This window comes from Panthera uncia (assembly GCF_023721935.1).
Source record: "Panthera uncia isolate 11264 chromosome C1 unlocalized genomic scaffold, Puncia_PCG_1.0 HiC_scaffold_4, whole genome shotgun sequence".
In the NCBI taxonomy this organism is placed as follows: Eukaryota; Metazoa; Chordata; class Mammalia; order Carnivora; family Felidae; genus Panthera; species Panthera uncia.
The window spans coordinates 20,670,120-20,788,960 of NW_026057585.1; the positions used below are offsets into that span (position 1 = coordinate 20,670,120).

Below are 118,841 nucleotides of genomic sequence, written 5' to 3' on the forward strand. Positions count from 1 at the left end.
CAAACACACCATCATTATTCATAGGTGATATGACTACCTACATGGAAAACCTCCAAGAATCTTTAGATACAGTATTGAAAATACAGGGTTGTTTTTTTTTTTTTTAGTTTATTTATTTATTTATTTATTTTGAGAGAGACAGAGACAATGTGAGCAGGGGAAAAGCAGAGAAAGAGGGAGAGAGAGAGAATCCCAAGCAGGCTCCGAGCTGCCAGCACAGAGACAGATGCGGGGTTCGAACTGACAAAACTGTGAGATCATGACCTGAGCCACCCAGGCGCCCTGAAAATATAGTTTCAATGCAATTTCAACCAAATGCCCACAGGACTTTTTTTTTTTTTTTTTTTTTAACGTTTATTTATTTTTGAGACAGAGAGAGACAGAGCATGAACGGGGGAGGGTCAGAGAGAGGGAGACACAGAATCTGAAACAGGCTCCAGGCTCTGAGCTGTCAGCACAGAGCCCGACGCAGGGCTCGAACTCACGGACCACGAGATCATGACCTGAGCTGAAGTCGGCCGCTTAAGCAACTGAGCCACCCAGGCGCCCCCCACAGGACTTTTTTAAGGAGATTGAATTGCAGATTCTCAAATTTATATGAAAGAACAAAAGGGCAAGAACAAAAAGAATGAGGTTGAAGACACTTGTCCTCTCAAAATCCAGAATTCCTATAAAGTAATTAAGATAATGTGAGATTAGCGCAGTGACAGACAAATAGACTATCTGGCACTATTTAGTGCCCAGAACTAGATTTCTAAACAGATGAGATGGCAGACCTGTGGAAAAGGAGGAATTCTGCAGTTTATGGTGCTGGAACAATGGATTAACCATAAGCAAAAAATGAAATTGGATTTCTATCTCACACCATACACGAAAACTATTTCAAGCTGGTTTAAAGACTATCTCACACCATATATGAAAATTAACTTAAAATGGATCAAAGGCTTAACTGTAAGAACTAAAAGTATAAAACTCTTTTTTTTTTTAAGTTTCATTCCCCTCACCCCATTTCTCATCATCACTTTATTTCTCTTCTGCTGTTCCAGGCTCTGAGAACATCAGGCATAGTGCTGAATTGGGATGGCATACGAAAGCATCAGTTTCACCTCCCAACTCTGTTAATTGTTCCAATAAAGACACACAAGGATAATGGTCTTTTAACATATCTGGCAATTTAGAAGTCTTCTCTTGAATACGACAAGAACGTCTCACCGGTGTTAGAAACTTTAGCTCTTTAAATGTAGAATCTGTATTGTCAAACTGTATCTTCTTTTTTACACTTTGTAGGTATGGTGTAGTAGACACATTATATTTAATTAAGCAACTCCCCCTGGTTTCTGTACTGGGGGTTTTAACATCATTGGTTGAATCTTTTGTTTTGTCATCTTGCTTTTTTTCATCATCTTGAAATACCACATTTCTAGTTTTCTTTTCCATTTCTGGTTTTCCTGACTCTAGATTAACCCCTCTATCTTCAGTGCTGACTTCATGGATGTATTCCTTGGTTGCACAAGCCTCCTTAATATTTTCTTCGTATTTAACTTTTTCTTGACTCCTCATTGTCAGAATATCTGCAATGGTATGTCGCATCTCTTCAATAGGCTGAGCGCCTGCCAGAATGGCTTTCTCATAGATTGTGATAATGTTTTCAATAGGACTTGTGAGTGGTTCACAAGTCAAATATATGCAAGGCATATCCAATATTTAACAAGCTTTTTGGCATCTGGAATATTTTTAATCAGGTCATTCAGTATGACCAATATTTCTTCTTTTGGGCATCCCTCACTAATCAGGTTTAGGCATTCAGAAAATGTCTTGTTCACTTTTTCGGTAAATAATCTTTGTTCATCTTCTTCTACCATGGTAGTCCAAAAGGACCCAACTGGGTTTTCATGTTGCCCTTCAGGCTCAGGCTGGGTAACTCCTGAGCTAGGAGGCCTTTTCAGGACTTTCCTTTTGCCAGCTTTCCACTTACTCAGACGAGCTGTTCTCTCTTCTGCTGTTTCTTTGGGCTGAGCTGCTCTAACAATAGTTGTTTTTGCTATTGTATGCCTGCGAGGGTCAACGTTTTTCGACTTTTCTATCAGTTTGGTGTTAGGAATTGAAACAGGCCTGGCTACGATTTCAGACTTCACACTTCTTGTGAGTGTCTTCTTTCTTTCTATATCCTGAGAACCGGTTTTGGCACTAGATGAAACTGTGTTTAATTGTACTAACTCTTTCTCGAGAGGCCCTTTCTGAATCGTAACGTTGGCCGAGCTTCTACTGATGCCTGGTCTCACAGCGTCCTGAGCATTGTCGCGGTGACTTCTAATAGGAGGTCGCAGAAGCTGTCTGTTCTGAATTGTAGTGCTCACAAGTTTAGTGGTAGTCGTCACTTTAGAGGCTCTATCGTTTTTCACTGTCACACTGCTGCTGTTTGTGCGCAGAGGCTCTGTAGCTTTAGGGACTGTAGTCGAAAGTTTCTTTATTGCTGCAGAACTCTCATCTCTGACTTGTAGAGTCTTTCTAAATGAATTAATCTTAGACTGAACAATTTGGCCACTGTAAGATCCAAGCACAAGCTTCTTGGACATGTTAGCATCTTGCTTTGGTTTTTCTGTCATTATTTGTTTCTTTTTATTGTTGTTTTTAAGATGAAACACTTGGCTTAATGTCATGTGTTGACCTGGAGGGTCATCTTTAATTGGTACCAACTGCCCAGTTTGATTATTATCCCCAGAATTAGGTGTATCAATTGCTATAGTTGAATTGGTTAGTTCATTAGAAGGCCTTAAAGGAATACAGTTTTTTTCCATTGTTATATTATTTTTGTTCCTGGGAGGTCCACTGACATTTTCTTTACCAGCCATTTTTGTTTTAAATTTCAGAACTTTTGTCTCTTCATGGACCTGGCCCTCAGAGGTCATCACTTTCTGGTCTCTACTGGATATGTGATTTTCCTCCTTGTATGCAAAAAACGTTTTTCTTTTTAACATATGTTCCTTGAGTTTCTGTCTTCTTTGTTCTCTGAACTCGGGCTGGGCCCTCTGGCTCGGGGGCAGTTGTAGCTCCCGGGGCACTGCTGGGGTGCTCACGGCTGCTGCGGGTGGAGGACAAGTGTCGGCCCTGACAGTCCTGCACTCAAGTTTCATTTTTATTTAAATAATCTCTACACCCAACATGGGGCTCAAACTCATCACCCCAGATCAAAAGTCACATGCTCTTCTGACTGAGCCAATCAAGTGTCCCTAAAACTATAAAACTCTTAAAAGAAAACATAGATGTAAATCTTCATTGACTTTGGATTAAAGGTTTCCAAGATATGACACCAAAAATACCAACAGTTAAAGAAAAAAATAGATAAATTGGACTTCAATTTAATTAAAATTAAAAACTTTTGTGCTTCAAAGGATACCATCAAGAAAGTAAAAAGACAGAGGGCCGCCTGGGTGGCTCAGTCGGGTTAAGTGTCTGACTCCGCTCAGGTCATGATTTCACAGATCATGGGTTTGTACCCTCATTGGGCTCTGTGCTGACATCTCAGAACCTGGAGCCTGCCTTGGATTCTGTCGCCTTCTCTCTCTGCCCCTTCTCCGCTCCCACTTTGTGTGTGTGTGTGTGTGTGTGTCTCAAAAATAAACATTAAAAAAAAAAGAAAGTGAAAAGACAAACTGCAGAATGGGAGAATATATTTATAAATCATATATCTGATAAAAGTCTAGTATCTAGAATTTATAAAGAACCCTTACAACTCAAAAATAAAAAGACAATCAATTTAAAATGGACAAAGAATTTGAATAGACATTCCTCCAAAGAAGATATACAAATGGCCAATAAGTGCATGAAAAGATGCTTAACATCATTTTTCATTGGGAAATGCAAATCAAAACCAAAATGAAGTATAAGTTCACACCCACTAGTATGGCTATAACAAAAAAGACCAATAATAATAAGTGTCGGTGAGGGCATGAAAACAGAACCTTCATACACTGCTAGTGGGTATATGAAATGGTGCAACCATTTTGGAAAACAGTCTGGCATTTCCTCATCAAGTTAAACATAGGGTTATCATGCTACCTAGCAATTCCACTCTTAGGTGGAATTTGAAATAAAATAAAATGATAAGTGAAAGAAAATGAAAACATGTCCATGCAAAAACTTGTACAAGAAGAAAAAGAAATTTGTACAAGAATGTTCATTATGATTATTATGAATAATAATGAATCTTAATGAATAATAGCTCTAAAATGGAAACCACCCAAATGTCTATCAACTGATGAGTGGATAAACAAAAATGTGTTATATCCATACAATGAAATGTCATTGAGCCATTAGAAGGAATAATAGATGAACCTTGAGAACTTTATGCTAAGTGAAAGAATCCAGTCACAAAATAATACATATTGTATGATTCCATTTATATGAAATGAAATGTCAGAATAGGCAAATTTATGGACCTGTTATTAGTTGTCAGGGGTTTAGAGGGGGTGGAGGGATGGGATTTCCAGAATGGAAAGATATTATTAATTCTTTTGGTGGTGGTGAAAATGTTCTGGAATTAGATACTGGTAATGGTTGCACAGCTTTGTGAATATACTAAAAATCACTTAAAAGAGGTGAATTTCATGGTATGTGAATAACATTTCAATTTTAAAATTACAAAACAAAACAAAAGATTTAAATGTGAAGGAAATAGAGCAGACTACCTTAGGACGTTTGGATTGAGAAGTATTTCTTAAGACAGAAAAAGCACTAACCATGCAGAAAAAGACTAATGTAATCAATGATGAAAAGGAAGAACTCCAGAGGTGCCTGGGTGACTCAGTTGGTTAAGTGTCCAACTCTTGGCTTTGGCTCTGGTCATGATTTCACAGTTTGTGGGTTCGAGCCCCACATTAGTGTGACAGCACAGAGCCTGCTTGGGATTCTCTCTCTCTCTCTCTCTCTCTCATTCTCTCTCTCTCTCTCTCTCTCTCTCTCTCTCTCTCCCTTCCCCACTCGTGTGTGTGTGCATGTGCCTGCCTGCGTGCACATTCTCTCTGTCTCTCAAAATAAATAAATAAACTTAAGAAAAAAAAAAGGGAAACACTCTGTACACCAAACACACTTTCAAAAGAGCAAAGACAAAGAAGAAGACACCAAAAACACATATAAATGAAAGAGCATTACAATTTAAAATATATAAATAAATCCTACACAAATCAATAAGAAAAATATATGTACACAATAGTGAAAAAATAAGCTAAAAACATGAGCAGGCACTTCAAGGATGATTGATAAACATATGAAAATGTGTCCAACCTTATTAACAATTAGGGAATTTCAAACTAAGACCATGATACCTGTTTACAACTACTAAGTTGGGAAAAATATTGATTCTGTTTAAGTGTGACAATATCAAATCAGAAATTATGGGTATTCCCTGAAACAGCTACTGTGTATTTTGCACCATCATTTTGGAAAACAATATTTCATTATCTTGAGTAAGTGTAATCAAAGATAAGTGTAATCAAAGTCTCCACAATTCTATTTTTTTATGTTTATTTTTTGAGAGAGAGAGAGAGAGAGAGAGAAGTGAGCGTGAGTGGGGGAGGGGCAGAGAGAGAGGGAGACACAGAATCTGAAGCAAGCTCTAGGCTCTGAGCTGTCAGCACAGAGCCCAATGCAGGGCTCCAACCCACGAAATGTGAGATCATGACCTGAGCTGAAATCAGATGATTAACCCACTGAGCCACCTAGGCGCCCCACACAATTCTATGTTTAAGTATATATCTTTGTCTTACTAATCAAAGTGTAGTTGGCTAACCAGTAGCAATTGTACCATCTAGAGCTTGCTAGAAATGCAGAATTTCAGGCCCCATCCAGATTTATTGAATTGGAATTTGCATTTTAACAAGATTCCCAGTTGATATGAATGTTAATTACAATCTGAGAAACACTGCCCTAAAAAAACTCTTGCACGTGTCCAAGAGAAAAGAATTCACGTAGCAGCACTGGTGGTAATAGCAGTGGCAAAGAACTAGAAACAGCACAAATGTTCATCATATAGAGAATGGATAAATATGGTCATAAAAAGCTGGTTGCAGAAGGATACAATTTGATATCATTTCTATAAGACTCAAGAATAGGCAGAGGTGAACAAGATATTGTTAGAGATCTGTATAAAACATATGGAAACAAAGGAATGCTGAACACATAATGCAGGATGATGTTTACCTTGGGTGAAAGAAGGGTTTAGAGGAGGAGCAGACAGTGTGACCTTCACCAGCATAGGAAATGTTCTATTTCTTAAATTGTATAATGGGTCCAATGTTTTTGTTATTATGTATGACTTATCTATATGTTACATTATTCTTTTATAAGTATACAATAGGACACAAAATTTAACAGCTTCATTGAAGTATACCATAAAATTCACTTGTTTTAACTATACAATTCAGTGATTTTCAGTACACTTTACAGTTATGTGACCATCGCCACAGTCTGATAATAGGAAATTTCTATCACTACAAAAATTTTTTCTTGCTCCTGTGCAGTCATTTCCCATTCCCATTCCTAGCCCCAGGCAACCACTAATTTGCTATCTCTGTAGATTGGGGTGGTTTTTTTTGGGGGGGGGACATTTCATACAAACAGAATCATGCAATATATGAACTTTTGGGTTTTGCTTTTTTTTTACTTCCCATAGTATTTTTGAGGTCCATCTATGTTATAGCATGTACCAGTGTTTCAGTAATTTTTAAGGATAAATAATATTTTATGAGGTGGATATACCACGTTTTGTTAATCTATTCCCTTGTTGAAAGATATTTAGGCTGTTTCTAGTTTTTGGCTATTAAAAAGAATGCTATTTCCATTATTCTTATACTAGTCTTTGTGTGGATATGTTTTCATTTCTCTTGGGTAGATAACTAGCAATGGAATTAATGGGTCATAATCAGTCATTTTATTTATTTACAAAACAAAGGGAAAATGGTTCTTTGGTTCTTTTGAGATCAAGTGAAAGGATTAACTAGTGAGTAGGTGGCATAACTGTTAATGCTAAAAGATAAGGACACACACAATTACTGAATGTGGAAATAGTAATCCACTGAGGGAAAAAGAGGGTAAAAGAAAAGAATAACCAAATATTTTCTTAGGAGAAGCAGAATTCAAGGGAAAATTTAGACGAAGAAGGTAGTATAGGGGCTCTGGGAAGAAAAATAATTCACTTCAAAGGCACAGCTACTTCATCTTTATAAAATGCACACGCATGTGTGGGGTGCCTGGGTGGCTCAATTGGTTGAGCATCTGACTACTTGGGCTCAGGACAGGATCCCAGGGTCATGGGGTCAAGGCCCACGTGGGGTTCAGCACTGAGTATGGCCTGCTTGAGATTCTCTGCCCCCCTTTCCCTCTCTCCCTCAGCCCCACTCCCCCTCTTCCACTCACATGTGCTCTGTCTAAAATAAAAAAGTTAAAAAACACACATGCATGTGGGATTATCAAATATATTAATAATACTTATAAAATGTTTTGTTGATAGGGCAGTTAAAAAATTGAATTTTTTTTAACCATCCCAGATTTGTTATAAAAGTAATGATTTGGATTATTGCTTGCAATAGTGTGTATGTGAAATATACTGAAAAGCAAATAAAGCAAAAAAAAAAAAAGTGTGAGTTTGGGTAATATTAGACAGTAAATTTGTGAAATAACTGTGAACTAACCTTCAATGTTGAGGACTTACAATGTTGTCTTTGTTCCCATTTTTTTCTCTTTAGTTCTTTAGACATCTGTACAGATTTTAATTCCCATGTAAAAAACAAGAACCAGACAAATGTCATCCTGAACATTTCTAGAAATTGGAGTCTTAATTGCTCTGAGAAAGATTGACTGTCAATAATACTCTGATCTACCCCCTATCAACTTGACCTCAACTTAACATTTCTCCAAGAGGCAAGTAGATAAAGGTTGTAGGTCTGTGATATATTGCGTACGCCGGGCAGCTGCATCTGACAACATTCTCTAAGAAGAAAAGATAGTGTTGGTATCTTTATTTTAGACAGTAGGGTAAACTTTATCTTCGGGGGGGGGGGGAACATTGAAAAAGCAATTTCATTAATCAAGAACACTCAGTGGGAGTAAGATGTATCAATCACTAGATAGTATTCCAGCATAGATTTGTGACTCAATTAGTGGCACAGAGCCTTGCCACCGAGTATAGAAATGTCCCATTTTCTGTAATCAAGGCGGTTATAATACAAGCTGAAAGCAGATATTTTCTAATTCATCCCTCCACCATAACTCTCTCCAACAAGTGCCCTTCCTTTGTGTTCCCTTAACATTCTATTTCCACTTTATGGACTCAAAAGATGATCGTTGGTAAGCACAGCAATGCCTTGCCCAACTTTGTCCCTGAAATTAACTTTGAGTTGACTCCTCCCCACTTCTTTCCCCTCCAGCATGCTCTTTTACCTCCACGCGGGACTCTCCATCCCCTAGTGTTTATCTCAGGCCCCGCCCCGCCCCCTGGTTGGCTGTCCGGTGGGAGGCTCGTTCCTTCCCTCGCCATTGGCTGCTCAGGGGGAGGTGCGTTTCCCGGCTCCGGATAGGTCGACATGTCTAACAACCTCCGAGACAAGTCTAACAACCGCGGTGCACTTGTCATTTCCGGGTAAGATGGCCGCAGTGCGAGTGCTGGGAACCTGGAGCCGGAATGCTGGGCGGCTGGTAAGCGGTTTGGTTTGAGTTGAGTTCAGGAAGGGATAATGTGTCGGGAGTATTCCCGGGGAGGTGTGTCACTTTGTCCTCCGAGTGCCACGCGGAAAGGGCACGCGTGACGGAGAGGTAAAAGGATGTATGCTAAATGAAGGGCAGAGAAGGTGGTGAGCAGACCGGTCTGGAGACCCACTCCCAGCCTTACCTGGCCATGCTTCTTTCGCCACTCGGTCGCGTTCCAGCTTTGTCTACACCCAGGCTCATCTAGCCTTTCGCCCGTTAGCCTTTTATTGAGCACTGTTTAGGTGCTGGGCATTGTGATAGGCGCTGGGGATATGCAGATATATGTCATTAAGCATTTATTGGACACCCACTCTGCCAAACACTGACAATACGACCCCTGCCTCAGAGAATTTATAGTTTAGAGGAAGAGACCCATGAAGCAAAGCATAACACCATGGGCCCTTGCCTCCGAGGAGCAGAGGCTTAAGCTTTATTTTGTGGACCTGTATTTCTCTGTTGTGTCTGCGCCACGTATCTTTCCAACCTTTTTATCACCAGAGCTACGACCCACCACCATCTTCCCTGAAGTTCCTCCCTTTCAACAACCCTTTAGCACCAAACACCTAACATCCTAGTAATCATAGTGTTTTATCCTATCTGCGTAGGGTTTTTCTTTCTGGGACTCCTCTTCCCTAAGATCTTACAGTGATCAAACCCCGATTTTACAAAATTTGTCAAGAGCCTGCTCTGTACCAGGTACTGTGCAGCGACTAGGGATGCAAATATGAATAGGACCCCTGTGGTCCCAGATTAATTACAGCCTTGTAGTGGAAGACAGAGGAAAGAGAGAGAGACACACAAACAAGCAATTATAACAGCTTGAGAAGTGCTATGATGGGACATTATAGAGTTACAGGAACACATAGGAGGGGGGATGGGGGTCTGAAAGGAGTTCTCAGAGGATACCGTGTAACTTGAAATTTGTACCTTGCTAGGTATTGGCCTCTCTTTTGAGAGTTCTCCTTGTTTGGCTTCTGTAACACCAGCTTCCCAATATTTTTCTTCTATATGTTTTCCACTTCATCCCAATCTCCTGTTTTCCTGCCCAACTTTTTTTTGTTTTAATTTTTTTTTTTCAACGTTTATTTATTTTTGAGACAGAGAGAGACAGAGCATGAACGGGGGAGGGGCAGAGAGAGAGGGAGACACAGAATCTGAAGCAGGCTCCAGGCTCCGAGCCGTCAGCCCAGAGCCCGACGCGGGGCTCGAACCCACAGACCGCGAGATCGTGACCTGAGCTGAAGTCGGACGCTTAACCGACTGCGCCACCCAGGCGCCCCTCCTGCCCAACTTTTAAATATGTATTGGTGTTTCTAAAGGCTCTGACTTTGGCCCTCAGCACTTTTGGCACTTCCTGGACTATTTCAGCCACTTATTTGAATTTAGTTGCCATGTATGTGCTGATGATTCCTAAAGTTACCCAGTCTTCAAGCCAGCTCTACTCCAGACCCATATATATTCTACTGTCCTGGAAATCTCCAATTGCCTACATATTAAGTATTTTTCAGCTGCAAGTAATAAAAACCCAGCCAATCAGTGGGAAATTAAGTATCTATGCATCCCGAAGTTAGATGGAAGCTGGTATTGGTTAAGTGGCTCATATTTATCAAGGTTGTCATTTCAGCAAGTTTGCCCTTTTTCATGGTTACAAGAGAGCTTCTACAACTTCGTACTCAGGGCAGGAAGGAGGAAGGGGTGGTACCATTCAGACTCATTGATCAGGACTATGTTACATGGCCACTGCTAACACCCGGAGTCTTGAAGGAGCTAGCATTTAGCCGCATCATAGTTCTGCCGTAATGCCTCAGTGGCACATCGGATTCTAGGTTCCAGAACTAAACTCTCAGACCTGTTTCTCTTTTGATTCTAGCCTGTAAATCTCCCAAATTTAGTTGTAATTCTCCGCCTTGCCCCCAACTGCTGCTATCCTGGTCCGTCCAGGATAAGGACTAATTGGACTTTCTGCTTCCAATCTGGTGGCTCTCCAACCCATTCTCCATAGTGTAGCCAGGATGATCTTAAAAAGTAAGACACAAATTTGAGAATGTCATTTCCTCATTTAAAACTGCCCTAAGCAAAATGTCCAAAATTTAAAAGACTGTGAGGCAATTTATGATCTGGACCTTTCCAAATCTCTCTGGCTTCATTTTTGCTGAAACTTACCCATCCCAACCCCCACTCTGACACTTCCCTCACCCTTACCCCATACTAAACTACACTGGAACTATATTGAACTTAAGTTAATTGAGCACACTGCTCTCTCTTGACTCCAGACTCCAGATCTTTGCATGTGTATTTCCTCTGCTTTAAAGACTCTTGCCTTCCTTCCCTATGGCCTCATCTGCTAACACACCTCATCACCTGGATTACTCCTACTCATCCCTTAGATCTTTACTTTCTCCCTCCTTTGTGTTCCTTTAATACTCTATTTTTCCTATTATAACACTATGTCATAATCACCTATGTCCTTGTCTTTATCTTTGAAGGTGTGGACTGTACTTTCCATAAGAGAAGGAATTAACATCTATTTTGTTCTCTAATCTACCTTTGCATCATGCATTTGACTCTTGATTAACCTATACTGAATTAACCCTGAATTTTTCTATTTTATCTGTCTTCCTGTAATGAAGCAACTTGAATTCAGGGACTATATTCTGTAGCCTACTTAGCTTTGAATTCCCAAGCCCAGCACAATCCCTGTTTTTGGCAGTGCTCAACAACTGCTCAATAAACAACTATTATTTATTTCCTTACTTGAATCTGCTAAACCTTTGTTTCATCTCCTATTTTTTTTTTATATTTTGTTTCCAGGAAAAATGTCTTTTTCAGCTTGAAAAACTATTTTTTCTCTTTCTCCCTCCTATTGCTTTTTTATCTTTCCATTCAGCAGCTTCACTAATGTTTTTTAGCCTTCTCTTAATCCATTTAGTTGCTACTTATCGCATAATGCCTGTTGCACTTACGTTGCTTTCTCTTTTTCCACTGTAAATCACTTCAGGAGCCTGTTCTTTCATGCCTCAAATACTGTTCTACTTTCTTTTTCCTCTCTTACTTGGCTTTACCTGTTATAATCTAATCAATAAGCTGCAACTAGATTAATTTCTTAGTTCTTTTTCTTCAATAACCTATAGTGTATGAGTTCAAACTCCTTATCCTGACATTTACAGTCATCAGTAATTTGGTCCTTGAGCCACTTACGCTGCTCCCTTTTATAAATTTGGTCAAGCCACTCTGCCCCGGGAGACAAGTTCCTGCGGCAGTTCCTTTCTTTATGCTGTTTCCTCTGCCTTAAAGTGCATTTCTGCTCTTTATTTATTAATACTTATGATGCAAGGTCCACTTCAACTCTTCCTCCAAGAAGCCTTCCTAGGTCAAACCAACTTGAAAAATCAAAACAAAACACAAAAGACTCTATTCTTAAACTCTTCTAACACCTGCTGCCAATACTTACTACAAAAAACAAGAGCATACATGCCCATGCAAGTGTGTGTGTGTGTGTGTGTGTGTGTGTGTGTGTGTGTGTGTTGTTTCAGCTAAGTTATAAGTTCAAAGCAGAGATTATTTCTCCTACGTATAACAGTGTGTTACAGTGTGTGATAGAAAGAGCCTCAGCTTTGGAGTCAAATTTACTTGGTTTCAGAGCTGAATTTTGCCATTTGTTTGCTATAGGACCTTGGACAAATCACTTTACCTCTCTGATCATTCGTTTCTCCTGTGTTAAAGAGGGCTAATGTGCCTATTACAGAAGATAACTATGAGATAAAAGGAAGGTGATGCATTTAAAGACCTGTAAAGTACCCAGCACATAGTAGGCATTCAGTAAACATTTGGTAGTTTGTCCCTCCTTTGCCTGATTAGTAGTTCTTCAATAAAACTTGTGTTGTTGAAGGTAGGACCTTCTAATAGTCTAATTTTCTTTCAAAGGTTATTTTTAAAAGAACTATTTTTTTAAAATCAAGGCGAACCTGTATAATTCAAAACATCCATTTACTCGCCCAAAATTAAATTTATTTAATTTTGATTTTGTTGTTGACCAAGAGCCACGGTTATGGGAGTTGAAGTAGAAAGTATGGACATAGAAAATGGGGGTTTGGAAAAGAGCATTCTTCCACTATCTGCTATGTTTTAAGCTATCAATTTCAGTTAGGTTTGAATGTTAATTCAATGTTAATTTTAATAAGAATAAAATATAGATATTATAAAGATTAGTTGCTTTTGGATTAGCTCTTAAAGTAAAACTAAGATGCATGATTTAAGATTGTGTTTTAGGAAGGGGATCTTTAGTTTTTCTTTGCCTTCAGAAATGAGTAACATCTTGGAAATTAAGGTGAAATATCACATAATAATTTAAATATATTATTCCTATTAGTAAACCAAATATTTGTTTTTATATTATTTGCTGTCAGAAAAAGAACAAAATTCTTATTTATAAATACATATTATAATATGGCTACAATACATAAAGTATATGTATTACAAATTTAAAAATTTTAAGGGCTAATCACTAAAATATAAAGTACATGATAATAAAGTAATTTTTTTAAGTAAAAGTAACTCTCTCCTACATTAATAAAAAAATTTAAAATACATGACAATATTCTCAAATACATTAAGGAGGTTAAAAATTTCTATACATTACATTTAAAAGTGTGATATAGTTAACCAGGTATTAATAACATTGAAATATTAACTTTCAAAATAAAATAGTCTACATTTCAAACACCTAGGTTTTAAGATATCAAGTCAAATAGATTCAGGCACACTTATTTCTATTATATATTGTTATGCATTATTCTAGGATATTCTATAAAATAGTTGCATCTAAAGAGTCATCCATAAATTCCAGTAAGAAAACCTTTCCATACAGCACTACATATGTTTTTCAGTGTCTTTAGATACTAAAAGTCAGTTTTGAATTCTTTAAGTTTTATTTTAGGAAGTCTTTACTGACTCAACTGTACTTACAATGTGTTTGTACAGAATATGTTAAAATTTCTTTACTTTTATAAGAAATTTTAGGCAAGGATCATAAGCACATAAATAAATCTGACTCCAGGGATATAATTTTACTAAATAAAAGAACAACAAAATGTTCTTTGGGTTCTGGGGTTTAAATTCCTTTGATTTCTCAAACAGACATACAGTACTTAAAAAATAACCTATCTTAATAAACTTGACTGTCCCTGACACCAGGTTTTGGCCAGTTCAGATTTTGGCCTAGATACTTTCATATTGTTTGTATTTTGATAATGACTGTTCTACCTTTAGAATAAACTTGAAACTGAATATATACTTACAGAGAAAAGCCGTCGAGAACATTCATAAAAGCTTTTACTTTTTTGTTTTCTCATCTTTAGATTTGTGTTCGCTACTTTCAAACCTGTAGTAATGTTCATGTTTTGAAGCCAAAATATGTGTGTTTCTTTGGTTATCCTTCATTCAAGTATAGTCATCCACATCAGTTGCTGAAAACAACTGCTGGTAAGTATGATCTCAAAATAGCCCATATGAAATAAGGTTTTGTATCTTACCCAGAACTTTTTAAAAAGTAATTGAAGACTTATCAAAGTAAAAAAAAAGTTAACCTTTTCTGTCTAGCCTGAGCCTCCTTGCTCTCCCTGAATCTGTCCTTTTCTTCTTTTCTTTTTTTTTTTTTTTTTTTTGTGCCCCCTCACCCCTTTCACATCTTTCCCTTAATGCTTGTGTCTTCAAATGTGGGGAATGGATTGTCTTGGGCCACCTGTTCTTTGTCATCTGACTCAGCTAAGTGCAATAGCCAGGTAAATTGTTGACTTAACAGATTGTATCCTTGTATTGTCACTATATTGTTGGTTGGATGGAACACTTACCTCAGTCTGTTGTGTTAAGATTGTGTGATAAAACCAGCCCAAGGTGCTTCTGAGTAGAAAGATCCCTGACTTTTACCATTTAATTACCTTTGTCCTGTTTTTCTACCCTCTGTAAAGAATTTGAGGCTTTAGGTATTAGATTTGGGAAGCACATTAAAACTTTTTTTTCCTGATATTCTGTTTAGAACTTTGATAACCCTAGACTTTTGTTATATCGTTAAGCTTTTGACAGATACTTGGTGCCTTAGTCTGTGCTAGCAATGAAAACTCGGGAAATTCCAGGCAGATCCAGCCCTTGAGATCAGTCAGTCTTTCCATGCCTTTTACAGGTCATCTTTCACAACATCCAAAGATATATAAACCCTATCTTCACCGCTTTTTAAAAATATTTATTTATTTATTTATTTTATTTTTATTTTTATTATTTTGAGAGAGAGAGCATGTGCATGCACACACATGTGTGTGGGAGAGGCATAGGCAGGGGGGAGGGGGAGAGAGAGAGAGAGAAAGAGAGAGAGACAGAGACAGAGAGAGAATCTTAAGCAGGCTTCACACCCAGTATGGAGCCCAACAAGGGGCTTGATCTCACAACCCTGAGGTCATGACCTAAGCCGAAATCAAGAGTCAGACGCCCAACCAACTGAGCCATCCAGGCTCAGATTTTTATTTTAAAAGTTGATCTTTTGTCTTCTCACAGAAGATAGAAGCCATTCAAGTGGAAACTCCTACTAGCTGTGTAACTTTAAGCAAGTTACTTAATTTCTTTCTATTTCATCATTTGTAATATGGGATTAATCATAGTATCTAAGTCATTGTAGTGAGAATAAATCCATTTAACACAGATATTTATTGATCACCTACTATCTGCCAAGGCACTGTTTTGATGCTCTGGATATATATTCTTTTCCTATATCCCCTCACTAAATGGATATTCAAGCTAGAAACCTGAAGTCTTCCTGATTCCTGTTTCATATCAAATTGGTTACCTAAATCTATTAATTTTACATCTTACATGATTTTTAAATTTGTCTTCTCTTTTTTAGACAGCTTTGAAAATATATAAATATATTAAGTTCCATACTTCAGTTTCTTACCTGTAGTAGCCTCCTAACTGCTTTGTCTGTCACTCCTTCCCCAACCCCATCCACCACATTCCTGCCAGAGACATTTGTTTCCAAAATTACAGATCTCAGGTTACAGATCTGAAATTGCAGATGGTATGCCCTGTTGATTTATTATGCCTGAATAATAACCCTGTCTACAACTTCATGGCTTAAAGCAACAATGAGTTATTATTTCTCAGTATTCTCAGGGTTACCTGGGTGCTTCCTCTGCTGGTTTCACTGAACTCATAATATGGCTGTCTTCAGCTGGAGGATCATCTGGGCTGGAAGGTCTAAGATGGTCTCACATACATGTCTGACAGTGGTGCTGGTTTTCAGGTGGGGCCTGTCATTTCTTCTCCATATAGCCTTTCATCCTCCAGTAGACTTCCTTACTCAGGGATCTCAAGGCAGTATTCCAAGAGGGAGAAGGTAGAAGATGCTGCGAGGTCCTTTGAGGTCTAGGCTCCAGAATTTGTACAACTTCATTTCTGCTATATTCTATTGTCCAAGCAAGTGACAGGCCAGCATAGATTTAAGTTGTGGTGAATCAGACTCTATGTCTTATGGGAGCAGCTGCAAAAAATTTATGACCATATTTTACTTACAACTGGCTCCTGATTACCTTTAGGATAAATTCCAGACACCTCACCTTGGCATGGCAAAGAAAGTCTTTTTTTTTTTTTTTTAAGTTTATTTATTTATTTTGAGAGAGACAGTGCATGTGTGAGCAGGGGAGGGGCAAAGGAGAAAGAGAGATTTCACAAACCGTGAGATCATGACCTGAGCTGAAATAACGAGTCAGATGCTTAACTAAATGAGCCATCCAGGCACCACGAAGAAAGTCTTTTTAAATCTGGACTGACTTCTTGCCACATATATTATCTTCAGCCATATGGAGCTGTGTGTTGTTCCCTAACCATACTGTGCACTATATTTCCATGTTCTTCTTGCACATGTTGTTCCTTGCATAATATTGTTTTGTATAGAAGTACCGTAGTATATTTACTTGTCATTTTTTGGTGACTTAGATTGATATTCCAAGTCTTCATTTTAACTCTATGAAAGCTATTATTGAGCATAAATCTTTTTGTACCTATCTTAATTGTTTCCTCATGGGGGAAAAAGTCTTAAAAGCAGAATTGCTTATTGAGTCAAAGAGAAGGACTTTCCTTTTTTTGATGTTTATTTATTTTTGAGAGATGGGGGGTGGGTGGGGGAGGAGGGGCAGAGAGGGAGGGAGACACAGAATCTGAAGCAGGCTCCAAGCTCTGAGCTGTCAGCACAGAGACCAATGCAGGGCTTGAACTTGTGAACCGTGAGATCATGACCTGAGCCCAAGTTGGACACTTAACCAACTGAGCCATCCAGGCGCCCTCTTTTTTTTTTTTTTCTTTAAGCTTTTGATACTTAACACCAAACTATTTTTTCAGAGAGGTTCCAGTTTATACTACGAGCAACAGGCTGTGAGAGGACCCAACTTACTAGATAGAGAGGAAACAAGAGGTACCTAATACCTCTATATCAGAAATGTATTTGTATTTCTTAACCATTAACTGACTCCTCATATTTATTGAAGAAAGTTTTACTACCTTAATCAGCTTGTTGTGTGTTTTATAAGCAATTTTAATTAACAGCAGTCTGAAGATAGAGGAGCACTTTTTAAAAAAGATTTTTTAATGCTTACTTATATTTGAGAGAGAGAGAGACAGAGTGCGAGTGGGGAGGGGCAAAGAGCGACAGAGACAGAATCTGAAGCAGGCTCCAGGCTCTGAGCTGTCAGCACAGAGCTTGACACAGGGCTCCAACTCATGACCTATGAGATCATGACCTGAGCCAGAGCCAGAGGCTTAACTGACTGAGCCCCCCAGGTGTCCCCTAGAGGAGCACTCTGGAATCCATTCAGAGTCACATGTTACCGTGGAAAAGTGAGAGGAACATAGGTTGTTGACCAGAAATACTTTCTCTTGAGAATAATTACCATAAAGTATCATTTGTATCTAATTGTTACACAAGTGGGGGGTAGAAATTCAAAAAGGGGTGAAAAATGGAAAGAGGACTGAAATTTAATGATAAGTTGGCAGAACATGGTGGACAGAGAAATTTTTCATCAGGTTTTCTAGATGTGTACGCCTGATCGTTAGCCACTAAAAATGAGAATAGTTATATGAAGTCAGAAGAGATCTAAGAGTGGGACACTAGTGATCATTACAGTTTAATAACAGAAAACAAGGCTATCCAGCTAGTTGGGCCTTCTATACCCTTGTAAAGGAACATTATTTTGGAAGTTGGAAAATGTAAGTGCTGTGACAATATCAGTAGGTCTGTGATACTGAATAATTTATTTAAATCTTTGATGGTTATGAATGACAATTATGCTTTTAAAAATTATGAAACACTTTTTTATCTGTGAAATGCAATGGTTTCTGCTTCTGCTTGAGAATATTTTCTAATTTTAGCTATAAAAGCATCTATTAGAAGTATATTACATATTTAATGAGATCATTTTTCATTTTTCTTTGAAGCTCTGCAGGGACAAGTTGTTCAATTCAAACTCTCAGACATTGGAGAAGGGATTAGAGAAGTAACTATTAAAGAATGGTAAGTTATTCTGAAAAAAATTTTCAGTCAATGTAAAAATAATGTGTGCCAAAATAAGTGGGAGTTGTTTAAGTTGAGAAACTTCTTTCTTAATGATTTTTTTTTCTTTTTTAAAGCAGTAAGGTAGTTTGTATTGCTAATATGTTGTTAACACAATTCATCATACATCAGGATATTTTATTTGATGTAATTTATTAAGAATTATTTTTTCTTTTTTTTCTTTATTTTTTCTTTCTTTTTTTTTTTTTTTTTAAGTTTTTTTTTTTTTTACAGAGACAGAGTGCAAGCATGAGCTGAGGAGGGGCAGAGAGAGAGGGAGACACAGAATCCGAAGCAGGCTCCAGGCTCCAAGCTGTCAGCACAGAGCCTGATGTGGGGCTCGAACTCACGAACTGTGAGATCATGACCTGGGCCAAAGTTGGACGCTTAACTGACTGAGCCACCCAGATGCCCCCATTTTTTCCTCTTTTAAAAAGCTTTTTCACTGCCCACTCATCACTTCAGCTAAAAAAGAGAATTAAAAAAAAAAAATTTTTTTTTAATGTTTATTTATTTTGAGAGAGAGACAGAGTGTGAGCAGGGGAGGGACAGAGAGAGAGGGAGACACAGAATCCAGAGCAAGCTCCAGGCTCTGAGATGTCATCACAGAGCCTGATGCGGGGCTTGAACCCAGGGACAGTGAGATCATAACCTGAGCCAAAGTCAGACGCTTAACTGAGCAACCCAGGTGCCCCATCAGCTAAAAAAGAGAAAGTAACCTATAACAGATGTTAACTTGATATGACCAGGTGTTTTGAATGGCGTTTGTGTATGAACTTATTATTAATTTGCAGACTATTTTAAAATCATAATATAAGCTAAGCTCTCCTTACTGTACTGGAAATGACCTCAGTAAGAATGCAAGTACATTTGACTCACCATTCTCTGACAGTTTGCCTATATTTTTAGAATAGGTTCAAATTTAATACCAAAAAGTATTAATCAAAAAGTAGTTTTGGGGGGCACCTGGGTGGCTTAATCCGTTAAGCATTCACCTTCAGATCAGGTCATGATCTCGCGGTTTGTGAGTTCAAGCCCCACATTGGGCTCTGTGCTGACAGCTTGGAGCCTGCTTTAGATACTATGTCTCCCTCTCTTTCTGCCCCTCTGCACTCTCACTCTTTCTCAAAAAATAAACATTAAAAAAATTTTTTTTTAAATAATTTTTGAAAAGGCTAAAGATTTTTCAGAAAAAGGCTTGAAACAGAAGTAAAAATCCTCTACTGCCTTAGTCCTCCTTCTACCTCTTTACCTTCTTTCACTTTTTAGAAAAAAAGAAACACTTCTTGGTAGGGAACGGATTTTTAAAGGTATCTAGAAGTAGCAGTTAAGATGAATAGATAGTCTCTCACCATAGTCTTATACTATTGAAGATCCCTTTAAGAATCTGATTCAGCCACCTGAACATTCTTTCTCTGTAGCTCTCCCTATTATTGCTTTGTAAATTACAAAAGGAGAAGAGCATAATTGTGCCTTACAGTTATGTCTCTAGTGGCACTGTGAGATTTAGGAAATGCCAATGGACCTCGAATCAGAAGAGCCCAACTCTGAAACTTATTAGTCATCTTGCCTGGGGACTCACTTTGTCTTTGATGAGCCATTGATTCTTAATGTGTAAAATGGGAGTAACGGTACTTACTCTGCCATCTGGCAAGGGTTCTTGAAAGAATCAAGTAATGCAATGTATAGAAAATGCCTTTAAAATCTGAGAAGTGTTATGTACATTTAAGTTACTGATATGTTCTAAGACCAAGACTAGTCTTTGTAGATTGTAGATATTTTTTCATATTTCTTAATTTCTACCTCTTATTAAATCTCTAGAGTTATTTACTTGAAATAAGGTTTTAGGGTTTTGGAAACGGAGATAATTTCACTCCTAATGAAAATTAATAGTTCATTAAATTAAAAACACATATTTGACTAAAGTTTTTCAGACTATTCCTTTTTTTTTTTTTAAGTTTATTCCTTTATTTTGAGAGAGAGAGAGAGAGAGCACGTGCACAAGTGGGGAAGGGGCAGAGAGAGAGATGGGGAGAGAGAGAATCCTAGGCTGGCTTTGCACTGTGAGCTCAGAGCCCAATGTAGGGCTCTAACTCCTGAACCGTGAGATCATGACCTGAGCCGAAGTTGGATGCTTAACCAACTGAGCCACCCAGGCACCTCTACAAGTTCTTTAAGAAATATTAACAGCTGTCTTGAATTCTGTGTGTTTTTTCTCTAGCTTAATATCTATATACCTCGGGGCACCTGGGTGGCTCAGTCAGTTAAGCATCCAACTTCGGCTCAGGTCATGATCTCATGGTTCATGGCTCTATGCCCCGTGTCAGGCTCTATGCTGACACCTCAGAGCCTGGAGCCTGCTCCGGATTCTGTGTCTCCCTCTCTCTCTGCTGCTTCCCTGCTTGCACTCTGTCTCTCTCTTCCTCAAAATAAACATTAAAAAAAATTTTTTTTTAAATCTATAAATCTCAACTCAAGGGAAAAAATCTATATTTTAATGCAGTTTGTAAAATGCTAAAAAGCAGAATTCTGTGCCACACACAGAGAATAGAAATTTGAATATATAGGAAGCATGATTTAATAGAAGGATGTGTTTATATAAGTGGCACTAAAACCTTATGTTTTCTTAGAACTTGTAGGAGCAAATATATGGATAAAGAAGAAAAAACACTTCAATTTCAAAAAGCTTTTGACAAACTTCCACAACAAAAGTTTGGATTATATATGTGCTATCATGCTAAAGTCAATTTAGTCTGATATTAATACAACTAATTTAGTCTGATATTAATACAGCCATTCCCAGCTCTCTTTTGGTTAATGTTTCCATGATTTTTTTTTAGCGTGTGTGTTTGTGTGGTATGTGTGTTTTGTGTATGTTGTGAATGTGTGGTGTTATTGTGTGATGTGTGTGTGTTAAATGTGTGATCTTTATGTGACAATAATGTGGTATATGTCTTGAGTTGGTATGTGGTTTATGCATTTTGTGAGTGTTGTGTGTGTGGAGTGTGTTAGTATGTATAATGTGTATGGTGTGTGTGTTGGGTATGTATGAAGTGTTTTTTTGTATGTGGTGGTGTATGCAGGGTGTGAGTGTTGTATGTGCAGTATTTGTGTTTGTGTCTACTCTATGTGTGGTATATGTGTGGTGTGTGTGTTGGGTATGTTTTATGTGTGACTGTGTGGTGTGTATGCCTGGTGTGTAGGTAATATATTTATGTGTGAAATGTGTGTCTGTGGTATTACATGTGTGGTGTGTGTGTTGTATGAGTGTTGTGTGTTTCTTGTGTCTTGGTTATATGTATGGTGTACGTTAGTGAGATACATGTGTTTGTGTCTTTTGTGTGTGTTGTGTGGTTGTTTGTGTAGTATGAGTGGTATATGGGTAGGGCATGTGTAATGTGAGTTTGGTGTCTGGTGGTGTGTGTGTAATATATGTGTGGTAAGTGTATATGGTGTAAGTATGGTGATATGTGTTGGGTATATGCTGTGTCTTTTTTCTTTTTTTTTTAATTTTTATTCTAATTCCAGTTAACATGCAGTGTCATGTTAGTTTTAGTTTCAGGTGTGCAAAATAGTGATTCAAAATTACATCTCTCACCTGGTGCTCATCAGGACAAATGCACTCCTTAATCCCTGTCACCTGTTTAACTGATCCCTCCACCCACCCCGCCTCTGGTAACTATCGTATTGTTCTCTGTAATTAAGCGTCTCTTGGCTTGTGCCTCTGTCTTTTTCCCCCCCCCCCTTTGCTTATTTGTTTTGTTTCTTAAATTCCACATATGGGTGAAATCATATGGAATTTGTCTTTCTCTGACTGAGTTATTTCACTTAGCATTATACTTTCTAGCTACATCCATGTAGTTGTAAAAGGCAAGATTTCATTCTTTTTTATGGCTGAATAATATTCCATTATATGTATATACCACAGCATCTTTATTCAATAATCGATGGACACTTGGGCTGCTTCCATATCTTGACTGTTATAAATAGTGCTGCTATAAACATAGGGGTGTATGTATCCCTTTGAATTAGTGTTTTTGTATCCTTTGGGTACATACCCAGTAGTGTGATTGCTGGATAGTAGGGATTCCTATTTTTAACTTTTTGAGGAGACTCCATACTGTTTTCCACATTGGCTGCACCAGTTTGCATTCCCACCAACAGTGCACAAAGGTTCTTTTTTCTCCAATCCTCACCAGCACCTGTTTTTTCTTGTGTTGTTGATTTTAACCATCCTGATAGGTGTGAGGTGATATTGCATTGTAGTTTTGATTTGCGTATCCCTGATGGTAGGTGTTGACGAGCATCTTATCATGTGTCTGTTGGCCATCTGGATGTCTTTGAGAAATGTCTGTTCATGTCTTCTGCCCATTTTTTAATTGAATTATTTGTTTTTTAGGTTTTGAGTTTTATAAGTTCTTTATACATTTTGGATACTAACCCTTTATTGCATATGTCATTTACAAATATCCTCTCCCACTCAGTATGTTGTCTTTTAGTTTTGTTGGTTTTTTCCTTCACTATGCAGAAAGCTTTTTACTGGGATGTAGTACCGATAGTTTACTTTTGTTTCCCTTGCCTCAGGAGACATATCTAGAAAGAAGTTGCTATGGCCTATGTTAAAGAAATAACTGCCTGTGTTCTCTTCTAGGATTTTTATGGTTTCAGGCCTCACATTTTGGTCTTTAATCCATTTTGAGTTTGTTTTTCTGTATAGTGTAAGAAAGTGGTCCAGTTTCCTTCTTTTGCATATACCTGTCCAGTGTTCCTAATACCATTTGTTGAAGCAACTGTCTTTTTCCCATTGGATATTCTTTCCTGCTTTGTGAAAGATTAATTGACCACATAATTGTGAATTACTTTCTGGATTATCTGATCTGTTCTATTGATCTATGTGTCTATTTTTGTGCCAGTTGCCATATTGTTTTGGTTACTGCAGCTTTGTAATATAACTTGAAGTCTGGAATTTTGATCCCTACAGCTTTGCTTTTCTTTTTCAAGATTGTTTTGGCTATTCAGGGTCTTTTGTCGTTCCGTACAAATTTTAGGATTATTTGTTCTACTCCTGTGAAAAATGATGTTGGTATTTTGATAGGGATTGCATTAAATATATAGATTGCTTTGAGTTGTGTAGACATTTTAATAATATTCTTCTAATCCATGAGCATGGAATGTCTTCCCATTTCTTTGTACCATCTTCAGTTTCTTTCATCAGTGTTTTATAGTTTTCAGAGTACAGGTCTTTCACCTCTTTGGTTAGGTTTATTCCTAAATACCTTATTATTTTTGGTGCAATTATAAATGAGATTGTTTTCCTAATTTCTCTTTTTGCTGCTTCATTAGTGATGTATAGCAATGGAACAGATTTCTGTACATTGATTCTGTATCCTGTAACTTTACTTAATTCATTCTTTAATTCTGGCAGTTTTTTGGTAGAGTCTTGGATTTTCTATATATACTATCATGTCATCTGCAAATAGTGTAAGGTTTACTTCTTCCTTACCAACTGGGAGACCCTTTATTTCTCTCTCTCTCTCTCTCTTTTTTTTTTTTTTTTTGTCTGATTGCTCTGGCTAGGACTTCCAGTACTATGTTAAATAAAAGTGGTGAGAGTGAACATCCTTATCTTATTCCTGTCCTTAGGGAAAAGCTCTCAGTGTTTCCTCATTAAGGATTATGTTAGCTGTGGGTTTTTCCATATATGGCTTTTATTATATTGAGGTATGTTCCCTCTAGATCTGCTTTGTTGAGGATTTTTATCATGAATGGATATTGTACTTTGTCAGATGCTTTTTCTATGTCTATTGAGATGATCATATGGTTCTTATCTTTTCTCTTATTGATGTGATGTATCATGTTGATTGATTTGTAAATATTGAACCACGCTGGCAACCCAAGAATAAATCCCTCTTGATTGTGTGAGTGATTTTTTAAAAAAAGTATTGTTAGATTTGGTTTGCTAGTATTTTGTTGAGCATTTTTGCATATATGTTCATCTGGGATATTGGCCTGTACTTCTCTTTTTTAGTGGAGTCTTTATCTGGTTTTGGTATCAGGGTAATGCTGGCCTCATAGAAGGAGTTTAGAAGTTTTCCTTCCTTTTCTATTTTTTGGAATAGTTTGAGAAGAATAGGTATTGACTCTTCTTTAAGTGTTTGGCAGAATTTGCCTGTGAAGCCATGTGGTCCTGGACTTTTGTTTTTTCACTACTGATCCAATTTCTTTGCTGGTTGTCCAAGTTTTCTATTTCTTCCTATTTCAGTTTTGGTAGTTTATATGTTTCTAGGAATTTATCCATTTCTTCCAGGTTGCCTCAATTTGTTGGCAGATGTTTTTTTTATAATGTTCTCTTATAATTGTTTGTATTTTTGTGGTGTTGGTTGTTATCTCTCCTCTCTCATTTATTTGAGTCCTTTCTCTTTTTTTTTCTTGAAAAGTCTGACTGGAGGTTTATCAATTTTATTGGTTTTTCTAAAGAATCAGGTCCTGGTTTCATTGATCTGTTCTAGTGGATTTTTTTTTTTTTTTTAGTTTCTATACCATTTTTTTTTCTCTAATATATATCATTTCCTTCCCTCTGCTGGTTTTAGGTTTTGTTTGTTGTTCTTTTTCTAGCTCCTATCAGTCTAAGATTAGATCATTTATTTGAGATTTTTCTTGCTTCTTGATGTAGCTCTATATTGCTATAAACTTCCCTCTTGGAACTGCTTTTGCTGCATCCCAAAGGCTTGGACCTTGTGTTTTCCTTTTCATTTATTTCCATGTACTTTGTAAATTTCTTCCTTTATTTCCTGTTTGACCCATTCATGCTATTTAATCTCCATGTATTTGTGGTCATTCCATACTTTTTCTTGTGGTTGACTTCTAGTTTCATAGCATTGTGATCAGAAATGATGCATGGTATGACTTCAGTCTTGAATTTGTCAAGGCTTGTTTTGTGGACTAATATGTTATCTATTCTGGAGAATGTTCTCTGTGCACTTGAAAAGAATGTGTATTCTGCTGTTTTAGGATGGAATGTTCTGAATATATCTGTTAAATACAGCAGTCCAAAGTGTCAATGAAAGCCATTGTTTCCCTGTTGATTTTCTGTATAGATGATCTGTCCATTGATATAAGCGGGATGTTAAAGTCCCCTACTATTATTTTATTATTATTGATTAGTTTATGTTTGTTATTAACTGTTTTATGTATTTGGGTGCTTTAATGTTGGGTGCATAAATATTTACAGTTGTTCTATCTTCTTGTTAAATTGTTCCCTTTCTTATTATGTGATTTCCTTCTTTGTCTCTTGTTACAGCCTTTGTTTTAAAGTCTATTTTGTCTGATATAAGTATTGCTACTCCAGCCTTCTCTTGACATGCATTTGCATGATAGATGTTTCCACCATCCCCACTTTCAACCTGCAGGTGTCTTTAGGTCTAAAATAAATCTCTTGTAGGCAGGATATAGATGAGTCTTGTTTTTTTATCCATTCTTTCACCCTGTGTCTTTTGATTAGCATATTTAGCCCACTTAACATTCAAAGTAATTATTGATAGATACGTGTTTTTCATCATTTTGTTATGTTTTGTGGTTGTTTCTGAAAATTTTCCCTGAAACTTTCTTGTCTTTCTTTCATTGTTTGCTGGTTTTCTTTAGTGATATATTTGGATTTCTTTCTCTTTATCATTTGCATATTTATTAGTGGTTTTTGATTTGTTATTACCGTTAGATTTGTATATAACATTTTCTGTGTATAGCAGTCTATATTAAATTAATGGTCATTTGAGCACATCCTTCTCTCCTCTGCATGTTTTAAATATATGACATCATATTTTACAGCCTTTTATTTTGTGAATTCCTTGACTGATTTTTTTTATAGAAATATTCATTTTTACTGCTTTTGTGTTTCCTGCCTTTATACTGTCACTCTCAGTCTCTCCTTTCCATTCAAAGAGACCTTTAATTTTTCTTGCAGGGCTGCTTTAGTGGTCATGAACTTGTTTAGTTTTTTGTTTGTTTGAAAAACTCCTTATCTCTCCTTGTATTCTGAATGATAGGCTTGTTGGATAGAGTTTTCTTGGCTGCAGATTTTTCCCATTCTGTACTTTGAATATACCATGCCACTCTCTTCTGGCTTGGAACTTTCTGCTGGAAAATCCCTTAATAGCCTTATGTATTTTCCCTTATATGTTACTATCTTTTGTCTTGCTTCTTTTAAATTTTCTTTATCACTATATTGTTGCCAGTTTGATTACAATATGTCTTGGTATGGATCTGCTTTCGTCTATTTTGATGGGGGTTTTCTGTGCCTTCTGGATCTGGATATCTGTTTCCATCCCCAGATTAGAGAATTTTTCAGGTATTATTTCTCCAAATAAATTTTTTGCCCCCTTTTCTCTCTTCTTCTGGCACTCCTATAATATGAATGTTATTATGTTTGATGGAGTCACTGATTTCCCTAAGTCTGTTGTCATTTTGTATAATTCTTTTTTCACTCTTTGTTCAGCTTGATTACTTTCCATTACTGTGTCTTCTAGATCATTAATTCATTTTTCTGCTTCTTCCAGCCTGCTCTACATTGCACTAAATGTATATCTAATCTTGCTCTTTATCTCTGACTGGTTCTTTTTATTTCTTTTCTCAAATCCAATGAATATTTTTATGATTATTGCTTGAAACACTCCATCAGGCATGTTAACTTGTATCTCTTTTGCTTAGATCTCCAGCCATGGCTTTTTTCCGGCTCTTTCCTTTGGGTCAGATTTCTCTGTCTTCACATGTTGTTTAAGTCTCTGTGCCTGTTTCTTTGTGTTAGGAAAGTCAGCTACATCTCCTGTTCTTGAGGGTAATGGCCTTATGAAGAAGAGGTCCTGTAGTGACCTGCCATGTAGTGTCCCCTATTCCACAGGGCCTAGTGCTTCTGGGGTTTATTCAATGTGTATGGAATGTTCTCTGCTGTTCTTTTCTGGCCACTTTATCCTTCAGGCTAATTGTCTGCCGAGACTCTGTTTGACTGTTGTGGGCAGACTTTGGTCCCTGGCCTGACTGTGGTATGTTTTAATTAGGTGTGCTCTGGTCTGCTTGTGAAATGACACCTGTTGCCACCACTGCTGGAACTGAGGCTTTGCAAAACTCCCAAATTGGGACACACAGTGGTGGTAGGGGTTTGGGCCAGTTTTCTGGGGGATGGGTCCCACTGTGCTAGGACTGAGGCAAGCATGACAAAGAAGGGTGGTTCCATTGGAGCGTGGAGTAGGAGATGTGGGACTTGCTGTAAGTAAGCTATGAGTGTCAGCACTGGTCTGCCTCCTGCAGGTGGTCTTGTGCTTTTGCTGGGTGGAGGTGGGGATGGCACCGTCAATTCCTTTGTTTCTGGAGGGTTCTATATGTGAATGCTGCCTCTCTGGGATATACTCTGAGATGACCAAATAACCTCCCCACCTTGTGACCCAGGTGCTCTTGAGATCACTGTTTGCATGCTGTATTTCTGCAGGCTGCTTGCCCTGCCTTCTCTCTAACAGCAGCCCCAATGCCTTCAGACTCTATCTGAGCCAAGCCTGCTGACCTTTAAAGCTCTAGGCTTTACGCCCCTCTGGTTGCAGGAACTACCAAAATTCAGCCCATCTCGCTTTCCAAACCAATTGCTGTGGGAATCAGTTTTATCCATGCACTCCCCTGTGTGCTAATCTGTCTCTCACCCTTCTCTGCCACTGTGGCTCCCTCCTTCCTGCAATGGCTGATCTATTTCTCTCCCAACCCATGACTCTACACATCCTACCTTCATCGATGTGGCCTCTTCTCTACCTGTAAGTTATGGAGTTTGTTCTGTCAGTCTTCAGATTGATTTCTGGGGTATTTAGGATGATTTAATAGTTAACTAATTGTATTTGTGGGACAAGGTGAGCCTAGGGTGTTCCTGCTTCACCACCATCTTCCCCTCCTGCATGATATTTTTTTTGTGTGTCCTTTTACTTTCAACCTATTTGTGTCTCTTGTAGATGGCACATGGTGAAATCATCTTTTGAAATCCATTTTTCCAATTTATGCCTTTTATTGGCATGTTTAAGCCACTTACACATAATGTAATTATGGATAAGGTAAGATTCACATCTGCCATTTGCTGTTTGCTTTCTATATGTTTTATGTGCTTTTTCTTTATGTATTTCTCCATTACTGCCTTCATTTGTGATAAATCGATATTTCTACTGTACCATTTTAATTTCCTTGTTTCTTTTACTATATATAATTTTTAGTTACTTTCCTAGTGGTTGCCCTGTGGCTTAATAAAAAACAATGTAGGGGTGCCTGGGTGGTGCAGTTGGTTAAGTGTCTGACTTCGGCTCAGGTCATGATCTTACCATTTATGGGTTCGAGTCCCGTGTCGGGCTCTGTGCTGACAGCTCAGAGCCTGGAGCCTGCTTCAGATTCTGTGTCTTCCTCTCTCTCTGCTCCTCTTCTGTCTCTGTCTCTCAAAATTGAATAAACATTAAAAAAAATTTTTAAACAATGTAATTTGGGTTAATACCAACTTAGTTTAAATAGTGCATTAAAAACATTGCTCCAATATAGATTTTTCCTTCTCCCCTCCCTTTTGCTATTATTGTCATATGTATTATGTATTTAAACATTATAAGCCCATCAATAATTTTTTTAATTTATATTTTAGTTAACATACAGTGCAATATTGATTTCAGGAGTAGAATTCAGTGATTCATCACTTATATACAACACCCAGTGCTCATTACAAGTGCCCTTCTTGGTACACATCACCCATCTAGCACATCTCCCACCCACCTCCCTCCATCAACCCTTAGTTTGTTCTCTATCAGTAAGAGTCTCCCTTTCTTTTCTCCCTCCACCCCCTGCCTTCCCAAATGTTCTTCTGTTCTGTTTCTTAAATTACAAGTATGAGTGAAATCATAGGATATTTGTCTTTCTCTGATTGACTTATTTCTCTTAGCATAATACATTCTAGCTCCATCCATGACATTGCAAATGGCAAGATTTCACTTTTTTGATGACTAATCAGTTGTATATATTTGGGCTCTCTCCATAGTTTGGCTATTGCTGATAATGCTACTATAAATATTAGGGTGCATGTACCCCTTCAAATCTGTATCTTTGTATCCTTTGGGTAAATACCTAATAGTGCAATTGCTGGATCATAGGATAGGTCTATTTTTAGTTTCTTGAGGAATATCCATAGTGTTCTCCAGAGTGGCGGCACCAGTTTGCATTCCCACTAACAGTGCAAGAGGCTTCCCCTTTCTCTGCATCTTCAACACCTGTTGTATCTTGTATTGTTAATTTTAGCCATCTGACAGATGTGAGGTGGTATCTTATCGTGGTTTTGATTTCTATTTCCCTAATGATGAGTGATGTTGAAAATCTTTTCATGTGTCTGTTAGCCCTCTGGATGTCTTCTTTGGAAAAGTGTCTATTCATGTATTCTGCTGGTTTCTTAACTGGTTTGTTTGTTTTTTGCGTGTTGAGTTTGATAAATCCTTTATAGATTTTAGTTACTAACCCTTTATCAAATATGTCATTTCCAATATCTTCCCCATTGTGTAGGCTGCCTTTTAGTTTTGTTGTTTGTTTCTTTCACTGTGCAACTTTTTATCTTGATGAAGTCCCAGTAGTTCACGTTTGCTTTTGTTTCTCTGGCCTTTGGTGACATGTCTAGTAAGAACATGGAACAGCCGAGCTCAAAGAGGTTGCTATCTGTGTTCTCCTCTAGGAGTTTGATGGTTTTTTGTTTCATATTTAGGTCTTTCATCCATTTTGAATTTATTTTTATGTATGGTGTAAGAAAGTGGTCCAGTTTCATTCTTCTGCATGTTGCTGTCCAGTTTTCCCAATACCATTTGTTGAAGAGATTGTCTCTTTTCCATTGGATATTCTTTCCTGCTTTGTCGAAGATGAGTTGACCATATAGTTGTAGGTCCATTTTTGGGTTTTCTGTTCTGTTCCATTGATCTATGTGTCTGTTTTTTGTGCCAGTACCATTCTGTCTTAATGACTACAGCTTTGTAATATAGCTTGAAATCTGGAATCGTGATGCCTCCAAGTTTTGTTTTTCTTTTTCAGGGTTGCTTTGGCTATCTGGGATCTTTTGTGGTTCTCTACACATTTTAGGATTGTTTGATCTAGCTCTGCAAAGAGTATGGTGGTATTTTGATAAGAATTAAATGTGTAGATTGCTTTGGGTAGTATAGACATGTTAACAGTGTTCTTCCAATCCATGAGCGTGGAATGCTTTTCCATTTCTTTGTGTCCTCTTCAGTATCTTTTATAAATCTTATATAGTTTTCAGAGTATAGATCTTTTACCTCTTTAGTTAGGTTTATTTCTAGGTATCTTAATATTTTTGACGCAATTATAAATGGGATTGATTCCTTGATTTCTTTTCCTGTTGCTTTATTATTGGTGTATAGAAATGCAACAGATTTCTACACATTGATTTTATATCCTGCAACTTTGCTGAATTCATGTATTAGTTCTAGCAATTTTTTTGATTGACTCTTTGGGGTTTTCTACATAGAACACCAATAGTTTGTGGGTTTTTTTTTTTTTTTTTAAGTTTTAAAACTTTAATAAGTTTAATGTTGGAACTGTATGTTTCCATACCAATTGGCACAATTTACATCAAATTCATTCATTCATTTTTGTACTTATTCATTTACACTTATTCATTTTTGCAAAGACATCATATACACAAAGATACATATTCAGTAACTGGGAAGTCATAAAACTTCTAATCTAGACTTTCAGGTTTGTCCGATCATGATACTTCTGATAAGGATCGTCAGCATACCAGTTTCGCCTCTTCCAAAAAGATGTTGTCATTTTATCTAAGAGCTTACTCTGGGTTTTATTGCAGAACACGAATTCCCTCAAGCACCTTTTTCTTGCAGTTGTCTTTTTCCATAATTTTTTCTTATAACCAGCCTTCCTCCTTAGCCACAGGCCAGAATGAAGTCGAAGAAACCTGTAGATGACAGCTTTCACAGTCTTTCTCTTCCCTTTCCGTGAACTGAAGTATGTTACGGTTCTGACTGGTAGCTTCAGGACATTTGGAAGCAAGGGGGCCGCTCTATTGAGGATTGCTGCAGTATGTCCACATGTCAGGTTTCTGACAGACGTGGCAAGTCTGGGAGCAGAGGAAACAACTGGTGCCTGCAGAGAACTAAAATGCCGGGTGGACAGTGCAGAACTAAGACAGGCATTCTTGACACCGTTTTGACAGGCTGAAGACACCAAAATATTCAGGGGCCGTAAGACTCCTGCTGCAGCTCTGAGGGCACGGGCAAAGGCAGAGGCCGCCATCTTGCCATCCCCGGACACCTTTAAAGTATTGCTTTATGCACTTGTCTTGTAAATCAGATAGAATAAAAACGGGGCACAAACAAAATATCACAGCTTGCATATTTACCTATGTAATTACCTTTGTTTATATTCTTTATTTCTTTATGTGAATTTGAGTTGCTATTGTCCTTTTATTTCAGCCTGAAGGACTGCTTTTAGCATTTCTTGTAGGGCAAGTGTACTAGGAACAAATTTTGTTTTCATTTATTTGGGAGTGTATTCATTTCTCCTTCATTTTTGAAAGATAGTTTCGTAGATATAAGATGCTTGACTGTCTTTTTTTTCTTTTAGCACATTGAATGTATCATTCAACTACCTTTTGGTCTCCATGGTTCTGACTAGAAGCCATCTGTTAATCTTATAAGGGTTCCTGTACTTGATGAATGTGGTTTTCTCTTGCTGATTTTAAGATTCTCTCTTTGTCTTTCAGCAGTTTGATTATGATGTGTCTAGGTGTGGCTCTTTTAAATTTGTCCTGTTTGGAGTTTGTTGAGATTCTTGCATGTGTACGTTAGTGTTTTCATCAAGTTTAGGAAGTTTTTAGTCATTATATCTTCAAAGATTCTATCTCTTTATTGATATTCTTTATTTGGTGAGAGACACCATTTTCTCCTGTGTCCTTCTAATTGTTTAGATATGGTTTCCTTTAGTTCTTTGAATATTTAATTGTCGATTTAATTTAACTTTTATTAAAGTTAATTAGTAACATTGTTATTATTTTTTAAAGTTTATCTATTTTGAGAGAGAGGGGGAGGGAGAGAATGTGCATGAATGGGGGAGGCTCCATGCTGTCAGTGCACAGCCCTGTGCGGGGCTTGATCCTACAAACTGTGAGATCATGACCTGAGCCAAAATCAAGAGTTGGACAGTTAACTGATTGAACCACCCAGGTGCCCCATAATATTAATTATCGTTAATTAACATCTTGGCATCTTCAGGGATGGTTTCTGTTGACCACTTTTTCCCTCCTGTGCACGTGCCATACTTTTCCATTCCTTTACATGTCTTGTAATTTTATGTTGAAAACTGGATATTTTACATAAAATAATGTGGCAAATCTGTGGTAAGATGTATGGACATCTCATTACCCAGATCTTCCTTTTAGAACCTCTTGTTTGCCTCAACTTTTTCACTGCCTCAGCCAGTCAAGATTTTAAACAATTGCTGTGGACCGTTTCTCAGCAAACACCCTGAGAAAGCTGAGTCAGATCAAACAAGAACAAGCTCTGTGAGTGGCATTTTTTCAGAAAGCTGCCCAATGAGTCAAATAGTAAGTGTTCTCTGGGAGTATCGCTTTTTGTGGAACTCCAGACTTGGGTCTGCCCTTGCTATGGCTGTAAGACTGCTGATTTTTTTTTCTTTTTTTTAATGTTTATTTATTTTTTAGAGAGAGCATGAGAAGGCAAGGGGCAGAGAGAGAGGGAGACACAGAATCTGAGGCAGCTCCAGGCTCTGAGCTGTCAGCACAGATCCTGTCGTGGGGCTCAAACTCACAAACCGCGAGATCATGACCTAAGCCGAAGTCAGATGCTCAACCAACTGAGCCACCCAGGCATCCCTGGCTGTAAGGCTGTTGATTTTCACAACTAATGCTGAGCTGGGGAAAGGAGAATGAGAATAGAACAAGTTAAAATAATAAAACTAGTTGTTTTTAATGAGGTTCAGCCAGTTTTCCTGAATAAGTCTTTCTTGGTTGTCACAGGCCTTATTGTAATTTCTAGAATTCTGAAAAAGTCAATTTTTAACAACTTCTCCAAGTATACTTGTTGCATTTATAGAATGGCAGAATCCTGGAGGTCCTTAGCCCACCATTCTAGAAGTGTAAGTTTTCTATATGTGCTTTTAAACCTAGTTTCTATGTCAAGGGTGATGTTTTATTATGGACTAAGAACTGGTTAAGACAGGAAGACAAGGAATTAGAATGACTGAGCAATTATCTTAATGAAGAATTGATGGTACTGAGTCAGAAATGTGCTAGACACATCAAGAATGGTATTAGAATCAAAGTTATATGTTGAATTTCAGATTTGGTGCCATTCCTCCTATTCTGTTTGCTGAATAAGAATATCTAGAAGAGCCTTATAAAGCATACCTAAGATGATTGAGGAGGAAGAGACTCATATACAAGGACATATTAAAATAATTGTAGAAACAAAGATTGAGAGAACTCAATCCAAAATTCATGAAATTACAAAGAATATGCATTAGGGATATCAATTTTTGGACTTAATTATAGAAATAATAGGCACCTCTTAAAGTTTGGTAAAGGCTAATATAAAATAATGAAAGGAAATAACATTTTTAAAACATTTTTAGAACTGCTTCCAAGAATTGGGTGAGGCATAACCCCTGAAAAGTAATTAAATTTTTGGATTGTAGATCTATAGACGGTTTTTAAAGTTTTAGTATTTCTTGAGGATACATTAAAGAGACTCTGGAAGCCTTTATAGTCTTTTCTGAAACATTCTTTGGTGCACATCTGGGACTAATTGCTGTGCTAGATGGATACCAATCTAATTCAGTGTAGCATGTAACATTGTTAGGATGATTAGTATTATATACTTACAATTGGTCATGTAAAAGTGTTTTGTGTCTTTTTCTTTTAGGTATGTAAAAGAAGGAGATACAGTGTCTCAGTTTGATAGCATCTGTGAAGTTCAAAGTGATAAAGCTTCTGTTACTATCACTAGTCGTTATGATGGAGTCATTAAAAAACTGTATTATAATCTAGACGATATTGCCTATGTGGGAAAGCCATTAGTAGACATAGAAACGGAAGCTTTAAAAGGTATTGTAAATGTGTTCATCTGTTTTGCCAAATTGATTACTGTTGTCCTTTTGTCATTGGTACCAATTAAAAGAGATGTTTACTTTTAATAACTTACAGGGTTTAATTTGGTGGTTTGAAGCTGTAATCAGGAAGATAGAAAAGATCTTCTGTGATGAATGATTATCTTTTGACAAGTTACCATGTTAGAAATGTACACATTAACACTGAATTTATCTGGGGGCCTGCCTTCTGGAAACCTTAGTATTCAAAGAACTGATGGGCTTTCTCAGGAATTAAAGATTCAGGCCCTGAACACTAGTCACTAATAACAAAAACTGGAGTATGCAAAAGATTAAATCTAACACAATAGGATTGTTGTATTTTCCACTGATTCAAAAACAAAAACACTTTCTTGGGGCACCTGGCTGGCTCTGTCAATGGAGCATGCAACTCTTGATCTTGGGGTTGTGAGTTCGAGCCCCTCTTTGGGGATAGAGATTACTCAAAACAAAACAAAACAAAAAAGAAATATTAAAAAAAAATACTTTCATTAGTAATGGTTATGAAGGCCAAACTTCTGGAAGGGAAGTGGAAGAGAAAGGAAGGAAAATCATAATGAAAAGTGAAGAAACTAGCATTTAGAAGAAGCAACAACCATGGAACTTACAAGCAGTAGATGTCCTGACAAAAGCGAACTCCTTGTGAAAATATTGCAGAGGAAAGCTAAAACAGTGGGTTCTCCTGGTATTGGCAGACAGCTAGATGGCTGTCTACCTCGGAAGTTCCTTATGGCATTGTTGTGATACGTTAAAGTTATGTCATCTAGGAAACAGCTCTGCTATGGGGGATGCGGGGATGGGGCTGGAGGTGGCTTAAGTTTTGTGATGTAGTCCTAAGCCAGCAATCTGTCTGAGAAGTGCTGAAATAGAATAGAATACTAATAGAATTTTAGTAGTATCATTCGAAAGCCCAGAAGAATTCTGAATTACAGTGGCTGGTTGACTTGTAGTTCTGCAGACTATATAGTTAATACTAACAGTAACAACAATCACTAATTCCACAGTCATACTTGACAGTTTATGAAAAGTTTCCCTGTTATTTTATTTATCCTTACTTGTGAAGTATTCCAGTTTAATGGGTGAAGAAACTAAACACAACCTGTAGAGGTTCGGCAATTTGCCCAATGGCCAGTGACTGAGCCAAATTTTGAACTCCATGACCTGTCTTTGTCCAGATTATTTTCCACTATGACATGTTGCCTCCAGAAGGTGGAAGATGACTTATTGAAGTCTTCCTATTATTTATTTAATTTCTACTATAAAAGGATATATGTGCATGTAGCAAGCTATAAAGTGCAGAAAATCGAAAATAAGAAAATAAAAACATATTCCTGCTACTCAGAAATCATCACCCTTAACACATGAATGTATATCACTCCAGACATTTTTCTAAGCTCACACATACGCACTGAAGTCATTTTTTACCAGAGTAATATGTTGTGTTGCTGTATTTGAATCTGTTTGCTTAATTACGTATGTGTTTTCATGACAATGATTTCATTTTATCTGATGATCAGACTGTATTTAAATCTCCCCAGTCGCCCCAGAATGTCCTGGAAATTTCAGTTGGTTTGTTCAAAGTAGGGTCCAATATGGGACTCTACATTGCCCACGGTCTCTCTTCACATGACTTACACTGTCCCACATTTTGCTTCACGACACTGACTCGTGGAAGGGACTGTGCCATTTGTTTTGCAGAATGTCACACTTTGTGTCTTGTTGCTTTTCCATGATGGTGTTTGACTTGTTCTTACCATGGTAAGTTCCTGTAAACTGAAAGCAAGTTTCAAAGGCTAGGTTCAAGTTAAATATTTGGCTAGAATATATCATGGGTGATATTGTGTACTTCACATTGCTTCACATCAGGGCACCATAACATCTAGATGACCTGCCGTAGTGGCGCTCAGTGTAAACAGTGAATTGGGATAATGAGTCCCTTGCCCCATCATTGTACAGTTACGTTTTATCCTTTGCAGCCTGAAAGTTACCCAGGTGGTGTCACTTTGGCACTATCATCATTTGAGAATCCTGGCCTAAATCAACAACTGCTTTAGTGGTTGTGGAATGATGATTTTTTTTTTATTCTGTCAGTATCTTTACATTATTAGCTGGCATTATTCTGTAAAGAGGCACTTCACCCTCATCAGCTGGGCCTATTAGTTACCCTGAAATACAGTTCCTGCTGGAAAAACAGAATAAATGGTTCATCCTTTTCCCTTGCCAAGGAGTTGCTTTGATAGCCCCTTCAAATAGTGATATTAAATTTCCAACTTTCTCTTTGTGTCTATTCAGTTGATTTGCTGTGTTTAATCTATTATAATCATTCTTTTTAATGCTCAAGTTGTTAGTAGGAGTGACCCTTGCAAGGTCGCTCCTGGGTGTTCTTTTAACATGACCCCATTAATTTTCAAAAGCTTCCTTGTTTTTGACACAGAAAGATGATCTGAAAGTCACTTTGTACATTCCCTGCCCCAGATCTGGAATTAATCTATTTCTTCGGGGCTCTTGTTCCTTTTAATGTGGCATGGACAAGAGACCATAAAGTAGGTAGTAGGGGTGTTTCCTTTTATCTTGATTGCTAAACTTCTATTGAAAGGCATGATTTAAGAATATTAAAACCAAAAAAGAATTCACCTTTTAAAATTACCTGAAACACAAAATTATTATGGTGGATCAATGACTTTTTTTTTTTTTTTTTTTTTTTTTAATTTAGTTAGGACCTAGAAAGGAAAGAGGCACAAACTGAGAGCACTGAATCCTAACCACTAGACCACTAGGGAGCAGCAGTCTTGGCACAAACTGAGGCAAGCAAAATGCTCAACACTATTATGGATGTCATTAAATTAGAACACCCTGACAGGCGCTTTAAACCAGATTTAGACACCAATCTAGACCATCCAAAAAAAAAAAGAATTATTTATATGAACAAGTAAACAATTGAGATTTGTGGATTTTTTAAATTAAAAAAAAATTTTTTTTTTAATTTTTAGAGTGAGTGCACACATGAGCTGGGGAGAGGGGCAGAGGGAAAGAGAGAGAGAATCTTAAGCAGGATCCACACTGAGCACAGAGCCTGACACGAGGCTCAATCCCACGAGCACGACCTGAGCCGAAATCAAGAGTCACACACTCAACTGACTGAACCATGTCAGCACCCTGAGATTTATGGGTTTTTTTATTGTTCGGTTTTATTTTTAGAGTTTATTTTGGCGTTTCAAATGACATTCAACTTAATAAATCTTGATATATAGCAAATTACAAAATTATAGAACTTTTTCAGAATACGGGTATTTTTTTCTAGAGAATTGTTTCACAAAAATTAATCTGTACAGCATGAATGATTCTCAAAGAAATTATGCTGAGCAAAAGAAGCCAAACCAAAAAGAAAACATGCTGTATGATCTATGTGCGTAAAATTTTAGAAAATGCAAACTAATCTACAATGACAGAAAACTGATTAGTGTTTTCCTTGGTATAAGGAATCTTTTGGAGCTGGTGGACATGTTCCTTATCTTGATTGTGGTGATGGCTTATGTGTATATACATGCTTCACAGTTTATCAAATTTTATATTTTATGTTTGTGCAGTTTATTGTATGTCTGTAAAAAAATGAGACTGTGTTGGTTATGTTCAGAGTGAAAAGTGTCTGATAGTATTTCTCATAGAGAACTGATCATTTGCTAGCTATTCTGTTTTGTTTGCCAGAGTGTATTCTGAACAGTTATCTCGCACTGTAGTTTCATTTTGCTTTTACATTTATGTTTTATTGAATTTTTTTACTATAAGAAACTGTAAAGCATAACCTATATATAAGCAAACCTATGGAACAGTAGATTCAATTTATGAAACATTTATATATCCCTCTCTTTAATTTTAGAAATGGGACAGTTTCTAAATATTCTGTGAACATTTTCTTAAGAATTTGTAATAATATTGAATTTATATTGTTTTTTTGTTTTAGTGCTAGTAAAACCAATTATACTATAAATAGAAAATTATCAAACAAAAAGTCTTTTAGAAGTATAAAATGTATTATTTCCATTTTACAGGTGGAAAATAATTATAGCATAGAACCATTAAGAGTATATGATCAAAACTAGACATCTTTTTTTAAAATTTTTTTTAATGTTTATTTTTGAGAGAAAGAGACAGAGCATGATCAGGGGAGGGGCAGAGAGAGAGGGAGACACAGAATCCGAAGCAGGCTCCAGGCTCTGAGCTGTCAGCACAGAGCCCAATGCGGGGCTCGAACTCAGGAATGGCGAGATCATGACCTAGACCGAAGTCAACGTTTAACCAACTGAGCCACCCAGGCGCCCCAAAACTAGACATCTTAATAGTAGTATTGGAGATTAATCCTGTCTTCTAATGCTTGTTTAAATAATATTCTCTGGCACCACCTTTTGTAACATGGTGGTGTTGTCTCCTTTCCAAGGCTGGAGCATCAAGGTAATTTTGATGAGGGAAACTCTACTTGTGATGTCCAAGTCCCATCTATGAGTGCTTTGACCGTAGACAGACCTCTACTTGAAAAGAGCTTACTGGGGGCGCCTGGGTGTCTCAGTCCTTTAAGCATCCCACTTCAGCTGAGGTCATGATCTCGCAGTTCGTGGGTTCAAGCTATGCGTTGGGCTGTCTGCTGTCAGCATGGAGCCCACCACGTGGCTCAGTCTCACAAACCGTGAGATCATGACCCTGAGCTGAAATCAAGAGTCAGGTGGTGGGGCACATGGGTGGCTCAGTGGGTTAAGCATCCGACTTTGGCTCAGGTCATGATCTCGCAGCTTGTGAGTTCGAGCCCTGCGTCAGACTCTGTGCTGACAGCTTGGAGCCTGCTTCTGATTCTGTCTCCCTGTCTCTCTGCTCCTCTCCTATTCATGCTCTGTCTCTCTCTCTCTCTATCTCAAAAATAAATAAACATTAAAAAACAATTTTAAAAAGAGGTGCTTAACTGACTGAGCTACCCAGGCACTCTGATTTTCTTTTAAACTTTATATATTTGACTCCTTCTTAAAGTGAGGGTATTGAGTATAGCCTAAAATCTTTTTTCATTATGCAAAAACATGTTAATGAACATTTATTATTCTGGAAACAACATAATTCTGCTTCTGGTTTTTTATTTTTCAACCTACTTCTTAGCATTATCATTGTGCCAGGCCAACACTCTCCTTCCTAAATTTCCAGGAACAAGGATAACTAAGTTTGTTAAGAAGTGTTTACTACGAAGAGAAAGTAGGATCTGGTTGAGAGTCTAAATTCCTATTTTCTGGGGCAAGGGCATGGTTTTAATGCTGAGGCCACATGGCAGCTGTTTTAGGTATTCTGATCCTGAAGCTATGTGTAGGATTAAATTGCCAGAATGTTTGACCACCAGATAACTGAGAGGTCACTATACCTAAGTAATCCTAATTGTGGAGTCTTGCCACCATGGGGAAATATTAAGGAAAGAGAGGAAGGAACATAAACTGTAGCAGAATTCTTTATAAAACTAATATTATTCTTGATTATATTGCATTTATCCTTTAACATCACCACCTATCATTGATTGAATGCTTTCTCTTTGCTAATGCTATATACACATTATTTCATATAATCATATAGATTAATTATGTAGATTTTTATCTGCATTTGACATGTGCAACACTGAGACCCACAGAGATTTAATATCTTGCCTCTGGTGACATAGCCAGTAACTGATAGAACTACAATTTGACCCCAGCTTTGTTTAATTCTAAAGCCCATGTTGCTAACCACTTTGTTCCACTGAAAATTCTATTCAGAGCCTCTGGGTATCAGCTCCATTCTGCATCTCGAACATTGGGAATGAATTCCTAACACTGTTGATACTCATGTTTGTGAAGTTCTGCTATAACAATATCAGTTAAGGTGTCCCACAGAGTTTATAATATTAAAATGTTTGCCAGGATTAATACAATGTTCTCAGTTAAAGATGTCATTTAATTAAATTACATGTCATTTAATTAAATTACACCCAGTGGCATAAGTTGCATGGTATAATGCCCGAGCATAGTAAGTGCACAACGAATGGTAGGTAGGACTTAGTTTTATTCAGCCAGTTATAGACGGAGTTGATTGTATTAGCTATTTCAGTAATTTGAAGTGAGAAAGAAAATGCAGTGAGATCTCATTGATTGGAGTGTCATCAATTCTCAATTCATGATGATTTATATAGGAACTAAACTAAAGTTGACAGTTGTTCTACAAAAAAAGGTCTTCCTAAGCAGTTTTGCAGAGACCAAAGCTTAAAACATTTTACGAAAACACATTGTTTCAAACACCCTGAGTGCCCAAGTGCTTCAAAACGTTTTCTCCAGAAAAATTTCCCCAATTATGTGAATTAATTGACTCCTTACTGTCATTTTTAGAAATATTTCTTAAAATACCTAAGAATGTGGCAATTTCAGTTTTAATATTTTCTTAAATTAAAAAAAATGTTTATTTATTTTTGAGAGCGAGAGCATGAGTGGGAGACGGGCAGAGAGAGAGGGAGACACAGAATCCGAAGCAGGCTCCAGGCTCTGAGCTGTCAGCACAGAACCTGATGCGGGGCTCGAACTCACAATCGTGAGATCATGACTTGAGCCAAAGTTAGACACTTAACCAACTGAGCCACCCAGGCACCCTTCAGTTTTAATATTTTTACTAATTCAAATGTTTTATTTAGTTAATCTGAAATAATAGTTCTATTATAAATTTGCTTCACATGAGGAATATCAGCAACACTAAATTGACAGTTTTCATGACAAAAAGTGCTTATTTACCAGAGTTCTTTTGTTGCTCTTTAAAAAATTTAATGAAGTCTTTTAAAACTCTGTATTCCTAAATCCACTACTAAAAGAATAAAATCCCACATATCAGAGTATAGTGTTAGAACCATGAAAATCACATCCCTTGAGGAGAGTTATGACATTTTAGATTAGCCTTAACTCCATCCTCCTTAGAATCTGTTTGTACATTGATAAAAGTAAGAAATCTGCCCTGCATTCCTGTAACAGTGTTGTGATCATCACAGGAGAAAATGTTTGTATACACACTTAGAAAATGATCTAAAGTACTACATAGGTGGTAATTTAGTGCTGAAGAGAGCTTTCTTCCAACAATTATATGACTGCTTCAAATAATATATAATATGAATGACTTCTCACCAATGTTTTATTACTCATATTTGTACTCAAATTATTCTAAAAGGCAGTCCTACTTTGTCATATATCAGAATGTTTTCCAGAAAGGTGAGTGGCAATAAATTCAGTGATCTTTTGGAAACCTGTAACTTTTGTATATATTTGGGCTTTTATATATTTCTCATATTTTCAGCAAAAATACACATTAAATCAGGTTAGATTTGGAATTCCTACATTTGAATTCCCTTGGTTTCCCTTTGCACCTTAGTTCCTAATGCTCCTTCTTTCTTACTAGTTTCTCCAGTAACTTTAACAGATGTGGACAATACTACAGGTTTCTCAAATTACAACAAAATTATGCCTTGAACAATAGGAGTTGTATTCTAGCTTCTTTGACTACAAAGAAAATTCACTAGTGCCATGAACTAATGGAAACAGCACAGGGTGAGTCAACCCTAGGAATGAATCCCAGCTCTTCACAGTTTTATTAGCTGTGTGAACTTGGGCCAATCCTTCATCTTTGAAGTATCAACTTTTTAAAATCTATAAAATGGGATACTAACACCTATCTTATACAGTTGGAGTAAAGATTAAGTTATGATATTGTATATGTAGTGCAGTATTTTACCTATAATAGGTGCTTGTGGGAGAGGAAAAATAATTCACCCACTAACCTTCTGAGTTCTTAGCTGAGACTCTTGTAATGAAAGACAGATTAACAAGAGAGAAAGAGAAGTTTATTAACATGTGTACATACTCATCTATTCATGGGAGACACCCAGGGAAAAGTGAGTAACTCAAAGAGGTAGCTTTAGAGTTCAGGCTTAAATAGCATTTCTATAGGGAAAGGGGAAATGGGAAAAGTCCTCTTAGGGGAGAGTAAGTAGTTTTCATGGAAGTTGAATGGGTCCTTAGAGAATACATGGGAGGTATGACAGTTTGGGACAAAGTTTGCTGACTTCTACTCTCCTCTTTTATAAGAATCAATCTTTCCTGGTGGATGAAACTCCTAGGGAGGGGATTTATGACAGTGGAGTTGCTTCTGGAAGATCCATCTTTAGGTGTATGAGAGTTCAGAGAATGTCTCTGCCTGCATTTCCTGTTTTTCAAGTGCTTGCAGCTCAAAATAATCACTATACCAAAGTGGCATATTTGGGATGGCATATTCTGCTACCCTTCATGCGCAACACAAGTTGTTTTGTTTTGTTTTCCCTTTGTCTCCTTCTGGGGAAATGTGAGAGCTCCACTGGGCCAATTCATAGACCAGTGAGGAAGAATGGAGAGACTGTTTCCATAGGTGGAGCAGTGGAGAATTGTTACTGGCTTTGAATCGAATGTCAAAGCAAATTCAGTTGCCTGCTTTCAGAGGCTTAGTCTCTAATGCACTCCTTCCCACAGAGACTTCTGCTATGCAGCATTGATTTCCAAGCATCAGACTCTGACAATGAAATGCTCTCAAACACTTTTTTATTTTGGGTTGCAAAAATACATGCTAATAGCCTGGAAAATACATGCTAATAGTCTGGGGTACTTTTTCTTCTGTAGATATTCTAGATTTAGAGAATGGTCCAACCAAATTAGCATTAGCCATGAAAATAAAATCTTCCACAGCATTCCTTAAGCTGTATTCAAAGCAGAGAAAAATTATAAATACTTTATTATTTGGGGAAAGCATTTTAAGATTGTCACAGATTTTACATGATTCTTTCATGTAATTTGTCTTACATTTGACTCTTATTTTATGCTATTTGTAAATATGAGAAATTTATTAGAAAAGTGTTTAAAATACAAAATGTTTAAAACTTATTGAAGAAGCTTTCATTTTTTAACTTGTAGCTGCTGCATGATTTTTACAGAAATGAAGTAAACACCAGGTAATAATCATTAAACTACCAGGTGCCAGTATGCCCCTCTGCTCTCCCCCAATTGTTTCCCAATATGTAGTTGTGTTTTCCCATTTTGAAGTAGCCTGACTAGTATGCTTCTGACTATAAATTTTAAGTTGAATTTATTTGTGTATTATAAGCCACTAAGCTTATTTTTATTTTTTTAACATTTTCAACTAAAGAGTACCATTTTACCTCGTTACCAGATTCAGAAGAAGATGTTGTTGAAACTCCTGCTGTGTCCCATGATGAACACACACACCAAGAGATAAAGGGCCAGAAAACACTGGCCACCCCTGCAGTTCGCCGCCTAGCAATGGAAAACAATGTAAGTGTCCTTCGTATTTAAGTGCGAGATTACACAGAAAATACACATTTGTGTCTATGAAAAAGTAGCCAGCTCTCCCATGAGGAGATGACTCAAGTTGAGATTAAAGGAAAATGAAAATGTGTGTTACTGAGAAGTGATTGTTGCATAAAAGCACCAATAAGAAATGAGAAGAAATTGCAAACTTCTTACTTATATTAATTGGGCAATGGGATTTTATTATTCTTCCTTAGAGCCTAATAGTCAGGGCTACCATTTTTTGAACACTTATAAATACTAGCGTTTTAGATCAGGCACCCTAGAAGCCAGCTTGAGACAGGGGTTTGGGTGCATGTAATGGAGTGACTGAGGGAGAGAATACCTTTTCTGGGAATGAGGGAAGCAAGATAGAGAAGGGAAGAAAAGGGAAACGGGCCAGGCAACGATGTGGTCTCAAGGATCTGATTTAAAGGAGTTGGAGAACACCAAAGAATTGTACTGAGTTGAGGCTAGCAGACCAGCCTTTTGTATTCCTTCTTATCATCCAGTCATTGGTGCTTTCCCTTTAGGGCTAGGTGGCCCCCAGGTACTGCAATAAGTGTGTACGTGTTATCTCATTGATCTTTACAACAATGCTGTAAATTATGGGGGCTATTTAGAGACTTGGAGAGAGTCAAGTAACAGGTCCAAGATCACACAACTAACACTGTGGTGGGGCCAGGATCCTGAAGTGAGATTCTGTGACTGCAGAACCAGTGCCCTTGATCATTACATACTGCCTCAACAATTATTGCCTTTGTTATTTGAGCGTTTATGAGTCAGACACCATGTACATGTTCTCTGTAATCCTCACAGCCATCCTGCAGGGTGGTTTGGATTATCCCCATTTTGCAGATGACAGAAGGCAGAGAAGTTGATTAAACTGCCTAAAATCAAGTAAGTAGCTGAACTGGGAATTTGTCTTTTTTCAAACTTGGGTTCTTTCCACTGTACCCCACAATGCAGGATTTTTGTCTGTTTTTGAGAGAAGTAGTTAAGTCACAGTGGGAAAAAAAAAGAAGCTTACATTTTAGAAATATGTAATGAGTCATTAAAATGTTCATATCCCTTTAGACAATTATCCTAACATTGGGAAACTGTCCCAAGGAAACAATCTAGGATATATTCTTCCAAGTGTTTTATATAGCCCAAAGTGAGAAGGCACATATGGTTCAAAATGAGGAATATGCTTGGGTAAATTATGTTATAAACACTTAATGAAAATTTATGCAGTGATTCAATGTGTTCAAATATGAAGACTATTTAGCATAATAGAAAATAGAAATAATAGTATGAAACACTACATTGTTATGGGCATCAGGTGAAATAATCTTGTGTATTGCTTTGAAAGTTATAAACTCTTTTACTAATGTTTTTTCTTAATTATATAGAAAAACTGCCTATAACAATGCATGATTTTGTTTTCCTATGCCATTTCTTAAAGATGTATATAATAACTAGAGATTTGTATAATTACTGGAAATCACTGGATTTTGTTATAAATCACCTTTTCTTTTTTCACAGTTTATGTATTTATTAATTGAATTTAAATTATGAATTATAATTTAAATTATTAAATTATAAATTGTGAATCAAATTAAAAACCAATGGCATTTACAGTTGTTTGAAATTACCTAAAATTATTTGCTTAAATTCTCAAAATTCTTTGTTATAAACTAAATGTTTGACACTATAAAGTCTTATTCTTCTGAAGTCATCCTTAGAGAAGCACTAATACAAATGAAGCAGGACTTAACCCTGAGAAATTAATTAATACACACTAAGTATGAGGCCATCATCTAAGCTTATGTGTCTATTTAAATAGAATTAAATTTAACAAGAATATTTTATCTCTGTAACCAAACACAAAGGGGATTAAATAAAGCCAGATCACAGTGTTTTCAGAAAGAATCATGGGGGCGCCTGGGTGGCTCAGTCGGTTAAGCGTCTGACGTCGGCTCAGTTCATGATCTCACACTCCATGAGTTTGAGCCCCGCATTGGGCTCTGTGCTGACAGCTCAGAGCCTGGAGCCTGCTTTGGATTTAGTGTCCCTCTCTCTCTCTGCCCCTCCCCTGCTCATGCTGTGTCTCTCTCTGTCTCAAAAATAATAAATAAAAGGGGCGCCTGGGTGGCTCAGTCGGTTAAGCGGCCGACTTCGGTTCAGGTCATGATCTCGCGGTCTGTGAATTCGAGCCCCGCGTCAGGCTCTGTGCTGACAGCTTGGAGCCTGGAGCCTGCTTCGGATTCTGTGTCTCCCTCTCTCTCTGACCCTCCCCCGTTCATGCTCTGTCTCTCTCTGTCCCAAAAATAAATACATGTTTAAAAAAATAATAATAATAATAAATAAAAACATTAAAAAAATTTTTTTTAATAAAAAAAAATCATGAACCTTTTTGGTTCCTGGATCCAGTTCCAATGTGTATATCGGGAGTGGGCGTTGTCCCCACAACAACAACAAGCAATTCTCTGGACAAAACTGGGTATCCTACAGTTCAGCTCAGTTCTGACACTGTCTGCCCACAGACAGTGCCAGAATTGACAGATTAATGATTCCATCCTACAAGACTGCCCACCCTTCCCCCACAATACTTCCTATGCTCTCTAGCCAGGTTATCACCAATGCTTCTGACCCACTACCTACAGAGACAAGGTTCCATTGACCTACCCTCCAATTTAGCATGCCAATCGCAAGCCCAGGTTATTGGCTATACTTTTGGCCTACTGGCTACAGATGAGAGGTCCACACAATCCCCTCTTTGGGTTTGATTAATTTCCTAGAGCAGCTCATACAACGTAGGAAACTCATTTACTCACCAGATTACTGATTTATTATAAAAGAATACAACTCAGGAACAGCCAGATGGAGGGACACAGAGGTATATGTGGAAAGAGGTGGACAGGTTCCATGCCCTCTCCAGGTGTGCCCATCTTCCCAAATCTCCAGTGTTCAACTTGGAGGCTCTCTAAATGCCTCCAAGCATTTTGGGGTGTTTTAGAATCTTCATTACATAACCCCTACTGATTAAATCATTGCCTGTTAGCAACTGATTCAACCTCCTGCCCTGGGGTAGGGGTACTGAAAGTTACATCTAATCACACAGTTGGTTCCCCTGGCAACCAGCCTCCATCTTAGGTTCCCTAAGGGCTTTACAAAGGTTCATTAACATAATAAAAGACACTTTTTTATCACTGGTCATTTCAAGGATTTTAGGAGCTCGGTGCCAGATCTGGGGAGGAAGACCAAAAATATACTTGTCATAAATCACCATCTCACAATGAGTGTCTAGTGGAAAGTGGAATTATGTCATTTACTATTCTGTAGGAAGCAATAATAAAACATATGTGCCTTTTAACTTGGGCTGAGAAACTCAACATTCCAAATATGCCTCAATAAAATTAATTTCAATTTTTTCAATGTTTATTTTTGGGAGAGAGAGAGAGACAGACAGACAGACAGAGACAGAACATGAGTGAGGGAGGGGCAGAACGAGAGGAAGACCCAGAATCTGAAGCCAACTCCAGGCTCTGAACTATCAGTACAGAGCCCTAGGCAGGGCTCAAACTCACAAACCTGGAGATCATGACTGAGCGGAAGTTGGATGCTTAACCAACTGAGCCACCCAGGCACCCCTAATTTCAATGTTTTGTACTTATCTTTCTTAAACAACTATCAGAAAAAACTAAGAGCGTTTGTATGATGATTATTTTAACTATTAGTAGTACTGATAGCCAGGTTGCTTTAAACATGCCATAAAGGCATGTACATAAGTGTCATTCCACAATATCAGCTTTATTCAGTCATAAAGCATTTAACTGGGCTTCATACATGTCACAATACAACACAAAAAACAAGATACAATAAGGGGTAAGAGGTTAACAAACCAAACTCGAAGTCAGTGGTATGCATTTGAGAGTTGAGGTGAGGACTCGCTGTGGCCTGGGTCACCTCTTGGCACATGCTGCTTATTATGTTCAGGCAGTAGAGGATCAGATGTCTTCTGTTCAGAGATCAGTCAGGTGAACTTTTGGTGGTAACTGCCTTTTTAATGCAGTCACATGTGGAAGGCTCAGCATCTGGAGAGTCTGCTACAGAAGTCTTCCCTTTTTAAAGGAGTTTAGTCTTAGGCTTTGACAGGCCTCTGGTGATTCGAATAGTTCCTGGTTCTTCCAGATTCTCACGACCTTACTATTATCAGTCCTTAGTACTATGCTGGTTTGGGTGATGCGGCCTGCTGTTAGCTGCAATACCTTTGGCTGCTTAAGTCACTGCTTGACATGAGTGAGTCCATCTTGCTCTCTAAGGTCAAAACATGGGTTGACATTTGTTACAGTGTTTAACTCTTTAAACTTTGAGTTCTTCTTATATAGTCTCCAAAAAAGAAAAAAATCTAGTAAGAACTGCAAGAAGTTTAAAAATAGTTGACTTTAAAAATGTAAATTCTCATAGCTATGGATTATATGCAGTGCAGTGCAGATTATCTGCAATGCAGATACTGCATTGTTACAACATTGGCAAATGGACGGTGTAGATACTGCATTGTTAACACATTGGCAAATGAACAGTATATACAAAAGTAACAAATGTGGGGCGCCTGGTTGGCTCAGTCAGTTAAGTGTCCAACTTCGGCTCAGGTCATGATCTCACAGTTCCTGAGTTCAAGCCCCAAATCAGGCTCTCTGCTGTGGTGAGGAGCCTGCTTTGGTTCCTTTGTCTCCCTCTCTCGCTGCCTCACCCCTGCTCATGTGAGACAGCATGTTCTCTTTCTCTCTTTTAAAAAATAAACTTAAAAAAAAAGTAACAAATGAATTTTAAAAAGTAACAAATGATTACATATGAAGGGCAGCTATTGTTTGCTAGCATTCTATGAAGATAATAAAAATGTTCTTTCCTTATACTAATTTATTGGGCAGAGAGCCTTTTTTTTTTTTCAATTGGTTAAATTCCATTTAGAGATTTAAATGATGGACATTTTATTTTTAGCATTAAAATGTGTCATTTTTTTAGATTAAGCTGAGTGAAGTTGTTGGCTCAGGAAAAGATGGCAGAATACTTAAAGAAGATATTCTCAACTATTTGGAAAAGCAGACTGGAGCTATATTACCTCCTTCACCAAAAGCTGAAATCGTGCCACCTCCACCCAAACCAAAAGACAGAACTATTCCCGTACCAATATCAAAACCTCCAGTATTCACAGGCAAAGACAAAACAGAACCCATAAAAGGTAATAACAGTAATGTAAGGCACTAGGACAAGTTATCTGGGGATATTTACTTCACTAGATCATTCTGTATAGTATGGTGTTTTCAATTCTTACTGAGGGGAAAGTTCAAATTCCCCCTTTTTTAGCGGTGAAATAACATAGTTTTTCCAGAAAAGTTTCAGTGTATTTCTGTTAATTTCTGAAGAGTAATAGATTGGCAGGTTTCTTGGACTATACACATGTATACTGATAATTGCTCTTTTTGAAGACTTAAGATGTTATAATTTTTTTTAAGATGTTACAATTTTTAGTTACCTTCCAAATAACTAGCTCTGATTTGTTATTTATAAACTCTTAGGATAATTAACTTCCAGAAGCGTGGCTTTGCAAGAAATCCATTAGGTAAATACATGGCTTGCATCTTTTTATATGTTTCTGTATACCGCAGCATCGAAGGCAGTTACTTCCTAATGTTATTACACTTGACCTTGGGTGCTCTGCTATAATCAGTGCTTCAGCATTGGAATTAGTGTCTTTCAAATCACGTAATAAAGATGGTAGCCTCAAGAGGAAAAGTTTAATTGGAAAAGTAAATGACATTAGAGAACCTTCAGTTTTAGTAAAATGGTTTAAAGGATTTAAGAATTCAAAAAAAAATACATGTATTTAATGTTTTCCAGGCTTTCATAAAGCAATGGTCAAGACCATGTCTGTAGCCCTGAAGATACCTCACTTTGGGTATTGTGATGAGGTTGACCTTACTGAACTGGTTAAGTTACGAGAAGAATTAAAACCCATTGCTTTTGCCCGTGGAATTAAACTCTCCTTTTTGCCCTTTTTCTTAAAGGTGAGATTCATTCATTTCAGACAGGGCTTGAATAGGCCATTAAAATTTTGTTTTGCAAATATACAATGTGTTAACCATGGATTTAGATAAAAATATTACTTTTCACCATATCACATGGTTAGAAAAATGTACAAGTGCACTATTTCTTTGTTTCATAGGAATTTATAAAATTGAAATTTGTGTCATAATTTATCAACTCATCTCTTTGAGCTAGCTAAAGGATTGTCTTGCCAGTTAAGCAAAGCCTTTAATTCTGAAAAGATCACTCCAGCAAAATCCTGATTTGGACAAAAATGAGACTTGGTATCATTCTTGCATATCACTGACATGTGTTCGTTTTCATTTACTCAACAAACTTATATTGAACGTCCTGGGAATTGTTTCTAGGCCTTAGGACCATTATAAAACAAGACAGTCAAAAACAAAGCAAAACAAAACAACAAAAAAACAAAAACAAAACAAACAGCAACAACAAAACAAAACCAAGACAGTCAGCTGACCTTAAGCAGCTCAACGTCTAGCTCACATTCACAACCATTTATGAAGCAGGTACCAAGTGGCAGACTATGTACTAAGCATACTATATACATTATCTCTCTTAATTCTCAGAATACCCCTGACGTGTGAATATGGCTATATTCACTTTCTATTTAAGGAAATTAGGGTTCAGAGAAATTGAGAAGCCTGTCAAGGATATATGGAACTTACAAGTGGAGAAGCCAAGTTTTGGGTTCTGGTCTGTTTTACTCAAAAATGCATACTGGTATCTCTAATTCTAGTGTGGCTGGCTTCCCTCTAGCCCTTTCTCCGTACTGTACCAAGACTGACCTTCCATAAATGAAATTACTGTAGTATTCCCCAGTTCTTTTCAGTGGTCTCCTTCATTGTTTTCAGGTTAGTTTCTAAACTTCTTAGTTTGGCATACAAATATTATTGCAGTCTCTACTGCCTACCTCTCCAGCCTTATCTCTCAGTCACTCCTGTTCTAATCAGATTAAGCCTGCATGGCTGCTGGACTTCACGTGAAGTGCCCCCTCCTCCTTGATCAAATGCCTGCACATCCTAAATGCCAAATTTTGTTCAGGAATACCCTCCTCCAGAAGCCTTCTGTAGCTGTCACAGTTTGAGTTAAATACTCTTGTTTCTCATTGCAGTGTATCTCAGTGTATTGCACATGTTTGCTCTGTTTTCTCTTCACTGGATGCTGAGCTTCTTGGGGCAGAAACTTAATCTCCATTGTTTTAGCAACTACCCTAAACAACTAAGCGGATGCTCTATAAACATGCAATGTAATAGATGTCTATAAATGAGACATCTGGGTTATATTTTAGCTATAGAGTCATTTTTAGAGACACAGTAATTGAATCAGATGGATGAAATCACCCAAATTGTGTGCAACTGAGAAGAAAAGAAGGCTACAGATTTTACATCAGCATTTAAGGGGTAGATGCAAATTGAGTTGGCAGAGACGGTGGAAGAAAGTGAGTGGAGTCAGTGGTATGACAACCAGGAAAGAGTCTCCTAGAAGTCAGTGTATCAACAGATCACCCCCAAATTTAGTACTTTGAAATAACATCCATTTATTACTTCTCATGAGTCCACAGAACCAGTCTGCTGATCTTGGCAGATTTATTTCTTTGTCTACAGACAGCTAGTAGGTTGGCTAGGGGTGGGCTGGTGTAGGATGGCCTTGGCAGAAATAACTCATTTCTCCCCTCACATGTTTCTTTTCCCCCCAGCATGCTAACCTGCACGTGGTCTCCTAGTACTGTCAGGGATGAAGAGAGGAAGCAGAAATGTCAAGCACGTTTCTAAGCTTTGCTGCATCAAGTTTGTTCTTATTTCATTGGCCAAAGCAAGTCACATGACTGAGCTCAGAGCAGTACCAGAGGGCATGGATACAAGAGGGGCTTGAACCATCGGGGCCATTTCTTCAGCTTCTCATACCAAGAGACAAGAAGGAAGTTGGGATGGGCGACACCTGGCTGCCTCAGTCAGTAGAGCATGTGACTCTTAATATTGGGGTCATGAGTTCAAGCCCCATGTTGATTGTGGAAATTACTTAAAAAATAAATAAATATAAAGCCCTTAAAAAAAAAAAAAAAGTTAGGATGGGAACAGGCTATTGGAGTAGTAATGAAGAGGTCATGAGTAGCCTTACCCAGAACTGATTGAATAAAGTATTGTTGAGGTAGAAGCTTGATTCCAGTTAGTTGGTGAATGAATAGAAATTGAGGAAGACACTAAAAATATCTGGTAAAAAGCAGATAGAGCATAGGCACAGAGGGCAATTATAGTGCTTGTTTGGAGTAAAGAAAGATTCCATCTGCCCTCTCCCCTCCTAGAAAAACTGGAACAGATTTTAGGCTGAGGGAAAGAGCTGGAAAATGGAGAGTTAAAAATAATGTGAGTGACACTGGTGATGTCTGTTTTGAAGCAAGCAGAGACCAACTTTTTAATATATTGAACTTCTTTTATTATTTTTCTTCATTGTTCCAATCTGAATGAAATATCTTTATTTTGAAAATAAAATTTAGTGTGCTTTATTTGTTTTCAAACAACATTTTTTTCTGCCTATGTAAACTTCAGAACATTTGGAAAATACTACAATCTATTGTAGAAGGAAAAAATGACCTCATATCTGTGAACACACACTTTGGTTTTTCTTTTATAAAATTTGGATTACATTCAAAATAGTGTTTTTATGTGTAATGCTTTAACCTTAGTTATGGATTTTTATATAGAGAAGATTAAAGTTACAGTTGTCAAATCAAATGCTTAGTAAAACCTGCTTTAACTCTCTAGTTCAAGGAAATGATTTTTTAAAAATTTTTTTTGAATGTTTACTTATTTTTGACAGAGACAGAGCATGAGCGGGGGAGGGGCAGAGAGAGAGGGAGACACAGAATCTGAAGCAGGCTCCAGGCTCTGAGCTGTCAGCACAGAGCCCAATGCGGGGCTTGAACTCACCAGCCGTGAGATCATGACTTGAGCCGAAGTCGGACGCTCAACCAACTGAGCCACCCAGGCGCCCCAAGGAAATGATTTTTTTTTTTTTCCTGACATGACTACTGACCTACAGACAAAAATAACACTTAACACAGTACATATAAAGGACTCTTAATTGGACTAGATAAAGAGGGCTGGATTTTAAGGACAGTTTTAAGCATTTTTTATTTTCCTATTTTTAAAATTGAATACAAGGCATGACAACCAAATGCAATGTGTGAACTTTGATTAGATCCTGGATGGGCAGAGAAACAGATACAGAAAACATTTAGCAGACAGTTAGGAAAACTTGAATATGGACAGAAGAGGAACGTTACAAAGTAAGAAGAGGGAAAAAAAAGGAAAAAAGATTAAGGGAGAAGAAGGCAGAGGAGGGAGAGTTTGGGAAGGTGAACTCTAAAGTAAATGTTCACACCAGCTCTGCCCTTCACTAGGCCAAAGACACCTATTGGAACACGAGCATGGTCGGTGCCCTTGGAAACACTTATCACTTGTTCTTTCTCCACAGGGAAACAGCTTACTACCTTTTTGTGTTTTAATTCAGTGTTTTGAACTACAAGTTTACTTCTCATGTAAGATTCTATGTGCAAGTGAGGAAATCACATAGAATTTAGATATTTTCTATGGTACTTTGGTTGATCTGTATAGTCATTTTGAAAATCTTGATGTTTACAGCTGCCTGACAATGTTATCTTTTATTCTTAAGTGATTAGGTGACCTAGTTGCACGCCTGCTTGGAGGTAACATTGGGAGTAATATACCTAGGTACATATAGACTTGAAATTAAGCTCAGCGTAATTAAGCATCATTAAATAAAGCTCCCTCCCTCCCTCACACCTCTTACTGCTTCCAGTTTCCTGAGTTAAAAGTACTAATGTTGCATTCTCTTTCTGTTAAACAGGCTGCTTCCTTGGGACTACTACAGTTTCCTATCCTTAATGCTTCTGTGGATGAAAACTGCCAGAACATAACATATAAGGTTGGCTATGTGTTCTGGCAAGTTCTTGCAAATACAGAAAATAGTGCAGATGTACTTGTAGGTTAGAAAATCTTTTGTACCTCAAACAGCGGGGTTTTTTTAGACTAGAATTAAAGGTATGAGATAAAATATTAAACCGAAGTATAATTTGCTACTATTGTTAATGATTTTATTTGTTAATAATGATACTGTTCAGATATATGGAGTACCATTTTTAAGCCCCTTTGGTTTATCGCTTAAAATAATAGAAATAAATGGCTGTCAAGCAATGGATTATGTTAACCATTGTGCATATCCTCCCCTCAAAGGAATAACCTCTCTCAAAATGGAGTTCCTGCAGTTTTTAAAACCAGAATAATTTAACCAGAAATAGGAAAAGTAATGAAAGTATGGATTCCACTTGAGTGAACTCTTCTGTTTGGACTGAAGATTTATTGAAACTGAGAACACTTTTTGGGATGCTGATCCTTATTTATATTTCTTATTAGAAAGTGAGCTTAGATATTTTAGCTGGTTGGATTTAAAATCTTCCCATACAATATGATTCATACATATGATTAATACAATTTCCTGATTAAGTATATACTTGTTGCAAAAAATATTCAGGCAAGAAGGTAACCATCTTTACCTTCAATCCTATGAGCCTAAAATAACTTACTGTTTGTGTGGAGATGTGCATCCTTCCAGGATTTTATTTTCACATACTTAAAAAAAATCATATGTATTTATACATATTGTGTTTTTAACTTAAAGGTTTTAAACTTATTCCTTTCTCATTTAATATATAATGGACATCATTACATGTCAATAAACATAATTTTGTTATTTGTTTAACCAGTGGCTTATTATTGATAAATACTTTGATTGTTTGCAGTTTCTCAGACTTAGTCTGAACTCAGTATCCCTGTGTATCTCTATATACTTCTATATTTATCTCCTAAACACAAAGTTTTATAAATGTTGGTACATATTGATAAATATTCCCAAGAAAATCTTATATACCCCCCAGCTTATATATCCACTAGTAATGTATAGAAATAGCCTGTTGCCCTATATTCTTACCAATAAAAATTTATCTTTTAGAAAAAAATCCTTTTAAAATCCTTTAAAAATTATTTAAATCATCACCAATCTGGTAGAAACAGTTTTTGGCAGTTGTTTTTATACGATAGTGAAGGTTGTTCCTTTCTTTTCTGTTAACTTATGAAAAGGCTTACTCTATAATTTTTTTTTAGGCTTCTCACAACATTGGGATAGCAATGGATACTGAGCAGGGGTTGATTGTCCCTAATGTGAAAAACGTTCAGATCTGCTCTATATTTGAGATCGCCACTGAGTTGAACCGCCTTCAGAAATTGGGCTCTGCAGGTCAGCTCAGTACCACTGACCTTACAGGAGGAACATTTACCCTTTCCAACATCGGATCAGTGAGTAATAGGAATGTTCAAATTCATAAACCATAACTTAAGGTTTCTGATCATATATTCAATGAAAAATACAATATTGCATTTCCCATTTGTTCCCCAAAAGCTTACTTTTTCTACTTTTCCTTTTTACTTTTCTTTTTTTTTTTTTTTTTTTCAGATTGGTGGGACCTATGCCAAACCAGTGATACTGCCACCCGAAGTAGCAATTGGGGCTCTCGGATCCATCAAGGTATGTTTATCAACTAACTGGCAAAAGAGTCTTAGCAAATTGGGAGAGTAAACACAACAGAGTGACATTTCAGTGGTTTTTCCCTTGCTTTGTAGGTTTGAGTATAACATTTGGCTCAGTAGGCCAGTTATTTGGCTCAGTAGGCCAGTTATTTCTTCCTAAGAGGTAGGCCTGCAATTCTAGTGTCTGCCTCTGTGTATAACATGGTGGTGATCTGCATTGTTCTGTATGGATCAACCATCGTGGTTTATGCCAGGCACTGATGTCACTCATCATGGATAACCACAAATATAGCCAATCTACTTCTATCAAAAATTTTCATTTCCGAATACCAAAGATAATAGTAGGCCAGTATAAATTTATTGTTTATAGCACAGTGAGACACCATTTAGAGAATTTTTCTCAAACTTCGCTCTGTTCAAGAATTGTTGAGAGTACTAGTTAAAAATGCAGTATTCTTGGGGCACCTGGGTGACTCAGTCGGTTAAGCGTCTTGGCTCTTGGTTTTGGCTCAGGTCGTGATCTCACGGTTTATGGGTTCGAGCCCCATATCAGGCTCTGCACTGGCAGTGTGGAGCCCACTTGGGATTCTCTCTCCTTCCCTGTCTCTCTCTCTCTCTCTCTCTCTCTCTCTCTTACTCTCCCAAAATAAATAAACTTCAAAAAAAAAAAAAAAATTGCAGTATTCTTAGCCTTGGGGACCGAGCTTCCAGAACTTAACATTTTAAATAAGAACCCAGGTGGTTCCAACATGAGTGACCTGTGGCCATGTTTTAGGAGACACTGACCTAGAATAAGGGTTGCGATGATTCTTAACCTTGACTATGTGGGGACCTTGGGAAAAAAATGCCTAAGCTCACCCTATACCAACTGAATCACAATTGGGGGGTGTAGCAGATAGGGCTTGGGCATCCCTATTAACTCAGTGTTGAGAACCACTAGAGTTAAAAGAAGTAAGCCCCTGGATTCCATCTCAGTACCACCATTATTAAATGTCATCACCACATTGACTATGATTTTGGTCTTCATGCTTTCGGAAGAATCTTTTTTCTTTATGTTTATGATGCTTCCACACTGAGTGTCCCTGGGACTTGTCTTTCATGAGTATTACTTTTGTGTTGGCATCCAAGCCTCCACAGATACTTTCATTCAGCCTTTTTTTTTTTTTTTTAATGTTTGTTTATTTTGAGAGAGAGAGAGAGAGACAGAGAGACAGAGAGAGAGACAGACGGGTAAGGGTAGAGAGAGAATCCCAAGCAGATTCTGCACTGTCAGTGCAGAGCCCAATGTGGGGCTCGATCTCAGGAACTGTGAGATGATGAACCTGAGCTGAAACCAAGATTTGGACATGTAACCAACTGAGCCACCCAAGCACCCCTCCTTAGAGTCTTTTAATACAACAAAATGTTACTTATCTGAATGGAAGGCTTTGAAGCAGAGACAACATGTAACTAGAGTTCCAAGCAACATAAGTATGAACCTTGCCCTCATCAGATCAATAATTTTTCAGTGTTAAGCATTCTCTTCCAAAAACAGAATATAAAGCCTCTGTAATTGCACTTCCAATATTTTCAAACTTTTTTTTAACATTCACTTATTTATTTTGAGAGAGAGAAAGAACAAGAGCGCACATGAGCAGAGGAGGGGCAGAGAGAGAGAGAGAGAGAGAGAGAGAGAGAGAGAGAGGGAGAGAGAGAGGGAGAGAGAGAGAGAATCCGAAGCAGGCTCCATCCTGCCAGCACAGAGCCTGACATGGGGCTGGATCCTACAAACTGTGAGATCCTGACCTGAGCCAAAATCAAGAGTCGAACGCTTAACCTACTGAGCCTCCCAGGTGTCCCTCATTCAGCCTTTGATTTGCTTTCTTACAGATAAGATACCTTTTTCCTAGCATCTACTCTCCCTTCTAGCATAGAGAGGAGATAGGGAGAGAGATCCAGAAACACATAGTGAGACTCTGTTCTTTACAAATCAGGAGTGTCTCTGAATATAATTTCCCTGTCACCCATTCTCCACTCAGCATTTGAATCTCACAGAATTCTGACTTCCTACAGTTTCCAAGCCATCATACCTATCTGAGAAAGTTTTGTTTTTCTTTTTCCTTAAAGATAAGATGTATTTTCTTCTGGATTGTGTGTGTGTGTGTGTGTAATTATGGTAAAATCTACAAAACATAAGTTTACCATTTTAATGTGTACAGTTCAGTGGCATTAGGTACATTCATGTGTTTACAACCACACCACCATCCATCTCCTGAAGTGTTTCCTTGGCCCAACAAACTCTGCTTGTGTACATCACTTTTTGTTTATCTGTTCATCTCTAATGAGTATTTGAGTTGTTTTCTTTTTTTGGCTATTGTGAATAGTGCGGCTATGAACATTGGTGTGCAGATATCTGTTCAATAGGTGTGTTTTTACCAAATCATTGTTACCCATGATTTCATCAAGCTATGAAGAATAGTTCTTGGAGTATAAGTCTTCTAATATTTGTCGGGTGGGAACAAATAGTGTGTCTCCAATCCCTTTCTTTCATAGTGTCATCTGTCCTTTGTCATTTTCTGTTTTCACTATAAATTTTGAACGTCTTGTTGCCAAAAAGTCTAAGTTATGAAAACCCCCACATAACTCAGTTCTCTGTCCTTGTCTTCCCTGACCTATTGGCTGCACCTGAGTCAATTGAGCCATCCCACTTCCTTGGAAAACCTCTTTCACTGTGACTTTGCAGAATACCTTGCTATTGTGACTTTCCTTCTGTCTACTGCTGATTCCCTTTGAGGCTCCTTTGCTGAAACTTCCTTATCTCCCAAGGAAGATTTTGATTCTCTCTTTAAGCTGTGGGGTATTCCTGGGCCCCCTTCTGGCCGTTTTCTTTATCTGATCCCATCTTATGGCTTTAAGCGCCATTTATATACTGATGACACTCAAGTTTATATCTCTCCTTTGATCTGGAAATTCATATATCCTGATTGGATATCTAATTAGGCATCTTGAGTTTCCTGTTCCTTTCCTCACCACCCCCCACTCTCAAACTTACTCCTCCTGAAGTTTTCCCCTTTCAGTAAATGACCATTCTGCCCAGAAACCTCCAATAACTTCTCACCTCACTTAGATCAGAGCCAAAGTAGCTGCAGTGGCCTATATGGCCTTCCACTGGTGCTACGCAGTGTGATCAGGTACCCATGTGAGGCCATGAATGTTGTATCCAGACTGTGAGGACACCAGTACAGAAAGGGAGAGTAGGGCTTAGATGCTTTCACAGCAGTTTGACAGGTGATTTTTGGTGTATTGAATCTAATACAAGAAGTTAGGGCTTGCGTTTTATATATCTTTTAAAATTTTCTTTTAGTAATTTACTTTTACTATATTTTTTAAAAATAGCTTGCAATGGATTAGAAATTTTATTTTATTTTATTTTAATTAATTTATTTATTTTTGAGAGAGAGACAGAGAGTATGAGTCGGGGAAGGGCAGAGAAAGAGGGAGACACAGAATCCGAAGCAGGCTCCAGGCTCTGAGCTGTCAACACAGAGCCCGATGCATGGCTCGAACCCATGAACCACAAAATCATGACCTGAGCCAAAGTTAGACACCCAACTAACTGAGCCACCCAGGTGCCCCTGTATTAAAAAAATTTTTTTAATAACAATAAGTCATTTACCAAAAACAGATTGAGAAGCATTGCCCTTGACAGTGTGCCCCACTTTCTTTCTGCTCCATCCATGACCTCATCTCCCACCTCTCACCCCTGCCCCTCCACTGCAGCCACCCTGCCTACTTTGCTGTTCCTCTAACACTCCAAAGTCATGTTTCCCCTCTGTCTCTCTTTGAAGATACATGTGGCTTGTTTCCTCGCTGCCTTCAGTAAGGAAACGATGGTGAAGCTTTCCCTGCCCACCGTGTCAAACAAAAAATGCTGCCTACATCTAGCCACTGCCTACACTCTCTCCCCTTTCCACATGGCTTTATTTTTTCCTTTGTACTTTTCTCTAACATGCTATATATTTTGCTTATTTATCTTAATTTTCTCTCTTTCTCCATACAATGTTAGCTCCAGGAAGGCAAGGATTGTTATTTGTTTTGTTCACTGGTTTAGCCCCAGAGTCAAGAAGAGTACCTGGCACATAGTAGCTGCTCAATAAATAACTGTTAAAAACAAATTGAAATCTGAGAAGAGATTTACTGTATATAAGGAAATTATACAGGAGACAGGAAGTACCTTGGAGAAACTGAAAAGCTTGAGGCAGGTACAGAGATGGGAAAAATTTTCAAGTCGTTGGGATGCCCCTTTCTTTTCTGTCACAGGAAGGGGGGTTGCCTAGTCTTTCACCATTGCTGTTGCTAGAGCTTGTACTTGGAGCAAGTGAAGTTTGACTCTGTTCTTTGCCTTATTTCTAGGTCCTTCCCCGATTTAACGAGAAAGGAGAAGTGTTTAAGGCACAGATAATGAACGTGAGCTGGTCAGCTGATCACAGAATTATCGATGGTGCTACAATGTCACGCTTCTCTAATTTGTGGAAATCCTACTTAGAGAACCCAGCTTTTATGCTCCTAGATCTGAAATGAAGAGTATAAGGCGTCATTGAACTTTTTCAGCGTCCAAAGAACATGTAGAGCCTCGCTGCACAGCACACGTTCTTCGTCACAATTTGTATTATAAATGATTTGTATTGTGTGATTCAGGTTCCCAGGCACAATATTTATCTCCGTTCTGTTAGACATTTTACAGAAAATGAATAACGGTGTAATAGTTCTCCCGGGGCTGTCACATTTTGTAGGTCATAGTGTGACTTCTTACTATGGTGCTGAGGTCTTTGTGTCCATGGACTGAAACTAGGAAGAACAACGAAATTAACATTACTAAAAGACAGATTGCAATATCTGGTATTTACCCTATTTTTTTTTCTTTTCCTCTTTTAATTTTAGATTGCCCCTTAATGAAACTTTTCAATTACACTTAGTTGGGAAATGGAATTTACACACAAAAGTATCTTTCATTTCCCCACAATAATGCTAACTGTTGTATAAAAAAGTGCAATTATACTTAAACTTTTAAGATATCCACGGTTATGTTGCTTTGTAGAGATTATCTGTAAATGTCTTGTTTATATAAACTAATATCTTTTAAAAGAGAAAATTATAAGCTAATCTTAAAAATGCCCAATTATAGGGGTGCTTGGCTGGCTCAGTCGGAAAAGCATGTGACTCCTGATCTTGAGGTCATGAGTTCAAGCCCCACCTTGGGCATAGAGCTTATTTAAAAAAAAAAAAAAAAAAATCCCAGTTATAGTTTTATAACCAGTAAGGCTATCAAAAGTGTTTGCTTAAAATGAATATTCTTTTAGAATTGGTAACTTTTTGGTGTGTTGTTAGGAAAAAAACCACCTCTGCAAACTTGCCTCATGTAAGAGAAGTGCTTTAAATGTAGCAGCCGCTGACATTGTCTTACATTTAGAAGTCCATTGCCTTTTAACTATTTTTTATCTTTCTTGTCTTCAGCTAAAACATAGAATAGAATAAGAAATTAAGATGTATTCCATTCTCCATATCCTAAGAAGGAATGTGCATAACAAGAGAGAGAAGAGTCTAATGAGTAATTATGGACATTAAAATAATAAATCTCATACAGAAATGAAAGTATCATAATGATCATTTTGTAAGAGGCCCACTTTAATCAGAAATAGCATCAAGGTGAATATAATCCAATGTTTTGATTTGCATTCAGAAATCCAGCTTGCTTCTAATGTTTTCTAATTGATTACTATATGTTCAAGTGAAATTTTGTGAGAAAAAAGGTTGTTTTAAATCTGCTTGATTTTTTTTCAAAATGAAAATGACCTGTAAATTAGAAAATAATGGATCAAATGAATGTTATTATTTTTTAAATTTAGGTAGTACAAAGAGTCAAAAAGAAAATGAAATCATCCATGATCATACCACTATTAACATTTTGATCAAGGTATCTGTATACATAGCTATTCTTTTTATAAAAATGAGATCATGCTTTATCTACTATTTTATAATTTGATTTTTTAATTTAACATTATATCACAAGTAACTTGACATGTCAATAAACAATTCTACATTATCATACTTTTAAGTGGCTGCATAATATTCTGTGTGTGTTTGTTAGACATTTGATATTAAACATCTACTGTATACTCAGCATGGTGCTAAGCACTGGGCATAGAATACCTGCCCTCATGGTCCCTGCCTTCATTAATTTACAGTCAAATAGAGGAGGCAGGTATTAAATAATTCTAAAAAGTAAAATATCATTACATGTCTAACTGGGGAGAAAAACAAGGTGCTATGAGGGTGTCTAATAAATGTTGCTAATTCTGTCTGGGAGGGTTATGGGAGGATGTACCATAATTTAACCAATTCCCTATTAATGGCATTTGCAGACTTTTAAATGACTAACCATATGATCAGTTGTCTCTTAAGGAAGATTCCCCAAATCTACAGTGGACAGTGCTCCTTGCATCCCATGATTATAACTATAACCTAGTCATATGGCCACACCTAGCTGCAAAGGAGACTGGGAAATGAGAAGGCATGTGCTTAGCTAAATATTTTGTTACTATGGGTGAAGGAAATAATGGATATTAGGGGATAATTGCTGTCTCTGCCACAGAAGATATTTTATCCATTTCTGGTTACAGAAGACCATAAGATATATAACAATTTTTTAATGTCACATAGCCACTAATGTGCAAACTGACGCTCAACCCATGTGAATCCCCTTACGTCTTAACACAACTCTGACCAACTTGTCTGACTTAATCCAGTAACCAATAGGCAGTAGTATTGAGTTGAGACACTATCAAGTGAATTGCCTGACAAAGCCCAGATTTTACATTATCTTTCTCCAGGTCTTCTCTGAGCTTTCTCAGCAATTGAGAAAGCGGTTTCATTTCTTTTGTTTTCTTTTCTACTCTTGTCCCCTGGGACATGTCATAAGTCCATTATCAAAAAGGTCAAAGATTTGAGGGAGATAAATATGCAGGGACTACTTGTTGCATTCCATTGTTCAAATTTCTCTCCTCTTCAGCCTGAACCTTTACTTTTAAAGCTTAACTGTCAGGACTTTCTCCACTATTAGTAGCAAAAGCCTAATTCTTACTAGGTTATGTTACAAAGGGAACTCGATTCATATAACTGAAATCCTCAGGGGCATCGGTTTCAGGTATGGCTGGATCCAGGGACTTAATAAATTCCAGACTGTCTCTGTTTTGCTGTCCCTGTCTGCCTCTGTCTCTGTATCTCTGTCTCGTCACTCTGTAACTATTGGATCTTTTTTGCCTCATGTTGACCTCATTCTCAGGTCAAGCTGTCCCAGTGTGTTGACAAAGATGCCTACAAGTACCCAGACTTACATTCCTCAGAACTCACATTGTTTCCAGTTAAAATCTCAAGGGAAATTTAGATTGGTCTGGCTTGGTTCATGCCCATTAATGTGGGCAGGGGAGTATAATGGCCTGATTGGCCAGGCTTGGATCTTAACGGTCACCTTTGGAGCCTGGAAATCAGTCAGCCCCAATGCACATGGACTAATAAGAAAGGAGATCTGGAAGAACATCTGGGCAGATTAAAAAATAAAAGTCAACCAAATAAAGTGAGATATTGCCCTCCCACCCCACCTCATATTAAATAATGAATGTTTTCTTTTTTCTTCTGTTTATTTTTGAGAGACAGAGACAAGTGGGGAAGAAACAGAGAGAGAAGGAGACACAGAATCCGAAGCAGGCTCCAGGCTCTGAGCTGTCAGCACAGAGCCCAACGTGGGGCTGGAACTCACAAGCTGTGAGATAATGACCTGAGCTGAAGTCTGATGCCACCCAGGCACCCCAATAATGAATGTTTTCTAAGAGATCTCTTTAAGACCATGGGTACAGAGGAAGTTGAAGAGGTAGAATAGGGAGTAAGAGGTAAATACAGAAGATAATATTAAACTATTGGTTGTGATTCCAAGATTTTTCAATATCTCCGAGAAAGAATATTTGTATTTTCTTCTTAGTTTTAGTAACAAGAAGTAATGTGATTCTCAAATATCAAATGATGCAGTGTTGACACATCCGATGTCAAAATATGAATCACTAGCTTCAGTATTTTCTATTCATCTTTCTTGAAAATTTTGCATGCTAATTTATTCACTAGCTTTGATGTTTTACGCTTATACTGGTATATTAATTATGGCAGAAGGAAAAAGTTTAAGTTATATTTTCCAAGTCCATTGCTATGAAAAAAACAAGATTAACAGGATGCTATGGCTTACCATAGGGATATCTATCAAGAGAAAAAGAAGATATGCATTCCAATTTACCTGACATCCTATGAGAGATCATGGTCTTCAGGTTAAACTGATTCCTTCCAGATTCTTCAGCAAAGGCCTCAGCCATTCTTCACAGTACCTGTGCCAAGTCTCTTCCCTTCATTTAAGCACCTACACAAATGGCTCCCCAGCCCTGTTGTACCCAGCAGACAGCTCCTCCTTCTGTCTTCAGAGAACACAAAGTGATTCAACCCAAGGTTCTGTCATTTCTCCCCTTTTCACCTCAAAATCTCTATATTCTCACACTTTCCCTTTGTTTTCCTTTTGGAGGAAGATGTGATTCTCTCTCAGCAAAACCCACACTTCCTACTCTCTATTTTAATTCCATTTCTTCCTCCTGATCCTTGTTTTATGTTTAATCCCATGGGCCCATTTTGATCTTTTAGTCTCTTCCTTACATCTAGAATTGTACCAGATGCACGTCTCCAGCACGCTGGTTAAGATTCATTTCCAGTTCCTCATGGAGAAGTTATTGGAGACTGATCCCAGAACTCTCAGCAAATTTAATTTTTTTTCTTGTTGATAAATGTATCAGGGTAATGTCGTATGTCTGTAAACCTGTTTCCTTTTCTTTTTGGGCACATGGTTAAATATTTTCCAGCCTAGCCTGCAGTTATGTAGGGCCATGTGATTTATTTCTAGCCATTGGAGAAGGTAAAGTGATGTAACCATTTCTAAATGTGGCCCATAGAACCTCCCAAGAGATCCTCTGTACTCCCTCTCTTTTCTCTCCACAGCAACCTTGAGGACTTTATGTTGAAGGTGGCAGCCACACAAGATGGAAGAAACAAGCATCTCCAAATGACTAGGTGGTGATAAAGCCTCCCCACCACCACACCCCAGTACTGATTGGTTTGCATGTGATACAGGTGAAATAACTTGTATTGTTTGAAGACACTGGTATTTTCAGATTAATCTTTTACTTTAGGTAGTAATAACCCTAACTCTGAGCTTTCCAATGCAATAGTTACTAGCGACATGTGGCTCTTCACACTTAAATTTCAATTAATTATTGTGGCTATTGAGCAATTCAAATGTGGCTAGTATAACTGGGAAGCTGAATTTTAACTTTATTTCATTTGAATTAATTGAAATTTAAATGTGAAGAGCCATATGTGGCTAGTGTGCACCATATTGGACATTACAGACATCGAATATTTCCATTACCATAGAAAATGCTATTGAATCGTGCTGCCCTAATAAATATAGGGAGAGAACTGTTCTTACTTTTTTTTTTAAAGTTTATTATTTTGGGACAGAGAGAGAAGGTGCACACTTGTGAGGAGCAGAGAGAGAGGGAGAGAGAGAGAATCCCAAGCAGGCTTCAGAGTCAGCTCAGAGCCTGACGTGGGGCTCGAACCCACAACTGTGAGATCATGACCTGAGCTGAAATCAAGAGTCAGACGCCCAACCTACTGAGCCACCCAGGTGCCCTGAACTGTTCTTATTTTTAAACTAATCCCCTCCCCCAAGAAATTCTCTATTTCTCTAAAGCCAATTTCCCTCTACCTAAGAGAAGGCTCAAAACACTCCGTTCTCACATTGTTAGCTTTACCTGTACCTGCCTCTGCACGAACACACTCCTGTCTTGTTCCTTCTTGCCTTTGCCTAACTTTTAGAATGGATGGTCTTGAACTCCTTGTGATCTGGCTTCCTTCCCAGCTGCTCACCTGTAATCACAGTGTGCTCGGCAAAAGGTTTGGCCACACCTGTCTCCCAGATGTCTCCTAAATAGTTCTCTCTACCCCCATCACTCTCCTGAGCTCTAGGCACTCATTTTCACTCTTTCGTGTCTCAAGGTCATCACGTGTTTCAGAGAGACCAGGTCAACTCTGAATTATTTACGCTAAACCCTCAGGTGACTCATGTTATCATTGTTATCCCCACAAAATTACCACAGCTCTTTTCCGTTCCAGAAAGCATTACCATTTAGGCAAACACTGAAGGTAGCATTAATCCTTGATGACTGCAAGCTCAGAATGAAAGGGAAATGACTTCATTATGAGGCAGTTGCAGTCCTGAGCCGAAGGGTTTTAACCACGAGCTAATTCTTGTGCTAGTCAGACCCTTGTGAGAGAACTCTAGGCCAGCTTGCTAGAACTGAGCAGGAGAATTTGGAGATGGTCCAGAGAGCCACAAAACCCAATCACGAGCAAGAGTAAGAGATACTCAGGCTTTTACTGAGTATCATGTGGAATGTTACAACACAAAGCATTGAGAACAGCTGCTCTGGGCCTTGACAAGAGAAAGGACAGAAATGAGAACAGGTGGGAGATTAAGAATTTAGGTTAGATAAGAGGCAAAGTCGGGATGGTTAAAAAAGGGTTCAAGCTAATCCCAGGCTGAGGAGGGGGAGGCCGAGTCCCTCCAGCAAGCCCCAAAGCCTCCACCCGTCTGTATTTCCAGAGGAGCCGTCAGACTGTGCTAAACTTGGGGTAAGCTATGTCATTTGAAGTTTGCTGCAGGAAGCTTCTTAATATGTTCTAAACATGTGTTAAATAGTTCTAAAAATGTGGCAAAAAGAAAAGTAAAAAAATCAAGGTTATAAAATCTGTGTAGAAGTTGCAAGAGTGCAATCATCTGGAAAAACCTAACAAATTAATTTCCTGGGAAAAGGAAGCCAGAGTTCAAACTGCAGTAACAAAAGCAACTACGTTGATGGCAGGGGTAATTAAATTAATGGAAACTGCAGGGATGAATATAAATCAGAATGACTAATAATTTGAAACATTAGTTATTCAAATGCGACACAGAGTCCTCGATGAGCTAAGTCGCCACACTAATAACTGCAAACCAAGGGCTTTACAAATTGCACAAGAACCTGGCTTTGGTCCCATTATGTTTCTGTCACAAGCTTAGAAGGGCTCCCATTGGTTTGTTTTTAAAACCACCATTGTCATTTACTGCACTAGTTTCCCTAATAAGGTTGTGAAAATGAAAAATATTGATACATAAATGTAATGCACTCTAATTGTAATAAAATGGTATTTACAAAAGATGTTGGGGGGGTTGTAATTTTTTCTAAATGCATTGTCATTTCTCACAGCTTCTCTCTTTACTAGATGTTACAGGCTTAGTAATTGCATAGTATTTATGGAAATGTGAAAAAACAATTTTTGTAGTTGTCTTTTGAAATGTATACAATATGTCCTCAAAAGTTGGGTCTCTATCCTAGAAACAAAATATTATGTAATTCATATAGAATTATGCAGTTAAAGAGTTAAAAGTTTGGCATAGCTTTTATTTCTGTAGAACTGAAAAGCAGTGCATAAAAATAAAAGCAGAAAGAACGTATCTTTTTGTTATGTGGCCCAAAATACCTCATTTGACTGAAAGTGCAGTTTTGGGGTTCTTATTTGGTGGATATAGGAGGGGTATTGTTCTTTTGTTTTTGTTTTTTTCTTTTGAAACAAGACTGCAGTGGCTTCTATTCTGTGGTTCTGAGGTTTAAATTGCCCCAGAAAGTTGAAAAATATTCTGATTACTGCTTAGGTTTTATATTTCCTGTGAGAACATTCTTTACACAAGAAAACTATAGCACCAAGTTATTCATAAGAGAAATGATGTTTTGTTCATGTGTATTTTGTTTGCTAAATTACATATTAGACTCACAGCATGCTTTTCTCAAATGAAGATTTTAAACTCAAATTCAAATGACCTTCTAGTTTCTGGCCCATTCCCCATAGGCTACAGAATAAATGAGTGTCTGAATACACTAATTTCTTGTGTCTCCACTGTTGATTAGGTTAGTGAAATGCTGTGTGTATGTGTGTGTGTGTGTGTGTGTGTGTGTGTGTGTGTAAAATGACAGCCGGCACAAAATCCTAAGGTCAGAAGTACATTTGTATTCTTAGTTAAATACATTAATTTTTGGTTATAAAACATATATTTAATGATAGAAAAGAGAAATAATTCGCATTTAAAGCTAAACTTTTTTCTCAGCCATTTTAGTAACTTAAATATGTCAGTTATTAGAGACTGAAACTCTGTGGGGTCATGCGGCAGAAGTCATGTGAGACCGGCTAGAATCTGAGAACTTGAGCTCCAGGGGAAAGGTATTTGGTATCTAATAGTGTTTCCTATCATCTTGGAGGAAATGTCCCTATTTTGTTGGACCAAGTGGTGCAAGTTAGTATGCAGCTGTAATTTCCTAATAGAAGTATCAAAAGGTGGAAAATAGTGACTCCACATTGGCAATGTTTGGCAATCATGTTGTCTACTTTCCATCCCTTTGTATACACACACACACACACACACACACACACACACACACACACACACACGACCTTAATGGAACATTTTCACATAAAAGAATATCAATGTTCCAGAAAACCCTACAGCTCAACAAATCAGTTTTAAAATATTCTTGTTTAAGGGGCACCTGGGTGGCTGAATAGGTTAAGCAACCAACTCTTGATTTTAGTTCAGGTCATGATCTCACGGTTTGTGGGATTGAGGCCTGTGTCAGGCTCTGTCCTGGGATTCTCTCCCTCCCTCTCTCTCTCTCTGCTCCTTCCCTGCTCATGTGCACTCTCTGTTTTTCTGTCTCTCAAAATGAATAAGTAAACATTAAAAAAAAAAAAAGGAAAAGATATAAACAAAGTACAATTACAGAGGCTTCAAATTCTATCTCTGAAAGAGAATTCCTAACACTGAAAATTTTTTATCTGATGAGGGCAAGGCTCATATTTATGTTTCTTGGAACTCTAGTTACATGGTGTTTCTGCTTCAAAGCCTTCCATTCTGACAACTAACATTTTGTTTTATTAAAAGACTCTAGGGAGGGGCGCCTGGGTGGCTCAGTTGGTTAAGTGTCTGACTATTGGTTTCAGCTCAGGTGATGACCTCACAGTTCATGAGTTCAAACCCCACATGGGGCATCTGTGCTGACAGCATGGAGTCTGTTTGGGATTCTCTGTCTCTCCCTGTCTCTGCCCCTCTCCTGCTTGTGCATGTGAGCTCTCTCTCCCTCTCAAAAATAAGCATTTAAAAAAATAAAATTTAAAAAATTTTAAAAAGACTCTAAGGAGTCATAAAAGGGCTTTACGGATTAAAATCCCAAAGTAGTATACTCTTATTTTCCATTGTTTCTCCCAATGTTCCGTTATTTTCTTATTTGAATAAATGGGTCACACAAAGCAGATGCTTCTATGCTTGATATGATTCCTTATAGTACTGTAGTGTTAGAATTTATGGGAAGAAGCTTGACTAAATGATCAGTAGTTCGACTGTTCTATTTCACTTTGTAAAAGAAAATGCTCTAGGTCTGATATAATCATGCTTTTAGGGGCACCCGGCTGGCTCAATCAGAAGAGTGTTCAACTCTTGATCTCAGGGTTGTGAGTTTGAGCCCCACATTGGGCATAGAGATGACATAAGATAAATAAATCAGCAAATTAAAAAAAAAAACATGCCTTTAAAAACAGAGTAATAACTACTTTATCTTAGTGTTCTATGTTTAAAACCATTATAATCTTTCTCTAAATGTAAGCCTATGTATTAGCACAGGTCATGATGGAATAGAGTGAAAAAGAAATGGAATTATGTAGCCTGAATCTCAGTCCCCCCTGTTCCTCCCTGTCTCTATTCACTGCCCCTCTAAAGATGTGTTAAGCAATAATAAAATTGCTTTGATATTGTTGGTGTCCACTACAAATGTAATTTTGTGTGACTTCCATAAACTTGTTTTTAAAAGGAAGTAGAATGACCCAATAGTCCAAGTCTAGGAGCCAAATCCTTCTGAGTTGGAATTTAGCTCAGCTTTTCCAGCAGTATGTCTTTGACAAAGTCTCTCCCTCTCTTTAAGCTTTGATTTATTTGTGCATTAAATAGGTATACCTACTGTGATGGCTGATTTTATGTGTGAACTTGACTGGGTGCCTAGACATTTGCCAAACATTCTGGGTGTGTCTGTGAGAGGATGAAATTAACCTTTGAATCTATAGTCTGAGTAAAGTAGATTGCCTTCCCCAGTGTGGGTGGGCATTATCCAGTCAGGTGAAGGCCTGAAGAGAATAAAAAGGCTATATCTTTTTCTTTCTTGTAACAGGGTATCATGCATGTTTCCTCATATTATGAACCACCTTTCTACTTTGGGTTTGTATGATTTTGACTACTTTAGCCTCTTCACATGAGTAGAATCATACAGTATTGACTGTCCTTTTGTGACTGGTTTATTTCACATAGCATAATGTTCTCAAGTTCATTCCATGTTGTAGTATGTGACATAATTTTGCTTCTTTTGGAAAGCTGTGTAACATTCCATTGTGTGTATACACCACATTTCCTTTATGTATCTGTCAGTGGGTATTTTGGTTGCTTCTATCTCTTGGGTATTGTAAATAATGAAGCATTGAACATGTGTGCAGGTATCTCTTCAAGATCCTGCTTTGAGTTCTTTGGAATGACACTTTATTTGTAATGTGCATTTTTTTTTTTAGTTTATTTATTTAGAGAGCAAAAGAGAAAAGCATGAGTTGGAGAGGGGCAGAGAAAGAGGAAGAGAGAGAGAGAATCCCAAGCAGGCTCCACACTGTCAGCACAGAGCCCAACTCAGGGCTCGAACTCACAAACAGCGAGATCATGACCTGAGCCAACCAAGAGTCAGATGCTTAACACACTGAGCCACCCAAGCACCCCTGTGATGTGCTTTTATACCCTCTCTTACCTGACCATTCCACTTGGTGTTTTTCTAGATTTGTTTCCTTTTTCTAAATACAAGCATTGCAGTTGTAGTCAGTCAAGGCCATGGATTCTTTTTTTTTTTTTTTTTTTAATGTTTATTTATTTTTGAGAGAGAGAAAGAGCATGAGCAGGGGAGGAGCAGAGAGAGAGGGAGACACAGAATCTGAAGCAGGCTCCAGGCTCTGAGCTGTCAGCACAGAGCTTGATATGGGGCTCAAACCCATGAACTGTAAGATCATGACCTGAGCTGAAGTTGGACACTTAACTGACTAAGCTACCCAGGGGCCCCAGGGCCATGGATTCTGATGAAATATATCCCTGTGGGACCTCAGAATGCAAACCTGGGCACCAAGCAGCTGGAAAACCCACAACAATAGAAGGAGAAGATAAAGCAATTTGTGCAACATTATACAATGAGATACTTAAATGGCTTCATGCTTCACACAGTTAAGATTTACCTCTCCTCTGTAAAATTGTCTTTTCTTTGATTTTTGTCTCAGTCTCTGAAGAAAATCCTTTCACAGCTAACCTTCTTCCTATGATCATATGGCAATCATATCCATTCCCATCTTCTCCTTTCTTGGCTTTACTGTTGGAGGGTAGTAATAAGACTAACCTTTTTTGAATACTTACTGTGTTCAGGCACTGTGCAAGTTCTTTTGTATATTAACTCATTTAATCCTCACAAAAACCCATGAAGAACTCTTATTTTTATCTACATTTTGCCAATAAGAAACTGAGGTGCCAAGGGAGTATGTGACTTTTGCAAGGATATTCAAGTATATAAAGATGTGGGCCAGGGCTCATGGCAGACACAATAGAGATGACCTCAGAGCAGCCCTTGGAAGACACAATGAGGAATCCATTCATTGTTGGGGTCCTATGGCACAGATTCACGAGGGCTTGATCAGGGCTGCCGTGGGGCCCAGTCCAATGAACATGCTGGGCTGATAACTGTTTGATCATTGTTCTAGCCCAGCAAGCAGCTAAGCTAACCTCAGTCCCCACTGATATTCTTGTGGTGTGTCTAGAATCAGATACTGGGAACATTCTGATCCCGGAAAATGATGGCATCACAGTGGCAGTGCACAAAATGGCCTCTTGACGTCCCCTATCAGTTCTATATCAGCCTGTCATCGGGGTTCGATCCTACCTATGTTAATTATCTTATAGAACTATTAAATTTCCAGTCGTTAGGCCATTTATTTAGTGTGCATTGGGCACTTTTCTATTAATTTTACAGTAAGCCACTTTTGGACCCTCAACAGATTGACTTGTCAAAATATTAGTAAGAAAGATCTAGGTCACTTTGTGTACAGAATTTTGTTATGTTCAATAAATCTGGTTGGAGGAAAAGAAAAGCATATAAAAATACAGTGATAGGTACACAGAAAATCAAATAGAAAGGGACACAACTCCAGAAAAACCCACAAAGTACAAAACGAAATGAATGTAATTACTTCTGTTATTTGGATCAGCTATGGATAACATTTACATAGTAATAAACACTACCAATTTAACAAAAATTATGTTATATTGGGAGGACTGGAGGAGGGGAAATGTATGTTACTGAGTAGGTGGTTTAAGACCACAGAATTCTCATCTTCTATGGTATGAAGTCAATAGATGATTCCCTAACCAGTACATGAAAAAATAGCATAAGCATATTTTTGGAAATATACCAAGAAATAGTTAAAATAGCAATATCTGTTTCTTACCCATTTCTTACATACAGATGATGGAAATCTCCCTGGCATGTTTGTGTAAGAAGGGGTATTCATCAAACAAGTCCTGGAACTATACAACGGAACTGGCCTGGTAAGGGAGCTGCTGTGGTTGCCCCCAGAACCAGCTGCATCCATTGTGGCCAGGAAACTCCTGTTAAAACTAACCCTAGAATATATTGCCTCTGCTGTAGTCAGACCAGCAAAAATGAACTGTAGCCACCCAGCCAGTTTCCCCACATTCTTTGCTTCTAAATCAAAGTACATGATTAGTAGAACCTTAGTCATATTCCTCAGTTCTGTAGCAAGGGAGGTTGGGACTTTTCCCCCTAATTCTACTTTGGCAAAGTGGAGCTCACTAACGTGAAGGATGATCAGACTATGAGAGGGCACTATACTGTGCCTTGTCTCTTCCTTTTCTCTCACCCACTATGTCCCCAAATCACTGAAATTCTGTCTAAAATGCTTCATAAATAGCTTGTGAATCCATTCACTTTTTTTTTCCACTTTCCCTGACATTTCTCTAGATTAAGTCACTTCAACAATGTCTAAGTTGGTCTCCCTTTATATTTGTATTGCCTCTTTAGATGAGAGCATAGGAAATAAGCTAGAAAAGGGAAAGAGAGAACCTTGGAATTTGTGGATTTTATAGAAATACTGTCAAATTAAAATGTAATGGTAGACAGTGCTAAAGGGAGAGATAAATCTAAATTGTTTCCAAAGAGACAATTTAGTACTTTTCTTAACAGAAGCAAAACTCCTCCCAGCACCTTAATGTTGCTGCACGAACATATTCAGGGAAGCCATTGTATGTGATGTTACAGACACTCTGGACAGGAGATTAGAGTTCAGGTTCTGTGATCTTTGCTCTTTCTGTGGTCTTAAGTGGCCCCATAACTCTGAGTTTATTTGTTACAGAAGCATTAGAGAATTTCTATGGAATAATCAGGCATTTTTTAAGTGCTTTGAGCACTAAAATTGGGGCACCTGGGTGGCTCAGTCAGTTAAGTGTCTGACGAGCTCAGGTCGTGATCTCTCTCTGCCCCTCCTCCATTCTCTCTCTCTTTCTCTCTTTCAAAAAATAAACATTAAAAATATTTTTAAAAATTAATAAAAGCACTAAAATTGCCAGTGTCCAAATAACTAAACAAATGATGGTCCACCTACACACCAGAATGTTATGTAGTCATTTAAAAGGATGGTATAACTCTATACTAATATGAAACAATTTCCAAGATATTCTGAATGAAGAAAACACAGTATAGAGAAATATACATAGTATGCTAGCATTTTGTGTATATGTGTGTGGTGTGTGATGGCATGTGTGTGTGTGCTTTTCATGAATGTAGGCATATTTATGTTTGTAACTTCACAGGCCACCTTTGGAGGGCTCAGAAATAAGTGGCCATAGTGACTGCCTTCAGAGAAGAGAACTAAATCACTAGAGGTGGGCTTAGGTGAGGATTCATTATCTTTTGAATTTTGGTCCATGTGCTTATATTACCAACTCAAAAAATATTTTTTTAATGTTTATTTGGTTTTGAGAGAGAGAACGCACATGCATGCTAATCGGGGAGGGGCAGAGAGAAGGGGAGACAGAAGATCCAAAGTGGCCTTTGTGCTGTCAGCAGAGAACCCAATGTGGGGCTTGACCTCACAAACCGTGAGCTCAAGACCTGAGCCAAAGTCAGATGCTCAACCGACTGAACCACCCAGGCACCCCCATAATTATTTTCAAAGAACCCAGAATTAACTCCTACCTATGAAGGCTGAAGAGATAAAGGTTGAGAGAGAATTAAATTTGAGCCTGGATGCAGCAGGAGCTTGGGGCTCCTTTTTTACCCATACTATTCTATATCTTTACTTTTCTTCTTTTCTGAAGCATTTACCTTTAGTTTAAATATTTACAGATCTATCGTTTACCACGTAGGGTTTTTGTTGTGCCGTACATTCTCAAGTTTTCAAGTTTCTCTGCTGGGAACAGATAAATTCTATTAAATATTCAAAATGTGTAAGTCATGAAAAATGGAAGGACTTTCAATAGGAGTTCTTTATATCTGCAGCTTACAAATAGTTCTGCCTGATAGTTTTATAACACCCCATATACAGCATTTTGCAGTGTACAGAATGCATGCACATACGTTATCACTTGATCCTTTGCACAGAAGCTCCATGTGATTCTTGCTATTCTCAGCTTTGTCCAAGATCTAAAATTAGAACTAGGCTGACATTACATTTCACTTGGTTACAAGTCTGACTGAGGATTTTAATCATCTGGAGCCACATGGAAAACAATTCTCCCTGAAATCCTCTTTCAGCTGATAATCACTAACTTTGGGCATGTCAGCTTCTGCGTCCTCTGACAGTGGTAAGTATTTAACACTTCTTTCCTATTCTTCACATGGAAATAGATTGCTGATGATGCCTTTACTGGGTCTGAATCTGCTGGAATGCACAACTGAACTTGGAATTGAATTTACAAGTCTCTTTTGGGGTCTCATAGTCATTCATGTAATTGTCTTCCTCTGGAAGATGGATTTCTGTAAAAGTTAAGCATTTTTTTTTAGTTTAGTTTTGTTTTTGTTTGTTGTTTTGTTTTTTGTTTTGCTTTCTTTTGCCTTTAGAAAGCAGACTCTCCCAGTTATGTCCTTGCCATACTATGTGCTTTTGTGTTATGGTAGTCATTGGAGGGAACACAATCCTATGCTAGCAGCAGAAATACATATGTTATTACTGACTTGTTTTCCTCGAAGGGGAACTGGTTGCTGGGAAAGGAAAACTGATGGCTGGATCAAGTTTAATGGCAAACTGAGAAACCTAATTAGCATATGAATGGTTATATATGTTTAAAAAATACACATTCACATGTAGATACTTGATAGTTTTAAAAAAGATTTTCTTATTTGGTAAACACTTCAACCTTGTTCAAATCTGAGACAATAAATTGTAGGTTCACTGTGATGTACCTAGGGGTTTGGATTAGCAGCACCTGTATGCCAAGGTTTCTTGCTGGCAAAAAGCTCTTGCAACCTGTTCCTATGCTAATTGTGCAGGCATTGCTTAAAAATAGGGACCCTCTCCTAATAATTTGCTGAATATTGGAAATTATATATCCATCCTAAAATTGTAAACATTTTTTCCTCTGTAATGGAGTTTTTCTCCCACCCCTGTCTCTCTCTCACACATTGCATAGTTTTCTTTTTTTTGCACTGCATACTTTTAAAGAAATTAGTAATTTAGAGGAGATTAATAATGAAAAGCAGCATTCTCTGCCCCTTTTCTGTCACTCTAGAAGTGACAGGATTTTGTTTTCAATAGTTGCCACCTTTGTTCCTGTTTTTTTGTTCAAGGGGGGTTATTATTATTTTTTTTTTTCAACGTTTTTTTTTTTTTTTAATTTATTTTTGGGACAGAGAGAGACAGAGCATGAACGGGGGAGGGGCAGAGAGAGAGGGAGACACAGAATCGGAAACAGGCTCCAGGCTCCGAGCCATCAGCCCAGAGCCTGACGCGGGGCTCGAACTCACGGACCGCGAGATCGTGACCCGGCTGAAGTCGGACGCTTAACCGACTGCGCCACCCAGGCGCCCCAAGGGGGATTATTATTGATCAACTTTAGGCATAATCTACGGAACTTCATTATGAAAGATGATGCTCAAATTCACTTACACCCTTCTAGAGTTATATTCTTAGTTTTAGTTTCTCTCTTGATTACCTTTAGAACTTTAAACAAATACTTAAGTCTCTAGTTCTCATTCCATAAAATAGAGACAGTATCTATGACTCCCCACTTTGAAGATGTGGCTTTTGGTGTTCTTTCCTCTACACCTCTATTTCCTTCTTTCACATTCTGTTAAAGCATTTATTCTTATTTTTATATTTTCAAGATGTATTATACTTATTACATTCTGTTCTTTAGATGTAAACATGTCTTCCTTGCTTTGTCATGGGTTGATTTATTTCAAAAGTTGATTTCCATCACTCAGAGAAGAAACTTTGTACCCTTAGAAGTCACTCCCCATTTCCACCTCCGAAAAGCCCCTGGATATAACTAATCTACTTTTTTTTTTTCCTCTATGGATCCCATATACATGGTCTTCTGTGTCTGGTTTCTTTCACTTAGTATACTTTCATTCAAAGTTCATCTACAATGTAGCCTGTATCGGTACTTATTCCTTTTTCGGGGGAGTAATATTCCATTGTATGCGTATACCACATTTTGTTTATCCATTGTCAGTTGACAGCCATTTGTTTCCACTTTTTGGCTATTGTGAATAATGCAACCTCAATATTCATGTGCAAGTTTGTCTGTGAGCATACGTTTTCATTTCTCTTGAGTATAAATCTAGGCGTGGATCTTTTTCTATGTTATACCTTCCATTTTTTCCTATTTTTATGTTAGGTGTGCCTCTTATAAACAATACACAGGATTTTGTATTTTATTTAATTGGACAATCTTTATATATTAAACTATGGCATTTAGTAGTCAGGGAAGTATAAATTGTGACCATAATGAGATTTTATACAGCATTGTGTTGGTGAGGATGTACATCAATGGAAACCTTGTACAGTTGTAGTAAGAGTATAAATGGGCACAGTCACTTTGGAAAACAATTTCGCTCTATCTTATAAATTTGAACATTCACATTCACTATGATCCAGCAGTTAAAGTCCTAGGTATATACCCAATAGCAGCAATACCCACTTGAGCACCATGAAGATAAGGACAAGAATTTGGGGAAAATACTGCTCATAATAGCAAAACTCTGGTACCCAAATATCCATATTCATTGGGATGGAAAAATTAAATCATGGCATAGTCATACATTTTGGAGATCATGGCTTCCATCAGTATATAAAATGTTCTACTTCCTTTATAGAGCTATATATTTCCCATGATATGGATGTACCGTAATTTATTGATTAAAGGTTATATTGCTTCCAATCTTTTTGCTTTTATGAAAAAACACTGAAGTGAATAACTTTATAATATGTAATTTTACAATTGAAAATATTTGCAGTACAAATTCTTATGAATGTGAATGTGCATTTGTAAGACTGATAGATATGACCGAATTTCTCTCCACAGAGAATAACAAATATGGCCACCTTTAGTGTATAAAAGTACCTGTCCCCCTACACTGTTGCATATTTCACTTCTTCCTTTCCAAACTTTATACGTTTCTATTTGCTTCTTTTGCCTTACAGCATTCCAGTAAATGTTGAATAGTTGTGATTGTGGACATCTTTGACTTCCTGAATTTGGAAGGAAATGATGAATTGTGGATCATGTTCTTTCACTATTGCTAATGCAATTTGAAGAAAAAAATCAATACAATTATTTGTAAGGCAAAGAATATTCCATCAAATGAATCTACCATAATCTACATAACCAATCCCCTATTTTTATTTTCCTTTCCTTTCTGAGATTCAGGTCACAATCCTCAATATTACATCTATCCCTCTGCAATTTATTTTAGAAGAGCCAGTAATCCTAGTATAATACCACTTAACTGGATTCCAGCTTGTGCCTATAGCATCTAGATTAAGTAGATATCCCAAGACGCTGGTCTTAAATTTATATATCCGCTACTTAGCCATTTTCATATAACTGGGCATGTAAACTAGTTGCAGTTTTTCATTATTGCAAATTACATAGTAACAAAGGAAGTTGACTTGGCTTCAATTCCCACCTCTGCCACATATTAGATATGAGACCTTGAACAAATTGCCCATCTTCAAGGCTCAGTTCTCTCATCTGTATTTTACAGACAATGAAAGCACCCATGTCATAGGATTTTTATGAGGATTATTAACTGAGACATGATATGTAAAGTGTATAAATAATTTTGGGAACATGGACAGTGTTCAATAAATACACGCTACTGGGATCATTTTGGAACTTTGTGAATGTTCTGAAACACATTCTTTTTTTCCCCTCTGGTACAATTAGGTCCTTTTTGAGATGGCATCTGTGATTCAGCTATTCAGAACCTAATGAAGTTGGTGACTCTGTGACAATGTGGAGAAATCATGTCAGAAAATGTGGTTTGTACTGGGGCTGTCAATGCTGTAAAGGAAGTTTGGGAAGAAAGAATAAAGAAACACAATGAAGACCTGAAGCGAGAGAAGGAATTTCAACAGAAGTATGCTTTAACATGTTTATTATTTTGAATTAGTGAAAAGTCAGAACATCATCATTCTAGAAAAGAGCACTTATTAAGTGCCTTATTGTTGAATTTGATAGAGACTTTTATTTACTGAAAACTCAAAATATAACTACAGGGCTATCCCTGACTCAATTAAGTGTGATTATGTGATGGTGGCCACAAAAAACCCAACTGTCTGTATGTAGTTGGGGTACCAGGTGGCTCAGTCGTTTAAGCATCTGGCTCTTGATTTAGGCTCATGTCATGATCTCCCGATTCATGAGATCCAGTCCTGTGTCGGGCTCTGCACTGTCAGTGCAGACCCTGCTTGGGATTCTCTCTCCCTCCCTCTCTCTGCCCCTCCCCTGCTGGCACTCTCCCTCTCTCTGTTTCTCTCTCTCAAAATAAATGAACATTTAAAAAAAATAGTTATCTTGGGCCCTCATAGGAATCTGGTCAACATTCATCATAGTTTGATTAGTATCATTTAGTCTATTTTTCACTGATGGCTTGTTCAGTATAATAGTCCCTAGGTACTAAAACAGCATCTAGCAATGCTACGTAGTATAGATTCTCACCTATTTGAATAGCAGTGAGTTTCAGCCAGGTTCCCTGTGGATCACCTGATTCCTTGATTTGGGCTGTACTTAAATAATTTGGCTCTCATTTCCTCTGCCTTCTTGATATCTACCCACTTTCCTGATTGGATGTCTCCAAAGTATTCTATCTAATCTTGCAAGAATACCCACTTTCCTCATGGATCCCTACAATTCTCATTCATTAGATCTCTTTCTAAATATTAAATTGTCTTCTGTCTTGCAACATATACAGATATTGGGCCATTATGTTGTACACCTGACACTAATACAATGTTATATGACAATTATATTTCAGTGGGAAAAAATGCTCTTGTGTCAGTTAGCAAATACCATAAAATTCAACTAAAAATGGCTTAAGGAATAGGGAAGTCCTGAGGCAAGGCAGTTCCAAAGCTTTAACAGCTTTAGAGATTCAGCTTCTTTTCATCACCTCCTACTGCTAATCTCAGTGTCTCAGTTTAGTTCTTAGGGTAGCCTCCCTCAGTGTCACAGAATGACTGGTGTACTTCCAGGCATCATAGCCAGACCTCATTATGTTATCAGAAGAGTGGAAACTATTTCTGTTTCTTCAAGAATGAGGAAGCCTTTCTGAGGTGTTTTAGCAAACCTCTCCTTCACCTCTCATTGACCAGAACTGGGTAATTTGTACTCCCCTAATGCAGTTCCCTTCTAGGAGAATGAGACTGTGTGATTGGTTTATATAAATTAAGATTTATACCTGGGTTACTTGGGGGAAGTATAAATACTTGAAAATAACAGCTATTCTCCCAGCAAAGAAGAGGGGGAAAGGTACATTCTTGATAAGCAACTATTTTGTGTCCGCTATCTGTAAAAACAAAAATCCGGCTGGGGAAGGGCCACTCTTCCCAACCAAAGCCAGTAAAGAGAATAATGATGCTGACAATGATGAGGTAGCAGCCGTTGGTTGTGCACTTACTGTTTACTAAGTACTCTGCTAAATGTTTTATCTGTACTATCTCATTTAATCCTCTCAACATACTGAAACAGTGTCTTGATGAGGATTATATTGCATTATGAGAGATGGAAAACCAAAATAATATTTTCTACACAAGACATGTTAACTTTTCCTGGTACTTGATCTATGGCTGGAATAGCACTCCACTGAGTCAGATGGTCTGTGTTGCCCACGGTCAGGCTTTTATCTTGTTGCTCAACTGTGCATGGCTTCCATTCCTAACGGAATGGATGTCACCCAATGGCCCCAAATAGATTCACCAACCTCAGCCAACATGTTTGATTCCAGCTAGCAGGAAGTGGCACACACTACTACTTCTGCTAACATCCCATTGATACGATACATATCTAACTACAAGGAAGGATGGCTAAATGAAGTCTTGTGCCCAGTTGAATTTAGAGCATCTATTGAGGAAGAAGAGGAGTAACAGATACAGGGGAATGACAAGCAATCTCTGCCACACATGAGTGTTCATTAAAGAGACAGAAAACCTGAGAGATAGGCCTAATTCAAAGAACACAATGCTAATAAATGCAGAACTGGTATTCACACTCAAGCAATCCGACTCAGGAAGCATGATATTCACCTCAGGTCTTACATCTCCCTAGATTGGCCCTTGATATATAAAGCTACTCTTATGAAACCCATTATATTTGTATTCTACAATTATGATAAACTTGACTCTAGAGTACTCTTTTTAAATTTTTTTTAAGTTTATTTATTTCAAGAAAGTGAGAGCACCAGCAGGGAAGGAGCAGAAAGAGACGGAGAAAGAGAGAATCCCAAGCAGACTCCACACTGTCAGCACAGAGCCCAATATGTGGCTCAGACCCATGAACCATGAGATCATGACCTGAGCTGAAATCAAGAGTCAGTAACTTAACTGACTGAGCCACTCAGGTGTCCCAAGAGTACTCTTTTTTTTTCTTTTTAATTGATTGATTGATTTTTGAGAGAGCGAGAACAAGAGCAAATAAGCAGGGGAGGGGCAGAGAGAGAGAGAGAGAGAAGCCCATGCAGGTTCCTTGCTGTCAGCACAGAGCCCGATGTAGGGATTGATCTCACAAACCGTGAGATCATGACCTGAACCGGGATCAGGAGTCAGATACTCAACCAACTGAGCCATCAGGAGCCCCAACTCTAGAGTATTCTTAACAAATCATTTCCTTTTTTAAAACAGTGGGTGGGAATCGTGACTTGCTTCTAAACTCCCGAATGTCACCTATCATACGTGTTTAGTTAAGAACCATTTAATTTTAGTAGCTTCAAGTTCTCTCTGTGCAAAACAGGCAAGGGGTAAAATGATTAAGAATGTAATCTAATGCTGGGGCGCCTGGGTGGCTCAGTTGGTTGAGCTTCTGTCTTCTGCTCAGGTCATGATCTCATGGTCTGTGAGTTCGAGCCCCGCATCGGGCTCCTTGCTGACAGCTTGGAGCCTGGAGCCTGCTTCGGATTCTGTGTCTCCCTCTCTCTCTGCCCCTCTCCCACTCATGCTCTGTCTCTCTCTGTCTCAAAAATAAATAAAAACATTTAAAAAATTTTAAAAAAGGAATGTAATCTAATGCTTCTCTCAGCTAAAGGTGGCTAAAGATTTAGTTCAAAAGCATCAAGTTTAAACAGAAATTGACCTCATTGTTTTTTGATGCCAAGCTATCTTGAGGAAATCAAGCATTTAGGAAAGAGTTGGTGTGACAAAATCTGGGAAAGTCTTTAGACTATGATAAAAGAGTTTCATAGGAGGTAGAAAATTTCTATGTAAAATTGGAAGAACATCAAGCTTGAACTAAGCAGTGGATGAATTATAGAATACTAGAGCTGGAAGGGAACTTAGACATTATTTAATCGAAACCCCATTTTAATAGGCAAAGCCCACAGAGGTGGTATGTGTTGTCCACGGTTGCCAAATTAAGTGATACATTCTGGACTTAGATCATAGAAATTCAGATCCAGAAATAACTTAGGAATCATTGTAGAGATGGAAATAGACTTGTTGAATAATAGCCTCACTGTAAACTCATCAAGGACGGAGCTTTCTGCATGCACAATGTGCAGCATCGCATTTGGCATATAATGGTTGCTCAATGAGTTCTTTAAGTAAAAGGTTAGGGAACAAGACACCTGATTACACTTGTCATTAAATCTTGTTCTGAAATACATAGATCTCTTAGTATCAAGAAGTTAGCAATCATCATGCTTACTGTTTGAATAGTTCTAATTTTTAGAAAAGTGATGTAATTGAAAATAAAAATGTTCTAGTATAGAAATAAACCATTTGCAACCTTTTACTAGTAATTTTCATAGCTTACTATTATTGTTATGTATATTTGCAATGTACCAAAAATCAATAGGGATGTATTCCAGAATGATGAAGGTTTTATGCATTTTTATATCTGAAAAACAAAATCTGAATAAAATTGCAATGTAATCACATATGACTTAACTCTGAAGTTGGACTGTATTATTTGCAAGTCATTAAAAAGTTATTAACTATCTATGGATTAGATGTTTAATAAATGCAAGTCAAAAAGAACAATGAGATACCACTTTGCATTTACTAGGATGGCTATAATTAAAAACATGGACAATAACAAATGTAGGCAAGAATGGCAAGGCATGAAGCCTCATGTGCTGCTGGAGGGAAGGTAAAATGGTACTAGCAATTTGGACCTAGTTTGGCAGTTCCTAAGAAAAGTTCAAAATAGAGTTATGATGCAGCAATTCTACTCCTAGAACTGTACCCAAGATAAATGAAAACGTATATCTACGCAAGAACTTGTTCACAAATGTTCATAGCAGCATTATTCATAATAGCCAAAAAGTGGAATTAACCCAAATGTCCATTAACTGACGAACTGATCAACAGAACAGTGGAATGTTATTCTTCGATAAAAAGGAACACGGTACTGAAACATGTTACAGCACAGGTGAACTTTGAATAAACTTATGCTATGTGGAAAGACCACAATATTGTATAATCCCATAGAAATGGGAAGTAGATTAGTGATTGCCATGGGCTGAGGAAGGAAGGAATGGAGAGTGACTGCTAATGGGTGTGGAGGTTTTTTGTTGTTTTTTGTTTGTTTTAAATTCCACTTAATATGCAGTGTAATATTAGTTTCAGGTGTACAATATAGTGATTCAACAGTGCATACAACACCCGGTGCTCATCTCAGCAAGTGCACTCCTTAATCCCCATCACCTAATTAACCCATCCCCCCATGCACCTTCCCTCTGGTAGCCATGTTTGTTTTCTATAATTAAAAACTCTGTTTCTTGGTTTGCCTCTTCCCCCCCCCCTTTGTTCATTTCTTTTTTTAAAAGTGTTTTAGCAGTCTCTCTCTCTCCCTCTCTTTTTTTTAAAATTTATTTTGAGAGGGAGAGAGCATGAGCAGGGAGGGGCAGAGAGAGGGAGGTAGAGAAAGAGAATCCCACTGACATGGGGCTCAATCTCACACCTAACCCACTGAACCACCCAGGAGCCTTTGCTCAGTTATTTCTTAAATTCCACATGACTGAAATCATGTGGTGTTTCTTTCTCATTAGCATATTAGCATATTCTCTACCTCCATCCATATCATTGCAAATGGCAAGATTTCACTCTTTTTTATGGCTGAGTAATATTTCCTTCTTTATCCATTCATCAGTTGATGAACAATTGGGCTGTTTCCAAAATTTGGCTATAGTACATAATGCTACCTTTTGAGTTAGTATTTTTGCATTATTTGAGTAAATACTTAGTAGTACAATTGCTGGATCATGGGATAGTTCTTTTTTTAATTTTTTGAGGAACCTCCATACTGTTTTCCAGAGTGGCTGCACCAGTTAGCCTTGGGTATAGAGTTTTTTGAGTGATGAAAATGTTTTGGATCAGAGAGCGGTGTTGGTGAGCAACTCTGTGAATATATCCAAAACCATTGAATTGCATACTTTAAAAGGATTGATTTTATGGTATGTGAATTATAGCTCGATAAAGCTGTTATTTAAAAAAAAATCTATGGAGCATTGTGACACTTTTCAAAAACTTAAATATAGGGCATTTATGAAACTAATCATATTTATAATTCTTGCAAAACAAATTCTTTTTCGATTTCCAGATACTACTAGTCAAGTGGTTGTTTTTGATGGGTCACTTTTTACATAAAAGTGAATGCTACCTGTGTCATTACGGGTCAACTAAAATGTTTTCTGGTCTCTTAGGCTAGTGCGAATCTGGGAAGAACGAGTAAGCTTAACCAAACTAAGGGAAAAGGTCATCAAAGAAGATGGAAGAGTCATTTTGAAGATAGAAAAAGAGGAATGGAAGGTTAGCTTCATACAAGTACTATTTGATTTTCTATATTTTGCATTTTATGGGAGAGTTGAGAAAATGATTCTGAGACTGTGTGATTAAGTCTGGAATAGTCAGAAATTCTCATTTTAATAATACACCAAATGAATTGGGGCAACATGAACAACCGAAAAGAAATATAACTTCACTTTTTTTTTTTGGTAAAAATTCAATTTGCTGAAACTCTGTTTAAATTTAGGTCATTTGCAATTTTTCTCCTACTAATCCTACTAATAAGCAATTTCTCATTTTCCATAAAAAGATGACCATTTGCCTAACAAAAATCATACAGCTTTTCCAAAATAAATGCTCAGTTAAAACTCCACAAAATGGAATAGAATATTCATTTTTTTTCGAGGTCTACCACCCAGTTCATATTCTCTCATAAACACACACACACACACACACACACACACACACACACACTTGCTTAATTACATTAGGCACACTCTAATTTTTGTAAGGGCCTCTATCCCTTGGGCCAGTGTTTATGTTCATACATATAGGTATGATTAGCTAAGGGGGTAGGTCCTTTATTTTCCCTTTTGGCTACTTTAGGTTGAAAGAGAAAAGGCAAAGAGTTCAGAAGAGTTGAAACTCTTAAAATCTTTAAATTAAAAAAAATCTGTAAAAACCTTTTATAAAATATTTCAAAACAGAAGGGGAAGAGGGGCGCCTGGGTGGCTCAGTCAGCTGGGTGTCCATCTTGGGCTCAGGTCATGATCTCGCAGTTTGTGGATTTGAGCCACAACAAGCTGACAGCTTGGGGCCTGGAGCCTGCTTGGGATTCTGTGTCTCCCTCTCTCTCTGCCCCTCCCCTGCTCACTCTCTCTTTCTCTCTCTCAAAAATAAATAAACATGAAAGATTTTTTAAAAAAAGAAGGGGAAGAGAAGTTTGAATTATTGATTAAAATGATTTTTTGGGGGCGCCTGGGTGGCGCAGTCGGTTGAGCGTCCGACTTCAGCCAGGTCACGATCTCGCGGTCCGTGAGTTCGAGCCCCGCGTCAGGCTCTGGGCTGATGGCTCGGAGCCTGGCGCCTGTTTCCGATTCTGTGTCTCCCTCTCTCTCTGCCCCTCCCCCGTTCATGCTCTGTCTCTCTCTGTCCCAAAAATAAAAATAAAAAACGTTGAAAACATTTAAAAAATAAAATAAAATAAAATGATTTTTTGGTTTCTCTGTGATTTCAACTAATCATCATATTCTCATTTCAACTGCATATATGTACTCTTCAAAAAGCCTAATACAACAACATCTTTAGAGCATAGCTCTATGTGTGTACGCTATTGGCCAAAATACATTCTTTTTGTTTATTCTGATTGGAGCGCCAAGGTTTAGCACCCCCACTCCCAAAGTAAAGGTCTTAAAACTTAGAAGTAACACAAAGCACTTGGAAATATAACCATTTAGGAAAATTTGTAAGGAAAAGTTCTTTTACAAATCAATCTCTCTACAATTATACTCCAGTGTGACATGATACTAAAATAATTTAAGTAATATGGTAATTCTGTCATTTATTTTACTTGAGTTTAGACCCTCCCTTCTTCTCTACTGAAACTGAGTCAGCTACAGGAATGGCAACTTCATAGAACTGGTTTGTTGAAAATTCCTGAATTCATTGGAAGATTTCAGAACCTCATTGTATTAGATTTATCTCGAAACACAATTTCAGAGATACCTCGAGGAATTGGTAAGGAAGATTGCTTTAATTTCTGCTTTTTACTGAGAATTTTTTTTTTTTTTTTTGATACATGGAGTAAAGACCTCATCTTTACATAGCCCTGAACCTTGAGGAAATTATAAACATCTAAATTGAAGGTTCCAGGGGATCCAAGCATCTAGGATTTACTGAGGTGATTTAAGATGAGAATTCAATGCAAGAAAAGTCTCTTTGGAAATATTATTGTATAAATTCTGGAAATGATATTTCTTGTTCAGCTAATCCTCCTAGAAGAGAATAGGTTGAAGGCAAGAGAGAAAATTAGAAAGATTCCTTAGATGAGAAAAAAACAATCCCCAAATGGAAAATTGACCAGGATATAGTGTAGATAAAGCAAAATGAAAAAAAAAATACATATATTTTTTGCTTATAGCACTGATAAACCTGCTCCTCATCTTTAGAAGAGGCAGGACACATACTGGGAAAAGAAGTGTGAATTTGCCAATAGGAAACTGACAAGTAAGTTATGCTATAATACTTCATAACTGGAAACATTGTTTTATATCTATCTGCTCTCTATTGTGTATTATTTTTTGTAGGACTGCTCACTAAACTTCAGGAGCTGATTCTTAGTTACAACAAAATCAAGACTGTCCCCAGGGAACTAAGTCATTGCGTGAGCTTGGAGAAACTAGAACTTGCTGTAAACAGAGATATATGTGATCTTCCACAAGAGGTCAGAAAGATATAAATGCCTATGATTTTATTCTCTGTCTACTACTGGTTTACTTCTTAATTGTGTGATCATTAAAAATAACACTGATGAAGAAATGCTATACGTTTTATTTCAGAAAATATTTAGTGGTAATCATTTCCTGTTATTATAACATTTTTAGAGAAGTATCTATTTAGCATAAATATTGTCACAGTACTGACATCATTTGTGATTTCCTAAAAGGCCAGAGCAAAGAGTCTTTTTTATTTCTATTTCCTATTGAAGGCCCAGCCTAGCTTGTAGTTGTTACTTAGTAAATGCTTATTGGATGAATAAATGGTTATTATAAAGCACAGTGTGGTGATGGAAAAGCTCTTTTGTTTACTAGTTGGTGTTTATACAGTGTTCCTTTTTTGAGATACAGCTGAAGTGGTAAGAAATGAATTCTTCAGTTTAGGAAGTGTTTCTTTGCTAGCTTCTTTGGCTCTACCAAGTGAAAGCAAGGCAATGGGTTTGGAAAGCCTTCAGACTTTGCTTTGGTATGATAACCTTGTTATTAGTAAAGCCAAACTGGTCATAGAGATATAGACGTTTTCAAACATACTTCAAACATATTTAATGATCTTACAATCAGCAAAGAAATTTCCAAGTTGTTCTAACTTTGCAAAATAAAGTTAAGGAAAATAATAAAACTCAAAGTAGAAAGACTATTCCCTTTTTCCATTCTCCACTCACTATTTTTGGTGAGAATATCGCTTTTCCCCAGAGCAGTAAATATGTCACCAATAATTATCACTCTGGCAAGTAAAACATAATTTCTACATTTTATCTACTTCATTTTACAACAGTTCAAGTTAATGAAATATATGCACTTGCTTATGATAAAAATGATGATCACAGGGACAATTTATACTCACAAGAGGGCCAATAAATATTTTATTTCTAACTCTTGTGATTTTCTTTCTGGGATTGGTTCAATCATTTAAAATGCTGTATGAATTTGGACATGTCTGTTAACTTGTGTTTACCTTAATTTTTTCACATAAGAAATAGGTTTTATTGGAACTAATACTAAAGTAAGATTTGAGCCTGGGATTATTTCCAAGTATGGCCTCTAAGTAGCTGTGTAGCCTCAAACACACCACTTTATATAGCTAGGCCTCAATGTTCACATATGCAAAATAGAGACTGTCAGATGATAATAACATTTTTAATATGATACAATCAAAGGGTTCTAGTACCACTGAGAAATCAGCAACAGGAGACTTCTCTCTCAGCCATTACACTGCATACATGTATACACACAAAACATATTTATGCCAGTGTAAAAACAATCTTTTTATACTCCATTCTAAACCGTTTGAAAAATTTTAAAGGTGTGATTTTGAAAAAGTGTTTTGTCCGTGGCTTGAATTCTAAAGCCAGAGAAATATCGCCTCCTAAATGGAAACTTCCTGCTTTTTTTGCATTACCCACAAAACACTGGGTGTGTATGTGTTTCTTTTTTTTTTTTTTTTTTTTTTTTTTGGTGTTAAAATTGTGGAAGGAATCTCAACATTCCCGGAGATAAAAATAAAACAGAACTTGCCTAGATAAATGGAAAGTTTTTTGGAAAAGTTAACTAAATTTTTACTCACATTTTGAAACTTTCACTACAGCGTTATATGGCAAGAGGTTTGTGGCCTTAGGTCCATGAAAACTTGAGTGCACATCACCCATCATTTCCAGTTGCATGGCCTCTCTCACCCATTTTGTCCATAAAATAGAAATACGATATTCATCTTATAAAGCTGATGAATAAACTAATGCTATAAGCATCATGAATACATTGAGATACTGATGTTGAGAGAAAAAGGCAAGTTAAAGAGAAGTACACTATCAAAATCTTCAAATAAAAATATTAAACTTTGTGAAAACATATATAATAGTAATAATAGAGAAATATATAGAAAACATATTTGTATATAGTAATAAAAACAAAAAAAACATATGCAGGAATATTAAATACCAAATTCAGGAGAAGGGTTCCCTCTGGAAAGGAAGAAGGGAGGAGTACACAGGAGGCAGTCATATCAGTATATATATATTTTTAAGTTTGAGAGAGAGAGCGTGCATGTGCAGGGGGAGGGGCAAAGATGAGAGAGAATCCTGAGCAAGCTCCGTGCCAACAGCATGGAGCCTGATGCTAGGCTCAATCTCATGAACCAGCGGGATCATGACCTGAGCTGAAATCAAGAGTCAGTCGCTTAACTGACTGAGCCACCCAGGCACCTCTATATTTTCTTTCTTAAGCTGAGCATGCTGGTGTTTGATATATTATTCTTAATACATTTTTATTGATGTTTTTCATTTAAAAAATAGAATTACCAAACGGTAAATCCTGTGATTGAGATAACGCATGTAAAGCATCAGGCGCAAAAAAGAAGGCTCAATAAAGATAATAATATTTTGAAGTTTGGGTTTTCCCATACAAATCTCAGATACAGGATGAAAGGAAAACACAAGCAGGTTCTGCAAACCCTGGAACTTGGGTATTTGGAAGATAAGTTTTCTTGGAATAGATGAACTTTCTATACAAGTTTTTAATTTATCTGGAGGTTTTTTAGCTTTATTTTTATTTCAAAATTAATTTATTTTATTGTGGACTACTAGGACTAAATAAAGCCCAAGTGTAATCTGAACGTTCCTTGATGTGAAGTATCTCCTTTAGCAATGTGAGTGTTCTAGTACTTTACGTTGTGGACATTCACTTTGAAAAATTTTGCTTTCCTCTTCAGCTTAGCAATTTGTTAAAGCTTACTCACCTTGATTTGAGTATGAATCACTTTACTACAATCCCTCCTGCTGTGTTGAACATGCCTGCTCTTGAGTGGCTCGACATGGGAAGCAACAGACTTGAACAACTTCCTGATACTATAGAAAGGTAAAATAATTTTCTATGCTATTGGATGTGTTGAAGCCATCCGTAATAAATAAGAAATAATAGACAAAACAAAGGGGACCCTACCTAATCAATCACAATAGATCCACGTAGTACTAATATGCTACTTTTTAACCGAATATTTTCATTTACTTAAATAAGCCTAAGGGTTTGGGGAGAGAAAAACTGGCTATCTGACGTGACCATATTGACATGAATATGGCAAACAATAACATTATTTAGTGCATGCCAGGCACTCTGTGCACTTTACGAATGTGTGAGGAAACTCATGTGGAGATGTTAAATTGCTCAAGATCACAGTGTAAGTGTGCAGTCTAGGTTTTGAATGTAGGCAGCCTGGCCCAGAGTCTGTTATGCATACTTGTCTTGCCCTAACTGGGCATATTAATAATTTCTGATTTTTCTCCTAACACTCTAATTCAGATTAGATAACATTTACAGCAGTTCTTTAAGAAATCCTATGCAAATAGTGAAGAATTCACTAAAATACATTGGTTTCTCTTCTACCACCACATGCGAGAACTGTAGTGTAGGTAGGGATTGACTCTGATGCAGTTTCCCTAATCAGGTAATGTGAAACCAGTTAACTGATATACTGGTTAAAGGAGATGTTATAAAAGATTACCTTTCTTTGATTTTAGGTTAAGAATCAGGGTTTTCATATTATGTATGGATTAATCACAGAAACCTCTTTTAATTCATCAGAATGCAAACTCTACACACATTATGGCTGCAACGGAATGAAATAACATGCTTGCCAGAAACAATCAGCAATATGAAAAACCTGGGTACTCTTGTTCTCAGCAACAATAAACTGCAAGATATTCCAGTGTGCATGGAAGAGATGACCAATCTGAGGTAAAAGTTGTAGACCCAAAAGTGACATGTTCCTTTCTGGTTGCAGAACACAGTAATATAGAGCAATTTTATGAATAGATTTGAGTTCTCATTCATATGAATGAATATATTTAAAAATTTTTTCCAACTTTGAAATTCTATAATCACATAAGTAGGATTCATATAACACTGGTTAAAATTATTCAAGAAAGAATCCTTGAAACAAAAGTCAAACTGGCATTATCAGCTTTAAGGAATACCCTCTGTTGGTGACATTTTTATGAAAATCGCTTTGTAACTGCTAACAAACCTCATCTACAAATAAAAGCAAAAGGTATAAAAATAGTGCTTATTTTCCTTCTAAAAGACTACTATGGACACAGGTAACCATGTTATAGAGTAAATTGGTAAGTTAATTACTCTCAGAACTCCCTCAAGTGTCTTACTTCCAAAATTTAATTTCCTAACAGAGAATGTAAGACATGCAAATTCACATCAAATCCTACAATTTCCAAAACAAAGTCATTCATACATTCATTCATTCATTCATTCATTCATCAATTCAGCAGCTACTGGGTCATGTAATTGATGGTGAAGATACAATGATAAATAAGACACAAGTAAGTCTGTAAAATATACAGAAACTAAGGGGCGCCTGGGTGGCTCAGTCAGTTGAGTGTCCAACTTCTGCTCAGGTCATGATCTCACAGTTTGTGAATTCGAGCCCTGAGTCAGGCTCTGTGCTAACAGCTGAGTCTGGAGCCTGCTTTGGATTTTGTGTCTCCCTCTCTCTGCCCCTTCCCTGCTCATGCTCTATCTCTCAAAAATAAATAAACGTTAAAAAAAAAAATACATACACACACACACATACACAGAAACTTTAATTTCATAGCATTAATTGTATGTTTGAGATGCCCTGGAATTGCTCTGGGAAGTTGAACTGTTCCACATTAAATATATGGTAGGAACTAACAGTTGCTTCTATAAGCTTTGAAAATAAGTTGTCTAAAGCTAGGGTTTCTTCCTTCTAGAAAAGAAACTTAAAAGATTCTTAGGACTTATCACATCTCACCACGATGTCTGGTTATTGAAACTTTTTTTTTTTTTAATTTACCATATTATCATTTGATCTTTTGCTAGGGAAATAAATGTTCACTTCTATGGCACCTATAAAAATACTGTTTTTTGGTGAACTGCTAGGTTTGTCAACTTCAGAGACAACCCACTGAAATTGGAAGTAACACTTCCTCCTAGTGAAAGCATAGATGAAGAAGAGGAACGGGAATTATTTGGCCTTCAGTTTATGCATATATATATACAGGAGTCACGGAGAAGAGCAGGTATGAGATTTCTTTATAACACAAGACAAATATTTGGTAGAAGAATGTGTATATATATAAGTTCCTTTATAGATTTCTCATTACATCTTACCTTTTCCGTCAAATTTTGTCTCTTGGTCAATATTGCGGAAGGAGGGGCCCCTGGGTGGCTCAGTCGGTTAAGCATCTGGCTTTAGCTCAGGCCATGATTTCTTGGTTTGTGAGTTTGAGCCCCGCATTGGGCTCTCTGCTGTCAGCATGGAGCCTGCTTTGGATCCTCTGCCTCTCTCTCTCTGCCCCTCCCCTGCTCATGCTCTCTCTCTCAAAAATAAATATTTAAAAAAATATATATATATTGTGGGAGGGAAAAAAATGAAATTCGAATCTGTTCACAATTTTGATAAAGGCTTGGAGAGAAATTGTAAATATACAGAAAATTTTTCAAGTAGAGACAGGAAACAAATTTCTTTGGCTAAGCACTTGAAGCACAACCAGATGAATGAAGACGTGCGTCTTTAAATCTTCACTACCTAATTCTATCAGTTTATTATATATTTCTGTGTACTCATGAACACTACCTTCCCTGTCATTTCTTTTTTCTTTCTACAATCCACAAATAGCAACACAATATTCTGCCTAGGGATGACTATTAAGAGAACAGAGATTTTAACCAATAGTTAAAATGTGAGGTTTTGATATATAAATTTCAATCACTTAGTCTCTGATAATTAAGAATTAAATCACTTAACTAAAGCCTTTAACTTAAACCAAGATTAGAAGAAGCCAAAGAAACAATTCTGTTAATAAAAACATTGAAACTAGAGTAATATAAATCATGGTTTTATAATTCACTAAAATGTGAAATTTTTTTGTTTTAAATGTGAAGTTTTTGAATCAAAAGGTTAAATTTATCTTCAGATAGTTACTTTGGAGAATAAGTGTAATCCAAGCAAACAAATGAGTTTTTTAGCTAGAAGAAATCATTTTTACCAACATCCAGTGGAGGATGTTAGGAAATGGTCATCTGATCTGTGACAGCAAGTCATAGAAACGATAGCACAGAAAATAGATTGGAGGAAGATAAGTAAAGTTATAGTTTGGGGCTTAGTTTGGGGTATAATTATGTAAGACAGATAGGGGACAGAACAGATGACTGAATGATGAGAAAGAGAAGACTCCAAGATTAATCTGTTTTTGGTTAGAGCAACCGGATGGATGGTGATGCTGAGATGGGGAAATGAAGTGTAGAAGCTGTTTGGTGGTAGAAGTGGAAGAGAAGTAAATTGGACATGGTTGTGGGACATGCAGGAAGAGGCAGTTGTGTAGATCCATCTAAAGCTCCTGAAGGGGTTTGCTGACCCTGCAAATTCAGCAGGTCAAGGGATACCAATATACATATCCCACATAGTCACTTCCTTAGGATATTGTAGTAAGGGAAATAAACAAGGTCAAGGAAAACAACAATCTCCACTTATAGCTTGTGTAACGACAACCTTACCTGCGCATAAAGTACTTGGAACCATTGTCAGAAACATATCATTAAGTTAAATGGGCACAGGGCTGTTATCAGCATAACTCTTATGTGTGTGTATGTATGTTTTATGAAACATAGTTGAGATTATGCCTGTTGTAGAATATTTTTTATTTCTCGGCATAAATTGTTCAATGATGCAAAACAGATTGTAAGACACAAATTAGCATTCCCTGATCCAGTAAATTCATGTAAATTATTGAATGATGTATTACTTTCATTTATGTTCTTTTGTTTGGGAGGATGAGTAATTAACTTTAGAAATAATCCAACTACCTTACTTTAACAATATTTGCATAAAAATTATAAAAGAGAAAAAAGGTTACAACTTAAGCAGAAATAATAAGACCAACCCTGCCTATTGTTATTAAAAATAGATTTGTGAATTAGTACTATAACACTTAATATTTATTGAGTATTTACATTGTGCTTGGAACTGTTCTAAGCATTTTACATACGTTATCTCATTTGTTACAACAACCTCCTGAGGTAGGTAGTAGTATTATCTTCACCCTCATTTAAAAGGAAAATTGAGGCACAAAGAGATTAAGCAGTTGCTCAAGATCATACCCTGAGGTGGTAGGGTAGGATCTGAATCTAGGCAGTCTCAGAAAACAAAGGAGATTAAAGTAGAAAGGCCAGGGATTAAAAATGGGCTAGGCTTCTAATTTAGAATTCATGTAATCATAGATCTATTTACAGGATAAAAAAGTTACCTAAGAATATCATTATAGGATCTAAAATTAGTAATTCAGATCTTTGTCTTGGCAAAGGTACCAATGATTAAGACAATTTTTACAAGTAAAGGCAGAAATAATTCAAGAATAATATGAAGAGAGTAACAGTCCTTACCATAGGTTCAGTTTAATATCTGCTTGTGCATAGAAACTGCTTATGAGTTAAATGAGGCCTAAATGTGAAGTTGTTTTTGGTTTCATTATCTAATTTCCACTTCATTCCAAATTACTTTCCCCAAAAGGAGAGAATATACTTACAGCTGTACTTATATGTATAAAACTGTCCTTGTTAAAAGATATGATAGCTAATTAACTTCAGAAGTTATCTGCAAATTTGAATTTAATTTGTGAATGAGGTTTATCTTATCTTTTTGGAAATTCTAACTAGGTAATCAATTAAAAAATGAAGTGAAATAGCTTATTTCCCTTGAAAACATCTCTTTAGTTTTGTTGTTTGTCATGGATAAATGCAGCTAATACATAAATACAGGTATGGCTCTGGAAGTCGGAAGGTGAATTCATTAATTGTGAACATCTCTGAATTTGTTTACATTAGAAAAAAATCACAACTGATTATCCTTACCAGATCTAAATGGACAAAAAATCCATACATAAACCAAATTCTCAAATTGGCCCTTGTTATGAACTGATGATTGATCATTACATCTTGAACTTGAGAATTAAAGAGCAGTGAATAAAATCAAGGAAAAAAATTTCCAAAATTAATACAAATAGAAAGTTAGTGTGCTGGTTGTGTACTGATATGTTATGTGTGTTTCAGATAACCAAGTCAACTGTTCAACTACTTTACCAATCTCTATGGATACTGACGGATAATATAACTCAAGATGCCCTGCTGAAAAGAATTACTTTGGGAATTTGGTGAACTCAATGTTTGGACTTCTAAAGTAAAAATCAAAGCTATTGCCAAAGTTCAATGAGGCTACAATATTTTTTAAAGTTCACATTATATGTAAATTATATTTTCATGAATATAAAAATACAATTGAAAAAATTTTTTTTGGTGGAAGACAGATGTTCAAAATTTCTTTTCCATTAAGCACTTGTTTCTGGTGATGAAGAATGATTTGGTAAAGCAGTTAACAATACATTTTCCAAAGACACCAGAGGATCTGTATAATACTGTAAAGCAGGACTGAAACCTTTCTGCTGTAAATACTCGACTCGGCCTTGGTCAATCAGCAATTTACAAAGATGCCCTATTTTCTTCTTTTCTTCAACAGTAAGGAGCCTAAATCGAATAAACACAAAACATCATTAAAATTTGTAGGAGTTTATGAAAAAATTATTGTAGTCACTTCTATTTATTGGTAAAAGTTGCTAAGTAACCCATGATATACTAGGTGCTATGTTCCATGTTTCCAAGATACATTTTATTTATGCCACAATAAAAGTGTATTTTAACTTATTCTAAAATTGGATGGTAAAATGCATCTTCATCAATAGATTCTTGGTAACACTTATCTAAAAAAACCTGAAGCAATAACAAAACATTTCTGCCTTAGTGTTGTGCATTTCAAAGTAGTCACTTACCCAGGCAAACTCTCAGTGCTGTCGTCCGTGATTCTGCATCCCCCATCGTCATGCTCTTCACTGTCATCACTGTGCTTATCTTTTCTCTTTGAGGTCACGTTGGAGGCTTCCAAAGATGTTTTTCGCATCCCACAAGTTGCCCAACTACTCATTCGCTGGAAGTAGTGGAAATCCACTGCTCCAAGGCCTAGAGCCCTGAAATATTCTTTGCCCACATAATGTCTCCAATCACACCTGTGGTGACAACAGAGTGCAATAACAATGCCAGCCACAGGGGTCCACTTCTCTGGGACATTTTTCTCATTTCCTTCCTTGGCCAAAGGGTTAATTTCTTTGTCTGTTTTATCATTCTTTCTGCGTTTGGCTAAAGGTTCTTCATTCCTTTCCTCACAACTGGCAGCATAGGTTTCAACCAAACATCGTAATGCAAGATCTGCAAACACAATTATGTGGCCCCCCAAACCACATCATCTTTAAAAATAAGTATTTTTTACATTTATTCAGCAGTATGGCTTCTAAAATCCCAACAATAAAACCTACTTAGCTTTATACTTGTAATAATTCATCCATGAATTATCAATTTGTTCATGTTTGCTGTGTTCTTGTTAGCATCTAATTTTCTCTGGTGACTTATTCTGCATAAAATCTACTTCCCCCCAAAACTGTCTGAAGCTTAAGATCTAGAGTTTGTAAAAACTTTTAGTCCAACTACTTAAACTGGCTCTCATTTTTCCTGCTCTAGCTGAGGAAATGACTTGTACAGAAAAAAATTATTCATCTACACTTACATTCCAGGAAAGTTTTGAGTTTAAGAAACCCAAAGAAAAAAATTGAGGGGAAAGGCATCTGCTGAGATTTAATGTTAGGTGTGAGTCCTGAAATGTAAGGTGTTCACAGCAAAAGCTGATGAGCTGAAGAGTTGAGAAGAGGGAGTCAGACTGTGGAAAGTAGGCCTCACTGAGCAGCCTTACAGGTATTTATGTATTCATTCAGCAGTTAGTTAGTACCTTTTGTGTGCAAGCTTTGCGATGTAACGATGATTATACACATAAACTTAGAGGTGAATGTACTCCAAATTAAAATGAAAATTTTAAACCTAAAAGCTAAACAAATAGATTTTTTGATGAGTAAGACTATTTCCCACTGAAGACCACTATACTGATGACAATATTGGAAAGACCCCAAAATTATGCTGTGAAACCCATATTTTCTGTCTGATTAGACTGGCATGCTGTGCTTAGTCAATCAGAAACATAAATATTTTAAAATTGTATTACCCTCAGATGTCACCAGTGACTATTAAGTGATTTTTTTACTAGTAAATTTAATTCAATATATGAGTTTAAGTCGACAAACATTATTGGGAGAAAGGGATAGCTAATCTATTATTTCATAAACTATTATTTCCTGACAAAATATATTCAGTCACTGTTTTATTTGTATTAGACCTAAGTAAATGATTTTCAGAAATGTGAATACACAGAAAAACTATTAAAAGAATGAAGTTATTTTAGAATCAGAAGTAGCTTTAACAATCTATTTCAACCTCTCCTTTACAAAGAACTTAAAGGACAAAGCCACACACCAAAGAAAGGGACAAGGACACACAGCAAAGTGGTGGCCAAGATTATTCATTCACTCAAATGCTTACTGTTTCTATTATATGCCAACCATTGTGTTAGCACATTCCCTGTGCTCAAAAATTTCACAGCCCAGTGGGAGAATTAGATAAACATAGTTAACTAAATTAGCTATTATATAACAAATTGAAATACAATAAGGTAGAGATATGCAGATGGAATGATGATAAACACTATGGAAATTAGAAATTGACACAGTACAGTACATGGGAAAAGTATACAGGCTTTTAATTTGCTGACCAGTAAAGGGGCAAGCAGGAACTAGCAAAGGCTGGAAGGCAGAGGCCACACTGACAGCAGGTTGTCCTGTTAAAGACTTTGGACTTTAAGCTGTAGGTATTAGGAACTATGAAGAGTTCTGAGGGGAAAGACATATTAGGTGTGCAGCCAATGGGTCCAAATATTAGTATTTAAAGAACAGGCAGTGGAAGGTGACCATGAGAAAACCAGAAAGAATGGCATAGATGTAGGGGAAGAATCAGGAAAGAAGAATCACAAAAGAGAAGGAAACAATTTTAAGAAGGGCAAGCAACTGCAGCAGAGATTTTTCAGTAAGACAGTAGAGTGATGAAGGGAGAATTCAGATAGAGTGAATCAAGAGGGGAAAGTGTGTGGAACAAGGAAAAATGGCCAATATATAGATTATACTTTGGAGAAACTTGAGTTAGATGGGTAAGAGTAAATGAGGGTGCTTTTATTCCTCCCCAGGATAGAGTTGGCTTACTTTAGAGGCTTTTCTGGGGGTTAAATGAGATAAGGTACATGAAAGTCCTCTTAAAAACTATGAAGGACAACTCAGATATACAATATTCAAAGCCATTTCTGGCCAAATTGAGTAACATTTTATGGAGGCTCCAAGATCCCCGGATGGGAGATGAGGAAATCAGCAGGAGCCAGGAAGAAGATGTAATAGTAGTTAACACTCGTTGAATACTAATATGCGCCAGATACTCACATGTAAGTAACCTGGTAAATTATATGTTATTATTCCTGTTTTACAGATGAGATAACCAAAGCTCAGAAAGGTTATGTAATTTGCCAAGGTTACACAGCACAGCTGAATCCCAGACTATCCGATGCTCCTTCTACTTTACCATGCTACACCTGACAGATCTAAGTGCTAAGATAAGATCTTAGATTTTTTACCTAGCATTTCTTTTTTCATTTTCCCCAGAATCCTGGTACATAACCATCTTCTGGTAGGAGAGGTTTCAGAATCCTTCCCAAGCAACTCCTCAAAAAACTCAGTAGCTTCTGGGGTGGAATCATACAGTCTCCATAAATGATTTGTTTCCTTTTCGGTTGAAATATAACCCAAAGTCTCATGACTCAGTATTTACACATAAAACTCTTAATTCATCCTGTCAAATGGCCAAAATGAGCAGATAAATAAGAAAATGCTATATTTGATATAACACAGGGCCAGTGCTACTATGAAAATTAATGAGTTTAAGCATAAGTGGTATAAACTACTCAAGAGACTATTTCAATGTTTGGGACCATGTAAAGCTAAAACTTAATGTGCTTGTCTAGTATGTAAACATCATTATTATGTTTACGTACCTGTTGCCACACCACACAGATGCTTTCCAATTCCTACCACGGGTAGTTTTTCTTTGCTTAGCAAAGGAATCTTGTCTGTAATAAAAGTAAATGAGAACCGAGTTAGCTCTCTTCTGAGATAAGGCATTCACATGGCATTCTGAAAGAGAGAACCAATTTGAACCTTTAGATTTTAGGGCGTGAAGAGACTGAAATCAAAACTTCACTTTATTGCTGATGAATAAGAGACTCAAAGATGTAGTGACCTGATAAATACCAGCCAGAATTAGAATTAAAGTTTCTTTCTTCTTTTCTTCCCTTTTCTTTCCCTCTCGCCTTTCCTCTCAAGTTAAAGTTTCTTGACTCTTAGGCCAATGTTATTTCTTATATACTGACCCAGGACTTTCCTCTGTAGAAGCCTTATTTTGCTAAATATTATTAACACATTGATAAAAGAACTCAAAACTCTCCCTGCTAGAAGATGTATTTTGAACAAATAATACACATGATAAACATATATTAATATGTATTATACAATATTATATTGGATATTATAACCGTGTTATATGTTATATAGTTTTAAATATATCTTCATGTTCAAAAATAAAATGTTATCTTAAGCTTTTCACATTATTTTGAAAAAAGAAAATATTCATAACAGTCCTGAAAAAGTAAAAAAAAAAAAAAAAAAAAGTCACAAGGTAATGCAGTAAAACATACTACATTCGTTATGGCCTCCATTTTTTCCCCATTCATTTTCCTTTTTCTAAGATTCCGAAATGAAAAGTATGCTTCCCACTACAAATCCAGCCACAGCACCTAGTACAGTGGAACAGTCCAATGGAAGTACTTAGTAAATTCAACTTTTCTGTTGCTTGCTTTCAAATGTATTATATTACATGCCAGGAGAAATTGGTACCAAGTGGAATAGTTTGCCTGTGTCAGGGAAGATAGAAGTTTAAATTAAGATAGTTCAAGAGACTTACCATCAGTTAGGGTGAAGGGAAAGGGTGTCTAAGAAAGCCCTTCTGCTTTATGCTTGAAAATTACCTCATTTCCTCTCTCCCCTATTTCTTTGGGCTTGGAAAATAGAACAGATGAACTTCTGGGAAATGATGGTAGATTGAATACAAGTATCTGGTTTGCTCCCTCCCAAAACTCTACCAACATGAGAATTAAAGGATTTCTGAAAAGGTATAAACTCACAAAATCTGAAAGAGGTCAAAAGGAGACACAAGTGGGAAAGGCTGCGAATTAACCAAATTTATTCCACAAATCTTCAAAAGGCTTAAGAATTGGGGCCATCAGGTACCTTGGAAGTGGAGCTGAGTAGCTACAATTCCCACTTGGTAGAAGACTATGCATGAATTCTCTGGAGCATCAGGAGGTCAGTGGATTGAGGGACAATAGGAAGTTGAGAGTTGAAGTATGGTAAAGGAGCAGGAATAAGTGAGTTGTGCATATGGCTTTCCCCACTGGGTCCCAGAATGTATGCAATCAGATCTTTAACCTGTAGGCAGGTGATCAGAAGATTCTCCTCTGTGGAATCTGACCAACCCAAGAGGAAAGATCACATCTTAGGCAGATCACCCCAAAGTGGAGCTCAGAGTCAACAATTCCACCTGAGGACTTGGAGTTCTGAGTCCCTCAATCCTAAGAACATACCATCAAGGAGCACTAGCTGTTTAAGGACAGCCTCTAAGTTGAAAGAGACAGACCAAAACAAATGGAAAAGAGCAAATTGGTGAAAGCAGATTATGAAGGGAGAATAATTCTTAAAAACCATTATTAATATCCTCAGAAAGGTAAGATATGGCAATTAAGAGAAAAGAACAAGATATAATAAAGGTAAATTCAAAGAAAAAAATCTTAGAAATGAAAGCTATGATAGGAGAAATTAATTGGGAAAATTTTAGAAAGTATAGAAAAGAGACCAAAAGACATAAAACAAAGAATTCAAGAGGAGTAGAAAACCATCCCAGTAGGTCTAATAGCTAAATCATGAGAAAAAAATTTTTTTGAGACAGAAAGAGTATGCGAGAGAGGCAGAGAGAGAGAGGAAGATAGGCTCTGAACCACCACTGCAGAGTCTGATGTGGTGCTTGAACCCATGATCTGAGATCGTGACCTGAGCCAAAACCAAGAGTCAGGTGCCTAAACAACTGAGTCACCCAGGCACCCCAAATCATAGGAATTCTTATGTAAAGGGAGAAAAGAGAAAGTAGTGTAGAGAAAATCATGGAAGAAAGAATGCCAAGGAAATTTCCCAGAAAGCTGAGAGTACTAGAATCTCTAAATCAGGATTTTTCATCTTTGGCATTATGGACTTTTTGGCCCCAATAATTTTGTTGTGGGGAGCTATTCTATACCTTACAGGATATTTAGCAGGCCTCTGGTCTAGGAGGCTCTCTGGCCTGTATTAGATGCCAGCAGCATACCCACAGCTATGACAACCAAAAATGTCTCAGACATTGCCAAAGTACCCTGGTGGACAAAATGGCCTCCACTTGAGAACCTCTGCTATAAACGGAAGAGTCCAGCACAATGGACAAAAATATAAACACATGAAGGCACATCCCTGTGAAAATTTATAACACTGACAACAAAGAAGGGCCTATAAAATTTCAACAAAAAAGCAGATCACATACAAGGGAACAAGATTCAGAATGGCACTGAATGTTTAAACAATACTAGTGGAATAAACTTTCAAAATTCTAAAGGAAAATGATTTTCAACCTTGAAATACAAATCCCCAGGCAAGTCAAGTGTAAGGCAAAATAAAAGATATTTTCGGACAAGGCAAGGTCTCAAATGCATTGTTTCTCAGGAAGCTATAGGAAGAGGTGCTCTGCCCGAAGAAAGAGTAACTCGATAGAGGAAGATGTGGGAAAAAATATGGAAAAAGAAATTCCCATCCAGAGAGTAGAAGAAATCCCTAGGATGAGACTGAAGAGAGTTTTAATGCTGATCATTGTGCGCCAAGAACAGAGGGCATCCAGTCTGGATTGGAACATGTCTGAAGGATACAGGGGAGAATTATTTTAGGAAGATGGAAAGTAATAGAATACTTGATGAATGTATTACAACAAATACATTTTTAAAAGACCAAGTAAACAAAATTATAAATTATTAATTTATCAACAACAACAAAAAACTGTACAGGAAAAAGTAATTTAATACATGTTCCTGTGGTTAAAAAAAAAATGATGACTTAATCTTTAGTGCATATTAGAAATATGAGGAATGGGAAGTGTTTGCACTTGAGGCGGGGCAGGAGTAGAAAATCTTTATCTTCCACTGGGAAAAACCAGCAGATAATGGTTGGAAAAAAAAAAGGAGCAGCAAAAACAAAAGCCTGTTGTTAGACACTTGAGATAAATATAAAAATTCACCTGTAAGATGTAAATGTGGTTGGATTTAAAGAAAGAACCATGGCAGGGAGGAAGTGGTTGGTGCTGTTTTTATAAAAACTTGAGAACTTGTAGCACTATTTGACTCTTGACCACACATATGTAAGTTTAAGAAAAGCCCAAAAAAGAAAAACAATAAATGAAGAAAAAACAAAGGGGGGATGTTTCCGGTGAACTCTTTCAACAGAAACTTCCTGTTCTTTCTCTTTCCCTAAAATGATGAATAGTCAATTCCAACCGTGCCCCCAGGAAGAGAAGTCCTCTAACTGAATGTCATCTTCTCATTTCAAAATTACCTTTAATCCCTCTCAGTGTGTCATTAAGTCTTTTATTTTCAATATCAAGAAAAAGCCAAAGTATGGAAGTCTGCAGATCATGACCTGAGCCAAAGTCAGACACTTACTTGACCAAGCCACCCAGGCGCCCATGATTCACATTTTCAATGGTGGCTATATTTTTAGGTAGGTCATTGTTTAGCAGGAGAGAGATTTTTCAACTGGTACAAATTCTAAAAGGGCAGTAGTGAACTAGATTGTAGATATTTGCTCCCTATTAATCTCTCTTATTTTGGTTTACAATATGGAATGGGGGCACAGAGTGGGCACAGAATAGTCATACAGAAACTTAGAAATGTGGTAGGCTACTTTCCAGTATGCTTAATAAGAATTCAACACCTACCATAAAAACTTGTCTAGAATTTTCAATTTTAGAAAAGTAATATACTCAGTTAAATAATTTTAAATACAGTGATTTATACATAAATGCTGGGTTGCTTTACAAAGCTGTATTAATTAGTGGGATGGAAGAGGTTACTAGGACATGTCTATATTAATATGAAAAACTATAAAAAGGTGCAGAAAGGAACAAAGAGTAGGACTGAAGGGTGTGTGTGTGTGTGTGTGTGTGTGTGTGTGTGTGTGTACAAAATGGGACTTACAGAGAGATGAATTATTTCCTTTGCTACTTTCTAGGAAGTATCTTTTGCCATCAGCTAGACAAAGAACTACCTTAATTCTTTAACAGTTTAGGTAAAGTCATGTTAATTATAGGTAGAAGGCTAGTGTATGGTATGAACAGACTCATAATTAAACAAGACAAACAAATAATATAGGGACATATTATTAGCACTTTTAAACTCTTTCCTAATAGGACACTTCATTTCTAATTGATACTAAAACCCCATTTTAAAAAGTTCCAACCCTGGGGTGCCTGAGTGGCTCAAGTCGGTTGAGCGTCTGACTCTTGATTTTGGCTCAGGTTGTGATCCAAGGGTTGTGGGACCGAGCCCACGTGTCAGGCTCCATGCTGAGCGTGGAGCTTGCTTAAGATTCTCTTTCTTTCTCCCCCTCTGTCCCTCTCCCTTGCTTGCATGCTTGCTCTCTTTAAAAAAAAAAAAAAAAAAAAAAAGGGAAAAAAGTTCCAACCCTAATTCAATTTACATTCATTCAAATGTTAGATATAACATTTTATGTTAACAACGCATTAATTTTAGTTTGTCTTCATTGAAGCACTGTTCTGCATGATTGGATTTCTAAGCAACCCTCAGAATTTGAAACTTCTATGATTTATGGTAGAGCAACTGAAAGTTATGCAACTTACTCAAACACAAGTGCTGAATATCAATTTGAAGTCTCTCAAACACTGAATTTTTCTTCCTGTGTTTGCCATCTACCTGCACAAAAATAACATTATCATAACAATGGTTTTTTATATTTAAAAAGATTTCTATTTGTTTTCAAAATTTGGAGGAAATAATTTCCCATCTTATTTTTTAATACTTAAAAAACAGAATCACTAATTAAAAAATTTAAGATTATATATTCTTTGATGAAAACTCTAAAACAGTATCATACATTTTTAAAAGCCTTGAAAATTTTATAAATTTTTATGTATCATTATTTCCTTTAACTCTAAAATGTCCCAATTCACTGATGAAGGAACTAAGGTTCAAAGATGTTAAGTGACTAACTTAAGGTTATTTGCCAGCTCCTTTGCCTTTGCTAGCCCATAATACACTATTTTTGGCTCATTCCGCTTACTCTCTCTGAAAGATCACAATCACCATTCTGATCTATGTCTATGTGCCTATGACTTACAAATCTACACTGTGGCCCAGATCTTTTTGATGAGCACCAGGCACATACCCAGTTGTGAACTAGAAAGTTCTACTTCAACAGCAAAATCATTCAAAACTAAATTCATCATTTCTCTCTCCGAACCTATTCTTCCTCTTCTCCTTGTATATTCCCTTTTTCGGGTAAAAGGCACCACAAGTCACTTAAAGCCATAAAGTGTCACCCGAAATAACTCCTCTCTCATACTTAATGACTAATAAATCAGCAAGTCTCCCTGCTTCCAAATACTTAGCATTTCTCACACTTTTTTTCTCTTCTCCATCCTACTGCAACAGCCTCAGCTCTGGCTCATGTCTTACTTGAATTACTGGATAATTAATCTTATCATTAATCTCTCATTAATCTTCTGCTATATCTTTAATAGTACTGTTAGGATGAACTTTTAAAAAGCCTTTCTTGGGGCGCCTGGGTGGCTCAGTCGGTTAAGTGTCCGACTTTGGCTCAGGTCACGATCTCATGGTCCGTGGGTTCGAGCCCCGCGTCGGGCTCTGGGCTGATGGCTCAGAGCCTTGAGCCTGCTTCCAATTCCGTGTCTCCCTCTCTCTGCCCCTCCCCCGTTCATGCTCTGTCTCTCTCTGTCTCAAAAATAAATAAACATTAAAAAAAAAAATTTAAAAAGCCTTTCTTGGGGCACCTGGGTGGTTCAGTCAGTTGAGTGTCTGACTCAGGTCATGACCTCATGGTTTGTGGCTTTATGCCCTATGTTGGGCTCTGTGCTGACAGCTTGGAGCCTGGAGCCTGCTTTGGATTCTCTCTCTCTCTCTCTCTCTCTCAAAAATAAACATTAAAAATAATAAAATAAAATAAAACAAAACAATAAAAAGCCCTTTTAGTTTCTTCGCCAACTTTTACATTTACATATTCTTTCAATCTCCTCTCAGCAGTTATTTCCTCTAGGAAACCTTCTGTGACCCACACTACACTAAGGCTGGTGTTCTATCTTCATGCTCCTAAGGGCTTCTAGTACTCACCATTATCGTAAGAGGCTTATTAGCAAACTGAACCGAAATACTCGTAAGTCTACCCCCTAGACGTAAGCTTCTCAAAGACAAGAACTAAACTTGTTCCCCTGTATCCCCAGCATGTAGCCGGCTAAAGTCAAATGCCTTCCATTGGCATAAAATATGACACCTTTCAGAGTCTAGCCCTCCTCTCCCATCTCATCACCACTGAACCCTACTTGGAACCATGCATTCCCATCATAGAGAAATGTTCCCATGTTTCCCTGTTGTTTCAGGTATTTGGTTACGTTGTTCATACTTTCTAGAATGCTTCTTAAACCCTCTATCTAGGAAATGTGATTCTCCTTTCAAGACAGAGCTCAGGCATCACCTTTCCTGTATAGCCATTTGCATCCCTTCCCTGCAATAAAACATGTCACTCCCTCTTCTGAACCTACATTGTACTTTGTACAGTTTTTTTTCATATTTTGATACTTCTCTATAATTGATTTGTCTTTCCTTTCTAAATATAAATAATAGAGCGTAGGGACTTGTCTTGACTTCTACTCAATGTCTATCATGGTGCCTAATGGTATGTTCAGTAAATGTTTACTGAATGAATAGTTAGTAGGTGGCACAGGTAGGTTAGGACCCAAGACTTTTAACTCCTAGCTTGAGCTTGGCCCTTTCCACATATTTTCTTATCTCTGCAAATAGTTTTAAGACCTCAGCTCAATGGACTATCAAAATTTAGATTAAAAAATGACCTTCAGTTTAGGTCATGAATATAATCAGAATAAAAAGCTACATCAAATTGGGGCGCCTGGGTGGCTTGGTCGGTTGAGCGTCCGACTTCGGCTCAGGTCACGATCTCGCGGTCCGTGAGTTCGAGCCCCGCGTCTGGCTCTGTGCTGACAGCTCAGAGCCTGAAGCCTGTTTCAGATTCTGTGTCTCCCTCTCTCTCTGCCCCTCCCCTGTTCATGCTCTGTCTCTCTCTGTCTCAAAAATAAATAAATGTTAAAAAAAAAAAAAAAAAATTAACGCAAAACATTCATTTTCTTAAAACGACATGTTTCTCAGTATCATTCTTTCTTTTTTTTTTTTTTAATAAGAAAAGTGCAAAGTTTGGTTATTAATATACTGTCATGGTTTCACTTGCCTTGAATCTCGTGGTCACCTTTTCTACTAGGATGAAGTGAACTTTTTCAGCATCTTTTAAGGCAATATCAACCCAATGAGACAATTTTCCTTTTCCTGCTCCAAACTCAACAAAACATCTTCTTGGACCAAGTAACTTTAATTTTTCAATGTTACCTAAAATAGAAGCCTGCAAACTTCACAAGATTATTTTATAAACTAGAGCAAACACATTTGGCTCAAGGGGGAAAACATCAAGGTAATTTCTACATATGGCAGCATGTGCACATTGGTAATTTTTGTTTGGCTTTAAATTTTTTTCTCTTGCTTTAAGATTTTTAAAACACAGTACTCAGAACCATATCCATGCCAAAAGTTTTTAATATATGTTTCCACATATTTTTGAAATGGAAAGATTCTGTACTCTGAAAGATAAACTAAACAAAATCTCATTAATAACTATATTTAGAAAGAACGTTAGCTTTTGACAAATGAACAAAAGGCCAATTTTAGCGTAGTTACTATGGCCTAAACATACCTGCTGTTTCAGGTGTTTGGTTGCAGAATCACCATTTTTAGGGTCATTAAGGGCATCATGCAATGCTGGATGGGACATAATTTGATCTTTAAGTGTAGAGTTCAAACCTGTGCCAAATATAAGCACAATAGCTTAAGCAACCAAACATGAAACCGTAGGGCTCTGAACAATGGTAGTAACATTTTTTAAACCACATTGGTATCAACTCATAAAGCACCTAATTATTCCAAAAATTTTAACTTGCAACTGGAGGCAGACTTACCTTCGCTTGCTTTCCGCAATTTCTTAATTAAGTTTTCCAACTGCTCTTCAGAGAGAGAAGAAATTGGAACCTATATACAAGAATGGGGTATGAGCTGGTTTGGGAACTAACCATCACTAATAATATGGATTCTATAGAAAAAATACATTCTAAATTCAAAACAATTAATTTATTCCAAACAAAAAGTGGAACATAGCTTTCTCCCAGTGTGGAGACAGCTTACAAACACCTTTTAAAGTTAAATATTAAATCAAATACTTACTAATTGTTCAGGTATTTCTGTTTCATCTTTTAAGCCTGCATTAATATCTTGAATAAAGAAGTCCTTAATAAAAACAAAACCACAACAATACTGTTATTAATGTGAAGAGCCCACAAAAATTAAGCTGAAAAACTGATACTTCTGTTTTTCCCATACCCTGTACCTGCCATCCTCCCTTTCTCCCATTTAGGAATAAAATAATCACTGAGCACCTACTGCGGTCCTTAATTTGCTTTAGGTGTCAAGGATTCACCATAGCAGAGAACACAACAAAAAGCTCTATGTCCTCATGGATCTTATATTCTAGTGAGTCGTTATCTGAATAAATGTGTATAGTCTAAAGAAACTCATTAGTAATTTTTGTTAAAGTTTTCACCTGTCTATAGCATATAGACCGAAGGTTGTCAATTTTGCGTATGGTGTAAGAGTAAAAAACAACAAAGTACCAACTATATACGGCTATTTAGCAGAGAAGCAGTAGGTCCAAAAGCAGATAAGATATAGATATTACAAAGCTTTAGGTCTGGTTTCTTCTATTTTATGTATTTTTGTGTGATATAATAAGTATCTTTAATTTTTTTTATTAAACGGTGGGAACAGCTCACCCTTTAATGTCAGTGTCACCTATAGTTCTGTCCTTGGTCTCATGTTCTATCACCTGCTACCTCTGGAGTCTCCTCTTCTACTCAGCTCTCCCCTTGTATTCTATACTCCAGTCATGTGCAATGCCCAATCCCAGACAAGGCTATCAGCTCTCTCACTTCTAGGCCCTTACATGTGTTTTTTTCCGTCTGGCAGGTTCTCCTTTGACCTGTAGGTCTCATATGTGATACTCCTTCAGAGAAGCCTCCTGACTCCTTCCCCATCTCTTTCACCCCCTATTTCTCTCAAAAAAGGATTAGGTTCATCTCCTTTATTCTTTCATAGCACTCTGTACTTAATCAATTTTAACATAGACAATATTGTATTTTTTGTCTCTCCCACTAGACTGTAATGTTCTTATAGCCAGGGTGCTTGGTACAATGTCTGGCATAAATGTTCAATATCTGTGGAATAAACAAGTTCCTCCCTCACCCTTCTAATCTCTTACCCTGGGTAACTTAAAAATCCAAGGCCTATAACCTGTATGTATTTGACCTCCAAATTAACTACTCTACTGACTTTCAGACTCACATATCCAACTCTCGGTTTTTAGCCACTGAGTTTTATTGATTCTGCTACCTAAATAATTCTTGCATTTATTCTCTACCCTTTTCTATTCTCTTTCATTTAGTCTCTTATCATGTCCCACCGGGATTTCAGCAACAGCTTTTAACTAGTCATTCTAATTCCAAGCCATCCTTCCACACTGCTCTGAAAGTTTTGTAAGAGGTAAATATGGCCATTCCATTCCCTAGCTTAAAATCTTTCAGTAGTTCCCCACATCTTTCAGAATAAAGTCCAAGTTCCTTGAAAGTCTCAATGTAGTTTCTCAATTTCTGCCTTTGCACATACAGTTCTTTCCACCTAGAAGGACTCCTCTTCCTTTTGTTTGCCAAATCAAGACTCAGCTCAAGTGTTTTTCTCTCTGGGAAGTTTTTCTTGACCCCTTGGCTATAATTTTAAGTTTTATACAAGTCTGTGCTCTTACCACATATTTACTTCTTTGATTGAACTTATTAAATAATATCCATTATTTACAAGTTTACTTTCAAACTCCTTAAAGGCTGGGACCATATTTTATTGAAATAAATTTAGTAAGCACTAAATAAGTATTTTGAATAAATTGTGAAATTATTTTCTAAATGACACTCCTGTTGCATAAAATTCTATTATCTGAATTAGGACTACAAGTGGATTCATAGTCTATATATATGCTCAAATGCATTTATTACATTCAAGTCTCTTGAGGCCAGAGCCTTGTTAAATATTCACATTTGTAATCAACTAAGTACACATAAACATTATATACCACACATTTCACCACTCAGTTTTACTGATCAAACACTTACAGGTTTTGGTTTCTCTCTTGAGTTACACTTTTTCAAATGTTTTGCTAGCTGATCTTCATATACTGTGCTAAATTTAAAGAGAAAATTATTTAAAATAAGACTTGTGACAGTTAATCTTTCTAGCATAGAAAAACCCTTATCTGACCCATACTTACTGTTTTGGATCTAAAGGACACAGAATTCTCTTCCGAGCATTTTCTTCCTAATAAAGAAAAATGATGTATTTATTTGTATAAAAAAAAATCACGTTCGTTGCTTACAGATACTAAATATAATTTCAGTGTAATCATAAGCTTATGCATTCCCAAAACAAGGTAAGGAAACCTTAAAAGGACATTAATAAAACACTGGCAAAATCAGGTCACAGAGTTTGACAACAAAAATCTCCAACATAGCTGGTTTATGTATACATGAGCATATACTGCTTCGGACAACAAGGGTTTATAGCTTCAAATAGGTTATAGAGAAGGTCTACTTACGGAATTTTGAATCTATAATAGCACTGACTATAATTTGCACTATTACTTTAGGCACCCCGAAGAAAAATCTGCTGCCGATTTAAAATATGACATGTGATGGTTTAAGGTGCATTCTGATTTCAGAAATGTTAAAATGTGAGAAAAAGAAGTTATTTTAGAAACAATAAAATATGGTATTTTAACCATTTGGTATGTGGCCATAATCCTACTGGCTTTGCAAGTTTTCAGTATAGCACAGCTATAGCCCATTTGTTTCTAAGTTACGTGAATTTAACTACATGTGCTAGAAAAAAACCAAAGGAGAATTAATAGTGCTAGCAATTCTATTCAATATTCTTATGAATCTGTATGCAACAGGATAGTGTAATAGTTACAACCATAGGTCAGTAGGATTGCCTAGGATCGATCTATCAACTTCTAACTCAATGACCTGAGGTAGGCTCATTGCCTCATCTAAAAGATGAGAGTATGTCTCACCTCCTAAGGCTTGTAAGAATTAAGTGAGCTAATATTAAAAGTACATTTAAAAAACTGCTTGGCATGTTGTTGGCCATATAGTAAATGCTAACTGTTCACTGTTATTAACAATTATTTTTTCAGTTTATTTCAGTTCTGAATGCCTCCCAGTATACCCATGAAATGACTGAATTTCATGGGAAGGCTAAGAGACTTTTCAATATTTTTTGAAAAACTGTGCATTATTCTTCCTTATTTGCTGACTCTAAAATACAACCTCCATGAAAAGGGAAGACTCTACGTTGACTCCCCAAAGCCTAACCATAGAATTGGGGGAAAAAAAGCACTTTTATTATTTGGGTTTAGAAACTGGGTTTCTCAACCTTGGCGCTACTGACATTTTGGGCTGGGTAATTCTGTTTTGTGGGGGTCTGTCCTCCGCATCATAGGATATTTAGCGGCATCTTTGGCTTTATCTATTAGGTGCCAGGAACACTCTCCTGAGTTGTGAGAACCAAAATGTTGCAAACATTGCCAAGGGTCTGCTGGGGGGCAAAATCACCTTCAGTTAAGAAGCAGTGGGTAAGAAAACAACAACAAACAGTGGGTAAAAATGTGTACAAGAGGTCTCAACTACATATGATACTTAAGACAAAAAGATGGAAACATACACCCCATTATATCATAAATCACAGATTCAGTAGGATGCCACATTGAAAACCAAATCGTGTCATGCAAAGTGTTTTCAATTATCTTGCAATCTTTCCTCAAGGGACCAGTAACAACATTCCTTCCTCTCCAGGAATACCAACCAGCTTGTAAGGATCTAGTCATATTCTACTACTGTCACCAACTGCATTCATCTTCCAGATGTCTCATTAAGGTGAAATAGAAGGTTTCAGAGTGAGAACAAAACTTTCTTCTATCAGAAATCCCATTTTTTGATCAAGGGATGTTTATCTCATCTTTAAATATGTAAGTGGACTGGGCAGTTTACGTGTTCAAGGGTCAACTGTATATCGTTTGACAGTACAATTATATGTATAACTGTATTATCAAACAAAATTGTACCCTTCCTGTTACCGATTTGAAAAAGAGCCAATTCTTACATGATTTTAAATCTTTCCTTACCCCTTTCAGCAGTTATGTTACTTTCAAAAGATTGTACTCTAAATAAATATTTCTTACGTTTTTATTTTAATCACTCGGTGCTCATTAGAAGTGCACTCCTTAATCCCCATCACCTATTTCACCCATCTCCTCTTTGGTAACCATCAGTTTGTTTTCAGCAATTAAAGACTCGTATGTATAAATAAATTTTTTTCAAAAGTTTCTCAACCGCATTCACAAAGAAGTGATTATCACTCACAAAACAATCAGAACACAATTAGTGAAACCTTGCGATCTTTGACCACTATTCTTTCTAAACTACCTTTACCCCTCAGGAAAGGGGAGAGTGGGCGGAGTGTAAGAGACGGTGGTCTGGAGTAAAATTAAGATCTAGTATGGCCAAGAGTTAGGATCAAAATGAACGGGTTACTACTGGCGCTGCTCTACTTAGTACAAGAAACCACTGCACTTCACTAAGACTCATCATCCCTCCCTAGGGAGAGCAGGACTGCGCTTAGTACAGGAAAATCTAGAATATCCAGGGTGACAGCAGAAATCTGTCAGAAGCGAGGGGCCGGACCAAGAAACTTATTTCCAACTCTCGAGGGGGTAGGGTAATACCAGACCTCCGCGGCTCCAGCGTGTTCCCCACAGAACCTTTTCCCCGCTGCCACCACCATCCTGCAGAACCGCTTCTTCTTTTCTACGTAGTAACTGCATCGACCCTCAGCTGGAAAGTCAGTCGTGTGGGGGGTCGACGCAGAAGCCGCCATAATTCAGAGTTCGTTTGGAATGGCAAACATTAGGCGAAGGGAAGAAAAGTTCTCCGCTTCCCTTGGGTCCTCTTCCCTTAACAAATATGGCCACCGCGAGTCCCGCCACGCAGGCTAATACCCGGAACTGCCGACCGTCTCCTGCAAAACCGGAAAAAACTGATGGTGGCTGACGAGGTCCAAATCTCCTGCACCTTCCCTCGGTTTCTGTTATCCCCGCCTCCTCAGCGGAAGCCGAGCGCCAAACTCAAATTTTAGCAGGACCCGGACGCCTTTCAGCTAGTTCCGCGGGCCGGGCCTGCTGGACTTTTCCGCTCACTGGCACGGGCAGCGGTCCAACATGAGCCAGGTTCTGTTCCAGGAACTAGTCCCGCTGCAGGTGAAATGCAAAGACTGCGAGGAGAGGTGAGGTTCCGCGTTACCCCGTGCCCGCAGGTGGCGGTTGGGGTCGGGCCAAAGTGGGAGGGGGGGGGGAATATGGCGGCTCTGGCCAGGGAGCACCCAGTTGCAATTGAGTGAGCGGCGGGCGTCTCAGGACGCGGAGAGAACCGCAGCTGGAACCCAGTGTTACTTCTCTCACTAAGTTGGCCGTTGCTGACGGCGCAGAAGGGAGGTATAGAGGAAATAGGAACCTGACCCGCGTCGAGTTAATTAAAAAAAAAAAATCTCAGTTCTGAACCGAATCGTGGAAAATTATAGCCCTACTCTCTCTTTTTGAGACAGAAAGTTAATTTTGTCCGGAGAAGTGAAGTAATTTACACATAATTTACCCAAGGGCTCGTAACAAGTTCACGGCACGGCCGGCTCTGGAACTCAGGGCTTCGCTCCCAGCCCTTTTTTTCGCTCTCCTTTGAATCATATGGGAAGTAAATTTAAGCTGCAGCTTAAAAAGGTTTTTATGGTGTATTGTATTTTCTTCACATTAGTTACTAAAAATAAGTTACATTTAGTCGCCTGAAAACAGGAGGGGAAAATTATAAATTTCATTTATTCATTCAACGAATACTGCTTATTGGCAAAACACCTTGCTGCGTAGTGGGGCGGCCGTAGTGGCCAGGAAGAACATTCCTTGTTTTCCTGGAGCTTGAAGTCCAGTCGGGGAGGAAATAAAAGCCAGTCTCGCAGATAAATGCAAAATTAAAACTTTGACAAAGAAAGTGGTGCTGTTAGGACTTACCAGATTTGATTAGAAGTCAAGAGATTTCAGTTTTGTCTCTGTTCCACAACCCATTAGTTGACTCTTCTCTGAACCTTGTTTCCTCATTTGTGAAACTGACATAAGGTGCCTATGCTGAGGAAGTGAGCATCCAGTCTGAAAGTGTATGTGAAAAATAAAGAGTGTGGAAATGGGAGGTTTTAAAAATGAAGACATTGTGGGGCACCTGGTGGCCTCTCTCTCTCTCAGAAATATTAAAAAAACAAAACAAAACACATTGTCAGCCTTTTTACTTCCCTTGTTTAGAAACCTTTGATACATTCTTCTCACCTGTAGCAGGGGTTAGCAGACTAGAGCCCATGGGCCAGGTGGCCTTCTTACCTGTTTTTGTAAATAAAGTTTTATTGGAACACAGCCATTCTCATTTAAGAATTGTCTGCGGGCGCCTAGGTGGTATAGTTGGTTGAATGTCTGACTTGGGCTCAGGTCATGATCTCACAGTTCGTGGATTAGAGCCACATGTCGGGCTCTGTACTGACAACTCAGAGTCTGGATGGAGCCTGCTTCGGATTCTTCAGATGTCTCCCTATCTGCCCCTCCTCCCCTCATGCTTACTCTCTCTCTCTCTCTCTCTCTCTCTCGAATAAATATTAAAAAATTAAAAATTGTATGGCTGCTTTTTTTTCTTTTTTTCTTTAAAAAAAATTTTTTTTTAACGTTTATTTATTTTTGAGACAGAGGGAGACAGAGCATGAACGAGGGAGGGTCAGAGAGAGGGAGACACAGAATCTGAAACAGGCTCCAGGCTCTGAGCTGTCAGCACAGAGCCTGACGCGGGGCTCGAACTCACGGACCTTGAGATCATGACCTGAGCCAAAGTCGGACACTCAACCGACTGAGCCACCCAGGTGCCCCTGTATGGCTGCTTTTGTGCCATCAGGGCAGATATAAATAATTGTGACAGAGACCTTATGGCCCGCAAAGCCTAAAGTATTTACTGTCTGGCCCTTTACAGAAAATGTGCTGATCCCTGACCTATAGGGAAAAAAACCCAGATTTTAGTTAAATATTCAGGGTCAGTTCAGCTCAACAAATATTTATGAATACTATGTACCCTAGGAATTGTCCTACTAGCTGAGACTGTCAAGCTTTCTTCCTCTTCACTCTCCTGTCTCCCAACAACAGCAACAAGAACAGTTTTCATGTTAGGCCTCAGGGAACTTACACTTTAATAGGGGAAACAAAAAGATCTTTGGTGAAGCAGCATAGCACAGGATAAGAGTTCAGGCTCTGGAGCCACATTTTCTGGGTTTAAATTCCACTTCTGCCACTCGTTGACTGTTTGATTTTGTACAGTCATTTTCTCTGTGTCTCATCTTTTTTTTTTATTTATTTTTAAGAGAAAGTGAGAGCAGGGGAGGGGCAGACAGAGAAGGGGACAGAGGATCCAAAGCACGCTTCCCACTGTCAGCACAAAGCCCAATGTGGGGCTCAAACCCACAAACTGTGAGATCATGACCTGAGCTGAAGTTGGACACTCAACCGACTGAACCACCCACATGCCCCCTGTTTCACCTTTAAGTTGATGATGAGAAAATTGTTGATGATGAAAGTACCTGCCTCATGGGATTATTATGAGCATGAAATGAGTTAATACAAAGGGCTTAGAACAGTGCTTGGAACATAATAAACATTCAGCAAATGTTAGTTATTATTATTATTTTTAAATGTTTGTTTAGTTATTTTGAGAGAGAGCGCAAGCGAGTGGGGCAGGAGCAGAGAGAGAATCCCAAGCAGATTCTCACTGTCAACACAGCCCAACACAGGGCTCCATTCCACAAGCCATGAGATCGTGACCTGAGCTGAAATCAAGACTTGGACACTTAACCGACTGAGCCAGCCAGGCACCCCAAACAGTAGTTCTTGTTTTTCTTAGGAATATCATTTTTATTTATTTATCTGTAATTTATTTTTTTGAATTTACATCTAAGTTAACATATAGTATAATTTCAGGAGTAGAATTTAGTGATCTATCACTTGTATATAACACCCAGTGTTAATCCCAACAAGTGTCCTCCTTAATGTCCCTTGCCTAGTTAGCCCATCCCCCCACCCCAAACACCTCCAGCAACCCTCAGTTTGTTTTCTGTATGTAAGAGTCTCTTATGGTTTGTCCTTCTCCCTGTTTTTATATTATTTTTGCTTCCCTTATGTTCATCTGTTTTGTATCTTAAATTCCACATATGAGTGAAGTCATATGATACTTTTTCTCTGACTGATTTTGCTTAGCATAATACACTCTAGTTTCCATCCACATTGCTTCAAATGGCAAGATTTCATTCTTTTTGATCGAGTAATATTCCATTGTGTGTGTGTGTGTATGTGTGTATGTATACACCACATCATCTTTATCCATCAGTTGATGGACATTTGGGGTCTTTCCATACTTTGGCTATTATTGATAGTGCTGCTATAAACATGGGGGTGCATGTGTCCCTTTGAAACAGCACACCTGTATCCCTTGGATAAATGCCTAGTAGTGCAATTGCTGGGTCATAGGGTAGTTCTATTTTTAATTTTTTGAGGAACCTCCATACTGTTTTCCAGAGTGGCTGCACCAGTTTGCATTCCCACCAGCAGTGCAAAAGGGTTCCTCTTCCGTATCCTAGCCAACATCCGTTATCGCATGAGTTGTTAATGTTAGCTACTCTGACAGGTGCGAGGTGGTATCACATTGTGCTTTTGATTTGTATTTCTCTGATAATGAGTGATGTTGAGCATCTTTTCGTGTGTCTGTTAGCCATCTGGATGTCTTCTTGGGAAAAATGTTTATTCATGTCTTCTGCCCATTCTTCACTGGATTGTTTTTTGGGTGCTGAGTTTGGTAAGTTCTTTATAGATTTTGTATACTAACTCTATCTGATATGTCATTGCAAATATCTTCTCCCATTCTGTCATTAGTTGCCTTTTATAGTTTTGGTGATTGTTTCCTTCCCTCTGCAGAAGATTTTTATCTTGATGAGGCCCTGGTAGTTCATTGTTGCTTTTTGTTTCCCTTGCTTCCAGAGACATGTCAAGTAAGAAGTTGCTGTGGCCAAGGTCAAAGAGGTTGTTGCTTGTTTTCTTTAGGATTTTGATGGCTTTCTGTCTTATGTTTAGGTCTTTCATTCATTTTGAGTTTATTTTTGTATATGGTGTAAGAAAGTGGTCCGGGTTCATTTTTCATGCATTTTCATTTTTCATTTTCATTTTCATTTTTCAAGCATGTCGTTGTCCAGTTTTCCCAACACCATTGGCTGAAGAGACCGTCTTTTTTCCATTGGATATTCTTTCCTGCTTTGTCAAAGATTAGTTAGCCATACATTTGTGGGTCCATTTCTGGATTCTCTATTCTGTTCCATTGATCTGTGTGTCTGGTTTTGTGCCAGTACCATACTGTCTTGATGATTACAGCTTTGTAATACAGCTTGAAGTCCCGAATTGTGATGCCTCCAGCTTTGGTTTTCTTTTTCAGGATTGCTTTGGCTATTCCTGCTCTTTCCTGGTTCCATACAAATTTTAGGATTGCTTGCTCTAGCCCTGTGAAGAATGCTGGTGTTGGGGGGGCATGGGTAGCTCAGTCGGTTAAACGTCTGACTTCTGCTCAGGTCACGATCTCATGGTTCACTAGGTTGAGACCCACGTCAGGCTCTGTGCTGACAGCTTGGAGCCTGGAACCTGCTTCAAATTCTGTGTCTCCCTCTCTCTCTGCCTGCCCCTTCCCCACTTATGCTCTGTGTCTGTCTCTCTCTCTCAAAAATAAATAAAAACATTAACAAAATTTTAAAAAAAAGAATGCTGGTGCTATATTGATAGGGATTGCCCAAACATTAGTTATTATTAAAGTGTGATTAATACATGAAGTGACATCAGTGTTCTGAAGTCATAGAGAAGGAGAAACTTCAGTGAAAGATAGTGATAATGCTCAGAGAACTCTGGAGGAAAGTAATGCAAAATTTTGAAGCCCATGGTTTGACACCTGCCTTTTCATTTTTGTTTTGTAACTTCTTCTGCCTGTATACTAGTCATACAAGACTATTTGTTATCCCTTGATTGTGCCTGATAATCTCAATACCATACCTTTATTCATGCTATTCTCCCTGCCCCAGCTGCTTTTTCTTTCATAGCCTTCAAAGTCTGTCTTAAATCCCTTCACTATAAGGAATTTTTCAGTTGCCTAGGTTGAGATTAATTGTCTTTATTCATTTATCAGATAGCATAGTGCAGGTGTAATGTCTGAGTTCTAATTTGGTCACCTCTGCAAGGTGACCTTAACCACGTTTGTAACTTGTGCACCTCAGTTCTTCCTTTCTAAGACAGACATAATATTTACTTAATAAGATTATTGTTATGTAAGATACATGTAAAGCACGGGTAGTCAGTAAGTGTTAGTAACCCTTCCCTTCCTTCTCTTGAAGCACTTAAATCAAGCAAATCTGAGTAGAGTCATTTAATCTGATCTCAATTTGAGGACATGGACCATGTTTATTTCTGTTTGTATTCCTAGCATCCATCATACTACCTGGCTTAGAGCAGCTTTTATATGTCTGAATTGAGAGTTTAAGGTCACTGCTCCTAGGTGGCAAAGGTGGGCTAGAATCCAATTCTACTAATATGAAATCTAACTTGTAGGGAGGATGTTATGTGAATTTATGTACTGTTCAGAGTATGACATTTATTTTTGGAAATAGCATTTTTATGAGTTTTTATTGATATGTTTTATATTGTTCCCATAACAACCATTATAATGGAGAAACTACGATTTGTGATTTCAAGTACTATATTTTCTGAAAGCTCAGACTTTTCTACAAGATATTTTGGGGTTGGGGGAAGAACTTTATTCTGTGGGCCTTTCCTCCTCCCTTTTCCCCCCAAAGCTAATGCAATATAGACATTTGTAATATATGCAACAGTATCATTAATAAGCTTATAAAATTATATTAATGTGATTCTTCCAGTATTATCTAAAGAATACTTTATTGACTTTTTTTTTAAATAAATTTGTTAAGTATGATAGGACCTTTTTTTTTTAAGGTTTTCTTTCCTTTTTTTTTTTTTTTTTTTTTTTTTAAAGTTTGTTTATTTTGAGAAAGACAGAGATGGCACCAGTGGGGGAGGGACAGAGAGAGGAAGAAAGAGAGAATCCCAAGCAGGCTTCACATTGTCAGCCCAGAGCCCACTGCAGGGCTTGAACTCATGAACTGCAAGACCATGACCTGAGCTGAAACCAAGAGTAGGACACTTAACTAACTGCCTGAGCCACCCAGGTGCCCCCCCCGCCTTTTTTTTTTTTTTTTTAAATATAT

The 118,841-nt window shown here is 37.4% G+C and overlaps 6 protein-coding genes and 1 pseudogene across 13 annotated transcripts in view; 4 read left to right on the top strand and 3 right to left on the bottom strand.

Annotated features, from left to right (window-relative positions):
• Positions 1-1,023: 1,023 nt before the first annotated feature.
• LOC125913542 (cytoskeleton-associated protein 2-like) lies at positions 1,024-3,118 on the bottom strand. The gene is given in 2 exon segments (XM_049618718.1): positions 1,024-1,671; positions 1,674-3,118. Coding segments are annotated over 2 exon segments (1,953 nt in total). The 5' UTR covers positions 2,979-3,118.
• Positions 3,119-8,551: 5,433 nt separating this feature from the next.
• Positions 8,552-61,677, top strand: DBT (dihydrolipoamide branched chain transacylase E2). Of its 3 annotated transcripts, XM_049616730.1 has the most exons (11): positions 8,552-8,691; positions 14,100-14,223; positions 18,220-18,295; positions 34,291-34,472; positions 43,748-43,869; positions 48,895-49,111; positions 49,771-49,937; positions 53,848-53,925; positions 55,161-55,352; positions 55,510-55,581; positions 59,976-61,677. In XM_049616730.1, exons 1-11 carry the CDS (start codon positions 8,641-8,643, stop codon positions 60,141-60,143), a joined length of 1,449 nt encoding a protein of 482 aa, XP_049472687.1. In that variant the 5' UTR covers positions 8,552-8,640; the 3' UTR covers positions 60,144-61,677. The 3 variants fall into 3 exon arrangements, with proteins under 3 accessions (XP_049472687.1, XP_049472688.1, XP_049472686.1); XM_049616731.1 differs by lacking the exons at positions 8,552-8,691; positions 14,100-14,223; positions 34,291-34,472 and having other exon boundaries at positions 18,224-18,295; XM_049616729.1 differs by lacking the exons at positions 8,552-8,691; positions 14,100-14,223; positions 18,220-18,295 and having other exon boundaries at positions 34,377-42,099.
• LOC125912350 (39S ribosomal protein L35, mitochondrial-like) lies at positions 30,892-31,780 on the bottom strand. The gene has a single exon (XM_049616732.1). The coding sequence runs from the start codon at positions 31,643-31,645 to the stop codon at positions 31,079-31,081; it is 567 nt and encodes a 188-aa protein (XP_049472689.1). The 5' UTR covers positions 31,646-31,780; the 3' UTR covers positions 30,892-31,078.
• Positions 61,678-71,306: 9,629 nt separating the features above from the next.
• LOC125913543 (ragulator complex protein LAMTOR5-like) lies at positions 71,307-71,965 on the top strand (annotated as a pseudogene).
• Positions 71,966-74,061: 2,096 nt separating this feature from the next.
• Positions 74,062-94,984, top strand: LRRC39 (leucine rich repeat containing 39). Of its 2 annotated transcripts, XM_049616742.1 has the most exons (9): positions 74,290-74,688; positions 78,274-78,466; positions 84,242-84,347; positions 85,904-86,060; positions 86,630-86,766; positions 89,523-89,668; positions 90,392-90,544; positions 91,724-91,863; positions 94,892-94,984. In XM_049616742.1, the coding sequence occupies exons 2-9, from the start codon at positions 78,354-78,356 to the stop codon at positions 94,945-94,947; spliced, it is 1,008 nt and encodes a 335-aa protein (XP_049472699.1). In that variant the 5' UTR covers positions 74,290-74,688; positions 78,274-78,353; the 3' UTR covers positions 94,948-94,984. The 2 variants fall into 2 exon arrangements, with proteins under 2 accessions (XP_049472697.1, XP_049472699.1); XM_049616740.1 differs by lacking the exon at positions 94,892-94,984 and having other exon boundaries at positions 74,062-74,688; positions 91,724-92,062.
• Positions 88,241-112,569, bottom strand: TRMT13 (tRNA methyltransferase 13 homolog). 5 transcript variants are annotated; one of them, XM_049616737.1, is made up of 11 exons: positions 112,194-112,436; positions 109,678-109,724; positions 109,523-109,589; positions 107,532-107,594; positions 107,270-107,339; positions 107,008-107,114; positions 106,492-106,659; positions 103,856-103,928; positions 98,868-98,942; positions 95,665-96,097; positions 88,241-95,362 (listed from the first exon to the last, which is right to left on the bottom strand). In XM_049616737.1, exons 1-11 carry the CDS (start codon positions 112,338-112,340, stop codon positions 95,167-95,169), a joined length of 1,446 nt encoding a protein of 481 aa, XP_049472694.1. In that variant the 5' UTR covers positions 112,341-112,436; the 3' UTR covers positions 88,241-95,166. The 5 variants fall into 5 exon arrangements, 3 of the variants coding, with proteins under 3 accessions (XP_049472694.1, XP_049472695.1, XP_049472696.1); XM_049616738.1 differs by having other exon boundaries at positions 103,856-103,924; positions 106,488-106,659; XR_007454675.1 differs by lacking the exon at positions 88,241-95,362 and adding an exon at positions 98,451-98,665 and having other exon boundaries at positions 95,783-95,898; positions 112,194-112,569.
• Positions 112,570-112,585: 16 nt separating this feature from the next.
• Positions 112,586-118,841, top strand: part of SASS6 (SAS-6 centriolar assembly protein) — a 64,595-nt gene continuing 58,339 nt past the window's right edge. Inside the window, exon 1 of the mRNA XM_049616733.1 lies at positions 112,586-112,745. Coding sequence (XP_049472690.1) covers positions 112,681-112,745 — 65 coding nt within the window. The 5' untranslated portion in view covers positions 112,586-112,680. The remainder of the gene's footprint in view (positions 112,746-118,841) is intronic.

Excerpts from the sequence above, each read along its gene's own strand:
- DBT (XM_049616730.1), top strand. The coding sequence starts at position 8,641 with ATGGCCGCAGTGCGAGTGCTGGGAACCTGGAGCCGGAATGCTGGGCGG. Across the intron at positions 34,473-43,747 it reads AGAAACGGAAGCTTTAAAAG|ATTCAGAAGAAGATGTTGTT; the intron begins GTATTGTAAATG and ends CCTCGTTACCAG. Across the intron at positions 55,582-59,975 it reads GGGCTCTCGGATCCATCAAG|GTCCTTCCCCGATTTAACGA; the intron begins GTATGTTTATCA and ends CCTTATTTCTAG.
- TRMT13 (XM_049616737.1), bottom strand. The coding sequence starts at position 112,340 with ATGGCGGCTTCTGCGTCGACCCCCCACACGACTGACTTTCCAGCTGAG. Across the intron at positions 107,595-109,522 it reads CAAGAGAGAAACCAAAACCT|GACTTCTTTATTCAAGATAT; the intron begins GTAAGTGTTTGA and ends GTTTTTATTAAG. Across the intron at positions 107,115-107,269 it reads ATTGCGGAAAGCAAGCGAAG|GTTTGAACTCTACACTTAAA; the intron begins GTAAGTCTGCCT and ends TATTTGGCACAG.
- LOC125912350 (XM_049616732.1), bottom strand. The coding sequence starts at position 31,645 with ATGGCGGCCTCTGCCTTTGCCCGTGCCCTCAGAGCTGCAGCAGGAGTC.
- LRRC39 (XM_049616740.1), top strand. The coding sequence starts at position 78,354 with ATGTCAGAAAATGTGGTTTGTACTGGGGCTGTCAATGCTGTAAAGGAA. Across the intron at positions 78,467-84,241 it reads GAGAAGGAATTTCAACAGAA|GCTAGTGCGAATCTGGGAAG; the intron begins GTATGCTTTAAC and ends CTGGTCTCTTAG. Across the intron at positions 86,767-89,522 it reads TATGTGATCTTCCACAAGAG|CTTAGCAATTTGTTAAAGCT; the intron begins GTCAGAAAGATA and ends TTTCCTCTTCAG.